We start from the raw sequence: 143,097 nt of genomic DNA, 5'->3' as shown, positions 1-143,097 counted from the left end.
GGTGGTAGGCGATCCAGCCGTGCACATCGTAGTCGTGTCACCGGCGCACTGCAAATGGTACAGAAGAAATTGATAACTGTTACGAGGGAAGATTAATTTTGGGGAAGCAAACTTCGCTACTACAAAGACACCCCATTCGTTTCACCCTACGGTGTATTTCACCAGGAAAAGCAAATCATCGGGAAGTGAAAGTGATCGCTGAATAGAGAAAACACTGGGTCGTTCATCTGCGGAGGTAGATGATCTAGGAGGCTGTAGTAATATGTTCGCTAAATTGCTAAGTTCCGTATAGCTTTACAGAACCAGCGGTCCTTATACAGAAGCAGACCAGTGTTGGTCATGCTTGACCTACCTAGAATGATGACGATGATAATGAAGACTGATCGTGAGAGGAAATCATTGAGAGGTATTTAAAACACACTGAAACTTCAGTTATGCTCGCACACTGCAGGCGAAGGATCTTTACCGAGCCAAGATTTCCCACGGCGGGCAGCCCAATGTTGATCGAGCCGAGGCACGAGTCGTTCTTGATGAGGAAGCTGAGACAGCCGGTCGAGTTGCAGAGCTGGTAGTTACCCAGGGCCCCGAGGTCGATGCCGACTGGAAAATTACGTGTGATATGGTATCATGATAGAGAAGCAGAAGGGAAAAATGTTAGCATGCCATTATTTCTGCTGTGTATTTGCCCTGTGCATACGCGCACTGACTAAGCTTGCGCCGATAGAATTTGATAACAAAATATACTCCTCAGCCGCAGCACCAACAAAATAACAAAAATTCACCGATTCAAAAAAAAAAAACGAAGAATGTTCAAACCTTCCATAAATTTGTGTACGTACAGTCTTTGTCAAAAGTAACCAGCGTGCACGTTTTTCTTCTCTGTATTATATTAAAGCTATTATGACAGCCCTCAAGCTCTAAATCTCCGGATGGTGAGAAGAACCGCTGTTCTCACCTTCAAAGACTTTTTGGTCTTTAGGGAAGCCGTGAGGGCTCTGTTATACGAATGATACGCAAACCGTGAAGCCTGGTTACTTTTGACAAAGACTGTGTACATAGCAGCCACCTATTCATACAAAGCCTAACGTAGTATTCGCCCCCTCCTCCATACTGAAATTATGTAGTGCTTAGTGGTGCTTTCTGTGAAACACCTTACTGCATTACGCGATGCTTCTTAAGTGTAAGGATGGTTTACGAATTCGCCCTTCCCTTAGTCATTAGATTTAAGAGGATCCAGACGTGTTCAGCAAATAATTGCAAACTACGATAAAAAGTAATGAATCCGTATGCAAGTCGAAGGTATATTTAATTTGCTCGTAACTTCGAATCTCAGTTATTAAAAGAACACTTCCTGTTTTCAGGATTTGGAAAAAAAAACTTGGATCCTGCAGTTCATGTGAAATGTTCGTTTTTTTTTTTATTTACTTTGGTTATCTCAGGAAATAAAGGATGGAATTACGTGAAAGCGAACGGATTTACAGGATGACCTAAGTCTAGAAGTGACCCATGTTAGGACCCCTGTTGCCAAGAAGAGGGTTTTGCCGAGTCCAACGACGGCCTCGTTGCCAGCAGCAGAACCCTCTCGCTGATGTTAGAGCAAAAGCAACGTAATCTGCTAGCATGTGAATGTTTCCTACACCGCGTGTTTAAACCACCTATGAAGTTCTGCAATCTTTAAAAATAGGCTTTCTGAGTTTCAAGAGCGCTTTTTTTGGGGGGGGGGGGGGTGGGGAGGGGGGTCATGGGATTGCAAGCGGTGTAGCGCATCACAATGCAGCTAAGATGTTCTAACTAGTAGAATGGTTACTATTATTGAATAGTTAACTTATTAACTGGTACTGTTAGACCCCTTGTTTATTGAGAACCTTGAGCTCCAACGTAAGTAATATCCATACCAGTTTTTAGAATTTCGAAAACGCAGCAACCTTCGGCGCTGTGACCCAACAAACTTTGCCTACATCGCGCCAAAATGCATGTGCTTTCGAGAAGCTTTCATGCTAAGTAAAACCTACAGTTTCTTACGGTATGACTTACGTTGTTAACCGAATAAATAACTAGCAGTAATAGTTTAACAGTTAACTCGCCAATGTTACGGTTAGGATAAGAAAACTTTTAATTTGCTTATCACGTTCGCACTGATGCCTCCAATAAATTTCAATATTATGGTTTACGATTTATGGGGTTTAACATCCCATAGCGACTGAGGCAATGCGGGACGCCGTAGTGAAGGGCGCCGGAAATTTCGACCAGCTGGGGTTCTTCAACTTGCACCGACGTCGCACAGTACACGAGTCTCTAGAAATTCGCCTCCATCAAAATTCGACCCCCATGGCCGGGATCGAGCCCGCGTCTTTCGGGTAAGCAACCGGGCGCATAACCATGCACTGAGTTGTCGCAGCGGCTGCGCTTGTCAATATTAGATAACCAGCCTACTTGTCAGCACGTCTTAGCTGTATTATGATGTGATACACGGCTGAAAAAAAAAAACCTTCTTTTTTCTAAAAGTAAATGGCGCAGTAATTGTCTCACATCTCGGTGGCTACCCGAACAGCGCCATCAGACCCGCTTTGTTTTTCTTTGTTTATTTTTCTGAGCTCGGTGATGGAAGATGTGTCGTCTCTAGAGTCACTGCGCATTTCTTATGACAATGTCACGTGCAGGATTGTCTCCAGTAATATCTTGTGTCCGTATTACGTTCCTGTTTTTGTTGTTTCCCTGAAAATGGTCTGATCTTGCTGGTTCATCACAACGGTTCGCTTACTCAATGCTCCGTAGGGTCAGTAACGTATTTCAAATCAATCAATCAATAAAAAATCAGGTTAACAGATAAATCACAGCTTTAAAGAATTAGCCTATGTGTTCTGGCTTGTGTATTATTTCTACGCTGCACGTATAAAGTTAGGCTTGGTCCTTTGGATAAATCGTTCAAGCAGTGCGGTGTTCAAACTAAAGAACTGCGAGGACACTTTGTCAACTAAAGTTTTGAGAGGCGAAAGCCGAGGACACTGCCGTGACGACTTCCGGTGCATGTGACGTCACACCGCTCCCGTGGCTATATCGATACCGAAATTATACATCTTCCAGGGATCTGAAGTGTTAATTACACTTAATTATACATTTTTCCCTCTAATTTGACACAAATCAGACGTTTTTCTGACCATTCTGTGATAATTTTCACTATGCCGTGAAGACTTCCGGTGGATGTGATGTCACACCGTTCCCGTGGCTATAATGACGTCCATGCTATTTCGACGCAATTTCGACATTTTTGCCTATAATTCATTAACTAGTTAGTCTGCAGTCATCAAACTTGGCTTCTGGGTTTATTTTTGCGTCCTCTGTCTGAAGCAATGATTGGTTTCTTTCTATCTATTTTAGTTCCAGAGTTAAACGCATGTGACACGCTTTGTTAACGGACGACAGTATGAGCCATTAAAGGCTTTCGCCTTAAAAGTTGCAGTATGCTCACTTGGAATGTTCCGGTTTGCCATGAGCAGCAGCAGACCCGACAGGGCGCTGACGATTCCTTCAGGCGAGCCGTACTGGTAGATTCCCTGAATGACGCACTGAAAGAAGAACGTCGCGACTAAGTTTCCCCATCATAGGTCAGCTGTCATTCGCTTAACTACAAGGACAGAAGCGATGGGGAACAACGACGTCTGAATAGGGAGTCTGGGCTTCAATTGTACACGTACAGAAAACGCCGTTTCGAGCAAAGTGGGGTAGCCGGACACTTGCGCGCATAATATTTATTATAGGAAAACGCATCACGGCGAAAAGCCGTAGTGCAGCGCCCTACAATAACAAAATCGTGTATACCGAAAATCGCAGTACCAAAATCGTAATAAACGGTGCCCTTTGGGAAGTTCGTCTACATGGACATTTGCGTGCGGAATGAACGATGTCCTGAGGATCACCTGTTGCGTCTTTGTCAGTATCGTAAGTTAAGAGCGTGATCTGGGCATAGTGTGTGTGACGACGTCAAATTGAACTTTAGTCGCCAGTCAACATGGAAAACAGGTTTTAAAAGCGTCGAAGGCGACTAGGTTGTTTTCCTGCGCCTGAACGGAATTCCACCTTTGCCAGAGAAAGAAACCGACCTTCAAAGGGACACTATGCACTACTGCATAGGAATTTTGTTACTGCGGTCGGATATAGCTTCACTCTGCAGTGAAGCTCCGCCCGTCGCGACAAAACATGCAGACGTTTGTTAAACTGCTCCTTGTTTTCTGAGTAAGACGCAGATCAAAAGACCTCAATATAAGCTCGCGAAGCTCCGTGCATCTGGCGAGCTTAGCAAGGTGAAACTTGAAAAAGCTGACTTTGTTTACTGTTGCGATTGATAAGCGCCGTATTATAGGACCTCGCGGGTCCTCTCGAAAGCTTATCAACTGCTGTTTCTTTATGTTTCAGAAATAAATTTAGAGATCTTTCTTTTTAATTTGTTAACCTGGTAGGAGAGGATGCGTATATTGTCGAGAAAATTTCGATTTAAAATGGAACACTTTATTTTCGGCCATGGAATTTGAATCTGTGACGGTATAGTCGAGACGGATTCGAGATCGCTTTCTGCAAGTCAATACCATTGTAGCATCTGAGTATCTTTCAGGGAGGTAAAAGAATTTTAACAGGAAAGCCAGAGGGGGCGGGGGGGTGAATCAATTTCTACAAGCTATGACGTGATCGGGTGGCTCGGAAGGTTTTTCTTTTTGTTATTGCGCCAGTTAGGTTTGTTACATGAAAATTCTTTATTGGTCAGTGCGAAAGGCGCAGGGGTCACGTATTTGTGTTCTTTCATTGTCACCATAAGAGAGTGCTCTATTACTTCTCTGAGCTGTAGATTTTGAATTTTGTTAGTTTAGGCTTGTTTTTCTGACGTTGGAAGTTTTCTTTGTAGCCTCTATTTCTATCCCACACCCAAATTAGGGCTGTTCAATTCATTACGAAATGCCAGTTAGCCAAATTCGTAGGTCTTTTGTCGTCCGCGGAAGGTGAACTGAGAAATCTCATAATCTCCAAAACTCGTCGCTAGGGACTGGAGCGGCAGTGGCACCTGCTGATATTGCAGGCAACTAAGGTACCCGACTGGAGTCACAGTGACCCCTGGTGGCATTGCAGACAACTAAGGTACCCGACTGGAGTGACACTGACCCTTGGTGGCATTGCAGACAACTAAGGTACCCGACTGGAGTGACAGTTACCCCTGGTGGCATTGCAGACAACTAAGGTACCCGACTGGAGTGACCGTGACCACTGGTGACATTTCAGACAACTAAGGTACCCGACTGGAGTGACAGTTACCCCTGGTGACATTTCAGACAACTAAGGTACCCGACTGGAGTGACACTGACCCTTGGTGGCATTACAGACAACTAAGGTACCCGACTGGAGTGACAGTTACCCCTGGTGGCATTGCAGACAACTAAGGTACCCGACTGGAGTGACAGTGACCACTGGTGACATTTCAGACAACAAAGGTACCCGACTGGAGTGACAGTGACCCCTGGTGGCATTGCAGACAACTAAGGTACCCGACTGGAGTGACACTGACCCTTGGTGGCATTGCAGACAACTAAGGTACCCGACTGGAGTGACAGTTACCCCTGGTGGCATTGCAGACAACTAAGGTACCCGACTGGAGTGACAGTGACCACTGGTGACATTTCAGACAACTAAGGTACCCGACTGGAGGGACAGTTACCCCTGGTGACATTTCAGACAACTAAGGTACCCGACTGGAGTGACACTGACCCTTGGTGGCATTGCAGACAACTAAGGTACCCGACTGGAGTGACACTGACTCTTGGTGGCATTGCAAACAACTAAGGTACCCGACTGGAATGACAGTGACCCCTGGTGGCATTGCAGACAACTAAGGTACCCGACTGGAGTGACAGTGACCACTGGTGACATTTCAGACAACTAAGGTACCCGACTGGAGTGACAATGACCCCTGGTGGCATTGTAGACAACTAAGGTTCCCGACTGGAGCGACAGTGACCGCTGGTGGCATTGCAGACAACTAAGGCACCCGACTTTAATGACGACAGGGACCCCTGGTGGCACAGCAGAGAACTAAGTACAAAGACAATCGCTCTAAAAGTTATTAAAGCAGTGAATTGCAAGGAGTCATGGGAGGTTTTGCTACGCATCCAGGACCTTCAAGAACAAAAAGAGACCATCAGATAAGCCTTCGAAGCCGCCCGGTCCCAAGAGATCTCGGCCGTCTGACAAGGACGGGATGGCGAGGCTGCCGTCCTGATTATCTGATATAATAAAGTTTTTCTAAGCCTAGTTTTGAGGAAAAAGTCCCATATTCAGCACTATAAACCAAAGTCGTCCTTTTTTACACATTACACCTGCTTTAGTGACTGAAAATAACACCAAGCGGCGAGTTATAATACAAGATAATGCAAGGAAGTCTATGAACTTACGTTGGTGATCTTGATTAATCCTTGAGTGGTTCCAGTTGTCTGCAACAATGAACAAGGAGAGACGATTGAGGCTCCATACTAAAACTATAGTAACTTAATGATGGCTATACCAGGTGTTTCAAGGCAGCCAGCCACAATTTTTTTTAAATAGGCTCTTTGACGGACAAAAATTCTTTCTGCGGCAGCATAATGCCACCATCGACGGACATCAAAAAGCGGGTGAATAAAGTTGACTAATTAACTGGTATACTAATTTCTCATCATTGCCTTTTTTACCAACAGAGTCAGGCAATGGCTTGCAATTAGAGATCTGTAGCCGGTTGTAAGTAATGGCCAGATCAGTTTTCACAAATCCGTAAATTCAATTAACCTCGGCGCTGTGGCCCAATAAATTTTCTCTACATTGTGAAAAAATACATGCGCTTTCGAAAAGCGTGCAGGCAAAACAAGTCCTACAGTGCACTAACTAGCCGAAATATAAAAATTTTGTCGAGCCACAGCGCCAACGGTAGTCGCGTTTTTGAAGTTCAGAGATTGCTATGTCTATTACTGATGACCGTCTGTATCTAACCTATACACATGCGACCGCGCCTTGGGAAAAGCCCTTTTACAAACATAACCATAATACAACGTGCAACCGGTACTGCATTAAGCACCCCGAATAAAGAGAATAACACACTCAATTTATACCTTTCAGATCGCAATGCGAAAAAAAAGTGAAACACGAAAAACAGTACAGATTCTCACCTATGCGGCAGCCCTTTAATTAACAACACAAATTATTATAGAAATGAAAAAAATTAGTGACTGAGGGACTGAAAAGTCATCCATTCGGAAGAAAAAAAGATAAAACATTCCATGAGTTTAACCCCCCCAACGAAGGCTTTTTTTTTCTAAAAAGGGTAAAACTGTTCATTTAGTACCCGTGCTGCCATCTGCCGGCAAATTAAAACACACTACTCGACTTAAACCGGACAGCGTGCGCTCGAAAACACACGTCAAGCACCACTCGCCAGGCGCCAGAATTAACGAGAGGCTTATGACGACCCTGGCTCGTTATAAGCCGCTTCAAATAATATGCAGAGAGCTTAGCGAATAGCGAGACTCAAAAGGAGAAAACTCACGGTTAAACTGCCACAGAAGTTGGTTGCGGTGCCGGAGCACTGAAATGGAAAAAAAAATAACGAGAACCATATTTATGCACTGTTTTTCCCCGCCTCTAAAAAGAAAGAGAACTGAAGCGCCAGGTGAGGCATTGTTTCGATAACAATTCCAACCAACTTTATAAGCGCCCCGCAATGCAGTTTGCCGCTATCGGTGTCGCCGCTTAGTGGCCAAGAGTGTCAATCCTGAGGCGGCCAACAGGTGCTCGCGCCGTTAGTCGCTGCCTCCATTTCGTATAAGAAGTGAGCATTTGCATCGAATTTGACTTATCTGTCTTATCTTAATTCGTCTCGATGGGCTCCTTCGACGCTTCAAATGCCACAGCTCCGAAAAAGAAGAAAAGTGTGGTAGGAGGTAGAGTTTTGCTTCTTTCAAGCAAGTGCACCATACCTTTAAAGAGCTTTCTCATTAACATCAACCCACGCTCACTCTAAGCTGGTTCAAGGCATTCGCTAGGGCTTAATAATATTGCACGCTGCTACCAAGTAGTGATTATAATCGTCAAGGAAGTCGTCTGGAGGTCACAAAGCTGAACCAGTTTGTTTCAATTTGCCAACAGCGCGAAAGACGGCGACCAAGAACGACACAAGACAAACACTGGAATCACAGAGGTTACTGAGGTTGAAGCTTGCACACGAAAAAGAGTCCAAAGAACTAACAATATACTTCTGGAGGACAAAAAGCTGAGCGCGTTTTGCGGTTGGCTGTTTTTGAGTCCTTCGCGCTGTAACAGTATGACAAAGTTGTGCCGGCAGCTGAATTTGCCTACGACTTTCGTTTAGCTGTCGCGAGCAGCGATGCCAAACGCAAATTTTAAATTCACCGTCGCCATTGGCGGCGCTGAATGCTGCGCTCCAGCAGCAGCGCCACCTGGAAGCGGAATGGCCACATCTCGTTGCTATTAGCTACGCCGCTGAAAAACTACGACCTGATCAGTACTTTCAGCCCTTTCTATACTTTTCCGAAGAATCCTGTGAAGCGTCGGAAATATCATCCTCAATGTATATTTACTTTTCCCGCATGTTCCAGCTTTGCCTTCCTCTTCTGGCATAACATAGATTGTAAAGCAGGTACTTCTAGAGTGAACAGCATATGCGCGCGAAAGACTGACGTTTTTCGCATCCTCGACGCGTTTAGACAGCAGGCGGCTCTGGGAGACATTACTACTAGGCACTTGGCCGGAGAGCCGGAAAGCGCCGCAGGCACGCGGGCGTTTTGTAGCGAAAGCTACATTGGCCAAGAACTTGCGATTTCTCTGTGGCGGTGCTCCAAGGAGGCACGGAGACCGACCTTGAGCCGTTGCCTAGCAACCGCCGCAGCTGGCGGACGCCGCGCGCTCGCCGCGCCATCTGGCATGACGTCACACCACGCGCCTCGACGCGGAGCCGTCGCCACCGTTTGATATGACGTCACACCGCTTGCCTCGTCGTTGAGCTCGCTTTCGCTACGTATATCCTGGCATAGCCGAGCTAAGCCACTGCCAATTTTCTAACCTTTTTAACCAACACAAGCCTCTACTCCAGATTGTGGTGCCCAGAAATGTGCGTGTACGTATTCTGATCCCTCTTCTAACCACATCCTCACCTATAACCAACCTCTTTCTTCTCCTCTCCCCCTTCCCCAGTCCAGACTAGCAAGCCTGATATTCGTCTTTCCGGCCGACCTCTGTGCCTTTATATTGACTAAACTATTTCATTCAATCTTTTTTTTTCTTCCAGCAATTTTTGTTTCGACTTGTGGTTTTCAACGATTCCTTTCATGACACTCGTGCATTGGAAACCTGATCATGTTTTTACACTTCTGGCTGTAAACAAACAATGAAATGTTGGGATAGTTTGCAAGCTGTTGATAACTGATTTTTAATGCTATCCAACTCGAACAATGTGCAGACCGGATCAGATTCAGACTCACATTTCCGATGTTGAGGATGTTGCTGATGGTGATGTTCACGCACGAGGCTGAAACGGTATAAGACGAAATAAGTTCGGCATATTGAAAGCATGACGCTCACTCAGTCGCGAGAAAATTTTAAACTTCAGCCTACACATGATAATGAGTGACATTTTTGCGTTTTCTTTGAGCCCTTATAATTTTTTTGCGTCTGAAATGTCATAAGTTGCCCCTTCTTCACTTCCGTATAATGTTCCTCAAAAACACGGGGACTACCCAGGAAAAAGTAAACGCGATTATCATGGCTGTCTTTAAGAACTGCTGCTTGGTTGCATTAGTCTGAACTAATAAAAGCCTAGTCAAAATAATAGTAATCAGGCTTTCAAATGCATTTGGCATGCTGTAGGTTAAAGCAAAAAGGTGGCTTCCTAGAAGGCATCTCAGTGAAATAATAAAGATGATACGTGGCGGAGCATGCAATTGTGCTGGTTATAAGCTTCAACGAGATAACATTTTTCCGAATAGCCACATTAGTTTACATTAACTGGTATTCGGTTGCACTAGCATTTTTTCTCCACCGGTAAAGGGTAATATTGTTATAAATCGAAGGGCGACAAGTATGCTCATTCTTTTAAGCTAACTCGCGCTGTATGTACCGTGCAGTCAGCCATCATCCAGCTAAAGCTTGCACTAAAGGTGTCTTATGTTTCAAACAACGGCCATGCGCCATGTCCAACTGTACAAGCCCCTAGTGAATGATTGAATTTCTCCTTCCATGGAATCACAGAACAGCAAGGATTAAAATCGGCTTTTTGGATCCCTGGCCTCCATCCGAAGAATACCAGTTCTTAACAACCGATGCTAATAGTATTACGTTGCGGAGTTATATCCTGCTAGCTACTGTATTCATTTCATGCACACTTTTCACTGTAAGTAAAGATTCGACAGTGTCCTCGACTGGAACAGACGTCCTGCTCTTCTGCGGGCTTCGTATGTGTCTTTCGTGACGTTCAGAATCTGTGAAGAATGCAGCAGAGCTCAAAGCATAAAGAGAGGCCTAGGACTTCTAAGGCTGCTGGCCTGTAAAATTTCGGAGGCTCCGGCAGAAACCGCCTGAAACTGTCGACCGCCAGCGCTTCACCTCCTTTATATCTCCTCCTCTTTTGTGATATCACAATTCAGTGTGGATCATTTTCATTTCCCAGTAAGCGTCAGTGCCTCGTCCACAACATTCTCTGCTTTCCAGCTTGCGACGTCGAAGGCTTTTCCATGTACAGACGCATTAGCCCCGACACACAGGCTCAGGTATGGGGAGGTTGTCTGACTACAGAACGGAAAGTTCCACAGTTCCGAATATAAAGCTAGGCACTTTAATAGCACAGGCGCCTTAGCAGTGAAGCCGTTTGATTTCCAGAAACAGGAAGCGACCCGACGCGTGTTGTAGTTAGTACGCTGTGGAGACTAATGTTCCATATTTCCCTTTTGGGGACTGTTTCGAGACCCAAAAGAGGCCACATATATTTTCGATGCTGGCGGCCCAGTGCCTCAACATAAGGAAACGGAATCGGCGATAAAGATGTTGCTTTAATCAATATTCAAGTATTCAAGGCTCTACCTGATATCATATTGACAGCGTATCAGGGCTTTCATCTCATCTCATATTGACTTCATCTCATATTTACAGGGTGTAAGCGGTTATTTGCGCCTCCGAAAGCAACTCACTGAGTACACAGCTAGCCAGAAAAAAAATATAGCAGCATTTTGTTCGGTTTTTATTCAACTGTAAAAAGTATCTGCAGTATTCTAGGGCCGCCATTAAATTTTTCTGGCAATAAAATGAGATGAAAACAATATGGACTCAATCTTTCCCTGCCCTATCAGCTTTTCAGGCCAGTAGGCATTTTGTAATGCCCGTTCTCTGGTATAATTTAAACCTCAAGAAGTTTTTAACGCCTACAGGAATATCAGTAAAAGCATAATATGCTTTCAGCTTGGTTTATCGGCCGATGAAGGATCGCATCATTAAGGCTCTACATAACGTTACAAAGTAAAGGTTCTTAAATTAGCACGTTCGCTTACTCGTCAATGAAGCTGATGCAGAAGTCATGGCTGAAGCAACCAGAAGGACAACGAGGGCGTTGGCAGAGGCCATGGTTGAGTCGAGTGTCCGGCAGGCGGGGATGACAGCGACCAGACAGGTAGGAGCAGTACACGGTGTCTGTGCCCAGGAACACTGTGCCTTTTATACCCAAAATCAGGCGCCAACTGCACGTAGAAGTCTACGAGGACGACGTCATTGAAAGCATCGCTTACAGTGTAGAGGATGATCGATGCCTACGCACAGTCATTCAACTGCAATTTCAAGGCGCACAGTGCGATGGGTGACACAAGCGTTGTTCGTAGCCGTCTCAATTAAAACGACGCACTGAAGGGTTCTTTTTATGGCCTCTTTTTTCCGTACATTTTATGACGCTTCTTACCTACATACGCCTTCACTGTGCGACAAATGCGGTAGAAGGTCTGTTATTTTATGGTTCTTCCTGTGCCAGCTGAAAAGCAGTGGCAGTTGAGTGGAGCAGTACAGTTGCCTGCGCAGAAGCATGCCGGTGCGAGTGACTGTGGTTATCCGCTTAGTCCGCATGTCCGTAAACAACGGATGAATTTTGCGAGCGGGTCCCCAGCTTAGCGACTTAACAGCGCTCATTTTTTACCTGTCGCAAATGCATTTCTCTTTGCCATCAAAAAGGTTTTGCAACAGTGTGCCCAGGCCTTGGCAGTGTAAAGAGAGCGAAACGAGACAAACCAGCTTCAAATTATGGGCGCATACGAACAGGACAGTAGCGCCAGATGGAATAGAAACGGCGAGGCTGGCTCCGCACTCCAGTTTTGCGATAATTAACGAGCGACCGAACACACAAGCGTTTATCAGTGAAGACATGTAAAGTGGTGTACTCTTAGTTCTTTATGGAACGTCAGTGCCAGGCAGCTTTATATTTTCAAAATACGGATCCGCATCCAACTTTCATGAGAGAGTGTGCACATAAGCACTGGAAAGAACTGGCTATGTCAAGCGAGATCCGGGATGTTCCCTGGTGGCGGTTCCCAGAAGCTTCGAATAGCCTGGCATAGTAGATTTTCACCCGCTTTTACGTATATGATCCATGGCCTATCTTTAATGAGGCGACCTTAGCTAGGTGTCTTGAAGAAGGCTGCTGCGCAAAGCGAGGCTTTGACATAAACGTTGTTTATTTATTTATTTATTTATTTATTTATTTATTTATTTATTTATTTATTGAAGTACCCTAAGACCTAGCAGGGCATCACATGGGGGGGGGGGACATGAATGCAAAACAATATCAAAACTACGAACAAGATAAGAGATTACGTTATCAGGATATTCCCGAGTAACAAATAAGATCGCAAGTAAGCTGGAATAAAGTTAGGGCAAACAGGCAAACAAACAAACTCCAATACGGTAACACAAATGTGATAAAAAGAAAGAAAAAGGAAACAATGGTGTCAGGAAATTTTTAAAGTAAGTCTTAAAAATACAAGGCGCTGAAATTGAACCGATGATGAATGCACAGAACTAAGAAAGGTAACTCAAAAACTAAACAAAAGCGAAAATGTTGCGGAGTCACCGGGACAAAGACACATAAATGGCACCAAAAAATCATGAGAAAGAAAATCTATAGATTACATAACAAAACAGCACAACCACATTATAAAGCACCCTAAAAAAGCTAGCAATGCTGCATTTGAATGATGATAAATTGTTTAACAGGACGATACTAGGCGGCAACTCCTTCCATTGCTGATAAATTTAGCGCTGAATTTTGGTATTTATTTGAACATGCGCAAATTGGGCACATTTCGTTTGCATTTTTATCTTGAAACTTGAGAAAAAACCCACCTATGCGCAAATGATTTCACGACACAAAAAGAGACGAGGAGACAACGGACAGGCGTCTAGTCTCTTTTTGTGTCGTGAAATCATTTGCGCCTAGGTGGGTTTTTTCCCAAGTTTCAATATGAAAAACCAACCAGCCCGTCAACATGCCTTACTGATCGTTTGCATTGTTTATGCGAATTGAAACGTGAGGAGCGGGAAGAAGTTTGGAGCGGGCGAATTACACAAATTACTATAAAGTGTGAAAAAATTATAATTGGACACATTTCCTCCGGGTCACAAGAGATGACAGGTTCAAATTTTCTATAAATAATGATATGCTTTGGAATCATGAGTATGATGATGAAACAAACCTTGCTCCTTTGTTCTGAACAGATTTCAGAAGACTGGAAAGGACGTCCTGATGAGTATGTCATATTATAGAAGCATATTCTAAGGATCGTCTGATCAGTGAAGTGTAAGCTTGATATCTTGTGATAGAATTTTCAAGGTGTAAACAGCGTCTTAGCATGCCAAGTTTCTTGAATGCTTTACTGATAATGTGGTCTATGTGAGTATTCCATGAAAGCGAGTGTTTATCCCTATGTTACAAAGCATACGCACAAACATGCCCAGAACACACGTTTAAAAGGGACTGACCCAGGCTAGAACTGTAGTTGGTAAACCGCACGTTTTAATGTCCCGAAACGATACGCCCAAGCGGAGGCCTTGGGATTAGCTTAGGCAAGCTGGGGTTCTTAAACGTGCGCTGATATGGTCGCCAGGGACGACACTGAGTCTGCGATCTTAGAACCGGCATCCGAACTCCAAAGCCGCTTATCCGCCGTGACGGGTCATATAGGTACAGGGTCGTCCAAAAGTTCCCAGGCCACAGGGTCTGCTTTAGAGCGCTATAGTTGGGCAGCTACGACACCCCTGGAGCCAAAAATCTCTGTAGAGGATAGTAGAAGTACTATTCTCACCTCTGAGAACCTTGATGTCTTTGATGCTATGGTAAGTGGCAGTATACGCCGCTTGAAAGCAGACCCTGTGGCCTTGGAACTTCAATCAATGTTCAATCATACCAATGTTTTATTAATACGTCTTCCCGGTACCACTCGCGATACAATTTATCAGTTTGGTGCACGTTTCTTCGCAAAAAAAAAAAAAAAAAGACTGGTCCCATCTGGAAACATAGACAGAACCTTGCTATTACTTTTTGTGCCTAATTCAGACTACGTTACGAGGCTATTATTTGTAAATGACATCGATTGCGCAAGACCAAGAAAAAAAGGGCTTTTAGGGCGACTGGATTTTATACATGGTGATTAACTCTAGAGGTAGCCGGACGATGCTGAGCAACAAACCTTCAAGTAAATGAAGTTATGTCATACGAGGCAGAGAAAATAAATTAACCAAGGCTTTCACGTAACTTGTAAACAAAAATTGTCTTTTTTCAGCCTATTTTAGCAAATTTACTAGAATGAGTGGCCGGATATAAATAATTGGCGCTGCATATTACATATCAACTCCGTTGGGATCAACGCATAATTGTTATCACAAATAACGCAATCGCCAAGTTACATGACCTGCATGCTGGATCCATCGTAGGTTAGTAAAATGTACATCTGTAACTAGCGTGGCCCGACATCCGCGCGCCTTTCGATCCAAGACACAAGTCTTCTCCAGTCACACAAAACACAGACAATTTCTTGTTTTGTGTTTTATGTGAAGTATAGCAAAAAGGTGAGGAAAAGGAATAGCCGAGTAATAACTAGTTCGCATCCAGCCAGGCGCAGCCATCTTTGCAGCCGTATGGCTGCGCTTCTTTGTATGTAACGATTAATGATCACTGATGACTAATTAAGCATTAGTCGCAATCATTACAAAGTATTCCTGCCTCGAGGAATTCCTTTAAACACTTTAGACTGGGTCAGTTTAAGACCAGCACAAGGCTTTTCAATCTTGGTCTGAAACAAAGTACAATCAGCGTAAACCACTGGAATGTCCCATTTCAAAGAGAAGACGCGACGAGTTACACCGATGTGTCTGATTCCCTCTTCTGTTGGTTTCGACCCATTGCTCTATTTCATCATCATCAGCCTGACTACACCCACTGCAGGGCAAAGGCCTCTCCCATGTCTCTCCAATTAACCCTGTCCTTCGCCAGTTGCGGCCACTGTATCCCCGCTAACTTCTTAATCTCATCCGCCCAACTAACTTTCTGCCGCCCCCTGCAAGGCTTGCCTTCTCTTGGAATGCACTCCGTTGCCCTTAAGGACCAGCGGTTATCTTGCCTTCGCATTACATGCCCTGCCCAAGCCCGTTTCTTCCTCTTGATTTCAACTAAGATGTCATTAACCCGCGTTTGTTTCCTCACCCACTCCGCCCGCTTCTGATCTCTTAGCGCTACGCCTATCATTTTTCTTTCCATTGCTCGCTGCGTTGTCCTTAACTTAAGCTGAACCCTCTTTGTTAGCCTTCGTGTTTCTGTCCCATAGGTGAGTACCGGTAAGATACAGCTGTTGTACACTTTTCTTTTGAGGGATATTGGTAAACTGCCATTCATGATCTGAGAGAACCTGCCATATGCGCTCCAGCCTATTCTTATTCTTCTAGTTATTTCCTTCTCATGATCCGGATCAGCTGTCACTACCTGCCCTAAATAGACATATTCTCTTATATGCGATAAGAGACAAAGAGGGCAATGTCATTAGCAATATGAATAGGATAGTAAAAGTAGCCGAAGAGTTTTACAAAAATCTATACAGTAGCCATTGCAATCTCAATGTTACTGAGAGAGGCAGTAGAGTACAGCAATGGGACATCGCACCAGTAACAAAGGAGGAAGTAAAGAAAGCCTTGGGAGCAATGCAAAAGGGGAAATCAGCTGGTGAGGATCAGATAACAGCTGATTTGTTGAAGGATGGAGGAGAGATTGTGCTCGAAAAACTAGCCACCCTGTATACGCAATGCCTTGTGACCTCGAGCGTGCCTAGAGCTTGGAGAAACGCTAACATTATCTTAATTCATAAGAAAGGAGACGTCAAGGACTTGATGAATCCAGGCCGATCAGCTTATTATCTGTTGCCGACAAGGTATTTACTAAGGTAATCGCTAATAGGTTCAGGACAACTTCAGACTTCCATCAGCCTAATGATCAGGCAGGCTTTTGTAAAGGATACTCGACAATAGACCATATTCACGCTATCAATCAGGTGTTAGAGAAATGCGAAGAATATAACCAGCCCCTATATATGCCGTTCATTGATTACGAGAAAGCATTCGACTCAGCAGAGCCTTCAGCAGTCATGCAGGCATTGCGGAATCAGGGTGTAGAAGAGTGTTACGTGCAGATATTGGAAGATATCTATAACGACTGCACAGCCACCATAGTCCTCCATAAAGTCAGCAATAAAATTCCAATAACGAAGGGTGACAGGCAGGGAGACCGGATATCGCCACTGCTATTCACCGCCTGTTTACAGGAGGTATTCCTGGGCCTGAAATGGGAACAGTTGGGGATAAGAGTTAATGGAGAATACCTAAGTAATCTGCAATTCGCTGATGACGTTGCCTGGCTAAGTCACTCAGCACATGAGCTACAAAACATGATCAATGAATTAGACAGGCAGAGCAGACTGGTGGGGCTAAAAATTTTCATGCAGAAAACCAAAGTAATATTCAACAGTCTAGCAAGAGAACAGCAGTTCGCAAATGACGGCGTGGTGCTGGAAGCACTAAGAGAGACTAGAAAAATGTCACGCTAAAGCTAACTTTCATGGATCATTTGAAAAGAATGAAGCAAGTAGAATTGTTATGGAACTCTTGTTATCACTGTGCCAAGTTAATATCTTCTGGATGCACCATTAGATAGACGACAACACAGCTAGAATGGAAAATAGATGCGTACGAATTCAAGCTCAAAAGTGAGTTGTGGTGCCATTTATGCGACAGCATGGACGGGAATCTGGCCATGAAAAACACTTGGCTCCTCCTACGACGCTTAATCGACTCAACACAGACCAAAATGGCACAACGCAATTGTGCACCAAATTGTGCACCAGCATGAAGGCAGTACAAAAGACGTAAAGAACTGAAGAATATATATATAAACACCACGCCATCCACCGATCCACTTCCCTCGTACAAGGGCGAGCCGGACCCAGAATCAGACCAGGTGTAAGCACGGTAGAAGTATGGCAGGCTAGTCGCCAACTTAAGAAAAGATCAGCCGTGGGACCCGACGGAGTCACTAACAAGATGATGAGGAGTCTAGACCTTACGCCAGCGACGGCCATAACTGACCTAATCAAGAAGCATTGGCAAGAGGGTGATATCCCCCAGGAATGGAAACATGCCAGAATCAACTTTATACCTAAACCAGGCAAGCAGATAAATGTTGAAAGCCTGAGGCCCATCTCCCTCACATCTTGTTTAGGGAAACTGGTGGAACACGTAGTTCTGAGCAGACTCCAAGGATACGCAGAGGGTAACATCCTCCCAACCACCTCCATGCTTTTTGGCTTGAGAGCCCACCTGTCCACGCAGGACGTGATGCTCCAGCTTAACAAAGAAGTGATCTCCAAAAGCAAACACAGGAGGTCCATCCTCAGAATAGACTTATACAAGGCCTTTGACAACATGTCACATGAGGCCATCCTCACTAATCTATTGAGTTTCAATACAGGATCCACAACCTTAAACTGACTAAGATCGTTTCTCGACAAGGGGACGGCAGAAATATCGCTCGGCGGGAAAATCTCGGATCCCATACACATGGGGTGTCGGGAGACCCCGCAAGGCACGGTACTCTCGCCGTTCCTGTTTAACCTGGCACTCGTACAATTATCGAAACAACTCGTGGCCATCCCAAATCTCAGACATACCTTCTATACCAATGATGTAACCCTCTGAATAACTAAAGGAAATGAAGGAATGACGGAGAGATAGAAGAAATACTACAAAGGGCAGTCAATACCATAGAAGCCTACGTCAAAACGGTAGGATTATAATGTTCTCAATACATATCGGAGCTTCTAATTAAAAGAAACATTCTGAGGGGATAGAAATCCAACCTCCCGCCAGCCAACATAGAAGTCCAAGCGCAAGACAAAGTCGTTAGACAAGTCAATTCCATGCGGATCCTTGGACTGATCATCCAAGAAAATCGCAAAAACGCCGAAACCATCGAAAAGCTAAACCTCTCGATATATCAGACCGTTAGACTGATCCGACGCATAGCAAACAGGAGAAGAGGCGTTAAGGAAAATGGTCTATGCCGACTGGTGCAAGCCTTTGTCATCAGTAAGATGACCTGCGCCCTCCCCTATGTCCAATTATAAAACGCCGGGAAACTAAAAATTCAAGGACTCATCAGGCAGTTCTACACGGTAGCCCTAGGCCTACCCATCAACACCTCCACCGACAAGCTACTACTACTCGGCCTGCACAACACGCTGGATGAGTTCACTGAGGCTCATAGGAGAATGAAAGAGCTCAGACTCGCTCGAACCAGTGCGGGTTGAGCGATCGTAAAAATGCTCGCAATAAACGCGGAATCGCTCAACGCTGACACCCGCCAAATCCCGTCCATGGTCAAAAATGCAATCACGGTAAAACAATTACCGAAAAATATGCACCCCGTCCACCACGAAAGAAAACGCAAGGCCAGAGCACAAGCATTAGTCAAGAACCTCGAGGACCGACCGAACGTAATCTACTTAGACGCGGCCGCTTACACAACACCCGAGAAAGAGTACACGATAACCGCGGTGACCGAGGAAGGCAAACTCGAAGCAAACGCTACTCTACTAACAAACTCTTGACTGAGAAAGCTGTATAGCTTTCCTTTGTAGCCGTACGGCAGCGCTTGGGCGGACGTCAATGAGTGATTACTCCCTTATTACGAACTCTTCATAAGTAGCCGAAAGAACAACAATTGCCTTGGCGCTGACAAACTCGCGAGCAGAACTGATTGTCAGCGATTCAAAAGCAGCCATAAGAAACATTGCGAAGGGCAGAATTGAGCAGGGTGTGTTGCTGGGCAAGTTGGTTTGACATTTTTTTGACAAAAAAAGTTGTTAGTTCAGCGCCCTGTGTGTTTCGTCTCTCCTTTGTCCCTCGTCTGCCAGCGCTGCATGTTCAGGAAGGGCAGAATGTCTCCCATCTCCTTGGGATCTCAAGAATTGCCCAATAGACAGGAAAAACGTGGGATTGGCCTGGGTACCGGCTCACCCGTCAAACCCGGGGAATGAAGCAGCCCACGATAAAGCTCGAGGATTTATCGGCCTAGCTGTGGATGCTAACTCGGACGACGGAATGACAAGAGATGGCCTTAATACCTGTCGCGAGACCATGCAGCATTGCAGACTAGAAAGGGTAATCTTCCCCCCTCCGCATAAAAACATAACCAAAGAACAGGAGGTACCGTGAAGGAAACTCCAAAATAAACCTCTCCCTTATCCCGCTGTTCAAAGTTATGTACAGGGTCGTCCACTCTTAGTTAGCACGCGCTAGCGCATGGCCATGCTCTTTGGAGGGTCACTGCGTCCGAAACGGCTGCGCATCGAAGTGAAGCGGCAGATGACGCGAAGCACCACGTCCAGGTACACCTTCTCGTGCGCCACTTTGCTGCGATGAGCGACTGTGTCGCACGCGGTGGCCCTCTGAAGAGTGCGGCCATGTGCTAGCGCATTCTAAGAGTGGACGGCCCTGTATGTGTACCCGGAGATATTTAAACCGGAGTGTAGCAAAATGCGGCAGGAAAGCGACCGTAGACCACATCTTCTGGGACTCTCTGACAGATCGCCCACAAAAAAAAATTGGCTGTGGTTTAGCTCTGCTTAAACCTGGTAGAGTAGCGAGCGTCTAGCTTCTTTCAAACGCAGAACCATATTCATCTCCATCTGTCGTCGTGGATGCACTGTCGTCGACTAAGCGGACCCGTCTAACCGCGTCGTCCTTACGTCGCTTATCGATACACTTAGTGCGCTCTTCCTCGGTCTCTTCGGCTCACCGCCTCCTCTTCTCTTCGTTCCCTACGACGAGCCCTAGCTTCCTCCGAGCTGTCAATTTCTGCCACAGGCTCCGTATCGTTGCGATATATATACCCGCCGCATCTCTGAGGACACTCCTCGCATGCGCAAAACTGACGAGGTGGTGGTGGTGAAAAACCTTTTTAATACTCAGATCTTGTATCCTTAGTCCGGGACACCGCACGACAAGGCCCCGTCTCGCGCCCGCTTTACTAGAGCCCTTTGGGACTCCAGTGTGGAGCAGTTGAGGAGGGCAGTCTCCCATGCCTCTCGGGTCGGGGTGGGGGAAGGGGGAAGGTGGGCGGCTAGAATTCCGATGGAAGCTAAATTCTAGAGACCCGTATACTGTGCCATGTCAGTGCACGTTAAAGAACCCCAGGTGGTCGAAATTTCCGGGAACCCTTCTCAACGACGTTCCTCATAGCCTGAGTCGCTTTGGGACGTTATACCCTCATAAACCATTTCTTTGATCCCACTGTTTATCCCTTCCTCCATGGCGCGGTTCGGGTGTACAGAGAGATATGTGAGACAGTTACTGCGTATTCTCTTGCCTCAAAAGCAATTTTCAGTTTTACGAAGGAACGCCATCGCCCGTGCGGCGCGACGCCTTGCCCGTGGTGCCACGGCTCAGCGCGCAACCACGCTGACCTCGCGAAGTGGCTGGCGTAGTGCAGATCTCGCTACAATATCGCTTCAGAGGCTTGTGCACCCGGGCCTGTGGGAGACTTTACTGCTCAGCTCCGACCCAGAAACACAAGTACAGGTCGTGGCAAGAGCCCAAGAGCTCGTCGCCAGTCTCCACTGACGGCCACCTAGCTAGATCAACTACTCCACTTGTTACTCAAGCCGGTAATAAAAGCTTCCCAATCCATAATTGGATGAACAAATTTACGTGGCACGGCGTAGCCTTCTGATGTCACCTTTATGTAAAGCGCAATCAAAGAAACAGAAAAAAAAATTCCTGACGATTGCGTCGCTTCCTAATGCGAAATTTGAGCTCAGCTCATCAGCTGTTTCAGCTTTTCGGTAGTTTGAGGCAAAGAATTCGAGAAAGACATTTATGTACAATTACAGACAACTTATTTTTTCACACATTCTCCTTCTTCAAGCAACACTCCACTAACAGTTCTCAACTGTCATGAAGGAGACTTTGTGGTCGGATAAACAGATGGATATATGCTCGACTTACTGCACCAATGCCTGGTTCTGGGTAAGTATTTCGCGAGGTTGTCACAGCCGTGGTACGCGTTACGAGCGAGAGGAACGGGATGTTCTCCCACATGAGTGGTAAGGAATTCCTGTTTGTTTGTCTCTATATCTACATTAAAGTCCCCACCCACACTGGCAGGTGGCAGTTGGCTCAGATGGCTCACCGTTGTCAGCGCTAACGCATACAGCCAAAATCTCTCTCTCAACACCCCAAGTACCTATGAGCGCGATTCAGGCGCCCCGGGCACCCATTGCGGATGCCGTGAAACCTCCTACCCACTACTAACTTACAACGGCATACTTTAGCACTTAAGACTATCCCGTCAGGTATACCCTCCACCGGCTAAGACACTGGACAAAGGGGAGGAACTACACCTCCAAAAGCTACAGACCAACACTTACAACAACCCACGAAGACTACACGCAATAGACCCGGAGTCATTTGACTCACACTGCAAATTCTGCGGGTTGAAGGTGGACCTGTACCATATGGTATGGACCTGCCAACGAAATCAGGCGGTCACTGTCAATAACCAGCCAACGCAGGAGGGGTGGGAGGCAGCTCTGACCAGCTCGGACGAAACGAGTCAAAAGTAACTCATCGAAAGAGCCCGGACAGCAGCCTACGCCAATGGGGTTCCGGACTGAGAGCTCCAACCACCGCTACAACCTCCTAAACCATTTCATTAAACTATTTGCACCACCAGGCGTCCACTGACCCAGGGAGCGTTATGCGCACTTCCTTTTCTTAATATGATCGAAGTGTAAAACGTTGCCAACGCCAATGAACACAACGAACGCCGACGGCCTATGGCTTCAGCGCCGCGTTTCTGGCACAACGTTGTCAATGCCGACGCATGCAGCGCACACCTGTCACAACCGCAGCTTATCTAAAAAAATTATCCAAAAATTTCTTTGGAGGAGAAATTCTAGAGGCCCGTGTACTGTGCGATGTCAGTGCAGGTTAAAGAACCCCAGGTGGCCGAAATTTCCGGAGCCCTCCACTACGGCATCTCTCATAGCCTTAGTCGCTTTGGGACGTTAAACCCCATAAACCGAACCGAACCGCTTATCTAAAGCACGGTTGAGGTGTCCACTGTTCCTAGAGGGCATTTATGCGCCTTCCGTCTCGTTGAGGTGTCCACCAAGATGTGTGAGACAGATACAATGCATTTCCTTTCCTCAAACACCAATTTACCAATTTTACCGCATGCTTTCCAAGCTCCCGCTCCATTGATTTCACAGCTTAAAGCGCGACTAAAGTGTCCACTGCTATAGAACAGAGAAGGCAAAAAAAAAGAGAGAAGCGTCGCCCATTCTCGTCAGTCACGTATCAGAAACGCCCCTCGAAACAAATAGAATCAAGCAGGAGCAGTGAGGGGAAGAGGGACTTAACAACGCTTGGCAAAAATCGAGGGTACATGAGCCGACAGTCTGGTACGGCTTGAAGGCGACAAAGTTAAAAGTTAAGAACAATAAGATGCAAAATGCAGTTAAAAAAAACTAGAGGTAAGGAGTTTTAAACGCTATAAGGCCGTGTTAAAGATACGTGCGAATTGAGATTGACGTGAACCAATGGGTGAAATGGGGCAGTGAGGAACACGACCTAAAAGAGCAGGCGACAAGAGCCAACAAAAAACGCAGCCGGAAATGATGCGCTGAGGGCTGAGGCAATGAGAGGAACAAACACATTAATCGATTAATAAAAGTATCTTCCGTCCTGATGTTTCTTTATTCGATGGAGCACGTGCCAAAAGGGCAGCGCACCTCAGCAATTGACTCTGGTTTCTGACGCAGCAAGCAGTCAGCTCCCCATGGTGAAAACAATTCCTTGTCTTCCATCCACGTTTTAACCGGCTACGTGCAACTCTAAAAAAAATGCCTCTCCCGTAACCGAGAGTAGAGTAAGCATGAAATGTTTACGGGCATAACACATTGGCTGTAGATGGTACTACCCAAAATCTTGAAATGGTCTAGTGTTCACCACACCACACATACTGTGCACTGGTCCATATGGACGCAATTGTTTCCTGTGAGTGTCTGGGGAATCTCTGCGGATGTCATCTGTATCCGATTTCCGTTTGGCTTTCATCTTTGTAATCGTTGTTTTCATTCCTCGGTTATTTGTACCACTTTGCCTATGTGACACTGGTAACGTCACCATTCGATTACCTCACACAGTTAATGACGAAGTAATGACAAATTACTAATTAGTGACTAATTACTTTTAATGACTGAATACTAATTAGGAGTGGAACGCGACAGCGTGTTGTAGCGCTGCCAGGCAGTCCACGGAACGGAACGCCAGCACCTGTTCGGCGCGATGCCTTGCCCTTTGAACGCGACGCTTTTTGAGGAAAGGAAATTACACAGCAATTCTCTGTCATCACGGTGGACACCCGAACCGCACCGTACAGGAAGGGAGGAATGCCACCACCCGTTCGACGCGATGCCTTGCCCTTTGAACGCAAGGCTTATTGAGGAAAGGAAATGGCTCAGGAATCCTCTGTCATCTCGGTGGACACACGAAACCGCACCGTAAAGGAAGGGAGGAACGCCACCCCCGTTCGAGGGGGCCAACGGGAGCGGATGCCTGCAACGTCGGCTCCGGCAAACGGTACGTGCTTCTCCTACCCAATCTCTCCTACGGCCACTAATCTGCTCGAAAACCGACATAACTGCCTAAGGAGGACAGGAAAGCCGCCCATTACGGGCAAAATCCGACCTATTCTGAGAGAAGAACAATTATCGGACCGAGACGCCAAGCCGCACAGCTAGGCCGCACTAGGATTCCTCCCCTCCGCCGACTCCGTCGGCGACGGCAGCCGTTGTCATGGAGGTAACGGTTGAAGGCCGCACCATCACCGCGGAAGAGCAAAACTCAAGCGACTGGACACTGGTGCTGTATAAAGCCTACGCCTCCCGACCAGCCAGTTCGCCGAAACCTTACCGCTCCGACAACGCTACCTCAGACGCAGCTCACCCGAACGCCAACAACGCGTCGCGCCACGCAGCAGCCGTAACCGGCAGCGGCAAGACGCCGGCCCGTCTATCACCTGCGACTAAGGAGGCTCGCCTCGCAGTACAGCGGAGCAAGCAGCTGCCACCACTCCCACCTCACGCTATTCGAGTAGTCGTTCGCCCGCGAGGTGAACTACGACTCCTAGATGTCCCAGCACCCCGGCTCTTGAAGACAGTGCAGACCCAGCTCGATATCATTCCACCGGACGACTTCTGCCTGCGCGTCCACCCGAACAACAATACTTTCACCATGGCAACCACACATTTCCCAACAGTCGAGACTCTCAAGAGGCTGACCACTGTCACCATCGGAGGCAAAACATATCCCTGCGCAGCATACGTAGCGCCACCACCGGGGGCTACCAGAGGAGTCATCACGAACGCGTATGACGACGAGACGCCGACGCAACTGTACCACGACCTGGTGAAAAGAAATCCTGAATACACCATTCTAGCAGCGCGACGCATGGGAAAGACACACTCCATCCTGATCACCTTCGACGAAACCACAGTCCCTCACTCCATCAAATACATGGGAGCCATCCACCGCTGCACCCCATACCGTGGCAGTCCGGATGCCTGTACAAACTGCAGACAGCCGGGTCACCGCCACGACGTATGCCCGAGTCCCAAGACAAATATCTGCCCCCGTTGTGGAACACAACACTCCCAAGAAGACACACTTTGCACGCCCAAGTGCATTCTGTGCAAGGGCCCACACCTGACAGGCACGGGATCCTGCAAGGGACGCAACATCCACCAGCCACGGAAACAGCCAAACCACCGACAAACGCAGCAGCACGACTTGGCCCTATCCAGAGAAAATTTTCCCCATTTGTCATCCGGACTCCCACAGCCCAACCAAAACAAACCAGCTTGGTTTGAAACAAGTCTGGGACACCTCCGCCTCTTCACACAGGGCCATGACATCCTTGCCTGCACAACCCAGTCTACAACAAGCCCTGGCAAAATCTCAGGAGGAGGCAGCAGCGGCTAAAGCAGAAGCTACAGCAGCCCGAGCAGAAGCCGCCGCCTTGCGTCAACACATCGCCAAGCTGGAAGCCCAGATAAGTGCTCTTGCCGCTGGTTCTACCCTTCCACCTGCTCCCGCTCCTACCACATCCCAAACTCCTCCTCCCAACCCGCCTACCGCCGATGCCTCGTCCTCCCACTCCGAGCCTAATTCCTCTCCTGATTTGCTAGCAATGGAGGCTGACACTGATCCCTTTACTAATTCACCTCCGTGCACAACGCCCTCTCCCTCCACACCCATGTCACTAAACAACATACCAACCCTGCTTGAATCATTTGCAGCTCGCTTTCAGGCAAAACTGCAGGACGCTATAACTCGCATCAACGAGGAATACACACCCACCCAAGACGCAGTAGTCCGCATAACACAAGACAACGCTATTCTTAACCACCGATTCGATGTGCTAACTCAAGGATTCTCTGAACGCTGTAACGATCTTGAGTCCCGACTCCCAAAGCGTGACCCCACACCAAACAGACGCAAGAAGCCCAAAGCACCGGAGGAACAGGCCAACCCTATCCCTACCATAGTTCAGGGCTCCCAACCCCCCGTTACAGCTCCCTCCTCTATAGATTGTCATGATGGCAGTTCCACTCCGTAATCTTACACTCTGGCAGTGGAACTGCCGGGGATTTGGCCACAAGCGTCACGTAATCCACCAACTGCTGTCCTGCGCTACAGGACCCGACATCCTTGCCCTTCAGGAACCCTCAAACCCACTCACCCTACCCGGCTATGCTCCTGTTCTGCCCACATCCCCCACACCCCCTCGGGTAGCATTTCTGGTTCGTCGTTCACTCACCACCATCTCCCATTCCATAGTGATTGAAGACATTGATCCCCTTCTTATTGAGCTTGTGCCGCAACACACTCGAGCGAACAGTGTCTTCATCCTAAATGTATATAGCCACCCTAAGTGCCTTCAAGGTAACTTCGAACGCCTCTTTACCCTCACGAAGCGCATAGCCAACAAGTGCCCCTTACTCGTCGTGGGAGACTTTAACGCCCCACATACAGCCTGGGGTTACCCACACGACACACCGAAAGGACGTCGGCTATGGTTAGCCGCGCAACAAGCCGGTCTCTCCCTTCTCACAGACCCCACCTCTCCTACACGCACGGGAAACAGTGTCTGTAAAGACACTACGCCAGACCTCACGTTCGCACATCGCCTCCCTCACGCCACATGGTGCAACACACAAGAGAATCTTGGTAGCGACCATTTCATCATCGAGATTCTCTTACACATTCAACTACATAGCAGGCCTCCCAGAGGCTCCACTCTTACAAAGTGGGACTCTTTCCGCTCATGTAGAACAGCACGCCCTTTCGTTCCCATCACGGTCATCACCGCATGGACCGAGTAGCTAAAAAGCGATGTCCGATCCGTAACTTGTACTCTACCCGAAGACTGCCCAAGCGACACAATTGACTCCCGCCTCCTACATTTATGGGAGGCTAAAACAGGCCTAGAGCGCCGCTGGCAAAGGCAGCGATGGAATCGGACACTTAAGCGTCGCCTCGCCCGCCTTAACAAAGAGATAGAAACACACGCAGCGAATCTTTCACGTCATAACTGGGAATCTATCTGCAACAAGCTTGATGGCAATATGAGTGTGCCTCAGACCTGGAACCTTTTTCGGCACTTAATAGACTCCACTCACTCTAAGACTGCCCAGAGACACGCCCTCACCAAACTCATACATACTTCAGATATACCACCACCAGACCTCCTCCAAGACCTTCGAAATCAATACTTCCCCACATACCCTCCTGCACACCACCCTGATTATGCAGGCCCCCCTAACGACGAGCTTGACCAACCCATTACAGAAGCAGAGGTCCAGGCTGAACTCCAGACGCTTAACACGTCCTCAGCCCCCGGCCCAGACGGGGTACATAACAAGGCTCTCAGGAATCTCGATGCACAATCCATTGCTGCGCTTACAGAATACTTTAATGAGTGCTGGCGACTGGGCACCCTCCCACCACAATGGAAAGAGGCGAGAGTCATTTTCATACCCAAACCTGGCAAACCTCTGCTTACTTCTAACCTCAGACCCATCTCCCTCACATCTTCTGTTGGCAAACTCATGGAGCATGTACTCCAGCGCAGGCTTTGCCAATACCTAGAAAGCAACAATCTCATGCCCACTAGCATGTTTGGATTTCGATCAGGGCTTTCCACACAGGACGTCTTCTTACAGCTAAAACATCACATTCTCGACTCACAGACCTCCGACACTAAAGCTATCCTAGGGGTGGATCTCACTAAGGCATTTGATAACGTTACACACTGAGCTATCCTAGAAAACCTTACGACCCTGGGAGTCGGCGCCAGGATGTACAACTACATCCGAGACTTCCTCAGCCACCGCACAGCCGCGCTTACCTTCGGCAACCACAGCCTACCAGGGATCACGCTGGGAGCCCGAGGTACGCCCCAGGGAGCCGTCCTCTCCCCTATTTTATTCAACATAGCACTTCTTCACCTACCACAACAGCTAGCTCAAATTCCCGACATCCATTTCAGCCTCTACGACGACGACGTCACTGTCTGGGCAAACCATGGCAGCGATGCCGAAATAGAAGAACACCTACAATTGGCACTAACCACCATCGACGCATATGTACGGGAGCGTGGCCTGACCAGCTCCCCTTCAAAATCGAAGCTTTTCCTCTACCGGCCCAACAACACGATTCAGTCAATGCACCCATCTCCCTCGCCCTAGGTACCCATCCCATCCCACTAGTACCCAAAATCCGCGTGCTAGGACTGGTTCTCCACTCCCACGGTGCGCACGGAGAAGTCATAAAGACACTTCAAACACACGCTCAACACACCACTCGATTGATTCGCCGCATAGCGAACCGCAGGGCTGGCCTACGCGAGCGAAACACGACTCGCCTCACCCAGGCTTACATCATAAGCCGCACAACATATGCCCTTCCATACTTACCCCTCAAACAGAAGGAGAGAGACCGGGTTAATGCGCTCCTACGTAGTTGCACGAGAACGGCTCTACTTGGCTTTTTGGGCTTGTTGGTACATACTTCAAAGACACTGTAGCGCAGCAAAAGACGAGGACACAAGAAACGAGAGACGACTTCTTATAGCGCTCGTGGTGTTCGTCTCTCGTTTCTTGTGTCCTCGTCTTTTGCTGCGCTACAGTGTCTTTGAACGGCTCTACGTCTTCCCCCCAGCACATCTAACGACCGACTCCTCAAACTCGGTGTACACAACACCTTTGAGGAGCTCAAAGAAGCTACCTTTACGGCAAAACTATCCCGTCTATCCAGCTGAGAGGCTGGTCGTACTTTATTGTCCCAGTTGAGCCTGACCCCAATTCCAGAGCCTACCAAGGGGGTCCCTCTTTCTGCTACCCTCCGCTCTAACCTCAACGTAACCCCCATCCCCAAGAACATGCACCCCGAGCGAGACAGGGAACGCAGAGTAGCAAGGGCTCGGGCCCTCCACAAACAGTACAGCGTGGGCCATCAGGGGGCTATGTGGACGCAGCGGAATATACGAAAGGCTCCCGTATGGCCCTGGCGGCAGCCGACAATAATGCAAAGCTTCTATCTTCCAGCTCAATCATTACCGATTCGACCACAGAGGCAGCCATCGCGCTTGCTCTCATTTCTACATCTGCCACAAAAATTATCTCCGATTCCAAATCTGCAATTTTAAATTATGCGAAGGGCTACATATCCAGCACCGCTGCTCATTTACTACGTTTCTGGCAGCCCCGGCGCCTCATCACCCTCATCTGGACGCCAGCACATGCTGGCCTCCCTGGCAACGAGGAGACTCATTCCCTAGCCCGAGGTCTCACATTCCGGGCAGGAGTCGAGGCCCCTCTACGAGCCTCGGAGCGCCTGCTCTCCTTCCGTGATATTCTCTCGTACTACCGAGACAAACGAAGGGAATACGCACCCCCAGCTCCATCCCTCACCATACCGCAGGCTGCACATTGGCGACAACTACAAACCCGAACTGTTCCATACCCAATACTGCTGCATGCCCGATACCCAGACCAATTCCCGTCATCATGTAAACTTTGCGGCAAACCAGGAGACTTCTTACACACCCTCCTCACATGCCCCACCTTCCCTCATCCCCCATCACCAACCGCGGCGGTGGTGGTGGTGAAAAACATTTATAATGCAATAAATATTTACAGAGAGGTGATTGGGGTAGGCCCTATTGGCCCTTTCCCCTAACAATACTAGGTGGAGCCCCTATTCCGGGGCCCCATTGGCAAGCAACGCCGCCCGCGTCCGGTGAACCAAGGCCTTTTGGGTCTTTAGGTCCTGACAGCCGAGCAGGGCCGCCTCCCAGTCCTCTCTGGTGGGGTTGGGGTTGGGGGGGGGGGAGATAGATGGGTTTGACTGACACGCCCAAACCATGTGGAAGGTGTCAGCCACCTCCCCACAGAACTGGCACGCGCCATCAAAGGCGGAGTCTTACTGGGAGTCTCTTCTGACCAGCTCGTCCGCTCAAGACCAGCGCCGGATCATCTCCAGCCCTCACAGAAGGATTGCGCTCCAGGGGCTATCCTTCGCGTTATAAGGGTGCCTCCTCCTCACATTGAGGAGGCATCCAAGTGCCATGTAGGGGGCTTCGCCCCCACGATTTACATCATTGGCAATAAAAGTTTCCACCACCACCACCACCCCCGTTCGGCGCGATGCCTTGCCCTTTGAATGCAACGCTTTTTGAGAAAAGGAAATGGAGCAGAGAGAGAGAGAGAGAAAACTTTATTAACACAGGAATTCGGGGCACGCCCCAGGGTCCCCGCACGAGAGAGAGAGAGAGAGAAAAACTTTATTCACACAGGAATTCGGGGCACGCCCCAGGGTCCCCGCACGAGGTCCATAACACTGGCAGCACGGCCGGTGGCGATGGTCTGCACGGCCGGGTCCTCCGAGCGCAGCAGGGTCTCCCAGTCCTCCCAGGTCTTGAGGTTCTCTAGGTCCCGCGGGGGAGGGTCCGCCGGGCAGAGGGAAAGGATGTGGAGCGAAGAAGCGAAGGGTTCTGGGCATAGGGCACATGCCGAAGTGGGAAAGGATGGATGATAGTGGGCTAGGTTAAGGGGTGAGGGAAGAGTGTGTGTCTGTAGTCTGCGCCAGAGTGTTGCGTGTTTGTTATCTAGGGAGGGGTGGGGCGGGGGGTAGAGTTGGCGTGAGGCTCTGTATGCCTGAGTCAGCTTACTGAATGTGTGCATGCGCTCCTTCGTGAATCCCCAATCCGAGGCCACCTGAGCCCGGTTTAAAGAACGTCGGGCTAAAAGGTTGGCAGCCTCGTTTCCGGGATTCCCGGAGTGCGCAGGCACCCATATCAGCACCACATGGCGGGGCGGGGGTGCATCGGGCGAGTCCAGAATGCCAAAAGCAGGGACATGAACTCGGCCTCGAGCAAAATTTAAGATCGCAGTTTTAGACTCACTTAATATATCGGGCTTCCGCGCGAGTGATGGCAAGTGCAATGGCCGCTTCCTCTGCAGCCTCTGGGGAAGTGTTGGGAGGGAGACGTAGTGTGAGGTGGGTGGATGAAGAGTCCACCACAGCTGCTATCGCTTCATCACCCGTGCAGGCAGCGTCCACCCATACGGCGTCCGGCTCGGGGCCGTACGCTCGATGGAGTGCCTTCGCACGGGCTCTGCGGCGCTGCTCATGGTGGGACGGGTGCATATTTCTCGGGAGCGGCCTAATGAGAAGCTCCCAGTGAAGGGGTAGTGGGATGGCGAGAAGGGTTGGGTCGTTGGCCGGTATTCTGATGCCGAGGGAGTCTAGGATATACCGACCTGTGGAAGTTTCTGTGAGCCTGATGTATTGGACCTGTCGGTGGGCCTCCACCAGTTCCCCGATCGTGTTGTGGAGGCCCAGGCCTATTAATCTTTCTGTTGGTGTGTTGAGGGGAAGATGAAGTGCTAATTTGAATGCCTTGCGAATCAAAGCATTCAAAGCGTTTATGTCATGTTTGGATAGTTGTAAGTATGGGGTAGTGTACAGCACACGGCTGAGGACAAAGGCATGAATGAGGCGACATAGGTCGCGTTCCTTCATGCCTCTATGACGTCCCGAAACCCTGCGGATGAGGTGCGATATCGCGCCTACAACCTGCTTGAGCTTCTTGAGGGTAGTGGTGTTTTTGCCATCGTTCTGGATGTGCACGCCCAATACACGGTGGGTGCCAACCTCAGGTACCGGGTCACCATTCAGTTCAATGGCAATGGGGGAGCGGGGACAGCGGTGGTTCTTAGGACGGATGAGGAGCAGTTCGGACTTCTCTGGGGAGCAAGATAGTCCGATGGTCCGTGCGTAATTTTGGGTGAGGGTGGCTGCTTCCTGTAAGGTGCTCTCTATGCCGCCGTCACTGCCGTGAGTGGTCCACAGGGTGATATCGTCGGCATAAAGAGTGTGCTTCAGGTGAGGAATAGTTGCCAATTTTCGGGCAAGGGGGATGAGGGTAATATTAAAGAGAAAGGGGGAAAGGACGGACCCTTGAGGGGTGCCAACCCCACTGTACTCAAGTGTTTATGTTCCGAAGGTCCATAACACTGGCAGCATGGCCGGTGGCGTTGGTCTGCACGGCCGGGTCCTCCAAGCGCAGCTGGGTCTTCCAGTCCTCCCAGGTCTTGAGGTTCTCTAGGTCCCGCGGGGGAGGGTGCGCTGGGCAGAGGGAAATAATGTGGAGGGAAGAGGCGAAGAGTTCTGGGCATAGAGTGCATGCCGGAGTGGGGAAGGAGGGTATATATGTAAATTGGTTTTTGAGGAAACGAAATGGCGCAGTAACTGTCTCACATATCTACGCGGACACCTGAACCGCGCCGTAAAGGAATGGAGGAAGGTGGGAGTGAAAGAAGAAAGAGAGAAAGAGGTGCCGCAGTGGAGGTCTCCGGAATAATTTCGACCACCTGAGGATCTTTAACGTGCATGATAGTGGGCTAGGTTAAGGAATGAGGGGAGAGTGTGTGTCTGTAGTCTGCGCCAGAGTGTTTCGTGTTTGTTATCTAGGGAGGGGTGGGGCGGGGGGTACAGCTGGCGTGAGGCTCTGTACGCCTGGGTCAGCTCACTGAATGAGTGCATGCGCTCCTTCGTGAATCCCCGATCAGAGGCCACCTGAGCCCGGTTTAAAGATCATCGGTCTATAAGGTTGGCGGCCTCGTTTCCGGGATTTCCGGAGTGCGCGGGCACCCATAATCAGCTCCACTTGGCGGGGCGGGGGTGCATCGGGCGAGTCCAGTATGCCAAAAGCAGGAACATGCATGGACTCGGCCTCGAGCAAAATTTAGAATCGCAGTTTTAGAATCACTTAAAATGTACCGGGCTTCCGTACGGGTGATAGCAAGTGCAATGGCTGCTTCCTCTGCAGCCTCCGGGGAGGTGTCTGGAGGGAGAGGTAGTGTGAGGAGGGCGAAAAAAGAGGAGTCCACCACAGCTGCTGTCGCTCCATAATTCTGTCATCTCGGTGGACACCCGAACCGCACCGTACAGGAAGGGAGCAACGCCACCACCCGTTCGGCGCGAAGCAACCGATGCTTGTATGGCGGTCCTGTAGGAGAGCTTAGAGAGTCTCGTTAAATCTCGTTTCAGTGCCCGGATGTTGGCTCTCGGTCTCGGCGTGACGTCACCACGCTGCCGACAACGGGAGCTAAAAGCATTTCATGCTTAAAACGTCTCCACACCCGCTCGCACCACCAGTTTCGTATGGGATACGATTCCTCGACTATCAGTATTCTAGGCACTATACCTCGACTTTGAGCCGGATCTGTTGTTGTTGTTGTTGTTGCCTCTGAAGTGATGATGATAATGCCCTCAGGTGCAATGGCACGTGAGCCGGACCTTTAAGAATACGACGTCCTCGTCGTTTTTGCCCTGCACAGTATTTGCCGGAAACAGGATGGCTGCAAACTGTAAGAAGACACTGAGATGAAGATGCGCGGTCTTTCCTCGATTACTGCAAATAAAACGTGTTTAAGCGGCATGAAATGTACAAAGAGGTATTTTTTGGAGAAGTTATAACTTCGATGGAGCAGTTGTGTTCCTTGAAATGGTTCTGAGTTCCTGATGTGAGCGAAACGCATGTCCGGTCCCGATATTTGAGAGTGCAATGCCACCTGTCGAAGCAGGCAATAACGAAAGACGAAAGCCGCGGTGGCCCAGTGGTTATGGCAATCGGCTGCTGACCCGAAAGACGCGGGTTCGATCTTGGCCGCGGCTATCGAATTTTGATCGAGGCGAAATTCGACAGAGATACCCGCCGCGGTGGCTCAGTGGTTAGAACGTTCGGCTACTCAGCCGGAGTTTCCGGGTTCGAACCCAGCCGTGGCGGCCGCATTTCGACGGAGGCGGAAAGCATAAAAATATGCCCAGGCTTAGCTTGGTTAAGCCAAGAATGCGTTGCATATTGCGCGGTCTTTTTGCGCGAGGTATTGCTTGGCGGCAGTCGATTTTCTCAGCAGCTTTTCCTCCGTGACGGACGGACGGACGGACGGACGGACGGACGGACGGACGGACGGACGGACGGATGGATGGATGGATGGATGGATGGATGGATGGATGGATGGATGGATGGATGGATGGATGGATGGATGGATGGATGGACGGATGGACGGATGGACGGATGGACGGATGGACGGACGGACGGACGGACGGACGGACGGACGGACGGACGGACGGACGGACGGACGGACGGACGGACGGACGGACGGACGGATGGATTGATGGATGGATGGATGGATGGATGGATGGATGGATGGATGGATGGATGGATGGATGGATGGATGGATGGATGGATGGATGGATGGATGGATGGATGGATGGATGGATGGATGGATGGATGGATGGATGGATGGATGGATGGATAGGAGCGCCCCCTTTGAAACGGGGCGGCGGCAACCGCCACCATGCTCAGCTTTTTTTTTCTTTTTTCTTTTTTCCCTTTTTCTGTTTTCTTTTGTTTTTTCTTATTTTTTGTTTTAGCGGGAGTCAGGTGGTGGCTGCGGCCGCGCGCGACCGCGCGAGTTGGGGCCCAGCTTTTCCTCCGGCTGTCGTGACGTCACATCACGTGGTTTGGTGGCTGCCCGGCCGCGCCCAAGGGCTGAACTGAGTGATTGCAATATGCTACGCATAAAAGGCGCCCGTGCGCTGTGCAATGTCAGTGTACGTTAAAGATCCCCAGGTTGTCGAAATTTCCGGAGCCCTCCACTATGGCGTCTCTCATAGCCTTTGGGACGCTAAACCCCATAAACCAAACCAAACCGAAATTATTCTGGAGCCCTCCACTACGGCTCCTCTTTCTCCCTTTTTTCTTTCACTCCCTTCTTTATCCCTTCCCTTACGGCGCGGTTGGCGTGTCCGCCGAGATGTGCAACAGACACGGCGCCATTTCCTTTCCTCAAAAACCAATTTTCCAATTTTCTAATTTTCCAAATTCTAGAACCCCGTGTACTGCGCGATGTTAGAGCCGGTTAAGAACCTCCGGCTGACGAAATTCCCGGAGCTCTACACAACGGCTTCCCTCATAGCCTGATTAGCTTTGAGACGTTAAACCCCCATAAACGATAAACCAAACCAAAGTAGCATCCTAAGAGTAGTTGACGGGAGTAATGACGAATAGGTGGGGTTAAAAAAGCAAGCGCGAAAGTTACCAAGACGCCAAGAATTTAAAGTGAATCGGAAAGGAATGAAAGCTCTTTTTCCCGCAAGGCTACTCATGGTGCACTGGGCAATGGAACTGTCGCAGCGTACGCCGAAAACAAGCACAACTAGCCGCATATATAGCAAACTCCCCTAATCCCCCCCCATGTCATCGCTCTGCAAGAGACGGAAACAAATCGCATTCATATCCGCGGTTATCACACGGCAGCCCTTACACCACGTACGACAATCCTGACACTCGCATCCATGCCGGTACTAGACCGCACACCGACAAACACGCCCGACAGCAAGGGCACTCAATATACCGCGATAGAGCTCAGCTCACCAGGACACACATATGGCCTCACTATTATTAACATATACAGCAATCCTAAAGATAAAGGCAGAGTTATTCCGGGTATCCTGGGCTCCTTCCGTTCCTCAAACCTTCTTGTGGTGGGTGATTTTAATGCACGTCACACGCACTGGGGATACAACTCGGATACCCCCAAAGGTAACCTGATTTCTACCGCAATGGCTGATTACAACCTTAGCCTGATCACAAACCCCACCGTACCCACTCGCATTGGCACAAGCGTCACCCGCGACACCACACCCGATCTCACATGGGCCACACCGAACATAATCGTTAAATCTCACACGGTGCTCCAGGATAGCCTTGGAAGTGACCATTTTCCAGTCTCCACTATTATATCTTATGAATCCAAGATTTTCAACCCTCGTTCGCAGCTTCTCACTGACTGGGATAAATTGCGCTCATATTTGGCAACTGATTCGACAGAACCCCGTACTGTCACTGACTGGACAGGCCGTCTGGTGAAGGCCATCCAGGCGAACAGCAAAAGCATTAAAAATACCCCTAAGGCACCGCAGGTTTATCCGCATCTGGCTCATCTATGGGAGGCCCGACAGGGACTTCTCAAGCGCTGGCGTCACCAGCGACACAATCGTAAATTGAGACTCCGCATAGCCGCTCTCACTCGCGAGGCAGAAGAATACGCGAACACGCTAGCCCGCCCAAACTGGGCAACCTTTTGTAACGACCTCAAGGGTACATTAAGCACTAAACGCACGTGGTCCCTCCTACGCGCTCTCTTGGATCCAACAACCACTAAATCTCAGACACAAGTAAACACACAACGTCTAATACAACTAGAGCTCCAGAAGGGCACCGACGTAATTGGCCAACTACGGGACACTTATATACCCACATCTCTTCAGTCGGCAGATCCACCCAATCTACCTCCACCTAACCCAGAACTTGATGCCGACATCACCTTAAACGAAGTCCGCCGAGCACTCTTTAGTATTCGCCGCTCTACAGCGCCGGGGCCGGATGGCATAACGTACAAGGCACTACTCAATCTGGACGATGTCTCCCTTCAGGAACTCACGGAGCTCTTTAATAACCACTGGCAAGCTGGGACGCTCCCATCAGCCTGGACCCATGCCAGCATGCGATTTATACCCAAACCGGACACAGCCCTCACTCTTCAAAATTTGCGCCCCATCTCCTTAACGAGCTGTGTCGGCAAGCTCTTCGAGCATGTCATTCTCAATCGCCTGCAACCATTCCTAGAAACAACAGGCTTTCTCTCAAACGTTCAATTCGGCTTCCGCCCAAAGATCTCGGCGCAAGACGTACTTCTCGCGCTTAAGGAGTCCCTCTTTTGCACTAAGCGTCGTACAGCCTCTACGCGAGCCATACTGGCCCTGGATATCCATAAGGCTTTCGACACAATAAGCCATGACCATATCCTCACGACATTAGCCACCACGGGGTGTGGCACCCGCATATGGCAATATATTCGGGCCTTCCTTCAGGGGCGCACGGCAGACCTCCACCTTGGGGATATTGCCTCCCAGCCTTTCCCCCTGCCTGACCGGGGAACCCCACAAGGGGCGGTTCTATCACCTTTACTCTTTAACATTGCCCTAGCGCCACTGGCAAAGGCCCTTGCTGCTGTCCCAGGGCTCCACACAGCCATATACGCAGATGATATAACCCTCTGGACAACGGGAGTATCCCTTGGAACAGCCCAGGATATCCTGCAATCTGCCATAGACATCACCACCACTCATTTAGCAAACACAGGCCTCCGTTGCTCTCCAAATAAATCGGAACTCTTGCAGCTGAAACCCCTCCCCAGTGACCCCCCGATTGAACTGCACATGTACGGGAATCCAGTGCCCATTGTGCCTCAGGTGAAAATTCTCGGCCTTCTAATTAACAACACACTCGATGCAACCGCCACCCTTCAGCTCTTGCAGAGACAGACAAAACAGGTCGCTGCACTTATCAGGCGGGTGGAAGCACGCAATCATGGGCTGTCTGAACGCGAGACCCTCAATATGACAAATGCACTAATCATTAGCCGCATTACATAGCACCTTCCATACCACATACTCACTCAGCGGCAAAGACAACAGGCAGACATCCTAATACGCATGGCTGTCACCTCTGCCTTACGTCTTCCACGGACGGTTAGCACGAAACGTCTCCTGGCCACTGGTACCCACAATACAGTGATCGAATTAATAGAGGCTCAACGCACCAACCAATTAGTCCACCTGAGTCGCACGGAAAGAGGACAATGCCTACTGCGACAGCTACGTCTCAATCCACCAATTCCCACCCCAACAAGTCCTACACCTTACATGATTTCTCTGCGCACGCAGGATCACATATATCAGAAGCCCCTACCGCGCAATATGAGTGCTAGTCTCCATCACGGTAGGCGGCATGCTCGAGCGAGCTATTACACGAAAACATACAGCAACCGCTCCGATATCCTTTATGTCGACGCGGCACAAAATTCTAAACCAGGATATTTCACGGCAGTCGCAGCCTATGAAGACGGCACAGTGGGTGGTGGTGAAAAACATTTATGGGCAATTAAATTTTTACAGAAAGGTGATTGGGGTAGGACCCTATTGGCCCTTTCCCTTCACAGTACTAGGTGGAGCCCCTATTCCGGGGCCCCATTGGCAAGCAACGCCGCCCGCGTCTGTTGAACCAAGGCCTTTTGGCTCTTTAGATCTTGACAGCCGAGCAGGGCCGCCTCCCAGTCCTCTCTGGTGGGGTTGGGGTTGGGGGGGATAGATGGGTTAGATTGACACGCCCAAACCATGTGGAAGGTGTCAGACACCTCCCCACAGAACTGGCACGTGCCATCAAATGATGTATTGAAATATTTAAGCACCGCCGGGCACAGTACAGTGTTAGTGAGAATTTTGATGAGGAGGCGCTCGTCAGCGCGATCCAGACCCTTACAAGGGGCCGGGTAGCGCCGGTGCTCCTCCTTGTAGTAATCGGTTATTTGTTTGAATGTAATGGCCAGATTGTCTGATTGGGAGTACCCTTCCAAGGACAGGGAGATAGCCCGGTGAGAGAGTGCGCGGGCGGCCTGATCGGCCTGTTCGTTTCCCTGGAGTCCCTGGTGACCGGGGGCCCAAATCAGGTTGCGTGGAGTTGGATCTTCAGATCGACAGCTATATTCCAGTATGCGCCAGGCAAGCGGGGGAGCCCAGCCCAACTCGTAGTTCCGACAGGCCCCTCGCGAGTCGGTGATGATGTGTTTTGACTTGAGATTCGTGAGAGCCAGAGCAATGGCAATCTCCTCCGCGTGTGTTGCGCTGTAGGCTTTGAAAGTGAGCCCGTTAACTGTGTTTGTGTTGTGTACGACTGCGGCCGTGTACCACCCCCCGTGGTGTGGGCCGGCAACGTCTACGTAATACACATGTTCTTGGTTACCATAGTATCGCGCCAACGCTTCCGCGCGCGCCTGGTGACGACCGCTATGGTCTTCTCTGGACATGTTGCGGGGAAGGGGTCGGACCCGGAGGGCGCGTCTCCAGGGTTCTGGCACTCTCTCCCTTTCCTCAATGTGGCAGTCGTGTTTGGGGCCGCCGCCACTATTCGAACTAATTCGCCTGCAGAGGCGGAAGGAGCCTCCATCGCACTTGCTCTGGCCCACTCCATCATTGACAAAAACATAACAGAAATTTGCACAGATTCACAGGCCGCGTACCGCCACTACCTAAAGGGCGTGGCGACTCCGGCAACACACCGTATTCTTACCACGGCCACCTCTCTCGACCGAACGGTTACTCTGTCGTGGGTCCCTGGGCATGCCTCGATCCCCGGTAATGAGCGCGTTCATGCGCTGGCCCGAGAACTCTCCTCCCGGATCCCGGAGGATCAGGCACCCAACCCTGCGCAAGAAGCCCCTTCGGTCCTCTCTACATATCACCAAATTACCACATTTTACAAATTCAGCCGCATGCAACTGCCACCACCCCACAGTACCTTGTCGCCCTTATCCAGCGCCACATGGCGGCAATTACAGACACGCTGCTTTATTTCACCCCACCGCCTCTTATGCTTTCATCCCACCTTTCCTCCTGATTGTAACACCTGTGGCGTGCCCAAATCCACACTTTTCCATTACCTTTGGGAATGTCCTTCCCCAAAGGCAGTATCCCCCATCCCCAATCCCACTCATTCTTCCTGGGAGGCTGCTTTACGGACCGCTCAGCCCGCCGGCCAGAAATGGCTGGTGGATAGGGCTTTACGTGAAGCGCAAGCCCGTGGACTCCTGGACCAGTAGGGGACCACCCTGGAAAATTTGTGTGTGTGTGTGTGTGTGTGTGTGTAATAAAGTTGTTTCCATCCTTCCATCCATGGCGCATTGACACTGACTTGTTGTTGTTTGTTCATGACGGCTGCCTCCGTGATTTCCCAAGTAAGCTGATTGCTGCTCTTTACGAGAATTCTATTGCGAAAGCAATACTACGCTAGGTTTTGAGCCTTCAGCGTGGTCCCGGCAGTAGTCACGTTTGACCCTTAGACGGCCTCCAGTTTGATGACGCGTTGAGGTGCTCGCGTCTGTGACGTCATACCTAGGTGAAATCTGAGCTACCAAGTCGGTTCGTCGGCGCGGTCCCAGCGGTAGCCACGGAGCGCCGCAGATCCCACGCAGTAAGAGTGGGGACTTCGTTCATTTCGAGGAAAAGAAAGGCGCCTTACCAACTCTGTGGTTTAGTGGACACCTCAATAACACTTTAAGCTAATTACGGCGTTCATTGATGGGCTCTGACATAGACAGCGTTGTAGACTGCGTTGATTTGGAGGAAAAGAAAGGCGCCTTACCAACTCTGTGGTTTAGTGGACACCTCAATAACACTTTAAGCTAATTACGGCGTTCATTGATGCTCTCTGACATAGACAGCGTTGTAGACTGCGTTGATTTGGAGGAAAAGAAAGGCGCCTTACCAACCCTGTGGTTTAGTGGACACGTCAATAACACTTTAAGCTAATTACGGCGTTCATTAATGGGCTCTGACATAGACAGCGTTGTAGACTGCTTTGATTTGGAGGAAAAGAAAGGCGCCTTACCAACTCTGTGGTTTAGTGGACACCTCAATAACACTTTTAGCTAATTACGGCGTTCATTGATGCTCTACAGCGTTGTAGACTGCGTTGATTTTGAGGAAAAGAAAGGCGCCTTACCAACTCTGTGGTTTAGTGGACACTACAATAACACTTTAAGCTAATTCCAGCGTTCATTGATGGGCTCTGACATAGGCAGCGTTGTAGACTGCGTTAATATGGAGGAAAGGAAAGGCGCCTTACCAACTCTGTGGTTTAGTGGACACCTCAATAGCACTTTAAGCTAATTCCGGCGTTCCGTGCAGCACTCAGGCTTTCGCCTTTCACTACTTTAGTCGCTAAAGTTGCTCGTAATTTGCTTTCGCAACCTTCCGGGCTTAACCAAGCTAACCCTCTGCCAATTTTGTGTTTCTTTATACATCGGAGGATGGCGACGACATGGGCTACAGTCTTGACACTGTATAGCCAGGTTGCTAGATTTGTGATCCTTCACACTGGAATTGTGTTCAAGCAGTCTCTTGTCAATACATCGACAGTCTGGCCGAGGTATTTCTCTACACAAGCCTAGATCATATTCCTAAGGCGGGTACTTCATTCTGTAGGTCAAACACTTTTTTCGCTCGTTTTACCCTTGACACCTAACCAGTGTAATTGCATTCCTGCCTTAGAAGCCACCATCAAAGGTAACAACTATTCAAGAACGTCATGCCTAACATCACATAACTAGGAACCATTTCTCATGATAGTATACCTATTCACTGCCCCTTGTTCAATTTTTATAGCCCTTTGCTTCTATCCACCTCCTTTAGAAATGTCTTTTGGCCCTGAGGTATATCTTTCAAGAAATAAGAAGAGAAGTTAAACACATTATTTCTAGAGTGCAAAGGCAGAAGAGAGTGAGGGTATTACTTTACAATATGAACCGATGGGCGAGTTGGTCAGACATAATTCCTAGTGAACCAGAGCAATGGGTCAAAACCAGCAGAAGAGGGAATCGGACACACCGGTGTGACTCGTCGCGACTTCTCTTTGAAATGGGACATTCCAGTGGTTTACCCTGATTGTACTTTCTTTCAGACCAACACTGAAAATAACACAATTGCTTGTGCTGATCTTAAACTGACCCAGTATAAAGTGTTTAGAGGAATCCCTCGAGGTAGGATTATTTTGTAATGCTTGCGACTAATGCGTAATTAGTCATCAGTGATCATTAATTGTTACACCTAACCAAGCGCAGTCATACGGCTACAAAGATGGCTGCGCCTGGCTGTATATACTCGGCTATTCCTTTACCTCACTTTTCTTTATACTTCATATAAAACACAAAACTAGAAATTCTTTGTGTTTTGTGTGACTGGAGAAGACTTGAGTCTTGGATCGAAAGGGTCACGGATGTCGGGCCATGCTGGTTAAAAGTGTACATTTTACTAACCTACGATGGATCCAGCATGCAGGTCATGTAACTTGGTCATTGCATTATTTGTGATAACAATTATACGTTGATCCCAACGGAGTTCATATGTAATATGCAGCCCCAATTATTTATATCCGGCCACTCATTCTAGTAAATTTGCATAAAATGTGCTGAAAAAAAGCCAATGTTTATTGACAAGTTACGTGAAAGCGTATGTTAATTTATTGCTCTCTGCCTCGTATGACATCACTTTATTCATTGCCAGGTTGTCCAGCTACCTTCCGAGTTAATCACCATGTATAAAATCCAGTCGTCCTAAAAGCCCTTTTTCTTTCTTGGTCTTGCGCAATCGACGTCATTTACAAATGACGTTGAGTAGTCGTGCCTCGTGCCTCTTGTGCCCTTTTGTGCCTCGTAAAGTAGTCTGAATTAGGCACAAAAAGTAATCGCACGGCTTTGTCTACGTTTCGAGACGGTACAAGTCTCTCTTTTTTTTTGCGGAGAAACGAGCACCAAAAAAATTCAGGAGGGCACTTTGTTGACCTAAAGTGCGGTGAGGCGAAAGCCTTAAGCGCGGTGTTGCTGCTTGTATCCCTGATGTGTGGTTAAGATGTTAAGCTTCGCCTAAGAGTGAAACGCGACAGCGTCTTGCAACGCTGTCAGGGAGTACAGAACGCCATCGCCGGTTCGGCTCTAAGCCTTGCTCGTCGGTAAATTGGTTTTTGAGGAAAGGAAATGTATCTGTCTCGAGAGAGAGAGGGAAAGGCAACGATGTTAACCAGAAAGGATTCCGGTTGGCTACCCTGCACAGGGGAAGGGAATGAGGGGAATTAAAAGGGAAAGAGAGAAGTAAAGGGAAATAATCACAGTCTGTCAATCAAGGCAGTCGCTCTCAAAAAGCGAAAGAGTGCCTTGTAAGCCTTGATGGCAATTGACTGTTGTGGCCACGGACCGAGGATCTTGGCCTCTGTGAAAGGGCGAGGGTCCAGGCGGTCCAGAGCACATCGCAGCTTATGTCTTTCGGCTACAAAGGCAGGGCACTCACACAAGATATGGGTGATTGTCTCATCACAGGCGCAGTTCACACAAGAAGGGCTGTCGGCCATCGCGATCCGGAAAGCAAACTTATTCGTGAAGGCAACACCGAGCCATATACGACACAGTGTTGCTTCACGACGCGCTAGATTACACTGAAGACGGAGGCGCAGTCCAGGGTCCAATGTCCTGAGACGACGGTTGCACAACTCTCCAGAATTCCACGCTGAAAGTGTGAGCTCCAGCCTCAAGGAACGAAGCCCACACGCTGCGTAACCTCGCCGTAACGGGAAGGAAGGAAGATGGGAATGAACGAAGACACCCTATTGACTAGACGCGCCTTTGTTCATTCCAAACCATCGAGCTGGCATGGCGAAGTGGTTAGCCTGCTCGTCGCGCACTCCGGAGGCCGGGGTTCGATTCCCGAACTCGACCAATTACCTACTGGGTTTTATTTATTTATCTTGCCTGGCCAGAAAGGCTAATTAGGTAATTAAGCAATTACCTAAACTCATTCCCACTTACTTGGAGCCTCACTATACGATTCCTTCAATTGGGTGCATGGTTACTAGCCGAAGTACAATTGGTCTCGTTTGAAATTCGCGCATTGTGACGTCGTGATCATTTCGATCAATTGAAAAGCGTGACATTTCTGTCGACAACTCCTGCTTACAACGATGAGACATTAAAGCCTTCCGCCTTAACAGATAGATTGGATCGCGACTGGTGCCGGGAAGACCTATTAATAAAACCTTGGTATGGTTCCAACGTATGTGACCTGTGACGGTGGTTAAGCGGCTTTGAAGTTCGGATGCCGGTTCTAAGATCGCCGACTCGATCCCATCCTCGGCGACCACATCAGCGCGCGTTTAAGAACCGCGGCTCGCCTAAGCTAATCATAAGGCCTCCGCTTGGGCGTGTCGTTTCGGGACATTAAAACTCACGGTTTACCAACTAGAATTGAATTTTAGCCTGGGTGGTGGTGGTGAAAACATTTATTTCAGAACGGACAGGAGGTGTTTGGATCAGCCCGTAAGGGACCGATCCTTACAAACACTAGGTGGAGGTCCCTAGTTTGGGACCCCAGTGGCGGTAGCCGCCGCCCGGGCGCGCCCGACTAAGGCTTGTTGGGCGTGTAAGTCGTGGCAGCCGAGCAGGGTCGCCTCCCAGTCCTCCCGGGTTGGGTTGGGGATAGGGGGAATGGCCGGATTGGAGGGGCAGGCCCACACCATGTGATAGGTGTCCGAAGACACCGCACTACAGTGCGGGCGGTTGCCGCTAAAGGAGGGGTCGAAATGTGGAAGCCAGACGCGGCTGTGTTGACGGGGTTGCGGTCGAAGATCCGTGGCTCCAGCCGAAACTTGGTGGAGCCGATGCACTGACGTCCTCTCGCTCCGCGCGCTCACAGCCTGGGTCAGTTCCCTTCAAGCGCGTGTTCTGGGTATATTTGTGCGTATGTTTTGAAACAGGGATAAACGCTTTCTTTCATGTAATACTCACACAGACCACAATACCAGCAAAGCATTCAGGAAACTTGGCATGCTAAGACGCCTTTTACAGCTTGCAAACTCTATCATAACATATCAAGCTTACACTTCATTGATTAGACCATCCTTAGGATATATATTAATTTATTTAATATTTATTTATTTGTCCATACTATTGGTCCCAGTTCGGACCCATATAGGAGTGGGCACTGAAACAAACTACAAAGCAAAGTGCACAAAGCCGTACATCATAACAACACGTGTGCTGTTGTAAGCAACCGCAATCGGCACACGCTCAAAAATCGCAACCAGAGTTATACACTGACAACAAAAACCGCGACAGTATTAGCTTCTAATATTGTACATTTCTTCAGTGCTTCTATATGCTTATATTATATGGCATCCTCATCAGGACGTCCTTTCCAGTTTTCACAAATCTGTTCAGAACAAAGAACAAAGCAGCAAGGTTCATTTCATCATCATAGCCATTATTTCAAAGCATATCATTACTTATAGAAAATTTGAGCCTGTCATCTCTTCCGACCCGGAGAAAATTTGCCCGATTATCAGTTTTTCATCCCTTATAGTAATTCGGAATTCGCCCGCTCCCATCTTCTTCCCACTCCTCACGTTTTATATGCATACAAAATGAGCCCAATTTTGCGCACGTACAAATAAATACCGAAATTCACCGCTAAATTTGTCAGCAAACGAATGGAATGCGTAGCCGCCTAATATCGCCGTATTAATCGATTTATCACCATTCCAAGACGCATTGCCAGCTTTTTTAGAAGCTTCGTTTGCTTCGTAATGTGAGCTGTTTTGTTATGTAATGTATAGATTTTTTTTCTCATGCTTTTTTGGTGCCATCTGTATCTTTGTAACAGTGACTCCGCAACAGTTTCGCTTCTGCTATTTACTTTTTAAGTTACATTTCTTAATTCTATGCATTTAAATTGCAGTGCTGAGTGTTTTTAAAACTTGTTTTAAAAACTTCCTGAAACCATTGTTTCCTTTTCCTTTCTTTTTGTCACACTTCTCTTACCATAAAGGTCTTTTGTTTCTTTGCCCATTATCCCTAATTTTATTCCAGCTTACTTGCCATCTTATATGTTACTCTGCCTTATCATGATAACACCATCTCTTATGTTGTTCGTAGTTATGACTGTTTTGCTTTCATGTTCCCCCTATCATGTAATGCCCTTCTGGGCCTTTGGGGTGCTTTAATAAATAAATAAAAACACCACAACGTTTACGCCAAAGCCTCGCTATGCGCACCAGCCTTCTTCAAGACACCTAGCTAAGGTCGCCTCAGGAAAGATAGGCCATGGATCATACGTAAAAGCGGGTGAAAATCTATGATGCCAGGCTATTCGAAGCTTCTGGGAACAGCCACCAGGGAACATCCCGGATCTCGCTTGACATCGCCAGTTCTTTCCAGTGCTGATGTGCACACTCTCTCATGAAAGCTGGATGCGGATCCGTATTTTAAAAATATAAAGCTGCCTGACACAGATGTTCCATAAAGACCTAGCAGTACGTCGCTGTGCATGTCTTCACTGATAAACGCTTGTGCGTTCGGTCGCTCGTTAATTATCGCAAAACTGGAGTGCGGAGCCAGCCTCGCCGTTTCTATTCCATCCAGTGCTACTGTCTTGTTCGCATGCGCTCATAATTTGGAGCTGGTTTGTCGTGTTTCGCTCTATTTACACTGCCAAGGCCTAGGCACACTGTTGCAAAACCTTTTTGATGGCAGCGAGAAATGCGTTTGCGACAGGTAAAAAATGAGCGCGGTTAAGTCGCTAAGCTGGGGACCCGCTCGCAAAATGCATCCGTTGTTTACGGACATGCGGACGAAACGGGAGAGCACAGTCAGTCTCACCGGCATGCTTCTGCGCAGGCAACTGTTCTGCTCCACTCAACTGCCACTGCCTTTCAGCTGGCATACGAAGAACCATAAAATAACAGACCTTCTACCGCACTTGTCACACAGTGAAGGCGTATGTTGGTAAGAAGCGCCATAAAATTTACGGAAAAAAAGAGGTCATAAAAAAAACCCTTCAGTGAGACGTTTTTAATTGAGACGGCTACGAACAACGCTTGTGTCACCCATCGCAGTGTGCGCCTTGCACTTGCAGTTGAATGACTGTGCGTAGGCATCGATCATCCTCTGCACTGTAAACGATGCCTCCAATGACGTCGTCCTCGTAGACTTCCACGTGTAGTTGGCGCCCGATTTTGGGTATAAAAGGCACAGTGTTCCTTGCCACAGACATCGTGCACTGCTTCTACCTGTCTGGTCGCTGTCATCCCCGCCTGCCGGACACTCGACTCAACCATGGCCTCTGTCAAAATCCTCGTTGTCCTTCTGGTTGCTTCAGCCATGACTTCTGCATCAGCTTCATTGACGAGTAAGCAAACGTGCTAATTTAAGAACCTTTACTTTGCAACGTTATGTAGAGCCTTAATGATGCAATCCTTCATCGGCTGATAAAGCAAGCTGAAAGCATATTATGCTTTTACTGATATTCCTGTAGACGTTAAAAACTTCTTGAGGTTTAAATTATACCAGAGAACGTGCATTACAAAATGCCTACTGGCCTGAAAAGCTGATAGGGCAGGAAAAGATTGAGTCCGTATTGTTTTCATCTGATTTTATTGCCAGAAAAATTTAATAGTGGCCCTAGAATACTGCACCTACTTTTTACAGTTGAATAAAACAGAAACAATGTTGCTATATATGCGTTCTCGCTGGCTGTCTACTCAGTGAGTTGCTTTCGGAGGCGCAAATAACCGCTTACAACCTGTCAATATGAGATGAAGTGGAGCCTCCAAGTATTACGCTGCCATATGGCATCAGGTAGAGCCTTGAATACTTGTATTAAAGCAACATCTTTACCGCCGAGTACGTTTCCTTATGTTAAGACACCTGGCCGCCAGCTTCGGAAATATATATGGCCTCCTTTGGGTCGGGAAACGGTCCCCAAAAGGGGAGTATGGAACATTACTCTACTCCCCACAGCGGACTAACTCGGACTCGTCGGTTTGCATTCTTCCCGATTCTGGAAATCAAACGGCTTCCCTTCTACGACGCCTGTGCTATTAAAGTGCCTAGCTTTATACTCGTAAAAGTCGAACTTTCGGTTCTATAGTCAGAGAACCTGGAAAGGCCACATGGAAAGGCTTTCGACGGCGCAAGATGGTAAACAGAGAAAGTTTTGGGCCAAGTACTGACGCTTATTGGGAAAAGAAAATGATCCGCACTGAATTGTGATAGCACAAAAGAGGAGGAGATACAAAGGAGGTGAAGCGCTGGCGGTCGACTGTTTCAGGCGGTTTCTGCCGGAGCCTCCGAAATTTTACAGGCCAGCAACCTTAGAAGTCCTAAGCCTCTCTATATGCTTTGAGCTCTGCTGCATCATTCCCAGATTCTGAACGTCACGAATGACGTATACGACGCCCGCAGAAGAGCAGGATGTCTGTTCCAGTCGAGGACACGGTCGAATCTTAACTTACAGCGAAAAGTGTGCCTGAGATGAATACAGTATATAGCAGGATATAACTACGCAACGTGGTACTATTAGCATCGATTGTTAAGAACTGGTATTCTTCGGATGGAGGCCAGGGATCCAAAAAGGCGATTTTAATCCTTGCTGTTCTGTGATTCCATGGAAGGAGAAATTCAATCATTCACTCGGGCCTTGTACAGTTGGACATGGCGCATGGCCGTTGTTTGAAACATAAGACACCTTTAGTACAAGCTTTAGCTGGATGATGGCTATCTGCATGGCACATACACCGAGAGTTAGCTTAAAAGAACGAGTATGCTGGTCGCGCTTCGATTTAGAAAAATATTGCCCTTTGGCGGTGGAGAAAAAATGCTAGTGCAACCGAATACCAGTTAATGTAAACTAATGTGGCTATTCGGAAAAATGTTATCTCGTTGAAGCTTATAACCAGCACAATTGCATGCTCCGCCACGTATCATCTTTATTATTTCACTAAGATGCCTTCTACAAAGCCACCTTTTGCGTTAATTTACACCATGCCAAATACATTTGAAAGCCTGATTACTACTATTTTGACTAGGCTGTTATTAGTTCAGGCTAATGCAGCGAAGCTGCAGTTCTTAAGGACAGCCATGATAATCGCGTTTACGTTTTTCTTGGAAGTCTTCGTGTTGATGAGAAAGATGTCCTCATGTTTTCTACGCAAAGGGGAGCAACTTATGACGTCTGGGACGAAAGGAAATTATTAAGGGCTCAAAGAAAACTCAAAGGTGTCACTCATTATCATGCGTAGGCTGAAGTTAAAAATTTTCTCGCGACTGAGTGAGCGTCATGCTTTCAAAATGCCAAGCTTATTTCGTCCAATATCTTTTCAGCCTCCTGCGTGAACATCACCATCAGCAACATCCTCAACATCGGAAATGTGAGTCTGAATTTGATCCGGTCTGCACATTGTTCGAGTTGGATAACATTAAAAATCAGTTATCAACAGCTTACAAACTATCCCAACCTTTCATTGCTTGTTTACAGCCAGAAGTGTAAAAACATCATCAGGATTCTAATGCACTAGTGTCATCAAAGCAATCGTTGAAAACCACAAGTCGAAACAAGGATTGCTGGAGGAAAAAAATAATTGAATGAATTAGTTTGCTGAATGGAAAGGCACAGAGGTCGGCCGGAAAGATGAATATCCGGCTTGCTAGTCTGCACTGGGGAAGGGGGAGAGGAGAAGGAAAAGGTTGGTTATGGGTGACGATGTAGTTAGAAGAGGGATCAGAATACGTACACGCGCATTTCTGGGCGCCACAATCTGGAGTAGAGGCTCGTGTTGGTCAAAAAGGTTAAAACTTTTTGCGGTGGCTTTGCTCGGCTATGCCAGGATATACGTAGCGAAAGCGGGCGCAACGAGGAGGCAAGCGGTGTGACGTCATATCAAACGGCGGCGACGGCTCGGCGGCGAGGCGCGCGGTGTGACGTCATGCCAGATGGCGCGGCGAGCGCGCAGCGCCCGCCACCTGCGGCGGTTGCTACGCAACGGCTCAAGGTCGGTCTTCGTGCCTCCTCGGAGCACTGCCACAGCGAAATCGCAAGTTTTTGGCCAATGTAGCTTTCGCTACAAAACGCCCGCATTGCCTACGGAGCTTTTCGGCTCTCCGGCCAAGTGCCCAGTAGTAAGTCCTTCCAAAGTGGCCTGCTGTCGAAATGCTTCGAAGATGCAGGAAACGCTAGTCTTTCGCGCGCACATACTGTTCACTCTACAAGTACCTGCTCCACAATCTAAGTTATACCAGAAGAGGAAGGCATAGTTCCAACATGCACGAAAAGTAAATATACATTGAGCATGACACTTCCTGCGCTTCACAGGATTCTTCAGAAAAGTCGAGAAGGTTCTGAACGTACTAATAAGGTCGTAGTTTTTCAGCGGCGTAGCTAATAGCAACGAGATGTGTCCATTCCGCTTCCAGGTGACGCTGCTGGAGCACAGCATTCAGCGCCGCCGGTGGCGGCGGAGTATTTAAAATTTGCGTTTGCCACTCGCTGCTCGCGACAGCGCCACGAAAGTCGTAGGCGAATTCAGCTGCCGGAACAACTTTGTCATACTGTTACAGAGCAAAGGACTGAAACTCAGCCAACCGCCTAACGCGCTCAGCTTTTTGTCCTCCAGAAGAATATTGTTAGTTCTTCGGGCTCTTTTTCATGTCCAAGCTTCAACCTCAGTAACCTCTGTGATTCCAGTGTTAGTCTTGTGTCGTTCTTGGTCGCCGTCTTTCGCGCTGTTGGCAAATTGAAACCAACTTGTCAAGCTTTGTGACCTCCAGACGACTTCTTTGACGATTATAATCACTGCTTGGTAGCAGCCTGCAGCATTGTTAAGCCCTAGCGAATGCCTTGAACCAGCTTAGAGTGAGCATGGGTTGATGTTAATGAAAGAGCTCTTAAAAGACATGGTGCACTTTCTTTAAAGAAGCAAAGCGCTACCGCCTACCGCACTGTTCTGTTTTGGAGCCGTGGCATTTGAAGCATCAAATGAGCCCATCGAGACCAATTAAGATGAGACGGATTAATCAAATTCGATGCAAATGCTCACTTCCTATACAAAATGGAGGCAGCGATTAATGGCCCGAGCACCTGTTGGCCGCCTCAGGATTTATACTGTTGGCCACTAAGCGGCCACACGGATAGCGGCAAAGTGTATTGAGGGGCGCTTATAAAGTTAGTTGGAAGTGTTATCGAAACAATGCTTTACCTGGAGCTTCAGTTCTCTTTCTTTTTAAAGGCGGGAACAAACAGTGCATAAATATGGTTTTTGTCATTTTTCTCCATTTCAGTGCTCCGGCACTGCAACGAACTTCTGCGGCAGTTTAACCGTGAGTTTTCTCCCTTTTGAGTCTCGCTATTCGCTAAGCTCTCTGCATTTTCTTTGAACCAGACATTTTCTTTGAAGCGGCTTATGACGAGCCAGGGTCGTCATAAGCCTCTTGTTAATTCTGGCGCCTGGCGAGTGGTGCTTGACGTGTGTTTCGAGCGCACGCTGTCAGGTTTAAGTCGAGTAGTGTGTTTTAATTTGCCGACAGATGACAGCACGGGTAATAAATGAACAGTTTTACCCTTTTTAGAAAAAAAAAAGCCTTCGTTAGGGGGTTAAACCCATGGTATTTTTTTTTCTTTTTTTCTTCCGAATGGATGACTTCTCAGTCTCTCAGTCACTAATTTTTTTTTTCAGTTCTATGGCCATTCGTGAAGTTATTTAAAGGGCTGCCGCATAGTTGAGAATGTGTACTGTTTTTCGTGCTTCACTTTTTTTTTTGCTTTGCGATCTGAAAGGTATAAATTGAGAGGGTCATTCTCTTTATTCGGGCTGCTTAATGTAGTACCGGTTACATGTAGTATTATGGTTATGTTTGTAAAGGGGCTTTTCCCAAGGCGCGGTCACATGTTTGTAGGTTAGATACAGACGGTCATCAGTAATAGCCATATCAGTCTTAGAACTTCGAAAACGCATCTACCGTCGTCGCTGTGGCTCGAAAAGATTTTTATATTTCGAATAGTTAGTGCACTGTAGGAGTTGTTTTGCCTGCACACTTTTCGAAAGCACATGTATTTTTTCACAATGTTGCGAAAATTTATTGGGCAATAGCGTTGAGATTAATTGAATTTACGGATTTGTAAAAACTGATCTGGCCATTGCTTACGACCGGCTAGAGATCTCTAATTGCAAGCCATCGCCTCACTGTGTTGGTAAAAAAGGTAATGATCAGAAATTAGTGTGCCGGTTTATTAGTCAACTTTAGTCACCCCTTTTTTGATGTCCGTCGATGGTAGTATTACGCTGCCGCAAAAGGCACGCTGCCGCAAAAGGCAACACCTGGTATAGCCATCATTAAGCTAATATAGGTTTAGTATGGAGCCTCAATCGTCTCTCCTTGTTCATTGTTGCAGACAACCGGAACCACTCAAGGATTAATCAAGATCACCAACGTAAGTTCATAGACTTCCTTGCGTTATCTTGTATTATAACTCGCCGCTTGGTGTTATTTTCAGTCACTAAAGCAGGTGTAATGTGTAAAAAAGGACGACTTTGGTTTATAGTGCTGAATATCGGACTTTTTCCGCAAAACTGATAGGCTTAGGCTTAGAAAAACTTTATTATATCAGATAATCAGGACGGCGGATTCGCCATCCCGTCCTTGTCAGACGGCCGAGATCCCTTGGGACCGGGCGGCTTCGAAGGCATATCTGATGGTCTCTTTTTGTTCTTGGAGGTCCTGGCTGCGTGGCAAAACCTCCCATGACTCCTTGCAATTCACTGCTTTAATAACTTTTAGAGCGATTGTCTTTGTACTTAGTTCTCTGCAGTGCCACCAGGGGTCCCTGTCGTCATTCCAGTCGGGTGCCTTAGTTGTCTGCAATGCCACCACCGGTCACTGTCACTCCAGTCGGGAACCTTAATTGTCTACAATGCCACCAGGGCTCACTGTCACTCCAGTCGGGTACCTTAGTTGTCTGCAATGCCACCAGGGGTCACTGTCACTACAGTCGGGAACCTTAGTTGTCTACAATGCCACCAGGGGTCACTGTCACTCCAGTCGGGTACCTTAGTTGTCTGCAATGCCACCAAGGGTCACTGTCACTCCAGTCGGGTACCTTAGTTTCCTGCAATGTCAGCAGGTGCCACTGCCGCTCCAGTCGGCTAGCGATGAGTTTTGGAGATTATGAGATTTCTCGGTTCAGCTTCCGCGGACGACAAAAGACCTACGAATTTGGCTGACTGGCATTTCGTAATGAATTGAACAGCCCTAATTTTGATGTGGGATAAAAATACAGACTACAAACGAAAGTTCCAACGTCAGAAAACAAGCATAAACTAAAAAAATTAAAATTTATAGCTTAGAGAAGTAAGAGAACACTCTCCTATGGTGACAATGAAAGAACCCATATACGTGACCCCTGCGTCTTTCGCACTGACCAATAAAGAATTTTCATGTAACAAATTTAACTGGCGCGATAACAAAAAAAGAAAAACCTTCCGAGCCACCCGATCACGTGATAGCTGGTAGAAATTGATTTGCCCCCCCCCCCCCCCCTCCGGCTTTCATGATAAAATTATTTTACCTCCCTGAAAGATTCTCAGATGCTACACTGGTGTTGACTTGCAAAAAGCGATCTCGAATCCGTCTCGACTGTACCGTCACAGATTCAAATTCCATGCCTGAAAATAAAGTGTTCCATTTTAAATCGTAGTTTTCTCGACAATATACGCATCCTCTCCTACCAGGTTAACAAATTAAAAAACAAAGATCTCTAACTTTATTTCTGAAACATAAAGAAACAGCAGTTGATTTGCTTCCGGGATGACTCGCGAGGTCCTATAATACGGCACTTATCAATCGCAACAGTAAACAAAATCAGCTTTTAAAGTTTCACCTTGCTAAGCTCGCCAGATGCACGGAGCTTCGCGAGCTTATAATGAGGTCTTTTGATCTGCGTCTTACTCAGAAAACAAGGAGCAGTTTAATAAACGACTGCATGTTTTGTCGCGGTGGGCGGAGCTTCACTGCAGAGTTAAGCTATATCCTACCGCAGCAACAAAATTCGTATGCAGTCGTGTATAGTGTCCCTTTCAAGGTCGCTTTTTTTCTCTGGCAAAGGCGGAATTCCGTTCAGGCGCAGGAAAACAGCCTAGTCGCCTTCGATGCTTTTCAAACCTGTTTTTCATGTTGACTGGCGACTAAAGTTCAATTTGACGTTGTCACACACACTACGCCCAGATCACGCTCTGAAGTTACGATACTGACAGAGATGCAACAGGTGATCCTCAGGACATCGTTCATTCGGCACGCAAATGTCCGTGTAGACGAACTTGAAAATGGCACCGTTTATTACGATTTTTGTATTGCAATTTTCGGTACACGCGATTTTGTTATTGTATGCCGCTGCACTACTGCTTTGCGCCGTGATGTGTTTTCTGATCACAAATATTAGGCGCTCAAATGTCCGGCTGCCCCACTTTGCTCAAAACTTTTTTTATACGTGTACAGTTGAAGCCCAGACTCCCTACTCAGACGTCGTTGTTCCCCATCGCTTGTCTCCTGGTAGTTAAGCGAATGACAGCCGACCTATGATGGGGAAACTTAGTCCCGACGTTCTTCTTTCAGTGCGTCATTATGGGAATCTACCAGTACGGCTCGCCTCAAGGAATCGTCAGCGCCCTGTCGGATCTGCTGCTGCTCATGGCAAACCGGAACATTCCAAGTGAGTATACTGCAACTTTTAAGGCGAAATCATTTAATGGCTGATACTGTCGTCCGTTAACAAAGCGTGTCACACGCGTTTAACTCGAGAACTCAAAAAGATAGAAAGAAACCAATCATTGCATCAGACAGAGGAGGAAAAAATGAACCTAGAAGCCAAGTTTGATGACTGCAGATTAATTAGATAATTATAGGCAAAAATGTCTAAATTGCGTCGAAATAGCGCGGACGTCGATATAGCCACGGGAATGGTGTGGCGGCACATCCACCGGAAGTCGTCACGGCATAGTAAAAATTTTCACACAATGGTCGAAAAAATGTCGTACTTTTGTCAAATTAGATGGGAAAATGTGTAATTTTGCGTAATTAACACTTAAGATCCCCGAGAGATGTATAAATTGGGTATCGATATAGCCACGGGAACAATGTGACGTCACATCCACCAGAAGTCGTCACGGTAGATTGTCCTTGGCTTTCGCCTCTCAACACTTTAGTTGCCAAAGTGTCCTCGCAATTTTTTAGTTTTAACACTGTACTCTTTGAATGATTTATCCAAAGGACCAAGAATAACTTTATAGGTGCAGCGTAGAACCTAACTTTATAGGTGCAGCGTAGAAATAATACACAATCCAGAATACATAGGCTAATGTTTTAAAGCCGTCATTTATCTGTTAACCTGATTTTTTACTGATTGATTGATTAGAAATACGTTACTGACCCTACGGAGCATTGAGTAAGCAAAGCATGATGATGAACCAACAAGATCAGACCATTTTCAGAGAAACAACGAAAACAGAAACGTAATACGAGCACAAGATATTACTGGAGACAATCCTGCACGTGACATTGTTATAAGAAATGCGCAGTGACTCTAGAGACGACACATCTTCCGTCACCAAGCTCAGAAAAATAAGCAAAGAAAAACAAAGTGCATCTGATGGCGCAGTTCGGGTAACCACCGAGATGTGAGACAATTACTGCGCCATTTCCTTTTAGAAAAAAAAAAAATTACGTTTTTTTTTTGTCAGCAGTGTATCATATCAGAATACAGCTGAGACGTGCTGACTAGTAGGCTGGTTATTTAATATTGACGGGTGCAGCCACTCCAGTGGCTCTGTGGTTATGGCGCTCGGTTGCTGACCCGAAAGACGCGGGTTCGATCCCGGCAGCGGCGGTCGAATTTCAGTGGAGGCAAAATTCTAGAAGCCCATGTACTGTGCGATGTCAGTGCAGATTAAAGAACCCCCGGTGGTCGAAATTTTCAGAGCCCTTCACTAAGGCGTCCCTCATAGCCTGAGTCGCTTTGGGACGTTAAACCCTAATAACCATAAACCATAATACTGAAATTTATTGGAGGCATCAGTGCGAACGTGATAAGTTTTCTTATCCTAACCATAACATTGGCGGGTTAACTTTTAAAATATTACTGTTAATTATTGAGAGCAACACCGTAAGTAATACCGTAAGAAACTGTAGGTTTTGCTTTTCGTGAAAGCTTCTCGAAAGGCGTTTATTTTGGCGCCGTGTAGGCAAAAGTTGTTGGCTCATAGCGCCGAAGGTTGCTGCGTTTTCGAAATTCTAAAAACTGAGATGAATATTACTTACGTTGGAGCTCACGGTTCTCAATAAACAAGGTGTCTAACAGTACCAGTTATTAAGTTAACTATTCAATAATATTAACCATTCTACTAGTTAGAACATGTTAGCTGCATTGTGATGCGCTACACCGCTGGCAATTCTATGCCGCAAAAAAAAAGCGCTCTTGCAACTGAGAAAGCCTATTTTTTAACATTGCAGAACTTCATAGATGGTTTAAACACACGGTGTAGGAGAGGATCACATGCTAGCAGATTACGTTGCTTGTGTTCTAACATCAGCAAGAGGGTTCTGCTGCTGGCAACGAGGCCGACGTTGGACTCGGCAAAACCCTCTTCTTGGCAACAAAGATCCTAACATGGGTCACTTCTAGACTTAGGTCATCCTGTAAATCCGTTCGCTTCCCATCCTTTATTTCCTGAGATAAGCAACGTAAATAGAAAAATGAACATTTCACATGAATCGCAGATTCCAAGTTTTCTTTTTCATATCCTGAAAGCAGGATGTGTTGTCTGAATAATAGATTCGAAATTACGAGCGATTAAATATACCGTAGACTTGCATACGGATTCACTGCTTTTTATCGTAGTTTGCAGTTATTTGCAGAACGCTTCTGGGTCCTCTTAACCCTAATGACTAAGGGAAGGGCGAATTGGTAAACCGTCCTTAAACTACAAGGCACCGCGTAATGCATTAGGATGTTTCAGAGAGGGCACCACTAAGCGCTACATAGTTACAGTAGGAAGGAGATGGCGAACACTACGTTAGGCTTTGTATGAATAGGTGGCTGCTATGAATACATAAACAAATTTATGGAAGGTTTCAACGTTCTTGGTTTATTTTTAACTGGTTAATTTTTTTTATTCTAATTGTTGCTGCGGCTGAGGAGTATATTTCGTTATCAAATTTTGTCGGCGCAAGCTTAGTGCGCGTATGCACAGGGCAAAGAGAGAGCAGAAATGATGGGATGCTAACATTTCTTCTTTGCGCTTCTTCATCATAACACTCTCTCGCATGTAATTTTCCAGTCGGCATCGACCTCGGAGCCCTGGGTAACTACCAGCTCTGCAACTCGACCGGCTGTCTCAGCTTCCTCATCAAGAACGACTCCTGCCTCGGTTCGATCAACATTGGACTGCCTGCCGTGGGAAATATTGGCTCGGTAAAATCCTTTTTCCTGCAGTGTGCGAGCATGACTAAAGTTTCAGTGTGTTTTAAATACCTCTCCATGATTTCCTGTTACGATCAGTCTTCATTATCATCATCATCATTCGGGCCACGTCATGTTTCACCAACAATGGGCTGCCTTCTGTAAGAAACGCTGGTTCTCCAAAAATCTCCGTGTGCCAACTACCCCCCTTAGCTTTCGCTACACTCTGAACAGAAAGGGGTAAAAAATTGGCTGTGGTTTAGCTCTCGTTGAAGCTGGAGTGACGCGAGAGCTCCCCCGAGCCGCCTACTTATACAGCTGCGACACCTCTCCCCCTCTTCACTCCCCTCTCCCCCCCCCGTCCCCCACTCGACACGGCGCATGCGCACAGCTGTTGCAACTCGGTTTCGCCGGAGCGCCGCGCTGCCGGCATCAGCAGCTGCTCCGCACCACGTGACCAACCGGGTCAAGGTCACGGCGCCGCCACGGAGCTCAAAGGGTGCCACGCTGAAGGCTGGAAGAGCTGGCGTAGTGTAGCTCTCGCTACAAAAGCGAGTAAGCTGTCCTTTAGCGCACTCCCTTTCATAAACGGGAGTGCGCCAGAGCACACCTTAATCCCTTTTCACTCCCATGTAGGCCTATTCGTGTTTTCAGTGTAGATTGCGGTGCACAAAAGTGCATTTGACCACTGATCACTTTTGCAGTAGCATCATAATCACTCGGGCTCAGTGCACCACAAAAAAAGGGGTCCTTGCCAGTAAGTCCCTTGGCGCCTGTCCTGCAGCGGGCCGGCAGAGCTAACTGTGGTTCAGCACTCCATCTGCAAGCCTACGCTCAGTGCCTATGTTTTGCTCACCTAGATATTCACTCTGTCCGTCAAGGAGACTGTCGGCAGGAAATGAACATTGTAGAAAAGATCACCGCTTATGTTTTTGTCTATTCCACTTCTCTTTCTTAATTTCGAAGGCAATACCTTCAAATACGCCTAACTTGTAGGATAATGAAAAACCTTGAACAAACGAGTGCGAACTCTATAATTTTGGTTTGGTTTGGTTTGGTTTGCAAGGGTTTAACGTCTCGAGGCGATTCTGGCTATGAGAAACGACATAGTTGAGGACTCTGGAGAATTTAGTCAAGCTGGGATTCTTTTAACATCCACTCTCATCGCACAGTATGTGTCTGGTCGTCAACATTACGGTATAAAAGCGGGCTCTTTAGGGCCGCACCCACAACCACGGGCAAGCACACCGGTTTCTGCAGCGACCGTACTCAAGCAGTGTCCGCGGTACAACCAAAACACTGCTCTAAAAAACTCGATTTACCGATCTTAGCAATTTAGCGAACATATTACTTCTTTCTCCTACATTCCGTGCTTCCGCCTGTTAAAGGAGTGCTTTCTCGATTATGCGAACATTTTCGCTTTACAGTCCTTCCCTGTTTCTCAGTAGAACAGATTGTTGGTCGAGCCACACCAGAAGCCTCTGCTGTAGTGACGTTTGCTTTATTAATTTTCTCCCACGATTTTCAGTGCGCTGGAGACACGCCTACGATGTGCACGGCTGGATCACCTACCACCGTAAGTTGCCGGTCATTGAGAACGAAACTTTCCCCTCACTGTGGGTTGGCGAGATTTATTGCAGCTTTTGTTTGTAGTTTAATATGACGTCACAGTACAGTAGGAAGACCAAAATAAACAAACATTATAACGTCTCCCTGGTAACTTCGGGGAGAAGGTAGCTAAGACAAGGTCCTTGACGACTGAATGTTATTGGCGAACGTTTGGCAAAGCTACTTTACCCTTTATAAGCAAACTACGAGGCAAGTCTATCAATAGTGCTATGCTCTTCGTGACTCCCAACGTAGTTCTTATATGAATTTCTGCGCGTCGAATTGCGCCACTGCGGCCCCCCTAAGAGACTGAGTCAGGAAAATTCGGGGAAGATCAGGGTTCAGAATCAATCGACAGCCAGTAGGATGCCGGGATTGTGTCCCCGCGTTTTGTAGATTTGGGGAAAAATAAACTAATGATGGGATTACGGCCGTGGATAGTGCGCACGCACTGTAGCGCGGGAAGGAGAAACAAGATAATCTAGAAGAGCACTCCACCTCATATAAGAGCAAATAAACTCGCTGTTAGAATAAAAAATAAGTGAAATCACTTCTAAATATATTCGAGAGTGATTATACAGATGTAACTGAATGTTTTAGGGAGATGTTTGCTGTATACATCGGGTTGTAGCTGCACCCTACAAGAGCATCGTGTAGCTATCGTCGGGATGTTTATTGGCACATATTTTTACTGCCCGGTTTCCGAGCGTTGCAACGGAGTATTTACATTAATGAGCAGAAATATGAAGTTGTCGGACTTCTTGCCTCTAATAAGTTTTGTTTTTAACTTCGTCTCATTTTGGTGCCTTAGCGTTGAGGCTAGGAAGCGAAGCTGTTCGCGAAGTGCATCAGTACTAAATTTCCAGGTGCCACTTTCCATTTCCTGGTTGCCAGCCATTCAGAGGATCATGATATAGGCTCGGAATGTTTAATTCATTGCGTCAATTTGCAACGAACCAATAGGACAACTGAGCAGGTACAAAAAAAAAAGGCGCACTTGAGAGAACGTGCCCATGACCATCGTTGCAGTGTCTACTGTAACTTTACATCAGACAACGCAAATGGAAGCATCTTTTAGGACGCAAATCTTTACTGGTTTCTAGGGAAAACTTCGCGCTAATTCAGAGGCGGCTTGGGCGGGTAGGCCCATACTTGGGGATATCTGGAATCGCAAGCAGGACCCAGACGCGAACAAGCAAAACGCTCCACAATGCGCATATCTAGTGAAGCAGCGCTACGGCACAGGGCCAAAAGGAAGAAAGGGACGAACACAGCGCTGAACTGACAACAAATGTTTCTTCCGGATGCTAACAGCATATATATACTCTTTTGCACCTTACAAAAACAAAAGAAACAGAGAACAGCAGAAAGTATTTATCCCAGTCCCTATGCGCATGCAGCTATATCGTGTGTACATCGATGCATGCTGCATGCGCATAGTGACTGGGATTGATACTTTCTGCTGTTCTCTGATTCTTTTGTTTTTTCTAAGGTGAAAAAGAGTATATATATGCTGTTAGCATCCGGAATAAACATTTGTTGTCAGTTCAGCGCTGTGTTCGTCCCTTTCTTCCCTTGGGCCCTGTGCCGTAGCGCTGCTTCACTAGATATGTCAGACCAACTCGCCCACCAGTTCATGTTGTACAACTTCCGCAATGCGCGTCTCGGCGTTGTTTTTTTTTTCTTTTTTTGCCCTTCCTCTGTGCCTCGCCTGTGCTGCTAGACACGTTGTATAGACAAGATTTTTTTACCCTCGCACGCAGGCTGCGGACGCGCGCCTACTCTCTACGCCAGTCGCCATCTGTCGGCGCGCGCGGCCCGAGGGACTGCGGGTCGCGCCGGCGCCGCGCATAGAACGCATATTTACGTGTTCGCTTCTGCCGTTTTGTGCTCCATCAGCTAACGTATGAGGGTGTGTGCTGTGCGTCACTACTCACATTTGCCTTCTTCCAGACAGTGCTGCGGTTATCTTGTGCGCAGTTACTCGTTAACGTGACATCCGAGGGTAGTCGACCAGGTAGTGTACCGACTGGAAACCGGCACTTCGAAGCAGATTTCTGCGCTGTCGTGTCGTTTGTTGTCGCCTTTTATGTGCGATATCATCTATGATAATTTTATGCATCAGAATATAGATCTATTGATTTGACTCAGTGGAATAGTAACTGGATAGGCGAGCTGCAGACTGAAGGTTGTCCCTACGGAACGCGTGTTTTCGATCACTAGTACGTGTTCGGCATCCTTGCGCTGAGCTTGCTCTTGTTCCCATTAAACACATTTCATGCACAGGATTGTAAGCACGACCGCTACCGAATCCAGCTGCTTTTTCCGCACACATGTCAGAGGTATCTGGGGGGTAAAGGTTTATCTATAGTATCTTTCTGCTGTTGGTATCTACCTTAGCTTGGTTTGGTTTATTAAGGTTTTACGTTCCAAAGCGACTCAGGCTATGAGGGACGCCGTAGTGAAGGGCTCCGGAAATTTCGACCACCTGGGGTTCTTTAACGTGCACGGACATCGCACAGTACACGGGCCTCTAGAATTTCGCCTCCTTCGAAATTCGGCCGCCGCGGCCGGGATCGAACCCGCGTCTTTTGGGCCAGAGCAGAGAGCCGTAACCACTGAGCCACCGCAGCGGTGCGGTATCTACATTATTCATAGGAAAATATGCGCGATTTCATTACATTTTCCACACTTAGCCAAACGCCTACGCAACGCTCTCACACGCGGCGAGAGCTCCTGAATAACATAACGCGACTTCGGACCTCAGAATTAGTGAAAGCTGGATTAGCTGCTCATATCTATTCAAGCTTTTCTAAATTAAGCGAAAGTACGTTTTTATGCACAAGGTTGCATAAACCATGACAAAATTTGTTTTCTGTTGGCGCTGCGACTCAGTTGAGCTCACAGCGGTAATTTGTTGATAAACTGGCGCGGCGACAAGAAAGCCGTTTGTGGAAGTGGGGGGGGCTTTATGGCCGGCAGGAAGGAATATAGAGTGCATGGGAATTGGAACTGCATACTAGCCGCACACCTAATTCTTGATATTGAATAAAAAGTTTCTTTGCGGTGGAGCACCAAGACGGAATTCGATATAAGCACGAGCGCGTTCTAAGCGCCGGCACAATTAACCTGAATGTCAAACTAAATGTCATTAAAACGCGTCAATGTTATCGCTTTGATAACGTAAATACTTCCTGCAACACAGCCACGCAGCGGAAGTATGCTCGACAATGTTTTTTTAGCGCCCGAAGCGCGGCTATATGCAGGCGCGGCCGCGGAACTGCCGCAGCCCCGCAGTCCCCAAAGAAACGCCCGCACCGCGACGCGCCAGTCGGTGCAAATTGCCGCGCCAAGGAGAGGCTCAAAAATCTGGTCTATAGTTACTCGAATAAGGTAAACAAGGGAAGGGAAATGAGGGGCTCGTTATAAATATGAAAGAAGCCAACAGCCACAGAAACCAAGGGGCACAGGGGATTTTTTTTTTAATTTATTTATTTTGTGGTTTTGATCAATTTAGAATATTACTGAATATGTTAGTTGTGGTTAGTGGTTAGTTGTTAGTTGGTTAGTTGTCACGCTCATATTGTTGCCGTCGTGGTTAAATATATCGAACAACAAATAATGACTCACCTTCCTGCTATTCAATGTGCGTTACTTCTTGCAGACCAACATGGTTCAGTCCACGGTGAAGTCCATTGTTGTGAGTATAAAGCACTGTTCTCATACATCTCAGCAAATTTTTTACTTTAAAAGTGATTTTGTTTTTCCTTTTTGTACGCCGTTTCCGCAAATTCTAAAACTTTATAAAAATGGCAGCGAGCATGAGAGTAAGAGCAACAGCTGCGGACTTTACTCGCCGTACTACAACGATTTGTGGCATTTCGGGCATCATTCTACGTGGCCACACATCTTGCGACGATAATTCTTATTTCGTAAAATCACACGATCGGTAACGTTTAGCATTAATCATCAAACATTAACGAAGAAAGGAAATAGTTTGTCCTTAAAGGCGAAACATGAAACGTTTGCCATAAACTTTAAGAATTCATCACGTTACCTAGAGACTACGTGGCAGTGCCGCAGATCGATTGTCAGGAATCGGCATGAACTGTCACTGCGAAAAGAAAAAAAATAATTGAGCCCGTTAAAACTCGTCGCAGGCCGGCGTGCTCCTCCACTTGTACAATGAAACTACTATGCAACGCGTCGGTGAATGCTTCCGCCGCTTTTTGATTGCCAGAAATATTCTGTGGATCACCCTGGGTGACCTTCAGTCACCGCGTATTGCATTTCTTTGCCTACAGTGCATCCTGAGTCAGCTTCCCGCAGCCCAGTTCCTTGCTGTCATTAACGGCATCGCCTGCCAGCTGATCACGGCCATCAACCAGGCCATCAGTGGGGACGCGGCTCTCCAGACCACTTTCGGCTCCTTTAGCGGTACCATCTCCGCGGCGTTGACCCTCACATGTGAGTGTACCGCATGCTGCTTTTTTGCGAGGGAGAGCGAAATAACCAACGTATTTTCCGCATTATATCTCACATCCACCATGTAGTCACCAGGGGCTAATCTATAGCTGATATTGCAAACGTTTCACTGTCTTATTGCAAAGTGAATGTTCGCTGATGTATGACATCAATTGACCATCTGATACCAGACGCCAACGTAAATAACAAAATTAATTGAAAATAACTGACGCCTCGGTCGTCGGAGGCTTGGATGTCCGAGCCCAGTGCAAGACAGTTTTTAGAGAATGTGGTCAAGTAACTGCTTTGCTTTTTTGAAGTACAAAAACGCTTAACTCGAGGTCGTGCGCGCTTACCTGCTCCTGTTTTAAAGGTGTCTGATGTCACTTTCTCCTTTCCACTCTTCCAGGCCCTACTCTTTCTCTGCCTCTTATTGGCTGAAGATACAGCAGCGAGTCTCCAGTGCAGCGGACGGCAATGACTTCGTCCTTGCCTCCCGGCTCCACGCTTCTGCATATTTGCGAAAGGAAAAAAGAAAAAGAGGTGGTGGGATATAGTGAATAAAACGACGTAGTGTCGCTGATTGCCACTCGTGTATGATGACTTCATGCGAGGGTTGCTCCGCAAGATCACGTGATTTCTGCGCTGCGCTCCTCACGTAAACAGGGGAAGAACCTGCGCTGCCCTGCTGGGCTCATCGATTATCACAAATGCGCGCAATCTTGCAAATCTTAAACCTATGCAGGAAACATACACGTCATGCCACACTCACAGGTTGATATCCCAACAACGAGCAAATACAAAGCCCGCAGTGAACATTATTTCAAGTGCCCATGGTTTCCTGCAGGCGTACTAGCATGCGCCAGGCTAAAGTAGTCGTGGTTTATGACTGTAGCAGATCGTCTCGCCAATCCTGTCGAATTAAAGATGCCATCAGCATCTTTGCCATCACAACGTTGTGTTCGACACACCATACATCCATGGTTATACCGACATCGTCACTAGCCGCTAAAAATGAAAGACTACTCACGGCTGCTGGGTGTAAACTAGAAAAAAAAGTATGCTTACGAGTTCTTGAACAGCGAATGGTCCAGAGTCATGTATAGCCGGAACATGGAACCGTTGCTGTCCGGAAGCTTCAACAAGACCATTGGCTTCTTTGGCAGAGTCACGGCAGACAGCTCGTTCTTGAACCACAACCGATCACTTACCTAGCAGCTGCAGCCGAACGGTTTGTACAGAAACTGTTTGGTGAATGCCTTGGTTGAAGCTTCGGTATTGAGTGCTGCCTTGGCTTGTTTAATTGGTAACCCAGCTTATGCCTCACCGTCTCGAACTGTTCGGGTCCTGGCAACTAATTCGACTCGCCTTGATTGCCGCAGTTCGAACTGCTGGGTCTTTGCTTCTAAGTAGCTTTTCTTCAATGTCTGTGGTCCGAGGAGATTTCTCTTCTCGCTAGCGTCGCTTTGCTGCTCCCTCCGTGGCCCGTAAGGGAGTTGTTTTGGCCCGACGCTATGTTGCTCATCCTCAGAATGTTTGATTCGTGGTCTTCATTTCATGATGATGATGATGATGTCCTCAGGCTGAATGGCACATGCCCACCGCGGAGGATTGGCCAGGGTGCATAGCGGATACAAACGCACTCATGTGCAGGGAATGGAGTATATTTAATTTGCAGAAGCGTCCGTGTCGTCGTCTTCTTTTGCACTCATTGACGCGCTGTCACGCTTATTAGTCTCGATGTAATGCCGTCACGCATGAAGCCATTACAACCACACCAATGAGTGTGCTGCGCGTTGCCATGGTAACCACCCTCCTCGGTGCGAACGGCGCCGTGAAAGGCGCAAAACCGAGGAAATGAGAACACCTGACGCTGTTACCAGCAAGACCTACAGACCTGCACAAGTGGCCCTGCTCCAGCGCGCATGTTCTAGTTCATGTCTTTTGCCGCTAGGATAGAAACATTACGAGCGGCGTGGCGCTAATATACAGCTGTCGAAAAAATGGCCTCCTCCATTGTTTCACTTCAAACAAGGCAGTTTTGTCGTTTGTCCACGTAGTCATTATCATCCATTTATCTATGCTAGGCAAGGTGGTGCCGACAAAAAGAAAGCGGACAAAAAGGAAGATGTTTTTTATACTCTTCCAAAGCGAAATAAGTCCTTATTATGGCTATTTTTATTGCTGATGTCAAGATAGCAGAGAAAGACAAAACAAAAGTATTAAATAGCGTGCACAAAATGACAAACGATGATGATGATCATAGCAGACGAACAGGTCAACCGAGCGCCCTCAACGGCCAAAAAAGCTAACGAAAGTTGGCTGACGCTGCTCCATAGGACCCTGCCAAGTGTGCAGGTCTGTAGTTCAGTTGGTCTTGGTTAAAAGGAAGTAATTCACTTTAGTGAGCAAGCGAATGTTTTGTTACGGTGTTCGTATGGTTACAGCCTGTTGATGCGGGCTGTCTGTAGGGGCTAGCAATTAGTTAACCTGGCGAGACGGTCAGGTCGGGGCTCTGCGGCTGACGAGGATCCCGCTGTAGAGTGCGAAATAAGACCTTTTTGAATGCGGGAGACAGATACACCTAGCTTGGGACGGTTTCTGACTCGATTCATCGGTTTTGTGGTAGTAAACTGTTAGTTAGTCTGACTCACACCCGACGACCACTTCGTACATAATGGCACAGTTTGAAGAAAGTGTCTTACTGCCACTCGTCGCTGCGTGTCGTGGTGTCAGTAGCACCAGAGGGACTATCCCAGCCACATCACCATTAGCGAACACCAGCAACAACACAAAGATAAATATAACTACAGGTGTAGTCATTAGCTGGCGATCAAGTAAATTGCATTTAGGGCGTCAATTCCAGAGGCTGTACAGGACCGCTGTCCACTTGAAAACGATTTTAACCAATGCTTCTCGGTGTAGGCGTCACGAGTTTGAATATAGTGTCGGGAAAGCTTTAAAATTCAGTTTTCTCAGCCGCAATTTCATAATTTCATGTTTTGCTGCCGTATAAACGTTAACGCCCCCAGAAATTGCCAGAGAAGCAGTTTGTACTCAGGACAATATTTCGATGGAGTTGTCTTTAGAGTCCCTTTAGCCTGCACCCGAATATGAGTGCATAGGTCGCTTTTGCTGTTCATCTCCATCAAGTTTGAGCTGCCACGGCCGGGATCTAACCAATGGCCCTGGTGCTCAGCAGACGAATTCCATAGCTGCTAAGCGACCTCTGGGGTTCAATCGGCAGCCATAAGGTTAGTCAGTGCATGATGCATGCTTCCGCGTATGCAACAGGCACAAACAGAGCAGAAATACTTTGATATTTCGTCTTTCTGTTTCTTTATCATGATACTATATCAGACATAATTTTTAGTCGGCATCGACCTCGGGGCCCTGGGTAACTACCAGCTCTGCAACTCGACTGGCTGTCTCAGCTTCCTCATCAAGAACGACTCTTGCCTCGGCTCGGTCAACATTGGACTGCCTGCAGTGGGAAATCTAAGCTCGGTAAAATCCCTTTGCCTGCAAAGTGAGAGAATCTCTAAAATTTCAGAGTATTTTATAAACCTCTCACTGCTTTCTTGTGGTCAGTCTTCACTAACATCATCATCATTCTGGCTACTTCAAGCATGACCAAGACTAGCTGCCTTCTGTATAAGCAACACTGGTTCTGTAAAACTCTCCGGAACTTAACGATTTAGCCAACATATCACCACAGCCTCCTACCACCTCTACCTCCGCAGATTAACGACCCAGTGGTTTCTCTATTCATCAGTTTCACTTCCCAGTCATTTTCGTTTCCTGCTGAAACACACCGTAGGGTAAGACGAATGAGGAGTCTCTGTAGTAGCGAAGTTTGCTTCCCCAAAAGATAATCTTCCAAAAGAGGGCAAATACGGGCTGATTGGTACATGTTTCACGAATTGGAAAAAACAGCGCAGTGGAAGGCGACACAAGTTTGTCCTTCTCTTGTGTCGTCTTCCATTGCGCTGTTTTTTTCCAATTCGTGAAAGTTCCTTAGTAACAGTTATCAATTTCTTCTGTATCATTCGCAGTGCGCCGGTGACACGACTATGACGTGCACGGCTGGATCGCCTACCACCGTAAGTTGCCGCTCATTTTGGCCCAAACTTTGCTGGAGGGCTCTCCCACCAGGCTGGGCTGGCGCACGACTCATATCATAGTTTGAATGTCGGAGAAAATGACGCCACAACTCTGTAGGAAGGCCAGATAAATTACAGGAAAGGTTTTTGCGATAACTTCCGGGAAAAGGCGATCCCGTCAAGGTGCTTAACCTTTTCACTACCGACCTAAGAAGCAATTGAAAACAACTGAATTTTTTTGCTACTTTTATTAAGCATCCTCTTAACAATGCACAGAAAAAAAATTGCCATGAAATTTGATTTATTTTAGCTGAAACAAGTATGTACACAAACGTGGACATAAGTTGTGTACGCCATGGACGGGTCGACCACAAATGTGGGAATCAGTGCCCAGCGTTATGAAATTCAGCGAAGCAGTTTTGCTTCTGAAGGCACAGAAAAATATTGCATTTAATGCACCTCACCCTTGTCCTTCCCTTACAGTTCTTCTTCCTGCATCGCTATGCATTTTCGAGCTGGCAATATTCTGGAAAGTGATCAAAGTGGTCGCTATGGGTATCATTGCTGGGGAGTTGCACAGTCCTTGTTTGGTTCATAGTGGGCTCGTTCCGTGCTCTTTCAGTCCTGATATTTTTTGTTGAATTGGCCTTGATCAATGTTTCGGCTATGTCTTCCTTGAACTGAAGCAAGGGAAGGATTTCTTCGCAATGTCCAGTTCTTGGGCGTCCCGGTATTCAATCCAGGCATTGGACACGGCAAGGTCAATGAAGTGCGTGAAGAATCGAATTGTCCAATTTCTTGTTTTCATCTTAAATCTGAAGTACAACACATACTTGTCAGCCAAGTCCACACCGCCCATGCACCTACTGTAGAGTGAGGCAATAGTTGTTGTTGTTAGCCTTTCAAAGGATGGCACATACCCACACTGGGGGATCGGCCAAGAATCGGAAGGTAAAGGTTGCTATTCACCTGTACATAACAAAGGCAAAAGAGAGGCACACGGGATAGCAACACCGGAAGAGTCTACCACAAGGAGGGCAGGGAGTGAAAAAAGGTAGGAGTTTGGATCGGACAGGAGAGAGAGAGAGAAAGATAGAAAAAATAAAGAAGAGTACAAGGATTAGGTGTTTTCTTTTTGTCTTCCTTTGACCGCCGCTTCCACATAACAATTGGGTCACACCCAACCGCGCTTGACTAGAAAAGAACTTCTTTGTTATCTTTCCATTTCACACGACAGACTTTTCCGTCCTCACGCACGAGGCAAGTATTTTCACCATGGTTCATTGACCTGTCACTCAGCAAATTTCCAACTACCCCTTGCGTGCGGTTAGCGTTCACAGTGCCAGTCAAAAACATTTGCTCTCCACTGAGGTAGTCTACAATTGACAGCCCCATGAAAAACCAGTCAGTGAACAGATACGCCTTCTGGTCGCTTACGGTTGTTGAAAGATGCTTCACGACTGCGCCACCCAGGCCATATAATTTCATGTCTTCAGGGGTCACTGCATTTTTGCCGGTGTAAACCAGGAAGTCTAAAACAAGGCCATCGGGGGAAGCCAAGACAAAATTCTTTAAACCAAGTGGATTTGGCTCAGAAGGAAGATATTGCCTAAATGCACACCTTCCCGAAAATGGTATCATTTGCTCATCTACTGAGCATTCTTTTGTGCGCGGCAATGAACGGCAAGCACTTTGAAAGCTGCTAACTATTGGCCGCACAAGGTGTAACCTGTCTTTTTTCTGCTGTGCTGTAACTGCGGAAAGGTCCACATAGTGCAGGTTATTACGCAGCTAATAAAATCTGCTCCGGGTCATGTGGTCATCAACAAAAGGTGTAGGTGTTGCTCGAGACCAGAACAGCTGGACTTGAGGAGGGCTCATAATTCCCATCTGTAGGAGTATGCCAGCGAGCTTCCTCACCTCAAGTACGTCTGTTCTCAGTGATCGGTGATTCCGTTTCTGAACGGAATACAAATTCGTTTGTTCAGCGAGTTCCCTCCAAAAATCCAGAGGAAAATATTTGGCGAAAAACTGATATGTGAGGACAGAAGCTCCCGAAAACCGACGTCTGCTTGACCGTGACTGTCTGCCATGTCAAGATTTCTGAATCTGGAAAACCAAATAGTATCTAGGTTAAGCACACATCAAACTCGAAATATTTTAACAGAAGGGCGCTGTGAAAAGACGCGCGAGAAAATTTAGCGCAACAAAGTGCAAGAACTTACGTTCCTGGCTTCCAGCAGCTTTTTCTGCTTTTTGGGTTGGTTGGCGATGTTGTTGTTGTTGTTGTTGTTGTTGTTGTTGTTGTTGTTGTTGTTGTTGTTGTTGCTGTTGTTGTTAGCCTTTGCAAAGATGGCACATACCCACACTGGAGGATCGGCCAAGAATCGGGAGGTAAAGGTAGGATGTTCGGTTCAGGTTCATCCTCATCTTCGGAAGTGCCATGACCACTTGCCGGAGGCGGCGAAGCACGATCATCTTCATTATCAGACTCCGAAAGGTCCGCATCGCTCTTTTCCAGCATGGCAGCGATCTCTTCATCGGTCAGGAACGTGGCTGTTGGGAAAAAGCCAGAGAGAGCAGCGCCCATATTCACAACTTTTGTCCACAAATGTGACACATTGTAAAAAGATGCGCTTGAAATCAGCCGTTGCGTTTTCTGGCCTACAAATAATTCATGGCGCCTTCGGGAGTTCTAAACTTCATTACCAAATGGCTCTTTTCGCAAGTAGTGAGAAAAAAGATACAATAATAAGTCAAAACTTACCTCTCTTGGTCGCTGACCGACTCTGGAGCTGGATGCCGCCATTTCTTTTTTTTTTTCCTGACGGCGCTTGACTCGACAGGTGGTGCCGCCTATTGGGCACGGTGGCAACTACAAGCACCTTTTCCAAACGCGCCGAATTTGAATTCCACCAAACATGCTTCCTTGAAGTAGCTTCCTCTGTCATGAATTTAATATAGTGTCGAAAGAAGAAATAAATCAAATGCCCCTAATCCCCCCAGCTAGTGTATTACAGAAACTGCATAAAATAATTAATGATACTGTTAGTGCAGTTGGGGCTCCGTAGCTATATCCCGAAAAAAGAAACAAATTGTCATAATTGTCTAAGTGCTTATTTTTCGGCATCGTCATTTCCCACGTCTTGGGGCAGTTCTGCCGACTATTTAGATTCGTGTAGATAGAGAGCAAGCAAGGGCATCCGCAGAACTTTTTCCGGGGGGGGGGGGGGGGGGGGGGCACCTGATGTCTGGGGATGGGGGCGGCGGTAGGTTAGCACCAAAAAGGAACTAGTGCATAAATAATATCCGTAATTCCGGGGAGGGGAGGGGGGGGGCAACCGCCCCCCCTCCCCTTTCCCCCCCTTCCGGTCGCCCATGAGAGCAAGTTTCCTGACTCTGTTTATGCGAAGTTTCGTTTTTCACTCCATGTCATACGGTGGCTGCGTATCATTTTTCAGCTTAGCCATCACTGGCGCGCTGCCGGGAGTCTCGTGTAAGTGTTCGCATGTTTCGCTTTCGCCTGGAAAATCAATTCGTTACCAACTGCGTTTTCCGGATTATACATTACACCCGCCGTATATCGTCCGCAGTGACCAATCTCAGTTGAGATTGAAAGCATTTTTTCTCGGGCTCTGCACTCTTCTGTTTCACTCCATACAAAGTGCTTTTGAAAATGCAATTCACAAAATCCGTTGAAAACAACCCCGGTCTCGGTTGTTGGGGTCTTGGATTTTTAATTCATGCCCTGTGTTAGACCAGATTTTTAGGCAACCTGGGCACTTCATTGGTTTTTCTTTCTCTTACATAACAGCGCCTAAAACGAAGTGATCCTCACCCAGCCGTTTTTGCTTCTATGATGTATGATGCCTCTTTCATCTTGTCTCACTTTCAGGTCTCACTATTGGCTAGACAACAGCAACGAGTCTCAAGTACGGCAGATGGAAATAGCACCGTTCTGACTCGACGCTTCTTCAAGAAACAAAAAAGAGGTGGTTGAAATATATTCAATAAAGATTTGATATTTTGGAGTATTTTTCTCATAAGATTACTGGCGGTATATCGTCATTGTGTTGACGCGTATTCACCAATCTAATCCCGCCATGACATTCGTTGGCTTTGTTCAAGGTTGCGGATTAGGTACCGACCGCGGCAGGTGGAAAGAAGAAAAATGCCCCATGTACTCACATTGTGGGGCACATAAATTACCTCATCCCATCTTCCTATACCCTCTCCTTCCCCTTCCCTCAATCCTCCCAGAAACAGGTTTCATAGAGGTCAGCTTCATGGCAAACAGATTTTTAACCGGCCCACACGAGATGTCCGTGTCCAGTGTGGTTATCACACCGGAGATACCGGTACCGTTCGGAGCTCAAGCGGGTTTAAACGGGCCGGGTTTAGCGTTCATGCCGAGGTGACCGCGGTACTGTTCGGAGCTAAAAAGGTATACCCAGGTCCAGCATATCGTTCACACTAGGGTGCCTCCCTGGGACTTACTGCAAACAGTGAAATCATTTTGTCATTGTTTTAAGCTTGGAGGTGAGCCCACAACTTCTTGAGCTGCTTGAACGATGTAGAGGTACGCCTTCATATCAGTGACTCGTGAACGACTCTCAAGATAAGTGAAAGCAAGAGCGTAGGTTTTCGTATGCTCAAGGAGAAGAGAACTGAAGAACTGAAACACAGTTGTCGACACCGAAATGCACACGGGTAGCTTGTTAACACGCACCGTAGTGTACGTAGTAGTTATGACGTCGGCACTATTTTTCTGTATCTACCTATAAAGAGCAGTGCAAATATCAAACATACGAAACAAATGGCAAGCAAGGGATGAACCATGCATGGTGGAAAAAACAGCGCAAACTAAGACAGAAAACACAGAAAAGAGGGGAGACACATGCACTGTGGAAGAAGAAACAGAGGAGAACGCAATCTCCGCAAAATCAAGGTTAACTGCGCTTAACACAATAGTAAAGTGATACTGCGTCTGCTCTCAGCTGGAACACAGCTGTTGGTTCCTTTACTATTAAGAGGCAAGGTTACCGCCAAGTGCCGATATTCAAGACGCACCGTGCTATTGAATTGAATGAACCCAGAAGAGTGACTCGCCTTTCTGCAAGCTCCTATAGCTTCGTTCATCTTCAAACATATTCGGACAAACTCTCAAGCCGCGTCAGGAGCCGGTCGTACCTGTCCTGTGTCTGTGGTCATGAATTGCATCCATGGGAGCTTCACATAGGATACTCCAGAAGACACCTGATGGAACCAGAAAAAGCCGCCGTCGTATGTTATGCGGGACGGTGCCATTACCAGGACGTTGATTTGCATGGGTGACGTCACTCTCGAATGGTGTCATGGTCGATCGGGCGTAGAGGCGTACGATGTTGCGTTTGATTCTTCGCAAATACTAAGGACGCTTCCACATGACCGTCCTACCCCGAGACAAGATCCCAAAAGTTTTAGGTTAGGCGCGCCGACGTCTTCGGGAAGTGTGACCATCGTGCAATACCTTCGTCGGCAAGAGACAGCCTAGTGCCGTCAAAGGTATCGGTCGTCTGAGCCACAATCGTAGCCCAAACATACATCGTCTTTTGTATATCTGTCCTGTTAGGGAACGACCCCAACCCGTCCGCTTTCTCTATTATTCCAGCTAGAACATGTCCATGCGAGTGACCTTATTAAGCCGGTGGTATCCAACACAGGACCGGATGTAACCATTATTCTTTTTTATCAACTCAACCGGAGACAGCCGCGGACTGTGGGAGGGCTGTATGAAGCCTTGACGAACCATATGTCCACGTGGTCATGACATGAATGACTCGGCTTAGCCCGATGCGCGATAAGGACGTTGGTGCAAAGGGGCGTGAGCATCAGTGCCGATGGTGTGCCCAAAGAGGGACGTATACTGTCCAGGGTAGTTTGAGGAAGGTCGGAGGGAGAACTGAAGCTCTGGAGGAGAGCGACGAGTTCATCACGTAGCGGGGCAGAAGATCAACGTCAACACTCTCAAAGGGGCTGCGAAACGCTGCTTGAAGGGATGCCGGCTATACTTCAGGTGGATTCGTTATGTCACACAGATGCTGACTCGAAAAGAATTACAGGAATCGGCGCATAAGAACGGAAGTTATTCAGTGAAGAAATTTCAATATAGAAGCAAACAAATGCTGCCCTCAACTCGATTTTGGCGGGGCTTCCCATTCTCATTCTTGCCAATTCTGGCAGCGTCGTTTCCATGGTTACATAAACCATGTGGATGCCCTGCTGGCAAAGCGATGCTTCCTCGTCACGTCGACGGCCCAAAAGGGAACTCTGATCAACGGCCTTCCCTGGCCTATCCAAACTCGAGCGCGAGAAACTTTTTAGCATAGCGCGTGCCGCTATCGCCCCACGTACCATGCTCTGCCACTGCGCGCTGATGACGGGAACGTGGGGCCATCTGGCGGCCGCGCTCGGTGGTCCTTCTCAAGCTGATGATGCACACTGGTAAATGTGAAACGAATGTCTTTTTTTCTTTGTGTCCTTCCGTGGGACCAAAACGAACGCTTGTAGAATGCAATGGCTCGATAAGGTCGATTGCGTCAAGTTCTGAGATATGTCCTAAGTCATAGATGTGTACAGAGAGGTGCAAAGTCCTTCGATGCAGAACAATAGCCAGAACCTCTGGTGGTGCTTTTTGTTTTGCTTCCCTTGAAGTGCTTTTACATAAGGCAAACGTGTTGGTTTTGATGATTTAAAATAAAACCCAAAGACGTGACATAACGTATCTTCATTTATTAACACAATTTCCAGCATATTTTTCCTGTTCTCTATAATGATCAAGCTCCCACCCTATGATGTCACATGCACTGCTGAAAACCGCCACCATGTGATGACACCATCAGAGCAATGGGTTTATTTTCACGAGCAAATTAAAATATTAAAAAGCTTAGTTTAGTTTAGTTCAGTTTATGGGGTTTAACGTCCCAAAGCGACTAAGGCTATGAAAGACGCTGTAGTGAAGGGCTCCGGAAGTTTCGACCACCTGGGGTTCTTTAACGTGCACTGACATCGCACAGCACACGGGCCTCTAGAATTTCGCCTCCATCGAAATTCAACCGCCGCGGCCGGGATCGAAAGCGGAATATACGTGGTACTACTAATGCCAATAGCATCACTATAACTCATTATATGCAACCAACAGGCAAAACAATCCACTGAGAATGTGTTTCGCGGCCCCTTTGAGAACTAGGTCGGAGAATAAAAAGCAGCAGTTGCTAACACTGGGTCCTGTATTACTCCGCTGGCCAATCAATACAGTAAACGAAATCAGCTTTTTAATGTCTGACTATATCAAACAATTAACAAATGAAAATTGTAGAGCTCATAATTTTTTCTTGTGATAAGCTTCTTGTTTGGGTAACAAGAAACGTTTAAGCAGTGGACTACTTTTTCGTCATGAAGCAATTCTGTGCTCAAAGCTGAATGTGGGCAGAGCTTGACTGCAGACTTAAATACACCTTAAATCTGCAGTCAAGCTCCCAGACCCCGTGACTACATGATAAGAGCAGTTTAAGCGCACTCTCGGTGACATCCGGTAAATGTACGCAAACGGCGACCACTCCATCCGGAACCACTTTCTTCTCTCCGTCACCTACGCGTATAACAATGCAACACAAGCCACCGCTAGATACTCACCCTTCTTTCTGTTATACGGGCGCGAGCCAGCCTAAATGATGGCTACTCTTCTTCTCCACCGTCCCGACATTTTAAACTCTACTGCCACTTCGAAGTCGCCACATACAGGCTAAAAGCTTATCTAGGGGTTTTAATACAGAGTAACGCAACTTGAAGATGGTCACTAAGGCTTAACCTAGTAGGATAAATTTGCTCAAACACGGTTTATTTTGCAATATGGCTGTAACGAATACATGAATTTATCTAGCGGAAAGATTGCTTTCTCCTGCACCGTGACGTTTCTTGCGCACTAAATGATCGTAATGCCAGCAAACATTTGTTGGCCTGTTCTATAGGCAGAACGAATGTGATAACCTTTAAATTGAGCTAGACTGTACACTGAAGGATGCTGTCAGCTCGACTGCTCGTTTGCGACACAAAGTCACTTGCAGCAAAAATGTCACCGCGACACCTGCGAGGCCTGTTCGTCCTATCCTTGAGACTCCTTAATGCGGCCCTGGGTGCTTCCAACAACTCTCAGCTTTTTATAGAACCTGCATGCTAGGCATTATTATCCTGTGCACATATGGAGACTGGGTCCCCTACAAGCTAAATGGAGTGCGAGGCGAACAGGCTGAGATAAGTGCCTTATTCTCCTCGGCCCGTGGCTACAGCAGCCAGCCCCAGCAAGTGTTGCGAGAAAGACGGCGCAGCGTCGATGATGGCTATAGCGCCGCTACAGTTCCTACCCGGTCCATCAGCAAACTTCTCCTGTGAATTACACGGTTGAGCTCATTGCGCTCTTTATGGGCTTGCTTCGCCGTGGGCGCAAAACTGTCTGCGCAAACCGTTTGGAACCTTACTGTGATCCTTCTGTTCTTTTGTCCCCAGGATGGGTCCTTTTTCGCCAGAGGAAACTGTAGTGTGCCATCTGTAATCGCTTCTGCTACTGGCATGTGCCAAGGCTACGGTGCTTCCAGGGACAAGGATGTTGGTCTCTCTCTTGGTGCAGGCTACGAATGACGCTATGCTGCAAGATTCGTCCCAGTGGCTCAGACTCTCTGAGCGGCCCGCTGTAATGCATGCCTATACTACTATGTTCGAGGCAACTTTCATCAATGCTTGCAGATTCACTTCTTTCACAAAATGCGCATATTGCCCCAGAAGAACTCATTACTGATGGTATCACTATTCAGGTTCCACCTTAGCTGAAAAATTCAGTACCCATTTTCAGACATCAGGCATTTCCCATAGTTGTGAGAGCACCCACTCGGAATTTTATTTTGATGATCAGTTAGCTGATTCAATATTTCTGAACCCGACTATGCCGTTTGAAGTTGAATCTGCACTGAAAGGTATCAAAGACAGCCCTACGAGCGGGTATGATGAAATTGCAGTTCAGCCAGTTAAAGCATTAGCTACCCTTATAAGCTTCCCTCTGTCACACATCTGTAACTACATCCTGCAGAATATTTTGTTTCCTCAAAAACTGAAAACTGCCTGTGTCTGCGCGGTACACAAGGGAGGTGCAAAGAATATTTTAGGAAACTACCGTCCTATATCCCTCCTTCCTGTGTTTTCAAAGATAGTGGAGCATGTGATCAACAACAAAATCAGTATTTTATTCAGCAAGGGTGTCACCAAGCCCCAGCAACATGGGTTCCAAGAAAGGTAAATCGATTCAGTCTGCTTTGTTAACTGTAAAAAAAATAATCTCTAACACTGAAAACAGACTTTACACTGTAGGCATATTCAGAGATTTCAGAAGGCCTTCGACTCCATAAAACATAACATTCTTTTCCATAAATTTGAAAGGTACGGTATTCGTGGCTGTGCGTCCTGTTTGATCAGAAGCTATCTGATTTGGTAATGCTAACTCAAGCGATACAATATGGCATGCCACAGGGTTCGATTCTAGGGCCGTTCCTGTTCCTTGTGTACATAAATGATGTCGTAGTGATACCAGAGACACTTGACAACATCTTGTATGCCTATGATAGAAATATATTTTTCACCGGTCGTGATCTTTTGGATGTAATGAATACTGCAAATGAGTGCCTTCAAGTGCTATTGATAAAGTAGTCTTCAAACAAATTAATCCTTAACGTAGAAAAATCCAGCTATGTAATATTTCGAGCGAGAAATAAGGAAACTGATACAAATGTAGTTAACTTTCAGGACCATCAAACTAGTAGAGGGGAAAGGCAGAAGCTTTTTGGAGAGTAGTTTCATGAATATCTGAGCTGGACATAACATGTATCACAATTGCACATATATCTTTCAAGATCCCTTCGTCTCCTCAGAAAGTTAGATTATTTTGCTAGCTTGGGTTAACCAAAACTCTTACGCAATGATTTTCTCTCTTTTATAGTACTGTATACTAGTACGGGTTAGCGCAGGTAAAGGTAATCTTGGAAAACTATCTCCTGCAAAATAAATGTATTGAAATCATAGGAAACAAATCGCGATATCAACATACATTACCACTCTTTTTAATTTAAAAAACCTTACCTATTGGGAGTATGTTTCAGCAAAGCTTGGCAAACTACCTGTACCATGGTATAAAAAACGCATGGCACAAGCTTTGTTACCAGATACAGACGACCAGACTGCAGTTATGCGTTAAGAGAAGAAAAATATATTAAACAAGCTGCTAGAACAACACACGGAGAGCAATCAGTACATTATCCAGTACCACTAGTGCTACTAAACCTCCCCAGAAATAGTTGCCATCGCAATCAAATACAAAATTCTTTGAAAAGACGAGTAAAAGAAGCAATACTCCAAAACAACGACAGAGAGGAAAAAGGCTATAAAAAGGCGAGCATCGATGTGTCAAGACCCGATTTCCCACTATGACTGTCAGCAGTGTGAGTAGGGAGAAAATGATGTAGAAAACATTCCAAAAGCAATTGTCTCTACCATACCTAACGACACACCAGTAACGAAGCCAAACCAACTCGAGCCACCGAGACCCAGGCACCCACAACTTGCCCCTTAGATGCAACCACATTCGTGAATTTGATGGTGAAGGATTTTTATGGCGCGAGGGCATCTGAGGCCAAGCAGCACCAAGGCACTAGATTTTTTCATCTACTCAAGGTGGGGTCAGAGACCGATTTCCCCAAGCATTTCATCCTGAATAAGCCGAGCACCAGGCCAGGGGAAAGCTTGCACCCATTGTATCACCGGTGGGTGCCCGGCGGCACTGGGGATCGAACCCCGCACCTCCCGCATGCGAGGCGGATGCTTGAACGACTAGGTCACCACTGCGGTCCATAGTCATCAGCCTGAAGCCAGGGGTAGAACCTCCAGCATTTTCAGTGAAGCAGTGCCCGGAATGAGGTTGGGAACTCCGACTACCTCCTGCTGATTAGGCACACATCTTTGGGTATGCCCACCAGCACCAGACACAGACACAATTCAACCAGTACTTAAACTTATTACTTTATTACTTATTACTCAATATCCTTTTCCTTCGCTCTGCGCAGACATGCCCAGTGAAAAATGCGATACAACCCCCGCATCTTTGGACATCACAGTGCCACTGAAGATGTGAAATGTCATGCACTTTTCTCTTTATGATTCAAGGAAACCGAAAGCCTCATTTTTATCATCAAATACAAAATGCACGTCTTTAATTTGCTCACATAAAAGTTATCATGCCTTTGGCTGCCCGAAATGCATCTCCTAGGATTTCTCTACAGTTCTGGTGCATAACTTGGTGCTTGAAGAGACCTCCAGTTCCATCAAATTGGTTTTTTCAACGCCCTTTCATGTAGTGGTAGGAGTAGTAGCAGTAGTAATCAACTTTATCTAGGTCACAAATTAAGTGTCCAGTAGGTCTGCGGAATGTCGCATCTATGCTATTTGTTCCTCCAATGAAGAGGACTCCAGCCAGGTACAACAGGAGAAAGGTGGGGTGGTGACAGAGTGGGTTTGCACGGCAGCAGGACAGAGGAAAAGATAGTTTTCAGGTCTCGCATAGAGGGAGGGGCAGTTAAGGTTATAAGGGCGGACTCGGTGGTACTCATCATGCAGGTATTAATGATGTTAGCAGAGTAGCTCTCAAGATCCTGCAGCTATGGAGAGGCCAGCATCAATGCCATGGATAAGACACCACGACATGAGTTGGAAAGGGCTACTATCTGCAGGGGGGAGGCATTACATCGATGAGGAGAAAGATGTGTCTGATGGCGTTCAGGCATGCTGTCGTCAACTGTGACGACGTCTTGATGATAATGAATCGCTGCTAAAGTCAGAGATGGGGGAAAATGTCTGAAGAGGCAGGGGCAGGAAGTTGCGCCACGGCGGTGAAAGGTGAGGCTTCACAATGGGGGCAAATGCGGCAGCAGGAAGTTGTATGCTGACGGAATGTAGGGCATACTGTGAACATGGCTGTGTGCGTATCTTCATATGTACGGCAGATGCAATCCAGACGTCAGTGGGGCCATGGGTGAGGTCTTCAAGATCAAGGCAGGCACCTTTGAGTGCGATGTCAGACAGGGCAGCAGGCGGTGTGATGGGCGCAGTGGGTGTCCAGAGTGCAGCTGACGATGAGCCTGATGATGAGTCCTCCATGTGTTCTGCTGTGTTCATGGAGCAAAGCGGTAAGACTTTGGAGGGCGGTGGCTGCTTCGAATTTTCAAGGGACCACTGCCAGGCAAGATGAGACGTTATTGGGCAAATTTTGGTATCAGTCAATGTGGGGTGATAAGATGACAACGGTGGTGAGAAGATTTCTTGGGGTTGGCAGCCCTGAAAGGTGATGCATACATATTTTTCAGAGCCCCATACGGGTGCTACTGTTTTGGACAATGCCATCTGGTGGCCCTCTCCTTTGTGTAGAATGACTGGGAATTACCGCAATCACTCTTCCCGAGCAACAGCGCCATTTCGCGTTCTTAAAATGACTGGAAACTCTGCTGCTTACAAATATTACTTCGAATTACACAGCCAATTGTCAAACTACTCTCTTACTTTTCCTACAACAGAAAAGGGACATGTAAGCCCATAGCAGAAGTTATCAATGACAATGAATAAATTTCAAGTAAACTTTTGAATGTCTATTACATGAGTAAATACTGACACTTGCTTTTTATGCGAATGTTATGACTGAACCTCATCTGGAAGCACCAACAATCCAGGCCAGGCTTCATAGAAGAGTTTGCTCCAGCTGGACAGGTGCACAGCGATCTGGTATAATTATGGTCTTTAGCTGCCATGCACGGTAGGCACTAGTTGAAAGGTCCCCACTGTAGCAAGCAAATGTGCTACACCTCCGATAAACTTCCACAAGACCGTTCATGACCTGCTGTTTAATACCTGCAAAAAGGAATAATGAACAGTTGCTTTGGAAAGAATACACATAGGAAGAAAGCATAATTTAGTCATATAATCAGTGTGGCTGTCCTTTGGTTTTAGTGCGAAAGCATTACTTCACTAGCATCCTGAAAAGGCTGATGTTTGTCTGAAACCTCTCAGATACCTGCAGAAATAAAATAAATATTGCCGCCACTGGGTTCTGAACCCACAGTGGCGCGAACCAACCAGCTTCACTGGCCACTGTGCTAAGCTATCACTGCAATCAATCACACCTCGTGTTAAAATGCCAAGCTATCGAGCTGTCCATTGCACGTCGTCATCTTTATCGACTTCCATCTGTGCGCAAAAGTCACAAAGGGAAAGGAAATGTGCATAACTGGCTCCCTGGATCCGTGGACATCTCAAATGCGCTTTGGGCTACGCGATGGTATTGACAGAAAGATCTGCGCTGCTTGCATTTACAGTGATGTCTGGGCAGAAACGCGGCACTGGAGCAATAGGCTGCCGGCATTCGTTGGATTCACTGGCTTTGACAATGTTGAAGCCCCCGTTAATTTTGAGGAAAGGGAAGGCACATAACTGGCTCCCTGGGTCAGCGGATACCTCACGTGGTGGTGGTGTTCACCAGCGAAAAAACTGCTTTCGTACAATATTTCTTGCTTAGAAGTGCTAAACTTCCAACAATTTTTTCCTTTCTGTCACAGCATGCTCAAGGATGCTTAATCACTAGTGGGTGTTTAGAGGCACAAGAAAGGACAGGGTTAATTGGAGGGATATTCGAGAGGCCTTTGTTCTGAGATAGGCACAGTCAGGTTGATGATGGGTGTTTTACTATATTCCCTTCAGGCACCGGAACAGTGCCCAATTCCTCATATATAAGGTGCAATGCCCTCTAATGTCGACATGACAAAATGTGCCAAGACCTGAAAAATCACATGTAGATAGTACACTAATGCTGAATTCCAATGGCAGATCGAGACCGCTCCGTCGGATCGCGTACGGAGCGCGTCGGAGCGCGTAGATTTGCCACCTCCCAGTTTGCGATTGGAATGCCAGTGATCCCTCGGGAGCGCGACGCCAGCGCCGCAGCGGCGACCGCGGAAACTAGGCGCGCCGCCGGAGCGGACGCCCCGCTAGCTTCGTGTTCGAGTGCGACAGGAGTTGCGCGAGGCGCGATCTCCGCGTTGACAGACGCCGTCTCGGCGAAACAAAAAGGAGGTAGTACGAAGGCCGTAATGTAAAACCAAAACCAAAGCGTATGTACAGGATGGTCCACTCTCCGTGAACACGCGAGTATGCGGCCGCGGTCTTCGGAGAGCCGGTGAGCCTGTCCCTACCGTTCACGAAAGAAGTGGCGGACGACGCGCAGGCAAGTTGCTCGCTGCTCGATTTTCCAGCCTTGCGACTGCGAGACGCAAGCCGCTGAACCAATCAGCGAGACAGTCGAGCTTTCGGCAACGACGCCGCCCGCGGACACGCCGAGCGACGAACTGCGCTGCCCCCCGGCCAACGTTTCTCCCTGGCTGCCGTAGTCGTCGCTAAGCCTAACTGTTTTTCATCGATGCCGCAGCTGAGGGCGCTTCGGAATTGGCCAGCGCTGTAGTAAAGGTGCTACTCGCGTCACCGTTTTACTGTGTTCCTCGTCTCATAATAAAATAAAGACATGATCGATTTCTGCGACGCCTCCAACAGCGGAGCTAGCAGACAGCAGGCCAGCCGCACTGGGCATCAGGAAGAAATTTGCTTGTATCGCAGTTATCACTTCTACCAGCAACTCGGTATTGGCCAACGATCCTCAAAAATGATTCATTTTTTACATTTCTCTACTCCAGGGCTTGTTATGAACGCGAACAAAGAATATTAGCGCATTTTTCTGACGCCGGCGGCAGGCATATACAGGCCGGCAGTTTCACACTCGCTGTCCGGTTCAGACGAATCTTCACTGCTGGGCTCTGAGCTTTCAGTGCCCGAGTCGGAACTGTCACTTCCATGAAGCAAAATTAGTGCCGCACGGCTCGAAGCAAGATCATTGCCGTCCACTGTTGACTGTAAAGTGCCCGTCTGTCCCGGCTCGCCCGGCTCACCACGTAGCGACGACAGGAACGAAGCGGCTGCTGCCGGTCGCGACAGGAAGTAGACGCGGCGGAAAAGAAAACGTCACGCGAGGTTCCGGTCAAATCCGCCGATTTCGGCAGATCAAGAATCGCTGCTCCACGGAGCGATCCGGGATTTACGCCTGATCCCGATCTGCCATTGGAACATACAACTCGCGCTCCCATTTTACCATTGGAATACGACTGATCCAAACCGAGCAGAAAAACTTGATCCCGATCTGCCATTGGAATTCACCATAAGTCAGGCATGAGAAATGAATGCACAAAATGTTTTAAAATGGACACCTTTGTACTTTACATTAGCTTTGATATGGCTCCAAAGAGTTTACATTTTCATTTCCTTGTTTTGCAAGCAATATTTCTTTTAAGTGTCTAAAATAGGCTGATCTGCTTACAAAACGACGTTACATGACAGGAATCGGTCAAAAGAAGTATAATTGGTGCTCGAGAACGTGCGAATTTTTCCATGCATTCTTGGAAAACTTGGAAAATTTTCTTCCATCAGACAACATTTAGTGCCTGAAGGGTATATCTCTGATGTATGCCGTCACCAACTGTGTTTAAGGATGAAACTTCATGATTAACAAAAGAAACTTTAATTGGACAACAGACACACAGTGAACTATGAAAACAAAAGTGTTAGAGGTAATGTGAGGCAGAAAGAAACCAGTGTCAAATAGGGAACAAATGTGAATTAACAATGTGCTAGCTGAAAACAAGAGGATTTAATGAGCTTGGGCACGAGATGTGATACAGAGAACTTATGGTATGTTAATATAATTAAATGTAATTGGATAGTAAGGTAATTTAGATGTTGGCTGGTGGTGGGAGGAGTCAAATGAGGGAGCAGAAACGATATTAAAAAATTACCTAGGGTCTGAGGCTTGCTGCTAGAGCAGGACGGAGTTCAGTAGAGGTTGAAGTGGGAGTGGCCTTAGTGCGGTGAAAGTTGGCTGAGTAGGGTGATTGCCTTCGGGACTTGGTGCAGCTTATGATGCTGCTTTTGTTTACACTACAGGTGACACAAGAACGATTGACATCTCGGTACATTTTAAAGTTCAGAAATGTTTCAAGAAACTAACACACTGGACGAACACAACACTGCCACCCAGAGATGATCCACGTAGGAAGGCTACCACTATCTCTTGAGTGACCTAGAAGAGCCCTAGCCATTTTGACACCCTGAAAAACAAAGACAGAGGAGTATGCCTGGAATCGTTCAGTCTTTGTGTTAATTTCGAGCTATGCAGATCTGGTGACTATCATGCTTTACCAATACTATTTGTTTTTTTGGCAGAATCACAATGTTGTAGATGGGGTTGAATTTTAAAAATGCCGTCCAGAGAAAGCTGGCAGACCTTTCTGAACGCACACAACACAACCCTTGCACAGGAAAAATTTAGACTCTCTTGAACCTACGCTAGCGAGTGGAAGTTTTTACACCGCAAACTATTATAATTACGGCATCAAAAAACAATGACCTATATGTAGGACTCTGAGCATATATGGGTGAATGGCATAAATTCAAATTCAAATTCTTTATTTCTGCCTTGTAAAGATACAGACAGCGGAGGCGCAGAAAAAAGCTGAGAGACAGCTTGACTAAGCCGCAGCCCCCTTTCGCTTGGCAGCAGCTTGACAGCAAGGCTTTTAATACAAAAGGCAGTTGCAAAGCGTGATAACAAGTATACAATAATGAGCAGGTACAAGAGAAAACGAAAGAACATTATACAAAATTGACACAATATTCACATTGGGTAGACACAGTAATGGCAGCAAAGAAAAAAAAAAGAGAAAGAAGAAAAAAAAGCACAAGACAAAAAATCCTACATGCTAGCATACAAAGCACGCAAAGACCTGTTTGACGAACTGAAAAGGTCAAAATTATTATATATATACGCGTTTAGCAGGGACGGAAGAGTGAACTGCAGGCGTTCTGTACCCGAGTTTAACCGTGGGGTCGGGACTACCCATGTCTCCGCATACCTTGTTGTGTAGCTTGCATCTCGGGTATGTAGTTCAGCAAGTTTACGTATGTGGTTTACATTTCTACGTGTTTCGAGTTTAAACCGGACACTCAAGCGATATTTATACAAGTTGTGTATTTTTAGCACACCACTTTGTAGAAAGAGATCTTTGCTTGGCGAGTCCCAGGGGACATTGTAAACATGACGAAGAAACTTTTTCTGAAAAATGTAGATACGCTGAAGACAGCTAACCGTAGCTGTGCCCCACACTAGATGGCAGTAGTTTAAATAGGAGTAGAAAAGTGAATTATAGAGGAGTAACTTTACTGTTTTTGGAATGACGTATCTGAGCCGACTTATGACTCCGGTTATTTGAGCCAGTTTCGTGACAATATGGTCCGTGTGGTGTTCCCAAGACATGCTGGAAGAAAAAACTACTCCAAGGCATTTAAATTGTTCAACTATGTCTATACGTCGCGAGTTTAGTTTAATCTCGATGGGGGAAGGAAGTACTTTGTTTTTAGGACGAAATATGACAGCTTTTGTTTTCTTCTCATTTATACGCATGTATCTGGATTCGGACCACTTTTGTAACTCACTCAAGGTGTCATTGCATTCCCGAACAAGGAGATCAAGATCATTTCCAGTAAAAAAGATGCTAGTGTCGTCAGCGTAGATAATAAATTTAGCGGCGGAGTTAATGTTGGAGATATCATTTAGTTACATATTAAAAAGTAATGGTCCCAATATACTACCCTGGGGAACGCCAGAAGTAACAAGTTTTAGTTCAGATGTCACATTGTCTATGCTTACAGCCTGTTTTCTATGCGAAAGATATGATTTCAGGATCATTTGAGCCAGTCCACGAATACCACAACGCTCCAAGTTTTTCAGGAGTACACTGTGGTTTACTAAATCGAATGCCTTCGAGAAGTCCACGAAGACACCAATAACAAAGGCCTTATTTTCAAACTGTGTTAGTATATATTCCTTTTGTTCGAGTAGTGCTAACTCGGCAGATTTATTTTTACAAAACCCAAATTGATTAGGTGACAAAAGGTCATGTTTATCAATAAAATCAGACAACCGTGTATACAGAACTTTTTCAAAGGCTTTCGAGAAGATTGGGAGTATCGATACTGGTCTATAATTTCCTAAATCATTGCGGTCTCCTTTCTTATACAAAACCGTTACTTTGGCTATTTGCATTTTTTTAGGAAATGTGCCCGTAGTAAAGCATAAGTTAAATATATCTGCAAGAACAGGGGCAATAACTCTTATAACATGCTTGACAGGCCTCACTTGAATGCCGTCAATGTCACAGCTATGGCTGTTATTTAGGCTTTGTACGACTGATATAACCTCCTCTGTCGTAACTGGGTTCAGAAATATTGTGTCCCTATTGTAAGAGCTAAAATAGGTGTTCAAATCACTTGACGGGGTGTTATGGGCAAGGGTGGTAAAAAAGTTGTTGAAGGCATCTGCCAACTCTCTGCCAGATACATCTTTATTATCAAGCTTTAAAGCCCGCGGGGCAGCCTGTGGTTGCTCACGCCTCAGTAAGAAATTCAACCTTGACCACAACAGATCGTGGCGACCATTTTTAATTTCAAGAAATGTCGCGAAGTATTCCGCACGAGCGAGACGTAGCTTTTTTGTTAATCTATTTCTGTATTTCTTAAAAATGCTTAGGTCATCTGTTGAACGTGTGTTTAAAAAGATTTTGTACAGTTTGTCTTTCGTTTTAATTTCTTGGCGCAACTCAGAAGATATCCAAGGTTTGCGAGTTTTACGCTTTATTGCACGCACTTTTAGCGGGAAAGAGGAATGGTAGAGCTGTTTAAATACTCGGAGAAACTCATCGTAAGCCTCATTTGCGTCACTGGTAACGTCAATACTATCCCACTCAACTTGTTCCAGTGAGCTGTGAAATGAATTGAGGGTAGCATTGGTTATACTTTGGTACTTCGCTTTCTCCTGTCGGTACTTTACCAGTCTAGTCTTATTTATGCATGCAAACACTGGAAGGTGGTCACTGATCGCACATGATGTTACGCCCGACTCAACTATCGGTTGGGAAGTGTTCGTAATCAGCAGATCAAGAAGTGACTCACTTTCCTGTGTTACCCTTGTTGGATCGTTAATAAGATTAATAAATCCGTTCGAGGCCAAGACTGCGTTAAAGTCTCTAGTAGAGGAGTTATCCTTCAACATATCGATATTAAAATCACCTCCAGCTATTAGAGTGTATTTGTTATCTGTTATAAATGAAAGAAAACAGTCGTAAAATTCCAAAAACCTAACCATATTTCCCTTCGGTGGACGATAGCAAACAGAAAACACGAACCTTCCAGTGCAGGCTGATAGCACTTCAAAATCTTCAGTAATAAGACTGTACGAGTCCAACTTGTCGCATTCAATGTCATCTGACACCAGTAAAGCCACTCCACCCCCCCGGAGGCCGGAGCGGTTCAAGTAATAAGTTTTGTAATTGGTCATCCTGAAAACGTCGGAATCATCTGTGCTCCAAGTCTCACTGAGCATGATCAAAGAAAAAGCAAATGAAAATTCGCCAAAGAACTCCTCTAAACACAATATCTTGTTTTTTACAGAGCGTGCGTTCAGGTGAATAGCGTTAAGCGTTGTCGGCGCAACACACGAAGCAGTGCGGTTCAAGTCACTCGGCAGATAATACATCTGCTGCATGTCGATTATGTTTCAAGAAGAAACTCGAAAGATACCATGCTGAGTGCTATAGCCGATCCAAATCGCTCTTTCCCTTCACATGAATAGCACTCATTCCCTCACTTCGCCTAACGAAAACCTTTCCATTGACATACCAAGTGAACTTATAGCCTTTTTCTTTGGCACAAACTTTAGTTGCCTGAAGCAGTTCTCTATTTCGGCGTGTTAAATTTTCTTGCATGAAAATGGGCGGGTCGCTATCTTTTAGGTTCTTCTTGTTCTTCAACCAGTTTTCTCTTGTAGCTTGCTTCGCAAAACGCACAATGATGCCTGGCGTCTTATCACGTTTAGCGGGAAGTCGATGAACAGTTGCTATCTCCGATTCCATCAAGCGAGGCACTCGAAGTTTATCAGCCACGTTATTTAATATGACTGTTAGATCCTCATCCTGCACTTCTTGTATGCCATGCAGTTCCAAGTTCAGCTGCCTGCTTCGGAATTCAAGATCGTCTATCTCCTTTTCAAGCTGAGCTTGTGCTGCCTGATTTAAGTCATCCTTTTTCTCAAGCTCCGATATCCTCTTTTTTAGGTCCATGATATCAGCCTCTTGATGGCCGACCTTTTGCTCAAATTCATCAAACTTCGAAGATATGAAGCTAAGAGACTCCTCCATGCTTTCAATTTTTTCTGCCAGGGGCATCAGCCGCTCTAACTTTTGGTTAATTGAGAAGAGCGCGAGTTTGATATCTGTTTCAGAGCCACTACTCTCTTTACTACATGTATTGCTACTTCCTGCACTTCTGCATGATGGGCACTGCCACGCTTTCTTTGTGGCCTCATACTTCGATTTTAAGGTCTTTTCAGTAAGACCAGCACATTTTCCAAAGTGATAGTTGCTCTCGCATTTGGAACATTCCACAAATGGCTCATCCTCAGAGATGATCACATCACACGTGCTACAGGAATCAGACATTGCTTGAAGTGTACAGAAGTACTCGCAAAACGAATCTCAGTAATGCAAAAAGCATAGCAAATGTCAACAAATGTCTAAAAATGGCAGCAGCAGCAGCAGCAGCAGAAATACTATTAAAATGGATATTATGGAAACATAGGGCTACTAACCTGCAAAAGAGCAGTTTTTCAAATGGTGTTCACGGCTTGCTGCCGCTGCTGCCAAGTGACGGGTGGCCGAAGATGCTCCGCTTTTTGTTGGGTCGAGCTGGCTGGGCGCGCATGTGCAGATGACTTCTTGCCAGGAAATCCCTCGTCACTGGGGCGGATCCGTGAAGTGTAGAGCCAGAAGTCGACGCAGCGCTTCGTATGCACGTTCGGTGGGGCCTCGAAGTAGACCGCACTGCAAAAGAGCAGTTTTTCAAATGGTGTTCACGGCTTGCTGCCGCTGCTGCCAAGGGGGGCTTAACCAAAGAGCACCATGACTGACGTAGTAGAACTTCTTGACATGGGTCAACGGCTGATCGTCCCAGCATTGCCCCAAGAGAACCTGAGAATTAAGCCAGAGGAGAGCTTACACTCACTGGAAAGCCAAGTCGGTAAGCCCAGCAGCACTGAGAATTGAACCCTACGCATCCCACATATGGACCAAGAAGCGCAGGAGCATCAGTGATTAAGAATCGCAATGAAGGCTGAAATGAAAGAAAGCAAGGTGTCAAAAATAAGTGGGACCAGCGAATGTTTCACACCAACAACCTCACAAAGGATTCCCGCTATGGATTATGACATCATTTTTCACAATATAAAGCCCCACCTCTTCGTGTTGGTCAAAGAGCCTCTTATCCACATCAAGGCTGCAGAGCTCACTCTCAACAAAATGCCATCAGTAGCATGATTCAGACTGGCTGCTATTTGGGCCCGGAAGAGGGCACTCCAGATGGAAGGATGTGATACAGCAATTGCTGCTTTGTCCTGGAGTAAAAAAAAAAAATAATTAGCTCATGTTATGCTTCTTTCCAGTACTTGTACAAAAATGACCTCTATCACGAGCTTGTTTTCATGCCTGTGCTTTAATGCGTGTAACTCTTTCTCCTGCAGTTTTTTACCCGTTTTATGCATCAGCTTCTGTGCCAAAAAAAGAAAAAAAGACTTTTTACAATGAAAAAGAGTTAGCTGCTGGACTAGTGGGTTGTCAGACATAATAAAAGGATTCCAGCACCAAGATGTACAATAGAAAAAAGGAAGACAACAGCTTCATTACAATTAGTTAGTTACAGAGTTAGTTACAATGAAACTGTCTACACACTGCAAAGTACACTAAAAATAAAGCAGGGGACAATCGTTAGGCTTGTTTAGGCGCACATGGGAGCATGACTAATGAAGCTGTTCAAGGCAGTATTGAAAGGTGAACTTTTGAAGCACGTGATTCTCCTGGCATTCCTGTGCAGCTTCAGTATCTGTGCGAGAAACTAGCTATCAGAGAGGAGTTAGTGATCATGGAGGAAGACAGAAGTTGAAACTCGGGAGCATTATACCGGCACCACAGGCAGGCTCAGGCCCAGCAAAGTAAAAACGACAAGCATCAAAAGCACTGCCGCTCTGCCTGCAGTAGACGCAGTTAAACGTGGCAATTACTTTGTTAGTATGAATTAAGCACTGTGGCAGTTTCCTGCCAAACATGCTTCTTGCTCCATTTCCATTTAAAGTCTATTAAGAGGCAGAAATTTCAGCACTAGTGCCGCTTGTTATTTGATTATTCGCGGTGTTAAAAGGGCTCTGAAAGGGGTTCTCAATAAATGTGCGGTATCCTATAGCAAGAATTTTTTTAATGCATTTCGTAGAAGACGAGCTATCTGTAGTCAAAATTTGAATTTCAGTGTCTTCGGTCCACAATGCAGTGGATGCATCAGGGCATGCAGGGGTGATGTTCTTGGAACGAATACTAAAGTGTGGGGCAGTGATGAAAACTGGATTTTTCAGGGAAGGCGCTGGTATTTGTCGCACTAGTGAGCCTTTTTGTGGGTGCGCCAGCGGATGAAAATTTGATGGGAATGAATGGTACTATCCTCAAGCGTATTATCATGATTTCTGGTCAGCCCTCATGCCGACGGCGAGTGCTGTCGCCTTGTTTCTTTTCACATCTGGCGTGGCGGTGTCGCGATCGGCGGTGAGACCAGCGACCACTCTATCAATGACGCCTTTCCAGGAGCACGGGGCGGCGATGTGTGAGGTGAGGTGGAGCGGTAGATGGGCGATGACCGTATGATTGTAGTCTGGAGGTCGCAACGCGGCCGCTAGGAAAGGGTCAGCTCTGCATTAGCGCTTTCGACCTTAACAGTGGGCGCGGCGGAGAAGCGACGAAGCGGCCGGTAACGCGGGACTCGTCGTCACTGCAAGGGAGCTTCGTCTCACCTCGTGCGCCTAATCCATGTCGCAATTGTAGCGCGACTATGCCGGCAAACCACCAGCAGAAACTGCTAGGCAGCAGCGCGTCGTACAAACCCTGTTACCACAAAGCACTGTGCCACACACAAACCACCACGAGTTTTGTTTACACACAAAAGCACGTGTAGTAATTTATGACTTGTGTTGGATTACGCTGGATAGCTCAGAACCTTGAAAGAAACTCTATGTAACTCTATGCAGCTGGAAATACCAGCGCAGCCGAAGGTTAGCTTCATTGCATAAAACGACAATTTTAAGTATTAGTGGAAAAGAAGTATATAAAAGAAATTGTTTTTCGGAAGATTTGGCTAGTCAAGAAGCCAAGTCAAGCCCAAACTGGAGCCAGAATTTGGCGGGCAAATTTGGGTGTTCCTCCATGTTCGCGTGCCTGAGAAGTGCTACAGGAACGCTGCGCTGATTTCTTCACGGCAGTGCCATGGTACTCTTTGTCTCTTTAGAGGTAGTAGTTCTGCTAGTACCACAAATAAAAAAAAATAATCGGGAATTTGCGGAAGCCACATGCTAGACGGCTGCGGCAACTGTCGTTTCTGTGCTGACATACACGTCGTGTTTTTGCAAGTGCCCGATTATTTTTTCTCCTCAAACTAATGGAACTAGTAGACGCATTACACTGGTCTGAGGCATGTAACACGCCTGACATGTGTTATTCTCTGCGTGGGACTGTAGCTGCATTGCACTTGGAGGCGGTACGCCGTGCTGTTGGCATTTTTAAAACATAATAAAACGATGCCATGTCATCGCCACGCACTAGTGGGAAACAGCATATGTTGTACACATGAAGGAATAAGAGTGGCGGTTTATTGCTTTGCAATAATTTGATACATTAGATCTAGTCAACCCGATCTACGGGCTTATTGGGCTGTACCCAGCGCTCGGTACAACTAGCGCAACGTAGGGAAAGTGAAATTCACAATACAGTGCATTAACAAAGGTTTGCTTATAAGTATGTAACTAATAATTATGCTAAACTCTTTCATTTCCGAGCAACCTCTACTATCCATATTTTGCAGTTTGTTTACGTTTTCGTCCTGAAAAGGTTCCTTGTTTTCTCATGCATGTAGTTATTTACAAAATGCGTACAAGTCTAACTTGTGTAACTTTTATTTGCTCTTTTCAACACTCTCTTTCAACACTTTTGTGTTCTTTTCAACACTCTCTTAGAATTAAAGTGACATGACTGCCTTCACTGTTTACAGCCGAGCTGAACACGCTGAAGGTCTGCGGCCTTCCCCAGTGATGTCCAAGCACCCTTGCCGGGAGCGAACCGTGGCTACCCTACCTCAGAAAAGGCCCTAGCCTCATAACCTCACTGGCTTCACTGCTGCTCTCAGCTATGTTGTCTTTTCCATGGTAACCGCTGCTTCACTGTAATAGCTTCCTAGTTATCTTTTCTGCAAATTAGATATACTGTGAAACCTCATTTCTTCACTTTAATTTCGAATAGAATATCACCAACTCGTATTCACAGCTTTCTATCTATCTCTTAACGTTACATTCATGATTTTTATTTTCAACATTCACTGTGCTGTGTCAGGTTCTTTCGTTTGCCTAGAAGTTTTGACCCCATAGGTGAACACTGGCCAAATCAAATGCACACCAACCCACTATTCTTCACCTGCCGATTTGTCTTTCATGATTTCCGCTTGCCATGATTACATAAGCTTGATGGGATCTTCTTCCCCCTTTCTTCTAGTACTTAATCATGTGCCACAAACTAGTGTCTCTTCATCAGGCTGTTTAACTTTAGTTATGTGCACATTAATTTTCAAACTTGCCGTACTGTTTTGGCTCTTCGTGTTTTCAGTCACTTATAGTAATTTATAACCTGTATCATTGAGCAGGGCAATGTCAGCTAGTTAGAGGTTTGCCAATATGTTTCCTGTTAACTTTTATTTTAGGTCTCGCTGCATCTGTGCATAGTTTTTGTAGATATGTAGTAAATAACGATGAAGAGATTTTGTCTTCCTGTCTGACACCCCTTCCTATTGGTATCCTGTCACTCCTCCTGTGCAAGACTGTGGTAGCTGTGCAATTCTTGTGGCTATTTTCTAGCATAATTACATGTATTTGTTCAGCACCTTAATCACGTAATGCATACATGGTCACCGTGACGTTAATGACTAATCAAATGCTTTATTTATAATTTGTGAAGGCCATATATATAGAGTTTATGCTAAACCTGCCAACACCGTTTGTGTATTCGCTAAATTCAAGGTTCAGACAGGAAGCGGCTGCCTAGAGGAACAGATAAGTTGAGTGCTGTTTTGAGAATTCATCCTTTTGCAGCGAGGTTCATTTTGGTTACAGTGTTTTAAGCCATGTTGCAAATGTAAGAAAGGATAGAAGACTAGCCATGAAAGTGTGAGCAAGTCAATGCGTCATAGGCACTGCCTTTGCCCCAGACGAGGTTGGCAGCACAAGTTCGGAATGAAGTGGTCGTTACATTTTGAGAAAACTTGGAGTGGCCCCACTGAGTCATAGTTTTAAGCGAAACGAAAGTTAAGAAGACGTGCCTCATTTTACCAATATGTAAAATATCGTAAAAATTTTTTTGTAAAATTTTAATTATGAACCAGCAGTTGTGCCAGCTACACGGCATTAGGTGCTTGCTCCTTAATACCATTCATGTCCACTAGTAATGCTTATATTACAAATCACTCGATTAATTTTCGCTTTACTGGGATTAGGATTTTAATTGATTATCCGGGCTAGCCGGGCTTATTTTCTTTGTTCCAGCATCTTAATTCAGCTAAGGGCTACACTACAATGGCCCTTTGTTGAGTTGCATTGCATGCCTTGTTTTAAGTGACAATGTTTACTATTTGTTACTGTTCCTGCTTTCACACTGATGGTGAACATTGACATGGTCACCTCAAATGCTGAGGGTTTACATATGAAGGAGGACTGATGCTCATTTATTATCATATAACATAGCAGAATGGGAACAACATAATGGATCAACTATTAGCTAGATCATCCTGAATTGTGTTGCAGTAAAGAAGCAGTAGCTCCTCAGGTGCAGAAATGTGCACATGTATTCACATATATTTTGAGGGCTGTTTAGCTCTGGATCTATGATTTTTTAATTATATACATTGTAAGCAAGAGAGTTGGGGTTTAATGCCCCAGTAGCTAGCGCCGACGAAAAAGAGGAAGAAGGAAGCCGACGCAGACGAAGTTCGGGTTTTTGCGCTTGCGAACGCTGGCCTGCTGAGCAGCACCGCTGGAACAAAGACTGTGGCCGTCCGTATTGACTGTGACTGTGTCGCCCCATTACGCCACGATGTCCAGGCTACCAGGCTCTACCACGACGTCCGACACCCCGGCACCTCCACCAAGTGTAATGGGGCGACACGCACAGTCAGTACAGACGGCCACAGTCCTTGTTCCAGCAGTGCTGCTCAGCAGGCCAGCGTTCGGACGCGCAAAACCCGAACTTCTTCTGCGTTGGCTTCCTTCTTCCTCTTCTTCGGCGGCGCTAGCTGCTGGGGCATCAAACCCCAACTCTCTTGCTTACATATATAAAATGCGGTGTACAAGTGGTTATGGTAGCCTAGAATTCAAAGCATAATTCCTAAGCACGTTGAGCATTGGCTATGGTACCTTTTTGTAATCTAGATGTCTTCACAAGAGAATATTATGTAATCCATTAAAACAGCACTACAATCTCTTCTGTGGTCATGCGTTTGGGATTGATAATGCTGGAAATGGGAGGGGCAATTTTTATAACATGCTTAATGTGCTCGTGTTTCGGGCGACTTTTATTTACATGTATAATTTTAAAAATTTTGTGCATTGCCATTACTGAAGAAAAAGACGTTTCTTCTGTGTAAACAACCTGTTGGCAACCTTTCAGAGACAAATCTTTTCTTGAGAGTAATGCTGCTTGTTGAGACCTTTTCTTCTACTGATTCAAATTCTGCGCGACGGCCTTTTCACTGAAGAGCAGAATCCTTGTTTATAAATTTCAGCAATCATTTCATCTGCTTATGAATCATTGCACTATCCTTAACCACATCCACAAGACAAGTGCACATGGCATCCATTGTCTGGTTGGGCCTACACCTTGGCAGATGGGAATATTTTGTGGGAGCTCGATAGGGACTCATTCCCCTGCTACCCGATTGGTTACCTGAACGTGGTCTGTTGCTTGAAGTGTAATGTTGACTCGAGTTCATTAACAGCTATTTTGGCATTTTGTGCACAAGAGGAAGTCAGCTAATAGGCGTGCAATTTTCCGCGCTTCCTTGTGCATTAATGTCATGCTTAGCATTCTTTTCCACCTTTGGTAACTTGAGGTCATGAGATGCTGCATTTACAGGGTTGCAAGCTTTTTAGGCTCAATATCTCTGCCCTGTTTTTAACAAATGCATGCTCACGTGACTTTCACCTTCCATTCTGTTTTTTTCGTCTTTGTGCATTGCATGGCTTTTGCTTACTTTTTTATTAACTAGTTACAACTGGAATTTCGATTTCAATTCTGCTAAGAATTCTAAAACATCGATGGTTGGTTTGGCTGTTGTACCTGTCAGTATTTGCTTCTCTCAGCTATCTTTCTTGCTTAATGCTTCATCAGTATTTCTTGCTATGCATTCTTGTCACATAAAAGATGTGACAGTAATAAAATAAGAAGAGAAAGGCTGCAGTGACATGGCAAATTCCAGGAGACACGGACGCCGCAAGGAAGAAAATGACGACAATAAGGATGACATGTAATAATGATGTGGCCACAGGCACGAACACAGAAGAAGAAGATGATGACATGAGGGGTATAAAAGCGCGTAACATGAGGTGGCAGTGGGGTTGGGTGGAGACAGAAGAGCTGAGAAGAAGCTAGGAGGGAGCATTGCTGGCTGTGTCTTTGAAACGGTGGTGCATCGCTTAACAACTGCCCCACTGCGCCAATAGTGGTATAAGGACTCCCCATGATCTATGAATCTATGAGAGAGGAGGGGTACTCGCATGGAAGTGATCTCTAATGGCATCATAGCATGAGGTAGGCTAAGTGCCATCCAATTTTTTCACTATAGTGGATGTTCATTCCTGTACACCTTGAAGTCATCCCCATTCAAAGCATGATACATAGTTCTTGAGCAGGTATCTTAACTGCTTTGCATTTTGCTGTAGTGGGCCTGCCTCTTTATGAATTCTGTCTTGCTCTTTTCATATTAGTACTAATCCTCAGTCTCGAGTTCTAATGGTGACTGCAGTTCATATGTCAAATAGCACACAGGATAATCCAGCGATGATCTTGCGGGTTTTCCTTCTAAATCCCCATCCTTCACACTGGCACAGTGTTTCAAAAAAGGTCATATTTTTTCACTGTCTACTCGCCTACCTGCTTCTTCTCTACATTCACATTGTAATTACGTTTCAGTGGTGGGAACTGCATCTTTACTTCATTGTCAATCGATATCCTTACAGATGGCAGGTTCCTGGCCACACCATGCTTCCAAACCAGGCACCTCCCCAAGGGGTGAGCTGTGAGCGTGCGGAGCGACAGAACGTGCAGCGCATCGGCTCTGCCAACTTTTGTCTGCAGCCACAGAATTTTGACCGGAACCGCCGTTCGACTTTGAGTCGCCCAAGATGGCTTCCCAAGAGTTACAACGTGGCTACAACCCAGGCATCATGGCACGGTCCAAGGTTCCTGCAACTCCAATGCCTGATAGCCCAGATTCTGCGCCCATTGAGAACATGAGGCTTTTCAAGATGGTCGAACGCCACTCCCACAAGCGGAACGCTAACTGCAAGAAAGCGGACGCCATGTCGGGAGGCTGTTCAACTCGGCAAAACATGGCTGTGCGCACTGCAGCGCTTCACGGTGGGCCCCCATGTAAGACCGGACCCATTTGGAAACCAAAGCCGCTTCCACGACTTCACCCCAAAGGCATTGTCATCATCCTGAAGCCCCGGGTGACCGTCGCTCTCAAGGATGTCTATCAGTATCGTGGGCTGGGAGCAGCGTTCATGGCCTGCCTGGGCGCCAAGGCTGCAGCATCGCTCAGCATGCTCCCAACATGGGAGCAAAACCTCATAGTTGCAGGCATCCGAGAGCCGCACGTCGCGGACAAACTTCTGCGGGACTTTGAACTTACGCCATCAAATGTCCGGCTCTCCATGTAAGGCCAGTTGAAACTCACTGGCGACGTTCACCGCGTCGTCGTCACCGTGGCCAAGCATGAGACCAGTGAGTCGCTCCAAAACAAGATCAAGTGGCGTGCTGGAGAGCTTGCCAATATCCGCAAGCTTGGCAAATCAGACGTCACGGCGCTCACCTTCATGGGCAAAGTGGGGCCGCGATATGTGCATTACGACTCAGAGGTGACCCTTGTGCGTGCATACAAAACAACCATCCCGGCCTGCGTACAGTACGGCACTGTGGGCCACCAGGCAGACACCTGCTCCTGCCTGGATGAAAAGTGTGGCCTTGTGAGGCCAAACGGTGCCGACCGTCGACGGGGTGAAGACACCGCATGAATGCACTCCGCCCTGTGCAGTCTGTGGGCCGGCCCACACTATCAACTCCCGCGACTGCACGGCAAAATTCTGGGAGCTCAAGGTGCACGGCCCCAAGGCTAAACGCACAGAGCTCCTGGGAAACAAGACTACCTAGCAAGCCGCCAAGTCATCCAAATTCAGGTGCCATTGGCGGAACGCCGAGTGGTACTCACGCCACCGACCACAAAACCTCGTCGCCTTCATCGTCGGTGAAGTCAGCGCCCGGGAAGAAGGCGCTCCCGCCGCCACTTCCTGGCCCTAAAGACAGATGGCGCTGCTGGCGCCCAGGCATCAGCGCCCCAACACGGCAAACAACAGGTGAGCAGCTGGGCTGAGATCGCCTCCTCCTCCTCCCATCCCCCCTCCTTCCAAGTTCCCACTCACCATCTCCGCGCTCGACGCGGAATACAAAAAACAGATTGACAGGCTCCGGGCACAGAATGAGCTTTTGCTCACAGAATTCAAGATTTAGAGTCAAAATTGGCGTCCGCCGCTTTGAGACCGCAGAATTCGGATGCAATGGAGAGCAACATGGAGTTCTCGCCTGCCCTTGTGACCGCCATCTCTGCGATGGAGGAGGGCTTAACCTCCAAATTGCGATCTATGATCGATACCGCCTTGGACCAGATCTTCATCAAAGTCACAAATGCCATTCCCGCAGTGGTCTCAAAACACATCTCTGACACCCCCGCCTCCTCCATCGGACGGGGCCCATTAGGGACGTATCCCATCCTTAAAAATTCAACTGTCTGATTATTGATTCGGACAATGAGGACAGCTGCCCCGCTCTTTCTGTCATCACCCCCTTGATGGTGCAAGTAGCTGGCTCTTGAGCAGCAGCCAATCCCTCCTCTTTCCTAGGTGCTTACATGAACTACTGTGTGTGATGTAATGAATAGTGATAAATGTCATGTCATTGTGGCCATGTTGGCTTGAGTGCACCACTCAGTCTGTGGCCTATGGTTTTAGCTCCAGCATGGCCTGTTCAAACTAAGCGGACACTTTGCTTGATTCGAAGCGAATACTTCCAGAAATTCTCCTAATCAAGTTTTAACAGTGACGTTGGTGGACGACATCACAAGTGACTGGAGTGTAAGAAATCCAGATGAACTCAAAAGAAAACATTCGACAGAAGTCTGTCTGGTTGGGAAATTTAATGTTAGGAGAAGGTAAGTGACGCCAACCAAGTAAAATACAGGAAAAACACGACGTTTCGGGACCGGCTCGGCCCCTTCTTCACGGTGTGACTACGGGCGAGCGCAGCTTGGCTTTTTAAGCCCCTGTGTGGAGGACCTGCGGGTCAATGGCCGCAGCCCATGGACGTAGGATGAGGGGAGAGTCCCCAGGGAACGATTAACATTCTCTCGTGTTTGCTGTATGTGCCACGACTCGAGAAGAAGCCTCCTGCGTGGGTTAGCTTCCGTTTCCAATACAATGGTGCTGTCGAAGTCAATTGGGTGGTCACACCCTTCACAGTGTTCGGCCACGGCGCTGCGTTGACGATTCATGTGACGGACGTCCGCTTTGTGTTGGTTCATCCTTTCCGCGAAGTTCTTCGTTTCCCCTATGTACGACGCCGGGCAGACGGAACACGGAATTTTGTACACGACGCCCTGGGCCTTTTCTCTGGGCTGCCGGTTTTTTGGGCGGGGGAGAAGGCGACCGATAGTGCTGGTCGGTTTGTGCGTTGTCAGCACCCCTTCTTTTCCGAGAATGCGACCGAGCGTCTCGCTCACGCCTCTCACGTAGGGGATGCAAACACGTTTCCGCTTCTGGCATGCGTCTGAGGAAATAATAGACCGGATTTTGTTTTGCCTTTCTTGTTTCCTGATAATGCGCCGGATGAATGAGCTTGGGTAGCCGTTCTTTTGGAGGTCAGAAATGACTCGGTTCTTCTCCTTCCTTTTATCTTCACTTGAGGAACATATGGAGTCGGCTCTCTTCAGTAATGACGTCACGACAGATGCTTTGTGCGGGATGGGATGGTTCGAATCGAAATGTAGGTACCGTCCTGTGTGGGTTGGCTTCCTGTGCACCGAGGACTGCAGGCCTTTGTCGTGCCTTGTAAGTAGGACATCCAGAAAAGGCAGGCTGCCCTGCTGTTCATGTTCAACAGTAAATTGTATGGCCGGTTCAACTGAATTTAGATGACTCTGGAGGTTTTCTATCTCTGAGGTTTTCACCACACAAAAGCAGTCGTCTACATAACGGAGGAATAACTTTGGCTTGGGATTAAAGGAGGAGAGGGCCCGGCTTTCGACGTCTTCCATGGTTAGGTTAGCCACTGTGACTGAAATTGATGCCCCCATAGCAGTTCCGGTTGTTTGCTTGAAAAATTCTCCGTTGTAGGTGAAAAAGGTACTGCGCAGACAGAGGTCGAGAAGGCGACATACCTCATCGACGTTGAGTGGAGTTCTCTCGTGCAGCGTTTGGTCGTTTTCGAGTGCGCGGCGAGCAACGGACACAGCAAGGGGAACCGGTACGCAGGTAAATAGCGACACCACGTCAAACGAGACTAGGCTTTCGTCTTCCTCCACGGTAAGGTTCGAGACAAGTTGGACGAAATGCCGCGAATTCTGTACATGCGTGGGTGTTCTGCCGGCGAGCGGCTCCAGTACCTTGTGCAGGTAGTCAGAGAGACGTCGCAGAGGAGACAGGGTGAAGTCTACAATTGGCCGAAGGGGGACGCCAGGTTTGTGAGTTTTAGGTAGCCCGTAAAAACCTGGAGCTGAGCCGTTTCTGGAGATGAGGCGGAGGTAAAGCCATTTGAAATCAGGATGCCGCTTGAACATCTCTGCCAGGGTTTTGTTGAGTGTTGCCTGAGTGTTTGAAGTCGGATCCTTGCGAACCTTCTCATACGCCCCACTGCTCAAAAGGGCTGACGCCTTCTCCTCGTAGTCGCGTCGGTCCATCACCACTGTAGAGTTGCCCTTGTCTGCCGGGAGTATGACGATGTCGGTGTCGTCCCTGAGACCGCGTAGGGCTTTTCGTTCCAGTTGAGACAGATTGCTCGGAAATTTGGGGGGTACCTTGGCGATGACACCAATCGCTTTCAGGCGGACCTCTTCCCTGACGTGCGGCTCCAGGTGCTGGATCGCATCTTCAACAGCCGCGACTAGTTTTGGGAGGGCGGGACCAGATGATATGTTGAATCCATGTCCTTTTGCGAGAACAGAGGATTCGGGCGGTGTTAAGCGACGGGAGGAGAGGTTCTTTACAAAGCCAGAGTTATGGGGGTCAGGCTGTTTCTTCTGCCGCTGCTGTAGGGCAAACAACTTCTTGTTTTGACACTCACGATGTTTGTTGGCTGCAGTGGAGGCCGCTTCCATGGCAAAGGCGTCCACCCGCGGGAAGAGCTCAGGCATCCTGTGTTCTAGTTGGCGGCGCGCGAAGAACCGGTCCAGCTCCTTTTTGCGGAGAACGGAATGGCACTCGTGTATCCGCGCACTTAATAACTGTTGCTCCGTTTTGGACACCAGCCGTAGGCCTTCTGCGGTGGTTACAGGGCGCTTTAGGCGAAGGCTCACGGGTATCACATCCTTTTCCTTGCAGGTCTTGTTGAAGTTTAGATGTGTCCGGAAGACAGCAATACTCTTGGTGATGTTGACGTATCGCTTCACTAGCTGCATGGTCTCGATGCCGAAGTCTTGGCGTATAGACTCAAAAGAAAACATTCGACAGAAGTCTGTCTGGTATTGGAAACGTATTGGAAACCATTGTATTGGAAACGGAAGCTAACCCACGCAGGAGGCTTCTTCTCGAGTCGTGGCACATACAGCAAACACGAGAGAATGTTAATCGTTCCCTGGGGACTCTCCCCTCATCCTACGTCCATGGGCTGCGGCCATTGACCCGCAGGTCCTCCACACAGGGGCTTAAAAAGCCAAGCTGCGCTCGCCCGTAGTCACACCGTGAAGAAGGGGCCGAGCCGGTCCCGAAACGTCGTGTTTTTCCTGTATTTTACTTGGTTGGCGTCACTTACCTTCTCCTAACATTAAATTTCCCAACCAGACAGACTTCTGTCGAATGTTTTCTTTTGAGTCTATACGCCAAGACTTCGGCATCGAGACCATGCAGCTAGTGAAGCGATACGTCAACATCACCAAGAGTATTGCTGTCTTCCGGACACATCTAAACTTCAACAAGACCTGCAAGGAAAAGGATGTGATACCCGTGAGCCTTCGCCTAAAGCGCCCTGTAACCACCGCAGAAGGCCTACGGCTGGTGTCCAAAACGGAGCAACAGTTATTAAGTGCGCGGATACACGAGTGCCATTCCGTTCTCCGCAAAAAGGAGCTGGACCGGTTCTTCGCGCGCCGCCAACTAGAACACAGGATGCCTGAGCTCTTCCCGCGGGTGGACGCCTTTGCCATGGAAGCGGCCTCCACTGCAGCCAACAAACATCGTGAGTGTCAAAACAAGAAGTTGTTTGCCCTACAGCAGCGGCAGAAGAAACAGCCTGACCCCCATAACTCTGGCTTTGTAAAGAACCTCTCCTCCCGTCGCTTAACACCGCCCGAATCCTCTGTTCTCGCAAAAGGACATGGATTCAACATATCATCTGGTCCCGCCCTCCCAAAACTAGTCGCGGCTGTTGAAGATGCGATCCAGCACCTGGAGCCGCACGTCAGGGAAGAGGTCCGCCTGAAAGCGATTGGTGTCATCGCCAAGGTACCCCCCAAATTTCCGAGCAATCTGTCTCAACTGGAACGAAAAGCCCTACGCGGTCTCAGGGACGACACCGACATCGTCATACTCCCGGCAGACAAGGGCAACTCTACAGTGGTGATGGACCGACGCGACTACGAGGAGAAGGCGTCAGCCCTTTTGAGCAGTGGGGCGTATGAGAAGGTTCGCAAGGATCCGACTTCAAACACTCAGGCAACACTCAACAAAACCCTGGCAGAGATGTTCAAGCGGCATCCTGATTTCAAATGGCTTTACCTCCGCCTCATCTCCAGAAACGGCTCAGCTCCAGGTTTTTACGGGCTACCTAAAACTCACAAACCTGGCGTCCCCCTTCGGCCAATTGTAGACTTCACCCTGTCTCCTCTGCGACGTCTCTCTGACTACCTGCACAAGGTACTGGAGCCGCTCGCCGGCAGAACACCCACGCATGTACAGAATTCGCGGCATTTCGTCCAACTTGTCTCGAACCTTACCGTGGAGGAAGACGAAAGCCTAGTCTCGTTTGACGTGGTGTCGCTATTTACCTGCGTACCGGTTCCCCTTGCTGTGTCCGTTGCTCGCCGCGCACTCGAAAACGACCAAACGCTGCACGAGAGAACTCCACTCAACGTCGATGAGGTATGTCGCCTTCTCGACCTCTGTCTGCGCAGTACCTTTTTCACCTACAACGGAGAATTTTTCAAGCAAACAACCGGAACTGCTATGGGGGCATCAATTTCAGTCACAGTGGCTAACCTAACCATGGAAGACGTCGAAAGCCGGGCCCTCTCCTCCTTTAATCCCAAGCCAAAGTTATTCCTCCGTTATGTAGACGACTGCTTTTGTGTGGTGAAAACCTCAGAGATAGAAAACCTCCAGAGTCATCTAAATTCAGTTGAACCGGCCATACAATTTACTGTTGAACATGAACAGCAGGGCAGCCTGCCTTTTCTGGATGTCCTACTTACAAGGCACGACAAAGGCCTGCAGTCCTCGGTGCACAGGAAGCCAACCCACACAGGACGGTACCTACATTTCGATTCGAACCATCCCATCCCGCACAAAGCATCTGTCGTGACGTCATTACTGAAGAGAGCCGACTCCATATGTTCCTCAAGTGAAGATAAAAGGAAGGAGAAGAACCGAGTCATTTCTGACCTCCAAAAGAACGGCTACCCAAGCTCATTCATCCGGCGCATTATCAGGAAACAAGAAAGGCAAAACAAAATCCGGTCTATTATTTCCTCAGACGCATGCCAGAAGCGGAAACGTGTTTGCATCCCCTACGTGAGAGGCGTGAGCGAGACGCTCGGTCGCATTCTCGGAAAAGAAGGGGTGCTGACAACGCACAAACCGACCAGCACTATCGGTCGCCTTCTCCCCCGCCCAAAAAACCGGCAGCCCAGAGAAAAGGCCCAGGGCGTCGTGTACAAAATTCCGTGTTCCGTCTGCCCGGCGTCGTACATAGGGGAAACGAAGAACTTCGCGGAAAGGATGAACCAACACAAAGCGGACGTCCGTCACATGAATCGTCAACGCAGCGCCGTGGCCGAACACTGTGAAGGGTGTGACCACCCAATTGACTTCGACAGCACCATTGTATTGGAAACGGAAGCTAACCCACGCAGGAGGCTTCTTCTCGAGTCGTGGCACATACAGCAAACACGAGAGAATGTTAATCGTTCCCTGGGGACTCTCCCCTCATCCTACGTCCATGGGCTGCGGCCATTGACCCGCAGGTCCTCCACACAGGGGCTTAAAAAGCCAAGCTGCGCTCGCCCGTAGTCACACCGTGAAGAAGGGGCCGAGCCGGTCCCGAAACGTCGTGTTTTTCCTGTATTTTACTTGGTTGGCGTCACTTACCTTCTCCTAACATTAATCCAGATGAACGTAATGGAAGCACTTTTTATTCACAAATAAATGGTCTAAGGCTAAGCTCTTTTCAAAAACCGACTGAACACTGTATGCACTTTTTCATAGTGTCCTTCTAACGCTACTGACACTAGTGTCCCTTTAAGGGACACTGGGGAAAATCTGTCTAACTTTTGCTCGTAACCGCTGCCGCGGCTCAGTGCTTGTGGTGCTTGACCTCTGGCCCGAAAGATGCGGGGTCGATCCTGGCTGCAGCGGTCGCATTTCGACGGAGGCAAAATACTAGAGGCCCGTGGGCTTTGCAATGTCAGTGCATGTTAAAGAACCTCGGGTGGTCTAGAATCATCTGGGGCCCTTCATTACGGCGTCCCTCAATGCCTGAGTCGCTTTGGGACTTTAAACCTCATAAAAACAAGAACAAAAAAAAAACAGTTTTTGCTCTTAGTAAAAATTGATTCTGTCACTCTCTCTGGACACATTGACGTTTGTTTGGTAGCAAAGGGCATATTTATTGCGGAGAAAATTACATTTAGAAATTTTTGTGCCATTCAATTTAAATTCAAAAAGCACTCCGTGGTCACCATTTTGAAGTGAATGGCGCTGCAGCTTAGCCTCTAGGATCCACACGCAAAAAAAACTGTTTTGAAGCACCGCAGTCTATATATGAAATCGGCCAGTGATGTCAACATCGATATTTCATTTCTCGGACTTTTCTTGCTTATCAAAGCTCGTGTAGAAGGTTGTCTTAAGTAGCGTCTTTGTTGTGCGAATGTGTATAATCTAGCAATAAGTGCTTAACTTAATTTGTACTCAGTGTCTCTTTAATTCATGTTCACAGCTAGGTAGAAGTATTGAAATACTTGTACTGTACCTCACCTGAGCTCATTAGTCATTTTCGTGTCCACTAAGTGGTCCCCAACACAGTTATGGCTGACAGGCCCTCATAAGAAGTGCAGGCTTTTGCAACTTAAGTATCTTTATGCATGTAGGTTTAAGTGAAAGGGCTTAGGGAAACCTGACAACATTGTGGTCTCATATGACGCAACATGGATTACTCAAAAGAAAACATTCAACAGAAGTCTGTCTGGTTGGGAAATTTAATCTTAGGAGAAGGTAAGTGACGCCAACCAAGTAAAATACAGGAAAAACACGACGTTTCGGGACCGGCTCGGCCCTTCTTCACGGTGTGACTACGGGCGAGCGCAGCTTGGCTTTTTAAGCCCCTGCGTGGAGGACCTCCGGGTGGCCGCAGCCCATGGACGTAGGATGAGGGGAGTGTCCCCAGGGAACGATTAACATTCTCTCGTGTTTGCTGAATGTTCCACGACTCGAGTAGAAGCCTCCTGCGTGGGTTAGCTTCCGTTTCCAATACAATGGTGCTGTCGAAGTCAATTGGGTGGTCACACCCTTTACAGTGTTCGACCACGGCGCTGCGTTGACGATTCATGTGACGGACGTCACATGAATCGTTTGTTTGCCCTACAGCAGCGGCAGAAGAAACAGCCTGACCCCCATAACTCTGGCTTTGTAAAGAACCTCTCCTCCCGTCGCTTAACACCGCCCGAATCCTCTGTTCTCGCAAAAGGACATGGGTTTAACATATCATCTGGTCCCGCCCTCCCAAAACTCGTCGCGGCTGTTGAAGATGTGATCCAGCACCTGGAGCCGCACGTCAGGGAAGAGGTCCGCCTGAAAGCGATTGGTGTCATCGCCAAGGTACCCCCCAAATTTCCGAGCAATCTGTCTCAACTGGAACGAAAAGCCCTACGTGGTCTCAGGGACGACACCGACATCGTCATCCTCCCGGCAGACAAGGGCAACTCTACAGTGGTGATGGACCGACGCGACTACGAGGAGAAGGCGTCAGCCCTTTTGAGCAGTGGGGCGTATGAGAAGGTTCGCAAGGATCCGACTTCAAACACTCAGGCAACACTCAACAGAACCCTGGCAGAGATATTCAAGCGGCACCCTGATTTCAAATGGCTCTACCTCCGCCTCATCTCCAGAAACGGCTCAGCTCCAGGCTTTTACGGGCTACCTAAAATTCACAAACCTGGCGTCCCCCTTTGGCCAATTGTAGACTTCACCCTGTCTCCTCTGCGACGTCTCTCAGACTACCTTCACAAGGTACTGGCGCCGCTCGCCGGCAGAACACCCACGCATGTACAGAATTCGCGGCATTTCGTCCAACTGGTCTCGAACCTTACCGTGGAGGAAGACGAAAGCCTAGTCTCGTTTGACGTGGTGTCGTTATTTACCTGCGTACCGGTTCCCCTTGCTGTGTCCGTTGCTCGCCATGCACTCAAAAACGACCAAACACTGCACGAGTGAACTCCACTCAACGGCGATGAGGTACGTCGCCTTCTCGACCTCTGTCTGGGCAGTACCTTTTTCACCTACAACGGAGAATTTTTGAAGCAAACAACCGGAACTGCTATGGGGGCATCGATTTCAGTCACAGTGGCTAACCTAACCATGGAAGACGTTGAAAGCCGGGCCCTCTCCTCCTTTAATCCCAAGCCAAAGTAATGCCTCCGTTATGTAGACGACTGCTTTTGTGTAATGAAAACCTCAGAGATAGAAAACCTCCAGAGTCATCTAAATTCAGTTGAACCGGCCATACAATTTACTGTTGAACATGAACAGCAGGGCAGCCTGCCTTTTCTGGATGTCCTACTTACAAGTCACGACAAAGGCCTGCAGTCCTCGGTGCACAGGAAGCCAACCCGCACAGGACGGTACCTACATTTCGATTCGAACCATCCCATCCCGCACAAAGCATCTGTCGTTACATTATTACTGAAGAGAGCCGACTCCATATGTTCCTCACGTGAAGAAAAAAGGAAGGAGAAGAACCGAGTCATTTCTGACCTCCAAAAGAACGGCTACCCAAGCTCATTCATCCGGCGCATTATCAGGAAACAAGAAAGGCAAAACAAAATCCAATCTATTATTTCCTCAGACGCATGCCAGAAACGAAAACGTGTTTGCATCCCCTATGTGAGAGGCGTGAGCGAGACGCTGGCTCGCATTCTCGGGAAAGAAGTGGTGCTGGCAACGCACAAACCGACCAGCACTATCGGTTGACTTCTCCCCCGCCCAAAAAACTGGCAGCCCAGAGAAAAGGCCCAGGGCGTCGTATACAAAATTCTGTGTTCCGTCTGCCCGGCGTCGTACATAAGGGAAACAAAGAACTTCACGGAAAGGATGAGCCAACACAGAGCGGACGTCCGTCACATGAATCATCAACGCAGCGCCGTGGCCGAACACTGTGAAGGGTGTGACCACCCAATTGACTTCGACAGCACCATTGTATTGGAAACGGAAGCTAACCCACGCAGGAGGCTTCTACTCGAGATGTGGCACATTCAGCAAACACGAGAGAATGTTAATCGTTCCCTGGGGACTCTCCCCTCATCCTACGTCCATGGGCTGCGGCCATTGACCCGCAGGTCCTCCACGCAGGGGCTCAAAAAGCCAAGCTGCGCTCGACCGTAGTCACACCGTGAAGAAGGCGCCGAGCCGGTCCCAAAACGTCGTGTTTTTCCTGTATTTTACTTGGTTGGCGTCACTTACCTTCTCCTGACATGGATTACATGTGGGTGTTCTTCGCATATCAATGTCGGGATTACTCCTTACTCCTTGTTTTGATACCCACTCATTCTATAGCCTTAAAAGGGCTGCAGTATGTATAAGTAAGCAAGAAAGAAATAATTTTCTCAGGGGATTTGTATTGGACTGTGATGTGTTATCTAATTTCTGTGTTACCCGGCATGGAATCTAGATCATAACTGCCAGAAAAATACCAAAACAAAGTTGGGGGAGATGGAGCTGCAGGTTGGTCTCGTATTATTCTGGATATCTTTGCATCAGAATTTCATGTGTTATATGACTGTTTCTCTTTTTTCATGCGGTGTCAGGCACAGAGGTTGAGGTGCAAAGCTACACCTCGTCCAGAGTCTGGAAAGAAGACTGTTTGAACCATGTCCAGAAGTGTGTGGGCACAGCTCTGCACGGCCTTGTGGTTAAGCACAAAATGGTGAGAGTTCTGAGGATATCTGGGGAAAGGGCAGACTTGCTAGAAGTCTTATATTAAAGCTGGCCTCGTCTTAGTTGGTCTCATAAGTCACGCTCAACAAGGATGACGAAATGGCCTGAAATTCCATTCTGGACAACTAGTTATGGAAACAGAAATGATAGGGATGACATTATAGAGCAGGAGGATAGCAGAGCTTATTGAGGAACAGGCACGAGTTGATGATATCCTAGTGGAGATCAGCAGGAAGAAACGGCTGTGGGTAGGCCATGTACTGCAGAGCAGAGATAACCAGTGGTCCTTTAGGGTAACATAGTGGATTCCAATAGAATCAAGAGGAAGAAATGGGCTTGGGCAGGACATGTAATGCAAAGACAAGATAACCACTGGTCCTTAAAGGTGCACTGAAGAGGAATCTGAACTCGTCTTTTTGCCGCAGGAACCCGACCTGCACGTTCCAAGCATTCTTAGAAACTGCGACTTATTGCCCTGTGTGGCCGATTTCCCTAATTAAATTGAATTAGCGTCCGGCTCCTGCCTTTACTTTTTCAATTCTCCCCGTACGGTGGGCAGAGTCGACCAACGCGGAGCTGGCCTTGCAGCCAGCTCCGTGGAGGCTTTGCGTTCACTTTACTTTGTTTTTTAGGTTTCCGTGAATAAATAGTTTCATTCGCAGATAATATAGCCGCAAAATAAGCCCGCAGAGATAAATATACGCGCAGACTATTTGCTTCTACAGATTACTACGTATTACTCCACCGATGGCAGAGCGGCAAGCCGCCACGGGACTGGGTGAAAGGCACTCCACGCATTGGTCGACTCCGCCCACCATACGGGGGAGAATTAAAAAAATGGCGGGAGCTGGACGTTAATTCGATTTAATTAGGGAAATCGGCCACACAGGGCAATAAATAGAAAGTTTTTAAGAATGCTCAGAACATGTAGATTGAGTTCCCACGGCAAAAAGACGAGTTCAGATTCCTCTTCAGTGCACCTTTAAGGGTAACGGAGTGGATTCCAAGAGAAGGCAAACGTAGCAGGGGGCGGCAGAAGGTTAGGTGGGCGGATGAGATTAAGAAGTTTGCGGGGATACGGTGGCCGCAACTATGCACAGGACAGGATTAATTGGAGAGACATGGGAGAGGCCTTTGCCCTGCAGTGGGCGTAGTCAGGCTGATGATGATGAAGTATAGGACAGGGATGGCAGAACATCAGTTGGCCAGACGTGACTAGGAGGTTTGTGGAGGTAGGGTGGCTGCAGGTGGTTCAGGATGGGATTGATTGGACGACAGTGGGAGGCTTTTTTTTTCTTGCAGTGTATGTACAGCCTTTGTCAAAAGTTTAGAGCCCAGGGGGTTTGCTTCTAAGCACTACTGTGGCGCTCTTGTAGCACTAATGGAAGTCCTACGCATCGGAGGGAGCAGGACCAAAAATCTTCTTACCTTCAGGAGATTTGGGACGCTGAGGACGCATTACGAGCAAACCAATGTGGCCCAGAAGCAAACCCCCTGGGCTCTAAACTTTTCACAAAGGCTGTACCTATATGGTGTTGTGTTGTGTTGTGTTGGGTTTAGTGGCGCATAAGCATTTAAAGGTGCAGTGAAGAGGAATCTGAACTCGTCTTTTTGACGCGGGAACTCAGTCTGCTTGTTCCGAGCATTCTTAGAAACTGCGAATTATTGCCCTGTGTGGCCGATTTCCCTAATTAAATTGAATTAACGTCCGGCTCCCGCCTTTATTTTTTGAATTCTCCCCGTGCGGTGGGCGGAGTTGACCAACGCATGGAGTGCCTTTCAGCCACCCCCGTGGAGGCTTTGCTTCCGCTTTATTTTGTTTTTTAGGTTTCCGTGAATAAACAGTTTCATTCGCAGATAATATAGCCGCAAAATAAGCCTGCAGAAATAAAAATACGCGCGGACTATTTGCTACTATGGGTTACTATGTATCACTCCGCCGATGGCAGAGCGGCAAGCCGCCACGGGACTTTGTGAAAGGCACTCCAAGCGTTGGTCGACTCCGCCCACTGTACGGAAGAATTTAAAAAAAACGGGAGCCGGACGTTAATTCGACTTAATTAGGCAAATCGGCCACACAGGGCAATAAGTCGAAGTTTCTGAGAATGCTCGGAACGTGTAGATTGAGTTCCCGTGGCAAAAAGACGAGTTCAGATTCCTCTTCACTGCACCTTTAAGGCTATCATGTGCCAAACACAAGATGGGCTGGCGACTATGATGATGGTGATGATAAAGTCTCACTGAGGGGATGTAGAGGCCATGAAGAAGGTTGTGATTGCTGCGTAGCATAGCATTACATGAAATGGTGGTGTGTTGAACTGCACCTTTCCTCAAACAGGCCACAACCCCTGGTGTCTCCAGAATGCGGCAAGACCCAGCGAACAGCTTTTCCAATCATCGTTACAACCTGTCTCCTTTGTTCGCAAGGCACTTCTTTGCTGATATCAGCACCTGTCTGGCAGGAAGTTGCCTGACTGGTCCAGCATCGCAAAATGCAAAATAGCAATGAAAGCTTGCAGATAATGATATGGGCATTGACGCCAAGGGAATGTCGCTCTTCTCTGTGCAATGCTGAAGCAGCTGTGTTTGAGGTTTTAACTACATTTCATGCTGGCAGTGAGAGGGCCTAAGTATTCTAAAGCTGCTCCGTATAGCTTCACAGAACACAAAGCTTTACAGAACACAAAGCACAGGGTAGAAAAGGACCAGCACTGAAAATCGGCATGCACAGCATTGATAAAGGGCATTGAAAAATGAGCCTTTAAAAAGGCAGCATTCGGGTGGTACTGAAGATTAAAATGATTAAAAACACATTAAAAGGAAAGGAGGCACTGTCATTTGAGCTGATACAGCAATTCCTAGCATGCTGCAGAAGTCTGCTGTAATGTTTGCACATGCCCAGGGTGAATTAGGTCATCCTCAGTGTAAATAACTGTTTTGTGTCCCACTATACTTGCTGCTGCCGGCCCTGTCAGCCCTGTGATAACATGCAGTTTGATTTTGTCTGGCAATATCCTGTCTATATTCTTATGCTTCAGCTGCTGTTCAGGGTTCTTTTTGATGAACCAGTTTCCAAAAAACGTTTTCTTCAGAGATTCCAATGATTGCTAAGGCATGCATAAACAGCTATAGTCATGCTTAGCATATCCTTTTAATTTTGTTAACCTCCTCATAAATTAAGAATGCTGTCAGTACACTCCAGGTTTCTTTCCATCCAAAAGACATGAAACAAGCACTGCCATTAACTTTGGTCTCCCCCCCCCCCCCCCCCCCCCCCTTATAACTGAAGGAGGTAAGTGCAAGCACACCTTTGTGCTTGTTTATAGCAAGTGCAAGTTTGCTCAAACACTGTGTAGAAGTCTCATGCAACATCTAAGGATATTTTGTAACCAATAAAATTTGTTGCTGCACTCTGTCTTACTGAATGCCACATGCCCTGTGTCATAGCATTTAATGAAAAATGTTCCCTCACTCAGTCTGAGTGCTACATGCTTAGCTGTGTCATGGCATTGTATGACTACTGATCACTTGTTCCTGCCGCGCTTTTGTTTTGCTTGGGCAGTCACTGCAAGGAAGTGGCTACTGATCACTTGTTCCTGCCTCACTTTTGTTTTGCTTGGCAATCACTGCAAGGAATTGTGGGCACAATAAATTTTCAGTTTGATTTTTGAAATTCTTGTCCGCTTCTCACCTTTTCGTGTTGTTTTCCACGTGCTGAACGGCCGTTTAGTTTACCGCCAACTCGACTAAACGCACGCCTCGCTATGACGGCGTTGGCGGGATCTCTTTTTTTAAGCCAATGGTCATGGCGTTCGGCTGGAGTTCGAAGACGCCGGACTGAATCCCTACCAAAGGCGGAATGCAAAAACGCCCGTGCGCTGTGCGATTTCGTTAAAGTAAAAAAAAAAAAAAGAGTACCCCGGGTACTTGTAGAAAAAGGAAAATAAAAAGAGAAAGTGCTCCGGGTGTACGAAATAAAACCGGAGAACTCCGGCCATTGTGGCGCTTCTTTTTCTAGGCCGCCTACAATTGTTCCCACCATCGCAGTTCATGCCGCGGTTCAGGTAATTCCGCCTTTCAGTACAGCACATTTATTCGTAAAAATATTTGCCATGTTTTTAAAGATAAGAAATTAGGCCGCGCAAAAGCCATACTGCTCGCGTCACTGTCGGTCGCTGTTGCTTGTACCGTGGTGTTCTTTGCTTGTTTTTTTTTCTTTTTTCCGGTGAAGGGGCGGCTTCAGCCAGCGAGGCTGATGACACAGCGTTCGTTTCACGACGCCGTGGACCACGCGTGCAGTTAACAAGCGTCTGCTTCCTTTGTCCCTTTCGCTTTTTTTTTTGTTTGTTTCTTGGGGAAAAAAATTATCTGCGATAGGACATATGCGGGACGGACTACTTCGGCTGATCCCGCACCAATCGCGCGCCGAGAAGAAACGAGTTTCCACAAATGTCTCGCGTTTCTGATGGTTTTCTTGGGCCCACCTCGTTCTAACTCTGGTTGGGACTGGATTCGTTTCTGGAAGAAAGGTGGAAGGATCAGAATAGTCCCGGAAGACATCGTCGAAAGGCTGGTAAGTGGTAACACGCTGTACTCAACCAGCTGCTAATTGCCGATGTATCACGGAGCAACGGTGATGAATGGCGGACTCCTGCATTGTGTTCACCCCTTCGGTCCATCTTGACACGTAAGCAAGTCGTTTCGCTTTGTGTGCGGGGCATGACATGGTCATTATACTTTGTTTAATCACCTTAACAGCTTTGTGCTGAACACGTGTTTTCACGACGCGGAAAACTTTATCAGCGTTGAGATTTCAGCGTTCGTTGAAGCTCGAACGACGCAGATAACGGTGTGCGTATTTTGCCGCGTGGTGGTGACGGGAAGGCTTACGCGGCGCAAAATGTTTAATCGGGCGAATAGTCCAGTTAGACCGAATGATTAATGACAGCCGCTATCGGCTATACTCACTTAAAAGGTGGCACCGAACGTTCGTGATGAGGCACGTCCAAAACACGGGCAAGCATATCGAACTGCCGCCCAATATCATGATTGTTCCAAAGCGCTCGTCGTTGTTGCGACTGAGGGGACGATGGCAAGGAAAGTGGGCGGGCCTGCCTACTGGCTCGGGCTGAGCCACAATCGCTGCCACGTGCAGACAGAGCAGAGCTGAAAGATGTTAAAGGGTAGATTGAAAGACAGACGCGCGTCGCAACCGCGTCCGCTGAAGCGACGACGCCAGCTGTAACAGGTACCCCAATGGCCGCCAGAGCGCTGTGATTACCTGTCGCGTTTCATAGTGAGTTGGGCGAGCGCAGGCGACGACAAATGAACAGTGCAAAAGTAGAGGCCGCGCTGCGTTCGTGGCACGCTTGAAACGTCCACCAGCAAAGTGAACCAGTTATGCGCCTTGACTTTTCTAAACACGAAGAGAAGGTTTACACGGCGAAAACGATTAGCCTGGGAACTAGACTGGGTTTATGGTGGTTTAACGTCCCAAAGCTACTCGGGCTACGAGGGACGCCGTAGTGAAGGGCTCCGGAAATTTCGACCACCTGGGGTTCATTAAAGGCCGATTCACACGACGGTCCATTCGCCCGCGGCCCGCGCACTACTTGCTCATGCGTCACCGCATTGAGAGGCGCGCTGTCTGCCCGCGGCCTGGTCAGTGCACCTCTCAGTGTGCTGGCGCATGAACACGTAGTGCGCGGGCCGCGGGCGAATGGACCCTCGTGTGAATTGGCCTTAACGTGCACTGACATCGCACAGTGCACGGGCCTCCAGAATTTCGGTTCCATCGAAATTCGACCGCCGCGGCCGGGATCGAACCCGCGTCTTTCGGGTCAGAAGCCGAGAGCCATAACCACTGAGCCACCCCGGCCAACGTTACTAGACTGTTCCGAACGCCACGCTGGCTCAGTGGTTATGATGCTCGGCTGCTGACGCGGATTCGATCCCGGCCGCGGCGGTCGAATTTCTATGCAACCGAAATTCTAGAGTCCCGTGTATTGTGCGATTTCAGTGCACGTTGAAGAACCCAGGTGGTCAAAATTTCCGGAGCCCTTCACTACGGCGTCCTTCATAGCCTCAGTCGCTTTGGCACGTTAAACCCCCCTAAACCAAACCCGTCTCGTTTTCTTCGTGCAAGTAGGCCCTGTTCTCCCGCAAATCTCACAATGATGTCACCCCAAGGCGTGGAGGAGGGGACTTTTGTCGACACCCTAGCTTCGACACGCTTTGTTCAGCGTCTTTTGTGAGCACAGTTCTTAGATTTGTTTGGAACATCCCAAAAATATGGTGGCTGAGGGGGTATGGGGTGCCGCACCAGAGCCTTCTGCCGAATACAATACCCTCTCAGTTGGATAATAAAGCAGAGTGCGCTCAAGGAAAGAGGGGAGGGAGGGGGTTGGACCTCTCCCTTGCGTGCATTGGGCGAGGGGTCGCTCGCTGTGTCCGTCCGTGCACTGGAATCGTGCCAGTTGTGGCCTCTCCTCCGCGCAGTGGCGCAACCTCCTCCATAACTTCCTTTCCTCAAATTCATTTTCTTCATTACGTCCCCTCTTTCTGTTTCTTCTTTCACTCCCACTTCCTCCCTTCCTCTACAAACAGATGACGGGTGTCCACCGAGATATGCGAGACAGTTACTGCGTAATTTTTTTTCCCTCAAATACAATTATCATTTTCTACACTACGGCCCCTCTGTCTTCTTTCACTCCCACTTCCTCCCTTCCTGTACGGTGCGGTTCGGGTGTCCACCGCGACGGTTGCTAGGCGACGGCTCTTGCGGCCGCATAAACAAAACAGCGCGATTCAGGCGTCCACTGACACAGGGAGCCAGTTATGCGCACTTGCTTTCCTGAAAATGATCGAGTGTAAAACGCCAACGCCAATGAACGCCGAACGGACAACGGCGACGCCGCTAGACGGGCGCCAAAGAGCTGCGCTCTAAAACACTACAATCAAAAAAGCGACCGCAGCCGCCAAAGACAATAAAAACCGCACATGCGGGAAGCCCGCCAGGTGCCAAGCGATTCTGGGAAGCAGCAGTGGAATGACCACAAGGCTTTCGCCAAGCACACACTAAAATTTCCAAAGTGTCTTAGGTAAGTTTCCTATTTCGGGCATACGTATACATTTCCCTGAAGCCTGCTTTGTGGCAGGCGGCCCACCAGGGTGTGGGCAACACCTGGCAGGGCTTCACCTGGGTGAAGGCCTTCATGGTAAATGTCTTCCGGGTAAAAGTACTGAGGTGGCCTTACCTCAGTAAGGAAGCCTTCACTTCAGTGAAGCCCCCTCATGTCAACCTGAAATCTTTACTGAGGAGCCCTACACTAAGTCGTCCTTGGTGTATCCTTGAGTAAGGCAGCTAGTAGCTGCCTTCATTCGTCCACTATACTGCCACAAGTGATTCCGCACACTCGCGCGGGCGGAGATACGCGAAGCAAGGACGCGAGCCCGGCGTGAGCGCAGTTGTGCAAGCGGGAAAAAATGGCAGCTTGGACTGACCGCTAGGCGGGCGGCTGCACGCAACCGTGCTTGTGAATGTGCATTCAGTGAAGTGTACCTGCATCCTCAAGCAGCTAGGTAGCTTCGCGACGCGGTGAATCCCGTAGAAGTGTACTTAATGGAAGAATTCGCGTTCAAATTCCGCACCGGCGTGGTTCGGTCACACATGGGCATTCGGCGGCGAGAGCGAGCGAAATCCGCCGCCGCCGAATGTTGCCCCGTTCACTCCTCCCGGCCACCACGTCTCCATTTAGGAACCAGGAGTACAGCCCAGGGCGCGGTGCTCGTTCCCCTGTTATTCAATCTGGCTATGATGCGCCTACCGGCCCAGCTGGGCGCTGTCGTCGGTGTGCAGCATGCGCTGTACGCCGATGACATCACCCTGTGGGCCACACAGGGTTCCCTTGGAGACACTGAGGCCGGCCTGCAGGAGGCGGCGACCATAGTGGACCGTTATGCTCGCCGCTGCGGCCTCCAATGCTCCATCTAAAAGTGTGAATTTGTGCACATACGCCCCTCACCAAAGCGCACAGCCAAAATTTCATTGTCTCTCCAGACAGGTCCAATCCCTGAAAATCCTCTCGCAAATGTAATTATTTTCAGTTTTGTTTACGTCCGCGCGAATAAAAGATACTGCCTAAATAAGAAAAGTGTGTTACCGGGATGCCAATTCTTTGCGGGCTCGATCCCGGCCGCGGCGGTTGAATTTCTTTGGAGGAGAAATTCTAGAGGCCCGTGTATTGTGCGATGTCAGTGCACGTTAAAGAACCCCAGGTGGTCGAAATTTCCGGAGCCCTCCACTACGGCGTCTCTCATACCCTTAGTCGCTTTGGGGCGTTAAACCCCATAAACCAAACCAATCTTTGTGACTCCTTTTTGGGACCAAAATTGCAAACCTCTTTGTGGAGATCAGGAGTTCGAACCTCCCGCGCTTTCTGACGTCAATCGACGCGTACTCGCTAAGCCTAGCAGCTCTGTAAACATGGAAGTAATCTGAAAATTTGGCGTGTTTTATCGCTAAAATTTTGTGGTTCAGGTAACTTTAGCCAAAGCGAAAGTCTCGTGCGCCTTCACTTTGCCGTGAGCGCGAGCCACAGACTAGCGGCAACGACGAAAAGTGGCATTCACCTCCATGCTCCTGGGGCTGGCTCGCTCCCCCTCCCGAGCCGACTGAAAGAATGTCAAGCCGTGAACAAAAGATGGTTGGGGGGCGCTGAAAGGACGAATTAAACCGCGAAGAAGAGTTCGGGGAACACGAAGCTATGAAGAAAAGAGTCCTCGAGAGCCCCGCGGTCCTCCGATTGTTGTCAACCGGACCCCGCTTCCGACGCGCGCGCTAGCGCCCGTACGCAGGCGCCGATATCTGACATGCACAGATATCTGCGCACCGCTCGCGCCTGCTCGCGCCTCGCGCATGCGCAGACAGGCTCCAACGTACGCCCGTGCGCGTAGGCGCTCCGCCAGTACGCCTCGGAAGTGTCCATCGAGGTGGGGCTCTGGATGGATGGATGGATGGATAGGAGCGCCCCCTTTGAAACGGGGTGGTGGCAATTGCCACCATCTCTCAAACGCGACGCGCGCGCCACTGGCGGCGGCGCGCGCGTCCCTGTCAGGAAGGCGGGGGCAGTCCGACAGCTCCCGCTGTGTTGCGCGCGCTGTCGCGAAGCAGTTGTACGCCTCCTTCTCGAGCACAATATTGGCACATAACAACAGCAGGGCACATTGCTGTGTTGTAGGATGCAATAATACATATATAAATTCACCTCGGACAAGATTTTATGGATTTCCAGAGCGACATTGGGAGACGGCCCACCCTTCGCGACGGGCAACACGCGCGCGCGGTTTCTGGTCAAACAACGGTCAAACCCGTGCGGAATACGCTTGCTTGACTCGTGCATTACCTCCTAGACAGGTTTTTGAGTCATGGGAAATTCAGCAGACTCGGAGGAATGCTATTGGCTCTCTGGGAACCCTTCCCTCTTCTTGCACCCACGATTTCCGGTCGCTGACTTGGCAGTCAACAATATGTAAGCTTAAAAAGCCACGCCGAAACTCGCCCGCAGTCACACGTGAAGGAGCCCAAATTTTGCGCAGTAAAGACTCGTTTCCCTTAGTTCCAGTTATGCGCGGAATCCTTGCTCGCTTCCACTGCGCCTTGTCGTCCATCGTCTTTTTCGACAGTTAAAGGCACGTTTTAAGGGGCAATGGAAACATGTTCCTGATAAATCTTTGCTCCACATCTGAAGGACTTGGTGATAATTTTCTACAATAAACACATATCTAAATGTCGAATATTCAGGACACTTGAAATTAAACAAAGCTTGAAATGAAATTCCGCTTCTTCAGCACAAGCTTTCGTCAAGAATCATGCATGAATTAGCTGGGATAGTCCTTTTTTGCAGAATCCAAACCAAACAGTTTGAGGTTATCCGCATGACTTTCAGTGCGCACACCGAAGGTGCGGCAAAAGAGAATGCTATGAAGTCAGGTTTGCGTCGTTCGCTCAAAAACTGGACTTTCCTAATTACCTTAAATGTTATGCCGCCTGGCCGTCTTTGAAAGTTTAGGGTAAGCCTTTTTAAATGCAGGAACACCCCAGGCTTGCGGGCGGCTCGTTTTGGAGAGCGTTTCACACCGCTCCAAAAACACAGCAACGGCAGCAGCGGGTTTACATTTGCCTGCCTTGCAACTGCAGCTCGCGGCAACAAGCTATCTACTGGAAGATAGCTACATAAAAAAAAAAACTCAGTGAGAGTGCAGCGCTGACAGGCATTATATAGAAATATTTCTTAGCGTTAATTTGATCGTTTTCGGTGGCGCAGTGATGTTTGTCTGCGCAATGCACCGGGCTGCTACTTCGCTCCCGTCACACGACACCACCTCTTTCACATTGTGTACATGGCCTGCTTCAAAAAGCTCCGTTCCTTTCCTGACGTTCGCTCCTCGAAATAATTTTGCAGCCTCATGAATGAATAGGTCGAAATCCCGCCTCTACGAACAGCGGCAGCCGCTAGCAGACGCCATCCCTTCGCAGTCGCGGGACGAGCCTTCCTGACAGGGACGAGGAACTGGCCGCGCGGGGGAGCTGAACGCAGCCTCGACGGTGGCGGTGCCTGGCGGGTGCAGGGTGCCTATTTCGCCGATTTAGCGTTAGCGTTCTGCGCATGCGCAGTAGCGCCCCGCTATTCCCCTGTGACCCAAAGCTATAGGGTGACCCTGTACTAAAATTCTCTTTTATTGCCAAGGTGGCGCAATACATAGGAGAACCTAAGCACAATCAACACGAGGCATTGCATCGCTGATTGAGTACGTCAACAAACAGGAAGAAAGAAGGAAAGAGTTAAAGCCAGCACTAGCCATTTAGCCGCTGAGATAAATTCTTTTTGAGTGAGCGCAAGAGTTGGCTTGCTCACGCACATTTCTTGCTCTTCATGAATAAAGGTTTGGTTTGGTTTATGGGGTTTAACGTCTCAAAGCGACTAAGGCTATGAGAGACGCCGTAGTGAAGGGCTCCGGAAATTTCGACCACCTGGGGTTCTTTAACGTGCACTGACATCGCACAGTACACGGACCTCTAGAATTTCTCCTCCAAAGAAATTCTAGCCGCCGCGGTCGGGATCGAACCTGTGTCTTTCGGGCCAGCAGCCGAGCACCATAACCACTCAGCCACCGCGGCGTCCTCCTCAGCGGCTAAGGGACTAGTGCTGGTTTTACCTCTTTCCTTCTTTCTTCGTACTCAATCAGCGATGAAATGCCACGTGTTTGATTGTGCTTAGGTTCTCCTATTTATTGTGCCATCTTAGCAATAAAATCGTCAGTCGTAAGTCAGCGCTTATTTCTAGACGAGGCCTATTTCAGGCCTAGGCGAGGAAATCGCAGAACAGGAGCTCCAGCTTCTGCGAAGTACCATTAAAACCTCCTCGGCAGTGGGAGGAGACGGGATCACTAATAAGACCCTCCGTGACCTGGATGATGGGCCATTCACAGCCATTACCAAATACTTCAATGAGTGTTGGAACAACGGTCTATCCCAGACTCCTAAAAGCATGCTAAGGTCATATTCATTCCCAAAGCGGGCAAGAAACTAGATCAATCTTAGACCTACCTCGCTAACTTCCTGCCTAGGCAAGGTCCTAGAGCACGTAGTTCTCAACAGACTCAACGCTTATGCCGAGAGGGAAAAAAACTTCCCTAGTAACCAAATTGGCTTCAGGCTTGGCCTCTCGACTCAGGACTTACTCTGGATTATTCAAAACGATGTCTTTCCTCAGAAAACAAGGGAGAAACGACTGCATAACATCCTCAGCTTAGACCTGAGGAAGTTCAATAAAACTTGGGTTGCGCAACCTATACCTTCACAACATCATAGACCTGATGAGTTGCAGACCTCAAAAACCAGTCACTAACAACAGACAACCTTATTTCTGATATAAGCAGGCGCATCGGCGCACTTGAAGGTCATTACCAAACCATACAGTCATTACTCACACCACTCAGGCGACTCGCCAGCTCTGCGATCTCGAGGATCGTGTAGACGAAACAGAAAACCAATCACGCCGAAACAACCTCATATTCTACAACACTGCGGACCCTGACCCATCTGGAACGTACGTGGGCGGACTCTGAAAAACTACTCATTCGCCATTGCTCCGAATTTTTGGACGTCACCCTCGACCCCAAAACACCGCACTCACCCTCTTGGGCGCCACGAACCTGATCGCTGCCGTCTGTTAATCGCCAAATTCGCACTCTTCAAAACGAAAGAAGAAATTCTAGCTAATGGCCGCAAATTCAAGGACACTGACTACTCCGTCGGTAAAGATTTTTCACGTCGCATTCGCAATAAGCGCAAGCACCTAGTTACCTTTGCCAAGTGCAAGACTAACCGTTTTTCTTTGTGATACAAGACCCTGTTCATCGGGGCCCTTCGACGAACCGTCGCAATCTGTAAAACGGAAATCATAGCGGTTGCTGCGCCGCCAGCTTCCAGCCGCTCGCGTACCTGCCACCCCCCAGCCTAATCTCTCCTTTTCGGCGGTTTTCCCTAACATACGCAGTTTTCTTCCGAAACGAAAAATCATCTCCAATCTTGTGTGTTCATCTGCTAGTAACTTGCTGATACTTACCAAAACATGGCTCACTATAATGGCGTCACTGATACTGAAGTTCTAGCTGACTTGCCGAACTTTAACCTTTTTCGCAAAGATCGTGCATCCGCTCGAGGCGTCGGTGTCCTCATCGCAGTTAACAATCAGTTCTCATGTACAGTTATTAATATTAAATCAGACTTTGAGATAGTATGGCTACTTTGTCGCGCCGCGCCCCAAACCTTATACTGCTAGGCGTTTGTTACAGAGCGCCAAATACCAACTCTGATATTTCCCGAATACTTAACGTCGTGATCAGCTAATTATCGGGGAAATACCCAAAAGCACATATCATTCTTTTTGGAGTCTTCATTTTTCCAGAAATCAAGTGGAAGACACAGACAGCAGTCGGCAACAGGGAAGCGAATGACTTCATTCAGGTGTGCCTAAACTTCGACTTAACACAAGTGGTATCTGAACCGACCCGCGTTGCAGGAGGGTGTGCAAACATCCTAGACGTAATCCTAACCACCCACCCGGAAGCCCTCTCATCTATCACTTATCTACGCGAAATCAGCGACCATAAAGTGATCCACGCCACATTGGCGTTCCACCCATCACGATGCCAAAATCAAAACAAAACTATTCGTCGCAACGACAAAGCCTTTAGTCTAGAATTAAGAGCCAATATCGCCCAACATTTGAAGCATCTTTTCACGATCATTCAGTAAATGATAATTGGTCCAATTTTAAGAACAATGTTAGTGAGCTAACCTACAGATACATCCCTAAAACAACCTTCCACGCGTACCGCCAGAAACCATAGTATACCAAAACAATAAAAAGGCTCGGCAATAAAAACAAACGACTTTTCCGTGCGGCAGAATTAAAGCAATACGACGTTTGCGCGTGGGAAAAATGCTATGCAGCCGAACACACGTACAGTCGGGGACAAAAGTCTCCGGACCACGTGTTCCTCTAACGAAGCCGATAGCTTTGCTAATAGTCGGCGGCTGGGGACCACCCTTGTGGAGGCAAAAGTTAAATTTTTGTTCTTTCATCTCCACAAGTGCGGTCTCCAGCTGCTGTCTGATAGTAGAGCTATAAGCTTTGTTTGAGGAACACGTGGTCCGGAGACTTTTGTCCCCGACTGTACCTATCTGCAATCCGCAACGCAAAGTACTCTTTCCTTCACAACGACCTCCCCAAATTGTTGACTTCCAATCCCAGAAAGTTTTGGCAGGTAATAAGTGAGCACCCGGCACATACCATCACTCTTACTAAAGAGTCTGGAGTAGAAGCTGAAGGCAATGTGTGCGCGGACATTTTTAATAATGTCTTTTCATCTGTATTCACTAATGAAAATCACCCACCCACTGCGGCTTCCGCCGTCAATATACAGTCCAACATGCCTGCTGTCGCGTTTTCTGAAGCCGGCATTTCCTCGCTCATTGAACACCTTAAAACTTCATCATCGGCCGGCGTCGACGAAATTAACTCCAAAATACTGCGCAATGCTAAGAGCATCTCTGCAAATGTACTTATTGTTTTCACAGTCGATTTCTACAGGATGCATTCCGGATGACTGGAAAGTGGGAAATGTCATTCCCGTCTATAATCAGGTAACAAAGATGCTCCATTAAATGACTGTCCGATATCATTAACCAGCATACCTTGCGAAATCATGGAACACGTCATTTATTCTCAAATCATGGACTTTCTTGACACTAACAACAACTTTCATCCCTCGGAGCACGGGTTTCGCAAGGGTTTGTCATGTGAAACTCAAATGGCCATCCATCTTCATGACGTTCACTCCAAACTCGACCTAAATTTACAAACTGACGCTATTTTTCTAGACTTTGTTAAAGCATTTGACAAAGTTCCCCACCGGTGTTTACTGCTAAAACTGTATCCTAATGTCTTATTATGGATCGAAGAATTCCTTTCTAACCGCTCCAAGTTTGTTCTCGTTAATGGCCACAGTTCCAACCCTCTTCCAGTAACATGAGGTGTACCTTAGGTTCTGTACTAGCTCCCCTCCTATTCTTAATCTATATAAACGACTTACCCTTAAACCGGGTTTGTAATGATCGGCTGTTTGCAGACGACTGCGTTATTTACCGCACTACTTCCAACTTAACACAGTGCATGCGTGGTGCGATGACTGGCTAATGTCGCTTAATCCTAATAAATGTAAACTCGTAACTTTTCACGCCGGCGTAACCCCCACGTTTTCACTTAATCGGTTACTAACGTTCCACTAGAATCTGTATACTCATACAAGTACCTAGGGGTTACCTTGTGCCAGGATCTCTTCTGGCGCTCACACGTAACAAACATCGTCGCATCGGCTAACCGATCATTGGTTTTTTAAGCATGAAATGCTTTTAGCCCCCGTTGTCGGCAGTGTGGTGACGTCACGCCGAGACCGAGAGCCATCATCCGGGCACTGAAATCCAGTCATCCGGGCACTGAAATCCAGATATCCGGGCACTGAAATCCAGTCATCCGGGCACTGAAATCCAGTCATCCGGGCACTGAATTCCAGTCATCCGGGCACTGAAATCCAGTCATCCGGGCACTGAAATCCAGTCATCCGGGCACTGAAATCCACTCATCCGGGCACTGAATTCCAGTCATCCGGGCTCTGAAACGAGAACATCCGGGCACCGTACGAGACTTAGCGAGATTTAACGAGACTCCGTAAGCCCTCCTACGCGACCGGCATGCAAGCGCTGGTTGGTCTCCAAACGAGACAAAAAATAACTGCTGCCAGTGCCTTCTCAATGTTTATCAAGATATCAGTGGAGCTGTGGGTTTGATAACGCACGGAATTATAATTTCCGATTTCTAATAACGCGTGCAAAAACCACATAAATTACATGTTGCACTTCGTTGTCGTACGTGATCCGGGGGAGAAGCGCTGCGTTCAAAGGGCAAGGCATCGTGCCGAACGGGTGGTGGCGTTCCTCCCTTCCTTTACGGTGCGGTTCGGGTGTCCACCGAGATGGCAGAGAATTACTGCGCCATTTCCTTTCCTCAAAAAACCTTGCGTTCAAATGACAAGGCATCGCGCTGAACGGGTGGTGGCGTTCCTCCCTTCCTGTACGGTGCGGTTCGGGTGTCCACCGAGATGACATTAGGCCCGTAAACATTTCATGCTTACTCTACTCTCGGTTACGGGAGAGGCAGAGATTTTTTGAAACGTCATCTACCGCATGCCCCTCAACGTATTAAACTTCTCGCCTACCAGTCACTCATCTGACCAAAACTAGAATACGCATCTGCTATCTGGAGCCCGCAACAAGCATATCTCATCAGTTCACTAGAATCTGTCCAAAATCACGCCACGAGGTTCATTCATTCTGCCTATTCGGACGACATAAGTGTATCGTCACCTAAACGGCAATCAGGTTTATCAACTCTTGTCCATCGTCGTCGCATTGCTTGTATTAGTCTGTTCCATTAAGTTTTTTTTTACAGTTCCCTCAGCCAACCACCATGCATCACACCGCCAGCTCGCATATCTCATCGCACCGGCCATCCACTGCAAGTTTCATGCCAACGCGCCCGCACCGTCACTTTTTCTGCATCCTTTTTTATTCTCACTGCAAAAGACTGGAATGGCGTTCCCCACGACGTTGATATCATCACGTGCCCATCAAGTTTTGTTAACAATTTAAATATGTATTTCATAAATATCATGTAGGCAATCATATTCAATGTTTGTACTCCCAACCCTTATTAATACCCCGAAGTGGGGTCTTTAAGGTAATAAAGTGAAGTGAAGGTTTTCGATAACTTATCCCATGAATCGACTCTTAAGGGTCTCTCCGAGATGAACGTATAGGGGCCAGGACATACAGGGTGTTTCACGTAACTTGAACGAAGGATTTAAAAAAAGCGGTAAACTGCAGCCCGCTGAAACCAATGATAAATTGTTTGCCGTCATGTGGCGCTCCTAAGAATATCTTTTTATTGCGCTTGTTTAGTTAATTAACTAAGATGAATTATGCAAATTTTCAAATATTCATTTTAGTGCCAAGACCGTTACGTTATGTTGTAGAGCATGTTTATAAACAACCGATCCAGTTTATTGTAGCGTCGTATCTCCTACGGGGTCCTTTTTTCCGGCATCTAAAGAAAGCCCGCGAAATATGAAAAAATACCACGTGACTGCGCTCGTGCGCTACCAAATTGCAGCGCTTCTCAACGGCGCCAGTCTTAGCAGCGGCTTGACAGCGCGTCAGCACTTTCCGCAGTGGCGCGGCGGCCGTTCACTTCGCCACGGTAGGGTCCCTAGAACCCTAGCCACGGTCAGCGGGCACGCTCCGTTTGCTCGAAGCGCCGTTGAGAAGCGCTGCAATATGGTAGCGCACGAGCGCAGTCACGTGGTATTTTTTCATATTTCGCGGGCTTTCTTTAGATGCCGGAAAAAAGGACCCCGTAGGAGATACGATGCTACAATAAACTGGATCCGTTGTTTATAAACCTGCTCTACAACCTAACCTCTTGGCACTAAAATGAATATTTGAAAATTTGCATAATTCATCTTAGTCAATTAACAAATTAAGTGCAATAAAAAATAATCTGAGGAGCGCCACGTGATGGCGTACAATGTATCGTTGGTTTCAGCGGGTTGCGGTTTACGGTTTTTTTTAAACCCGTGGTTCAAGTTACGTGAAACACCCTGTATAATTGCATCAGAAACCTCCTTAGTAACAGAACAGCCTGAATTAAATTTAGTAGCTCCAAGGATCGGTGATCCAAATGGGTACCAATGGCACGCCACAAGGGGCAGTCCTCTCGCCCTTCCTCTTTAACGCAGCACTGAGATCCCTTCCGAAGCTCCTGCGCAAAATCTCACACGTCAAACACGCGCTGTATGCCGATGACGTTACTATTTTGACCAATATAGGCAAGGCAACAGGTAGAAGAGGTACTACAGAAAGCTGCAGACACAGTCAGCTCATGCGCCACCGGCATCGGGCTAAAGTGTTCCCCAACAAACGGGAAACGAGAAGGCGAACCGATATGCCCGAGCTCTAGCAAACCGGGAGGGATCGGGAGTGTCTCGGTGTCACATCAACGAAACTTTCACTTACCGAGAAATGACCAATCAGCTCCGTGAGGCGCAGAAACTTTACCCTGCACCTCACCCCGACCTTACCAGACAACAGGCCAGAAACCTACGTAGAGCCCAAACTGGGACAGTCACGACCCCAATTCTTCTGTCTAAAATCACCACACAACCCATCGATCCCAATTGCTTACCGTGGTTAGCGTATGTTACACGGCGGACCAAACAGCAGTCACGCGACTAACCTTGCTTATCGCGAACCGAGCTTGGCGACATCAGTTTGCGTCGTTAACCGAGAATACGGCGGCGTCTGTGGACGGAAAGTGCCCGTAGGCGTCCGAGTTTCTAAGAGCGTACGAGCTGGTGCACTTCAATGACGTACTTCTTCGCGCGAAGTCACTTTTCACATTAAAATAGGTCCGACGGGGCAGAAACAGCGTACTGCAGCACCGTCCTGCGATGCTCGAGCTGCACATTCTAGCGCTGTAATATCGAAAAAGGACCGCTCCCTGCGCCGCATCTTTAACGCAACGCTCGCTGCACCGGATTTCGCGAGCTGACTGCGGGGGTGCCGTCTGCGAGCGCGGCGGACGACGGCGCTCTGACCGTGTGCTACTCCCTAGTCGTCGCTAGGCCTAACTTGTTTCGCATCGAAGCCACAGTGGGCTGCGCTTTTGAATTGACCAGCGCTACAGTAAATGGTCCACTCATTGCACTGCCTTACTGACTACCTTTCTCATCGGACGGCACTCTAGACACTGCGTTGTAAGTATTTGCAAATGCTGCTTCGCTCTGCCGATCATCACGTCACTACGTTCGTTGCACCCGGCCGGTGGATGCCGAAACCGTGAACGGTAGCGAGTCGTGTGACAACGGCGAACTGCGGTTTGAGTATAGCCACCGTTAAGTTCGGTAATCACGGTTACGCTAGCCGCGGTTAACTCTGCCCATGTAACAAGGGTATAAGGAAAATCCACCTCAGAAAGACCTACCGGCTGCCTCCCAGGAGGCCTGGCTTACGCTCCTAAGGGAGCCTGACAAGAACACGCGAGCCAGGCTTGCGGACTTGGTGGGAAAGGTCGCCCTCCGTTAGGGGGCCATTAATCCCACCCCATAGATCTTTTAGATCAATAAAGTTTCTCCAATCCAGCTAGCCTCTAACCGCTGGCGCGCAACTCCCCGTCTTCCAGGCCGACGTGAGGTGGGCGGGGAGTAACGTCTTTTCTGACGGAAATAAAAGTATAGTCACTCAATCAAAATCATCTAATCACGTGGTATCACAACGGCGAAGCCGGCTAGCGTGCGCAGCTGCGCCTCTCCCTGCCTGCCCTCTCCTAATCACGTGGTATCAGCGGTGGAGCCGGCGAGCGCGCGCCAGTGCGCCTCTGCTTGGCGAGTCACGTGGTTTGCCTGCGCTCCGGGGCCTCAAGGTCAAACGCGCATCATGGTTGACCTTGGGCGACCCGTAGAGCTTTCGCTCCAAAAAATATGCAATCCCGTTGAGATGTGCTCGAAACGCAGTTTATAGGTGGCATGCACGGCCGCACCACGGCGCTGCGCCGCCGCCAGGCGCCATGCTTGAGGTGCACGTAGCAGACGAACTCTTGCTCCGCAAGCAATATCTCTAAACATTGGCAAGCATGGCGTATCCATACGCCGCAGAATGGCGGGTCGTATGGATGTTTTTAGTGCGAAAGTGCGTCTAGCCACACACCCCGTGTTTCAGGGGTGTGTGTGAAGCCTCTGAGTAGAAAGAGTAACTAGGTCAGTGGACACCTCATTCGCGCTGTGAATAGGCGGTGGCGTCCGCCTACAAATTGAGGCAGTTGTGGTCCTTCCCTTTTCTCAAAACCAGTGGAAGGTTTAGACTCCGTGTCATTTCGGGGTCAGCAGCCGAACAGTAGCCATGACGTGAACATTTAGTTTAGGCCTCGGCATACAAAAATTTCACAGGGACACGATTACATCATGTGTTGGCAGTGCGATAGCATCAGGTGGTGTTGATGCACCGGGAGTGACATCACTTCTGGTCTGATTTTTGGGACGCATGCCGCCGCCGCTGCTCTTTCCCGATAGGTCATCTAATTCTATCGCATTAAAGCAGCGATATTTTAGCGCCTTGGTTGGTTTGGTTTGGTTTTTGAGGAAAGGAAATGGCGCAGTATCTGTCTCACACATCTCGGCGGACACCTGAACCGCGCCGTAAGGGAAGGGAGGAAGGTGGGAGTGAAAGAAGAGAAAGAGAAAGAGGTGCCGTAGTGGAGGTCTCCGGAATAAGTTCGACCACCTGGGGATCTTTCATTCGTTGTCATTCCGGCCTTTGGGGCAAGCTGACGTAGTGGAGGTTACGGTGAATTTAAACCAAGAACCAGCGATTACATTGCGGTTAGTCAAATGCTCACGGGACGGACCTAAACTTTGATGTCATTGCCACCACTCGGCTGTTGAAACCGAAACAACATGAGAAAGAAATAATTTATTTGCCTAACATAGGTGGATTCCGCGGGGTGATCCTGCATTCTGGTATCTTACGCAGCATTCCAACGAAACACTCAACTAAGCATTTCGTCTCTGTACTCTTTTAACCCATATATGCCCAGGTTTTTAACGTTGTGACTCTAAGTCTTTGAACATGTATTGCCTGAAAGCTTCCGCCCGTTAGCGTAGGTTCAAGAGGCTCAAAACTTTTTCTGAGCTGGCGTTGTGTTGTGCGCGCTTATAATGAGGCTCCAGTCCTCTCTGGAAGACTTTGCTTCTTTTGGTAGTGAGCAGATTCGACCGCATTGAATTCATTTTTATTCCGCTAGAAGAAAAAAAGCTGTGCGCATGGTCATGAGGAAACCGCCAAGCGTGATGAGAAGTGTGGCGTTAGAGTCGACTTCTAATGTTTCAATCTTAACCATTCGTCCAGGTTTGTGCCAAAAGTTGGTGTTGAGAAATATATTTCCATCAATAAAAGGGGTTTCTGAATTCTGAATTTCTTGAAGTTTATTTATATTCGCGTTAAGACGGATCGTCAGGGAATATAACCCTGGGTTTAGGTTTGTGTAAATAGTCCGTTTGTGATTTGTAGTCTCCTTTGCTTCTTTTGCTCCTGCGCAGCAGCCGTGCAATGGCAGGCCAAGAAATCCAACCCGGTGTCCCTGCTCTCGTGTTGGAACCACCGAAATTGGTACTGGCCGACCTGGACAGCGCTAAGGGGCGTTTTACGGGCGCCCGAATCGACTACCAGTCGCCGTGCACGGCATCCTCGGGCCAGAGCTGCCACGTCGTACGACAGCTGACCGCCTGGAACGACTTCCTCGGCGCCGCCCAGCTGCAGCTACGGGAGGTGCCCGGGATACGCGGTCAGCTGTCCCTGACAAGCTTCAGGGACCCGTTGTTGGCGGTGCCATCGTGGTCTGAGGTGCACCAGGCCGCCTCGGCGGTGTACTGGCTCCTCAAGACGCACCACTGCGTCACCTCTCTCACCGTGGGCGAAAGCACGTTCAGCGTATACGAAACTCTGCTGTGCGAAGCTCTCAGGAACTGCGTGTCCCTGAAAACGCTCAGGATCAATTTCGCCTCGGCCAACGCGCACAGCCAAGTGTGCGGCGTCATCCCTACCCTGGGCAACCTCGAACTGCTCGCGTGCGACAGCCACTGGTCGTGCCCGCCGCCGTTCCTGTCCGCCGTGACGACCCTGGTGCGGACCACGACGTCACTAACCTCGCTCCTCATGCCACTCCTCGAAATGGACGAAGAGGGCGCCAGGCAGTTCATGGAAGCCCTACGGGAGAACCGCACTCTGACGCATGTCTATGTGCACGACTCTGCCACGAGCCCACACGGCGTGCACCAGCTCTTCGCCGAGTACCTCAAGTGCGCCAGCGTGCTGACAACGTTGAGCTTCCAGGCGTACGTGGAGGGCTCGGCCGAATCGCTTGAGCTGGTTGTCCGGGGCCTGCTGCAGAACAGGACCATAACGAGAGTGACCATGTCGTACTTCGTGCTGGACGCCGACTGCGCCGAGCTCGTTCCGCGGGTCTTCGCGGAGAACACGGTGCTGCGTGCGTTCAACGTAGCTACCGTTCTGAAAGACCCGGGGCGTAGTCTCGAGAGCGTATTCGAACGCTGGCTCGACGCGCTTCTACAGAACGAAACGCTGGAGGAAGTCTATATCGACGTGGCCACGTGGAACACCAGGCAGTGGAAGCGATTCATCAGTGCCTTGCCAGAGAAGAACATGAAGATGGTGACCATCGACTCTCATTACAACGATCGACGCCGGTTGCCGCTCATTTGCGCCATGCTTAGGGAGAGTGGTGCGGATCACAAGGTATACTTTGGAACCTACAGCATGGATGACTCGCTGGAGCTGCTGGAAAGCAAGGGATTCGCGATCCTCCACGCCAGCCCGTCGTTGCCGGGCAAGAAGAAGTTCCTCGGCATATTCGACTACCTCTCCACGTTCAGCCACATCACGACGGTGTACTTGGGCATCTGGACGGGCAACATTGACAGCGAAATGGCCGTGGCCGTTGCGTGCTTCATCAGAACGACGAGGACTCTGCGGAGGCTGTACCTCACCTCGCGGCCCGAAGACGTCCACCTGCCGGGTGCCCACGAGTGCTGGGGGACCGTCGTGAATTCGCTGAGCTTCAATCGGAGCCTGAGGGAGCTGCACGTGGACAAGGGGTGGCTCGACGACAAGGGAGTCAAGATGCTGGCCCTCGCCGTGGCGTCTAGCCGGTGCATGCGTGCCGTCCACTACGTCCCTCGCAGGAAGCGCGACGTCATCGTCTTCATCCAGGTCCTGAGAAGGACCCTGGCCATGAACCACTCGCTCACGAGCCTGTCGGTCGAGTGGATGATGGACGAGGTAATATCCAGGATGTGGTACCCCGTCACGCAGGTGCCCCGACGTAACGCCAGCGTGGTGGTCCGCGCGGCCTATTTCGCCACTGGGGTTCGATTCGACAGGTATGTGTATGTGGCACACAAGAGTTCTGAAGGCATTTTCTGCTGCGGTTGTTGCTGCGTAGTCGCTTTGCCAGGTAAATTGGTGAATTGGTTTTTCAGGCTTATCGGTATTCGGGCTTGTATCCTCCTGAGGCCTGGACGGTAAACGATGTCTCTGATTTCCTCAATACATTTATTTATTTATTTATTTATTTATTTATTTATTTATTTATTATTGCGAAAGCAATACTACTTGCACTTTCAGGCCGTTGCCGTGCTGCGGCCGGTGACCACCATTGACCTTCATTTGACCTTGATTGCATTAGATTGGATTGGACTGGATAGGACTGGATTGGATTAGATTACATTGCATTGCATTGGATTGGATTTGATCGGAGTTAATTGGGTTGGATTGCATTACATTGGATTTGATTGGATTGGATTACATTAGAATATATTACATTAAATTACATTATATTAGATTACATTACATCACATTAGAGGGGAGTGGATTGGAATGGATTGGAATAGATTGCATAGGATTGGATTGGATTAGTTTGGATTGGATTGGATTCGATTATATAACCGATGCATCACCACAAGTCTAACCACAAGCACCACCACCAGCTACACTACTAGGTGTACCATGGCGTACGTACGGATATTGCTTTCGCAATTACCGGGCTTAACCAAGCTAAGCCGCAGCGATTTTTTTTATTTATTTATTTATTTATTATGCCCTCAGGGTACAAACGTGCATTACTAAAGGAAGGGGCGGATGCAGAGGCATATACATTGCACACAGAAATTTGATCGTTACGATGGTTAAGATCGGTATGATCGTTATGATCCTATGATGGAAATATGATCGTTACGATCGTACACAGAAATATGATCGCATGAGGATATGATCGTTACGCTAAACATGATTGAAATACCTTTTGCTGCGTTTCGAACTTTGGGCTGTATGGTGTGAAACGTCCTGTTTTGGAGAGCATGCGATTGTCTCTCAATTTTGTGGTTATTTGTGTTACGCCACACATAACACAGCTCACTGGAAGTCTGAAGAGACCCCTTGTATCTAATCAACGTAACCGGGCTGATCATGTACAGATACAGAGCCTTTGTGAAAAAAACTATGGGCTCGCTTATGACTGGAATGCGGTAGCAAACGCCATATTCTCACTGCGCTGCAGTAACAGGTATCAGCTATTTATGCTCCAATTTTGAAATGAATTCAAGCGCACAACAACACGCACACAAGAGAGGAAAGACACAGGACAGGCGCTAACTTCATCTGATTTATTCGCAGGCAAGAGAGCAGATTATATACATAAATGGAGACATGCGCAGTAAAGAAACGCATCGTCAGTTCGCAATGCGTGCTCGAGATACCTGTACTCTGCGTGCAAAAGATTAACAGACGTGTCACTCACACAGTCATGCCCCCTCTTCCTGATGTGAAAGGCTTCTAATAGTTCACGTGCCGTCTTATCACCGCCTCTGCCAAGTATCTTTATCTCTTTCAAAATAAGCTATGCACCATCTAGCCCAAACAGAAGTTTTTTTAAATTATGCTCCAATGTTGCTGACATTTGCACGTGGCTAATATTTTTCTGTTTTCTTTTTTACTTAAATTCCTTGTCTAGGTCGCTGTCTAGAAACATGGTTGCTCACACCACGGTGGGCAGGTTGTGCCGACGTCACAGGGTCATGTGACTTCTCTCTCATCCAGGCAGCGAATTTCTTCTCGGACGTCGGGGGGGTTTAGGTTTGGTTTGTTTATTGGGGTTTAACGTCCCAAAGCGACTGAGGCTATGAGGGACGCCGTAGTGAAGGGCTCCGGAAATTTCGACCACCTGGGGTTCTTTAACGTGCACTGACATCGCACAGCACACGGGCCTCTAGAATTTCGCCTTCAAGAAATTCAGCCGCCGCGGCCGGGATTGAACCCGCGTCTTTCGGGTCAGCAGCCGAGCGCCGTAACCACTGAGCCACCGCGGCGGGGCGGTGGGGTTTAGGTGTGATCGCTCTAATGCGGTCGCATTAAAATATGCAGCCCACCTTGTATGCTTCTCTGCCATGCCTCAGTGCAGCTCAGGGATGACCCGGTGGTATTTGTCTTAACGCGCTAACTAATTTACAATTAAATTTCTTCTCTCTGATGCTGTTTCGGTTTCATCGATCGAACTACGACTGTGACGTGACGTGTTCTTCACGTGATCCACGGGAAAAAAACATATTGTCACGTTGTAGTGGCGGCAGTCCAGCGGCCAGGGTGACACCAACAAGTCTTGCAAACGAAGCTCTTTATTTGGGCTGACTTGCGCCCACAAAAGAACTGAATCACTCGGCGGCGGCGTAAGCAACAAACGTTCTCGTCAGTCGTCGAACTACGAATGCCTGCCGCTCGCGGCATCGCTCAATTTAAAGCCGGCAAGGAAACTTCGAGATAACAGGTCAAGATTATCTACAGTAATCTGGAAACACGTAGATGCAGCTCTTCATGGCTGTGATCAATCGAGATTAGTCCGGTCGCTTCTCGCGTCACGAACAAAAATGATAACACCCCTTTCCTGCAGGCTTGCGCGAACGAACGGACACTACAATGGTACGTGGCAATATAATCGCTGATGCGAGTTTCAATTCACTACGACATTCAATTCAGCCTCTTCCAAGACCTAGAATGACAAAAGTGACCTGTCAGCAATTACATAGTCGATTATTTATGCCTCACGTGACCTAAACACCAACTACGCGTCACAGCCCTCGTTCAACTGACGAAACCGAAACAGCTTTAAGAAGAAATTCAGTGATAAATTATTTAGTGGTACACGAATACCACAGGGTGCTTCATGTATACAAATGTCTAACGCATCGTTTGAAAGAGGAAAAGACGCAAGCAAAAATTTGGGGTCTATAGTCCTTCGAGGCCTCTAGCAGTGCGACACTCTGCCAACTTGTTACTTACTGTTAACTGAGCGAACCCCTCGGGCTGTATGTTTTTGACAAACACTACACCGTCTGTAGCGGCGTTTACATGAACCCGACAGCGGCGGGTCGAGTCAGGGGATCGAGTTGAGCAAAGTCAGCCCCACTCGACGACTGCGTGTTCACATGAACTCGATTTTAGCGAGTCGAGACCGCTTCAAGTCCAGCGACACCAAGCGTAAAACAGCGCTAGCGGGAGAAGGCAGTGACAGCCCCCGAGATGGTGGCTTGGAACCGCTGTCTCGGAGGCGCTACAGCGCAGGCGAAGAACAGGCTCGCATTTATCCTCTCCCCTTCCGCTAACCCGACTCTTCGACTCGATGCTTTTAGAAAGGCAGGTCGAGCGAGTTAACCTATCCCCTGCAGGCGAGTTAACTCGACTCGCTCTGTCGCTTATTTTACTCGGTTAGCGTTTACATGAACCCGACAACTGGTTTTTTACCCGACAAGCTATAACTCGACTCGACTTCATCGAGTTCATGTAAACAGGGCTTTAGATCTCGTACCGCGGTCCAAAGTGAGGACTGAATAGTGAATCGCTGTGTTCAATCCGTGTGCAGGGACACCGCCCAGTCGTTCGAGCAGGTGTGTCGCAGTCCTTCCCTCCTGGAAGACCTGATGGAGGCAGTGGCCGCAGACAAGCATGAAGCGATGGCTTGCATCAGAAGGCGGCTGACGACCATCGAGGACATGGACGTGTTCATGCGATTGACAGGCGTCGTCAAAGAGAAGATCGAGTGTCTTCCACGAGCACAGGAGGACTCCCGGCCACAGCTGGACGCCTTGAACGAGTATTGTTTGCGCCGGGTGAGGCGCTATCTGCAACTTCAAGACGTCAAGACCGACAGACCCCGCCCCAGCACCGCCTCCTGATGCGTAAACGCATGGGGCTGCTGGAGGACCGCAAGAGTCAGCGGATTCTAGTCAGGTGCAACGGCACTAGGTGCCTTGCGAATTGTTTGCTTAAAAAAAAAGAACTGGCAAAAGATACTGTCAGGGCAGATATGGCCGCTGTGGTGGCATTGATACTGTAAATGCTGTGTGTATTAAAAAAAATATGTTTGCAAGAAATAACCCTTTCAGCCCTGACTTTTTTTGTGCACTGCTGGAATTTTAGAGAGAAAGCGCTACTCTTCGCAGTACATCTCCCAAGGGCCTCCGCGATGGCTCAGTGGGTATGGCGCTCGGGTGCTGGCCTGAAATTCGTGGGTTCGATCCTGCATTATATCTATAGCGCTTACGGTGGAAGTATGTCTGTTTCAGACCTTAGAACACGAGCTGGGCTCCCGACACTAGAAATGCGCCGTAAACTACACCGCCTACAAGTGATGTACAACATTGTCAACAACCATGTCAACATGCATGCATCTAAGCGAATCCAGGAAAACGAGAGGCAAGCACAGCAGGACATTTATAATGCCGCAAGTTAAAACTAACGCCTCCCGCTTTTCATTATTTCCTATAGAACATAGTGAGCGAACAACATTGCTCTCTGATTTCATTTTTTTCTTATGATAACGAAAAAAAAAGGGAAGGCTCATCATCATCGTCAGCCTGACTACGCTCACTGCAGGACAAAGGCCTCTCCCATGTCTCTCCATTAACCCTGTCCTGTGCCTGCTGCGGACACCCTATGTCCGCAGACTTCTTAATCTGATCCGCCCACCTAACTTTGTGCCACCCCCTGTTACGCTTGGCTTGTCTTGGAACCCACTCCGTTACACTTAGGGACCACCATCTTGCCTTCGCATTACATGCCCTGCCCAAGCCCACTTCTTCCTCTTGATTTCGACTAGGATGTCATTAACCCGCATTTGCTCCCTCACTCACTCTGTCCGCTTCCGGTCTCCCAATGTTACATCAATTATTTTTCTTTCCATACCTCACTGCGCTGTCCTCAGCTGAACCCTTTTCGTTCGCATCCATGTTTCTGCCCCATAGGTGAGTACCGGTAAGATACAACTGTTGTATGCTTTTCTCTCGAGGGATATTGGTAAACTGCTAATCATGAGCTTTGAGAACAGGACAAATGCGCTCCACCCCATTCTTTTTCTTCTAATAGAAGACTACTCGGGCGGAAAATAGTATGAATCCTTACTGGAGAATCGAGCGAGGCTATCAGGAATGCGCGTCACTCTGAAATCGCGATGCTAATTGGAACTGAAACGATGAGACAGGGAAGGGCACAAAGTAAATTGAAATAACACACATTGCGTGCACAAGGAACAACTATCTGTTCAGAAAGTGCATGCCGCCTATACAGGCTGTTTCACCTAAGACTTTCTGCAATTTTTAAAAATAAGCTATTTGTATTAGATGAGCGCTTTTTCTGGCACAGCATTGTCAGTGGTGTATTACATCATAATGCAGCTAAGACGTGCTAACTAGCAGGCTTGTTAACCAATATTTAATAGTTAACTTTTAAACTATTACCGTCGGGCTCCTTAATTATTGAGAGGCATGCAGCCCACCGAATGTAATGTCCATATCCGTTTTTAGAATTTCGAGAACGCGATTATCCTCGGCGCTGTGGCCCAACAAATTTCGCCTACATCGCGTCAAAATACATGCGGTTTGAGAAGCTTGCAGGCAAAGCAACCTCTCCAGTGAGCCTAACTCGTCGAAATAGCCAAAATTTCTTGGGCCACAGCGCCGAGGATAATCGCGTTCTCGAAATTCTAAAAACGGATATGGACATTACTTACGGTGGGCTACACGCCTCTCAATAATTAAGGAGCCCGACGGTAATAGTTTAAAAGTTAACTATTACATATTGGTTAACAAGCCTGCTAGTTAGCACGTCTTAGCTGCATTATGATGCAATACACCACTGACAATGCTATGCCATAAAAAGCGCGCATCTAATTCCAATAGCTTATTTTTAAAAATTGCAGAAAGTCTTAGGTGAAACACCCTGTATACGTGAAATTACCTTGGGACCTTCCTCAAAATGAAAAATCCTGTCTACGGGCCTCACACTGAACATGCTCTCTTGGTCCCAAAAGACGACAAACACTGCTGTCTTCAGTCACGCTGTTTGTGTAGGAGCTCCCACAAGCTTCAAAGCAAACTTTATAGCCCCGTTCCGGCCTTCCAAGGCACTTTGCGCAGTAGCGTTAAGCTCCCGTTTAGCGGCGAAACCAGCGTATTGTTGGCGCTGGGATGTCGAGAAAATCCCGATTGCTCGAAAGGTCGTAAGCCACTCGTCGAGCTGTGGAATGAAAATCGTTAAAACCTGAGCTTCATTTGTACACGAAGTTAATAAGACCGAAACTAAATACGAGGGGGTACCCAAAAGAAACCGGACTAAATTTTTTGGTCGGAAAGCTTCTATGGTACCGCGTTTTGCCACTAGGGGCGCATAGAACGAACATTCCAGAGTCAGTAAGCCGAGTGCCGTCGTTGAAGGAGGTCAGACTAGTTTAGGCAGAGTTTTAGAGTGACGACTGTTTTGTGTGAACGTCGTTTTTGCAATGGCTGATTTTCGTGAACAGCGCGCGCCGTTGAAATTCTGATTTTTGCTCGGAAAAAGTTGAATGGAAACTCTTGAAATATTAAGAAAGACGTACAAGGACGACGCTATGGGGACAACTGAAGTGTTCCTGAATCGAATCCTGAATCAAAGCAACAATCATGCTAATGAAAAACTTCAAATTCACCTCGCTTCAAGAAAGCTCGTCAGGTGAAACCAAACCTCAAAACAATGCCGATTTGTTTTTTCGACGTGAGAGGAGTCGTCCATTGAGAATTTGTTCCGCAGGGTCAGACAGTTAGCCAGGCTTTCTACTTGGATGTTTTGAAAAGATTGGCCAAGAGTGTGCGGTGGAAGCGGCCAGATTTGTGGCGGTCGGGTGAGTGGCTTTTCCATCATGGCAATGCCCCTGCTCACACAGCCCTGTCTCTACGACAATTTTGGACCAAAAATGGCATGACCCCTATTCCTCAACCCTCATACTCTCCCGACCTTGCCCCGTGCTACTTTCTTTGTTTCCTAGAATGAAAAAATAGGTGAATGGAAAGCGTTTCGCTGATGTTGCTGAGGTGAAGAAAAAAACGACGAAGGCACTGTCAAGCATCACAAAAGATGAATTTAAACAATGTTTTGAAAAATGGAATGAAAGATTCGACAAGCGTATCATTGCAAGTGGGGAATACTTTGAAGGAGACTGAAGGTCTGTGCTTAAAATGTAAAGAAATAAGTTCAAACAAAAATAAGTCCGGTTTCTTTTGGGTACCCCCTCGTACACGTTTTATTTATGATCTTGATCAAAAATCTCTGATTAACACTTTAAAGTCCGCTCAGAACCGCGCCGCCCGCTTTATTGTTTCAAATTACGAACAGCAAGCGTATCTGCACTAAAGTCAACCCTTGGTCTTCCAGCTCTTTCTTTGTGCCGTAAATATTTTCGCTTATGTCTTTTCCAATGGATTTATTGTACTAACCCTATTCTCAAAAATCGCTTACTGCTTCCTCCATCCTATATATCCTCGCGCACTGGTCATAGTTTTAAGGTAAGAATCCCGCACTGCAGAACCACCCTTTGCCTGAATTCATATATCCCTCTAACTGGCAATGACTGTAACCACCTCCCTGCCTTCACCGCTGCCATCACCGATGTAGAACATTTCAAGAAAATAACTTCTGATTTTGTATGCCCCTCCTCTCTGTAATGCCTCCGGGCCTTGAGAGTATTGAAAATAAATAAAGAAACAAATTATATGGTTATTCCAAGGATACCACTGGTCTATAGGATGCATAACGTACAACGCCGTAGCCGCGCTTAGGCATGGCAGCGGGATAACTGGGCCAGTGGTATCACCACAATTCCCTCAATCCTAGACACAGCGTTCAAGGACAACGTTCGGGTATCACCACCCTCTCTCTTTTTACCTCCGAAACCAAAAAATAAAGAGAGAGAAAACGAAATCAATGGCTCCTGCCTCCCGCTGCCTCTGCCCCACCTCATTACGCATACCGGTCTCCCCGCCATCCCCTCTCCCATTCCTCGCGTTACGGACCATCTTTGATCGATTCGTCAGCCGCTCGACGTCCTGAAATTCTCCGTATTCAACTCCATTGCCTTCCCCCTTCCCCACCATCGACTTTCGCCTCTCCCATCGATCACGTACACCGCGGCGCCGGAATTCGCCGGAACAGAGAACGTGCTATAGCGCCCCCTTCTGAGAAACACCAAATCGGCCGATGAATCGATCACTCGATCGCTGAGTGAACCGATTAGCGTCCCACCCCGCTAGTCGGTTGCTTGAGGCTGTAACACGCCGGTGGACCAGTCAGTGGGTAATCACTTTTCAATCAGCCAGCCAGCTGACCTGTCAGTCATTTATCAGCTTGTCTTTCTCTCTAATAATAGTATACTAATCATAGCTTCATTTCCACAAAATTTACAAAATTATCATGTGAACAATCAGAGTTTATTGAACAGTGCCCAGGAACAGCTAGAGCGTTGCTGCTGGCGCATTCTGGAGGGGAAAAAAAAAAGTATGAATAGGAGAAACACTTCGGGGGATACTTGATGGCTTTCCTCAGTGGCCTGGGGTCGTCTTCACATATCACTTAGCATGCACGGACGCTGTCGAAGAATACACCAACCTTTAATCACACTTTAACCAAGTCGAACAGGCGTGCCTGGATGGCCTTTGGCTATGAGAAATGCTTATCAGCATATTCGCCCCGGCAAGAGTACTTCATTGAAAATGTGGTCTTCATCAAATAAATGTTGAAAAGACAAGGTGATCCGCCAGAATGGCTATCGGAAATGGACGAGTTTGTCAATATGAGGCGTTTTTTAGCGACGCACCGTCCTCGAGGGCCGGGCGTCTTCTATTATCTATTGTAATGTGGTAGTGTTGCATATATGTATAAGTGTTTTACAGGCATTAAAAAAAAAAAAGCCTGGGTGGCCTACAGGGTAGCGCGTCTCACTGGGGTCCACGGGGCACAGGTTCGATTCCTATCTCACCCAGATTTTCTTTTTAGTTCAATTACTTTACATTCTTAGATGTCATAATGACGTTTGGGTCATGCTGCCACCTTGTATTCACAGTTTATGTGATGTTTTGTTCACTTTTCAAGTCTGCCGCTCCACTTGAGGGATCACTGCCATTACGGCCAATCCATATTTTCTCGCGAGCCACAGCGTTCACCGCTGGACAGGGGCCTTAACGCTGTCATGTTAATACCATGCAAATAGGATACAATACAAAGAATGGAAGAAATATATTATGAGACGAGAACATCATCGACGGAGTCTGTCTGGTTGGATTTGAGATAAGATTGAAAATGAACTGTTTGGTGTATTTCTCAACTTTTCACACACCAACCAGTCATTTATTTTTAGTCTTTCGCCGCCGGAATGGCTCCTTGGTTATCGCGCTCGGGTGCTGACCCGAAAGACGCACACTAACGCACACAAGCGCACACAAATTAGACTGTTGTAGAAGTTGTATTTTCAGCCCCACGTAAACTGTCTAGCTTGTGCAGGCGCATTGGTAAGATCAAAAATTCGCAGTGCACTATAAATCACAGGTTTAAGTACGTTCCCTGTGCAACGCAAGTTATTGTGGGCCTTTATCTTGCGGAAAGACATATGTGGGCCAAACGGGGCGGTGCCTGAACGTCCGGGTACGAGAACATGAAAGGTCCGTGCCTTCTGAAGATGGGAATAGGTTGCCTAAACACTGCCGGGAGCATCATTGCCATCCTTTGTTTAAGAGCACCACCATTTTGGGTAGGAGCAAAACAAAATCCAGCGCGAAATTTTGGAGGCATATCACATCACCAAAAACGAAGATAACTGTGTTAGTGGCACGTCTGTGATATTGTATCAAAAAGTGTACCATGTAGATAACTCAGCATGCAGTGATGGGCATATTTATTTTATTTTTATTTTTAGGATTTTTTCCATATGTGTGATCTATGGTGTACGCACATGGTGGTATACTTTGTTGAAGGCTATTTATCTGTGTGTTTCCTGTGAATAAATTTGTTGCATGTCCAGCGTCGTCCGGTGTCCCTCTCCGTGTCTGCGTCCTTCGACTGATTTTTTTTTTTCATTAGAACTATGGACCAACTGTCCCACCTCTCAACCCTACTGGCGATCTTTAACGTGCACTGACATCGCACAGCACACGGGCGCCTCTTGCGTTTCGCCTCCTTCGAAACGCGGCCGCCGCGGTCGGGTTCGAACCCGGGTGCTCCGGCTCAACAGACGAGAGTAAGGTGCTCGTCTACTGAGCCGGAGTGCCTGGTTTCCGAACCCGACCGTGGCGGCCGTGTTTCGATGGATTCATATTCGTGATTAGGTAGGGAGAGAGAAGTATAGAGCTTTAGGATAGGAACGGGGTCTCGAAACACTCGAAGGCCTGCAAACATCGTCAAGGCTCCGGAAAGCACCCCAAGTAGTCTGCTCTCGTGGGAAAAAGCTTAGACAGTAATGTTTTTTTTTTTTTTGGAGCGGGGGGGGGGGGGGGGGGGGAGGGGGGGGGTTACGACCAAAAGCGACTCAGGCTATGAGGCACGCCGTAGCGAAAGGCTCCGGATAATTTCGACCACTTGGGGTTCTTTAAGGTGCACGGGTCTCTAGCATATAGCCTCAATTGAAATTCGACCGCCGCGGCCGGGATCGAGACCGCGTCTTTCGGTTAAGCAGCCGAGAGCCATAACCACTGAGCCACCGTTGTGGCCCTTGGAGAAGAATGAAGTAATTACTGCAAGGAAGGGATGACTCTCGGCTGCTGTTCGGGAAAAAAATTAACCTAAATCGCGAATTTTGATCGCCCTTGGCAAGTTTGTCCCTTCGATCTAATAAAAATATTGATAAAAATTGGGTTTTTTTCGCGCTCTATGTTTACCAATTCAAGGTGTGCCGAAGCAAAAATAAATGCTCGAGACCAGTCCCCTGCTGTCAGACACGTTCAAGAAGAACCATTACGCACAAACGATCGGTTGCTCTCTTAAACAAGAACAAAACAAAAGAGACGTATTCAAGATTCTAGCGCCGTTTAGCGCTTCCGAGGCTATTCGACAGATATACCGGGTGTCCCAGCTAAATGTAACCAAACTTTAAAAAAAAAAGGCGAAGTGTCCTAGTCCAGTGAAACCAACTCAGGATTGTTCATAGTCGCGTGGCCTAGCCCTGAGTATTTTTTTCGCTCTTCAAAGTTAATTAATTAGTTAAGTTTAATTAGCTAACTTTTTAATTATTGACTTCAGGTCGAAAGTGTCAATTAAAAAGTTTTAGATCGCCTCAAAAAACCGCTAGTAGTGCTGTTTCCGTCAAGTTACGATTTAAGTAGCTTCATTTATTGGCCTTTTAAAAGAAAGTTATCACGTGACCAGCTGTTCGCTCACTTCTCTGCCCCAATGTGCACCGAAAGTCTCATCGAGGAGAGGACTTCAGAAAAATCGGATTTTATTCTTTAAGGCGCGTCTTGGGACGTTGAAGTGGCACGGTTGTCACGCGGAAGCTTTTTCTTATTGCGCGGGCTATGGTTAAAGGCCGGTAAAAAAACAAATTTACGTAAATATTACTTTGCTGCAAATGTCTCAGTAAGCTGTTTCTCAAAGCGATCTGCAACTTTTCCATTGACACTTTGTTCCTCAAGTCAATAATTAAAAAGTGAGTTAATTAAGCTTAACTAATTAGTCAATCTTGAAGAACGAAAAAAATACTGCAGACAAGGTCACGCGACTCTAAACAACCCTGATTTGGTTTCAGACGGCTAGGACATCCCGTGTTTTTTTTAAAAGCTTAGTTACATTTAGCTGGGACACCTGGTATATATGCCATCACAAAAGCTATTCAATTCAGCCACTAGCATTTCGCCTATCCATACTGGTGGATGGTGCCATAGACATCACGCCATAATGTCGGTTTAATGCGCGCTATAAACCAATCACGGATGGTGGTCGTATATTTGCTTGTCGGCAAACAAACGTTATAAAACTAACTAGAATGAATCGGCCTCTGAGCCGTGAAGTGCATTGAGTACTCGACACCTTAACTCAAGCGCACGCTAGTTGTTAACAAGGATCGCAACAGACTAACTGGGCATGAAGACTTGAGGTGGCGCCATCTATCGCTGCATTCGCTAAGCCGGTGCTCTATAGAGCGCCGTTCTCGAAACGATTAAAATATTTTTGCACAAAAAATAAGTGGTTCGGGCCAAAAAAGCTATCACGAGGAAAATTAAAGCTTTGAATGTTCTATACGCTGTTTCGCCAGAACGAAGCATCCACAAACATCGTTATCATCGCCTGTAAACAGACGAACGCACTTCTTTCGCGAAAGGTTGCAATGATTGCCCAGGTCAAGGGAATATGTCTGTACAGCATTCTGTGAAAACATTACGAGATGGTGAATAGGTTTGTGGGGCTTAACACCCCAATTCGACTCAGGATATGAGGAACAACGTAGTGGAGGGTTCCGGATAATTTCAACCACCCGGGGTTTAACGTGCGCCGACATCGCACAGTACACGAGTTTGTAGCATTTCACCTCCGTCGAACTGCGACCGTCGGGGCCGGGATCGAACCCGCGTCTTTCGGGTCGGCGGCCGAGCACCGCGACCACTGAGCCACCGCGACGGCTAAGCCACTGCATGACACTGGAAGCGGAGACTGCCAATTTAGCAAGGTGTGGTAAAGTTAGGTATGGTATGGTATGGTATGGTATGGTATGGTATGGTATGGTATGGTATTGTAATGTAAAGCGAGGTATGGTATGGTATGGAATGGTATGGTATGGTATGGTATGGTATGGTATGGTATGGTATTGTATGGTATGATATGGTATGGCATGGCAAGGTATGGTATTGTAATGTAAGGCGAGGTATGGTATGGTATGGTATGGTATGGTATGGTATGGT

At 47.8% G+C, this 143,097-nt stretch overlaps 5 protein-coding genes, 1 long non-coding RNA gene and 2 pseudogenes across 13 annotated transcripts in view; 3 read left to right on the top strand and 5 right to left on the bottom strand.

The window, feature by feature from the left end:
* LOC149348042 (uncharacterized) overlaps positions 1–11,687 on the bottom strand; it is a 14,839-nt gene extending 3,152 nt beyond the window's left edge. The window contains exons 1-7 of the mRNA XM_089585725.1: positions 11,568–11,687; positions 9,510–9,556; positions 7,559–7,597; positions 6,435–6,473; positions 3,470–3,566; positions 467–600; positions 1–48 (exon numbers count right to left, since the gene is read on the bottom strand). Of these exons, the coding sequence (XP_089441851.1) occupies positions 1–48; positions 467–600; positions 3,470–3,566; positions 6,435–6,473; positions 7,559–7,597; positions 9,510–9,556; positions 11,568–11,640 (477 nt within the window). The 5' untranslated portion in view covers positions 11,641–11,687. The remainder of the gene's footprint in view (positions 49–466; positions 601–3,469; positions 3,567–6,434; positions 6,474–7,558; positions 7,598–9,509; positions 9,557–11,567) is intronic.
* A 12,516-nt stretch (positions 11,688–24,203) lies between these two features.
* LOC149348041 (uncharacterized) lies at positions 24,204–63,838 on the top strand. Its single transcript, XM_089587887.1, has 11 exons — positions 24,204–24,240; positions 46,944–47,082; positions 49,056–49,102; positions 51,009–51,047; positions 52,120–52,158; positions 54,336–54,432; positions 57,056–57,189; positions 58,706–58,753; positions 62,450–62,485; positions 63,090–63,252; positions 63,659–63,838. The coding sequence occupies exons 2-11, from the start codon at positions 47,010–47,012 to the stop codon at positions 63,688–63,690; spliced, it is 708 nt and encodes a 235-aa protein (XP_089444013.1). The 5' UTR covers positions 24,204–24,240; positions 46,944–47,009; the 3' UTR covers positions 63,691–63,838.
* Positions 63,637–90,598, bottom strand: LOC149348038 (uncharacterized). Of its 4 annotated transcripts, none has more exons than XR_016292712.1 (5): positions 90,460–90,598; positions 88,862–89,019; positions 88,632–88,739; positions 88,219–88,450; positions 63,637–63,759 (listed from the first exon to the last, which is right to left on the bottom strand). It is a non-coding gene; the product is annotated as an uncharacterized LOC149348038 (long non-coding RNA). The 4 variants fall into 4 exon arrangements; XR_016292710.1 differs by lacking the exon at positions 63,637–63,759 and adding an exon at positions 78,482–80,330; XR_016292713.1 differs by lacking the exon at positions 63,637–63,759 and adding an exon at positions 78,482–79,763.
* LOC149348040 (uncharacterized) lies at positions 67,736–68,629 on the bottom strand (annotated as a pseudogene).
* Positions 68,310–70,303, bottom strand: LOC149348039 (uncharacterized). Its single transcript, XM_089586050.1, has 3 exons — positions 70,120–70,303; positions 69,578–69,908; positions 68,310–69,461 (listed from the first exon to the last, which is right to left on the bottom strand). Exons 1-3 carry the CDS (start codon positions 70,301–70,303, stop codon positions 69,290–69,292), a joined length of 687 nt encoding a protein of 228 aa, XP_089442176.1. The 3' UTR covers positions 68,310–69,289.
* Positions 90,599–95,802: 5,204 nt separating the features above from the next.
* On the top strand, positions 95,803–111,478 carry LOC149348037 (uncharacterized). 2 transcript variants are annotated; one of them, XM_089585723.1, is made up of 3 exons: positions 95,803–97,332; positions 107,475–107,593; positions 109,943–111,478. In XM_089585723.1, exons 1-3 carry the CDS (start codon positions 96,990–96,992, stop codon positions 110,105–110,107), a joined length of 627 nt encoding a protein of 208 aa, XP_089441849.1. In that variant the 5' UTR covers positions 95,803–96,989; the 3' UTR covers positions 110,108–111,478. Both variants share the same exon structure in this region, with proteins under 2 accessions (XP_089441849.1, XP_089441850.1).
* Positions 111,479–111,885: 407 nt separating this feature from the next.
* On the top strand, positions 111,886–134,298 carry LOC149348035 (uncharacterized). Of its 4 annotated transcripts, none has more exons than XM_089587884.1 (3): positions 111,886–112,291; positions 128,383–130,239; positions 133,770–134,298. In XM_089587884.1, exons 1-3 carry the CDS (start codon positions 112,245–112,247, stop codon positions 134,080–134,082), a joined length of 2,217 nt encoding a protein of 738 aa, XP_089444010.1. In that variant the 5' UTR covers positions 111,886–112,244; the 3' UTR covers positions 134,083–134,298. The 4 variants fall into 4 exon arrangements, with proteins under 4 accessions (XP_089444010.1, XP_089444009.1, XP_089444012.1 ...); XM_089587883.1 differs by having other exon boundaries at positions 128,380–130,239; XM_089587886.1 differs by having other exon boundaries at positions 111,887–112,177; positions 133,770–134,297.
* Positions 117,005–122,537, bottom strand: LOC149348036 (uncharacterized; annotated as a pseudogene).
* Positions 134,299–143,097: the final 8,799 nt, after the last annotated feature.

The sequence above is a fragment of the Amblyomma mixtum genome, chromosome 4, assembly GCF_055824585.1.
Source record: "Amblyomma mixtum isolate Tamu chromosome 4, ASM5582458v1, whole genome shotgun sequence".
NCBI lineage: Eukaryota > Metazoa > Arthropoda > Arachnida > Ixodida > Ixodidae > Amblyomma > Amblyomma mixtum.
This window is presented reverse-complemented; position numbering and strand designations above follow the sequence as displayed.

What these genes read in the sequence shown, in the direction of transcription:
- LOC149348041 (XM_089587887.1), top strand. Translation starts at nt 47,010, where the DNA reads ATGGCCTCTGTCAAAATCCTCGTTGTCCTTCTGGTTGCTTCAGCCATG. An exon ending in TGCATCAGCTTCATTGACGA is followed by an intron (nt 47,083 to 49,055) that starts GTAAGCAAACGT and finishes ATATCTTTTCAG; the next exon opens with CCTCCTGCGTGAACATCACC. An exon ending in GGCAAACCGGAACATTCCAA is followed by an intron (nt 54,433 to 57,055) that starts GTGAGTATACTG and finishes GTAATTTTCCAG; the next exon opens with TCGGCATCGACCTCGGAGCC.
- LOC149348039 (XM_089586050.1), bottom strand. Translation starts at nt 70,303, where the DNA reads ATGACAGAGGAAGCTACTTCAAGGAAGCATGTTTGGTGGAATTCAAAT. An exon ending in TCGGTCAGCGACCAAGAGAG is followed by an intron (nt 69,909 to 70,119) that starts GTAAGTTTTGAC and finishes TTTTCCCAACAG; the next exon opens with CCACGTTCCTGACCGATGAA. An exon ending in AGCTGCTGGAAGCCAGGAAC is followed by an intron (nt 69,462 to 69,577) that starts GTAAGTTCTTGC and finishes TTGGTTTTCCAG; the next exon opens with ATTCAGAAATCTTGACATGG.
- LOC149348037 (XM_089585723.1), top strand. Translation starts at nt 96,990, where the DNA reads ATGAATGCACTCCGCCCTGTGCAGTCTGTGGGCCGGCCCACACTATCA. An exon ending in CCCAACACGGCAAACAACAG is followed by an intron (nt 97,333 to 107,474) that starts GTGAGCAGCTGG and finishes ATGCGGTGTCAG; the next exon opens with GCACAGAGGTTGAGGTGCAA. An exon ending in TTGTGGTTAAGCACAAAATG is followed by an intron (nt 107,594 to 109,942) that starts GTGAGAGTTCTG and finishes TTCCTCAAACAG; the next exon opens with GCCACAACCCCTGGTGTCTC.
- LOC149348035 (XM_089587883.1), top strand. Translation starts at nt 112,245, where the DNA reads ATGGCGGACTCCTGCATTGTGTTCACCCCTTCGGTCCATCTTGACAC. An exon ending in CCTTCGGTCCATCTTGACAC is followed by an intron (nt 112,292 to 128,379) that starts GTAAGCAAGTCG and finishes GCTCCTGCGCAG; the next exon opens with CAGCCGTGCAATGGCAGGCC. An exon ending in ACTGGGGTTCGATTCGACAG is followed by an intron (nt 130,240 to 133,769) that starts GTATGTGTATGT and finishes ATCCGTGTGCAG; the next exon opens with GGACACCGCCCAGTCGTTCG.